The following is a 144,179-nucleotide window of genomic DNA, read 5'->3' on the forward strand; positions in this document are numbered from 1 at the left end:
ACTGTGAACTCTGGTGGGTTCTGATGTGTCAACGTAGGTTCATCAGTTGTAAAAACTGTACGCCTCTGGTGGGGGATGTTGGTCATGGGGGAGGCTGTGCATGAGTGAGGACAGGGGTTTATGGAAAATCTCTGGATTTTGCACGCAATTTTGCTATAAACCTAAAACTGCCCTAAAAAATAAAGTGTATTAAAAATGTTAAAAATGAAATAAGAAGAAAGACTTTCCCTGGGAAACGGTGGACTAGCGTCCTGGAATGGTATTCCATGTGGAAACCTACAGACAGACACGCGCCACACAAACAGCAAAAAGCCGAGAAAAAAACTGAAACAAGTGTATGTCCCAAATTACCAGCCAAATTTCAAACACATGTCCAGCAGCCACAGCGCATCTGGCCCTGTGGGCGGGGCACTGAGGCCACCCACCAACCCAGAATCCCAGATGGGAATGGCCCGTGAGAACTGCCACCCTACACGGCCTGTCTAGGGGCATTCCTGGGGCCCTCCTAATACGTGGGGTGGATTTTGGACAGCATGTTGGCCACACTGGAAAAAATATATTGGCCTGAAAATGCCAACACAGACAGCAGACCCGTCTCCCAGACCTCTCAAGGGGGTCCCCGTGTCGGAAGTTTCTTTTCCTGACCGACCACCCAGGAAACGCACACCCATAACACGGATAGTCACAGTTGCCATGAAGACCCAAACACTCTTTCTTCAGACGGTGATTTTGCTCATCGAATCTGCAAAAACGCCCTCCAGCTACAGGCAGCAACCACCATTGTTCCTATTAATTACGCTGCCATTAAGGCAGAATGTGAGCTGCTTTTAAACTCTTAACTGTCTGTCCTGCCTCTGACCACTTTTGTCTTTCCCTCTCTCTCTTCTTGTTTGCAGCAAATCTGGTAAGAGAGATTTCAATTAAAAAAAAAATAAGACATGGGATTTGGGATTTAGAGTTGGTGGGTGGCGTCCAAGAAGACAGCAGAAGCCAGGACTGAGGGAGGATGCAAAGGCAGAGGGACACCTGGAGAGACAGAGGAGCCATCAGATGCAGGACTTCAGCGAGACACCTTGCCCGGGAGCCAGGGCACCAGGGCAGAAGGGCTGTTGACGTCGCCTGACGGCATCTCAGGCCTGGCGCAGCCCTGGCTGAATGTGGGCCACAAAAACGCTCGTCCACAACCTAACCCTCAGAATCCGTGAGTGTGACCTTCTATGGCACAAAGAGTGAGTGTCACCTTAATGGCAAAAGACGTGATGAAGGATCTTGAGAGGAGGAGCACGTCCTGTATCATCCACGTGGCCCTAAATGCCATCACGTGTATCCTTATGAGACAGACACACAGAGAGAAGAGAGAAAGAAGAGGAGGAGGAGATGTGAGCACAGAGGCAGAGAGTGGAGTGCAGGGGCCACACGTCAAGCCATGCCTGCAGCCACCACGAGCTGGAACTGGTTAAGAAGGATTGTCTCCCAGGGCCCCGGAGGGAATGTGTCCCTGTCACACCTCTATGTCAGACTTCTGGCCTCCAGAACTGAGGAAGAATAAATCTCAGTTGTCTTAAGCCACTAAGTTTGTGGTAATTTGTTACAGGAGCTGCAAAGAGCTACACAGCGCACTGCCCTGCCCTGGTGGCCTTGTGGGCTGGACTTGCACAGACCAGCTTCCTGCTTGCTCCCAGGCTACGGGATTCATCGGAGGGCAGAGTGAACTCCTGAGCAGGGAATGTAGGTGCAAAGGCACGTGTGATCTCAAGCACACACAAATGTGAGCACACAAACGTACACACATATCTGTGTGCACACGCGTGCACACACACACATAGGCACACAGAGTTCAGCAGAGATTGGCCGTCCTTATTGAGTCAGCTCAGCTCATGCTCCCGGCTGAACCCCTGAACTGCTGAGGCCTGGAGATAGAGGACAATACACTATGTTTCAGGAGCTGAGGATAAAAGACGACAAAGCAAGCTCTCGCAGGATCACCGAGAGGAGAGGCTGTCCTGACCCAAATAGAGGATGCCCTGGCAGAGAAGACGGGGCGGTGGACTCAGGCCCATCCGGACATCTGGAGAAAGTGGGCTGAGAGAGCTACGTCTCACTTAACATTTTATGAGAAGCAAGGCACTATTGTGGCTAAAAGTTGAGGGGCAATGGCATGAGGAGTTTATGTTCTAGAGAAACTCAAGTCATTGACAGCATGTGTGTGTTTGTGGTCAGTGAGACTGTAATTTTTTATGGAACCTGTTTGATGCACTGAGAATTCAAGTGATCTGGAAGCCTGAACTATCCTCAGAATAAACAAAAATGCCTCGTACGCGAGTGCGGAGTGCGTGGCTTTTTGGAGCTAGTCTTCAGTTCAAGTTTTGACTCTGCTGCTTACTGTGCCCTTGGAGAAGACCTTTGACCTCTCCAGGTTGTTGACCTCTCCAGGCTGGTTTCTTCACCTATAAAATGGGAATAATGCCACCTGTGATGGTTAATGCTATGTCCACATAGTGAGACTCTGGTGCCAAGCTGTTTGGTCAGACACTAGCCTAAACGTTGCTGTGACAATATTTGTGAATGTGATTAATATTTACCACCCATTGACTTTGAGTAAAGCGGGTTACCCTCTGTAGTGTGGGTGGACCTCAGCCAATCGGTTGAAGGCCTTAAGAAGAAAGACTGAGGTTTCTCGAGGAAAAAGAAATTCTGCCTCAAGGTAGCCTTAGTCTCCAGCCTGCTGGGGCCCACCCTACAGATGGCAGACTTGCCAGCCCCCACAATCGCATGACCCAATTCTTAACAATAAATCATCTCTATCTGTATATGGTTTCCTGGAGAAGTCCTGACGAATCCTTATTGACCTCACTAGATTGTAAAGATTAAATGAGAAAGCGCCAGAACAACTGGATTTCCACAGGCAAAAGAATAAATTTGTACCCTTACCTCACATCATATATAAAAGTTAACTCAAAATGGATCAAAGATCCAAATATAGGAGCTGTGACTATAAAAGTCTTAGAAGAAAATGTCAGGGTAAGTCTTCAGGACCCTGGATTTGGCAAAGGATTCTTAGATATGACTCCAAAAGCAAGAACAACAAAAAGAAAATTAGGTAAACCAGACATCGCCAAAATCAACAACTTCTGTGCTTCAAAGGACACCACCAAGAAAGTGAAAAAGACATCCTACAGAGCGGGGGGAATACTTGCAAATCATATATCTGATAAGGGACTTGTATCTAGAATATATAAAGAACTCCTGCAACTCAGTTATGAAAAGACAAATGACCCGATTTAAAAATGGGCGCAGGATCTGAATAGACGCATGTCCAGGGAAGACATACAAATGATCAATAAGCGTATGAAAAGATACTTGCTGTTGTTAGTTATTAGGGAAATGCAAAGCAAAACTACTTCACACTCACTAGGATGCTAGGATCAAAGAGTCGGATGATAATGAGTGTTGGTGAGAACATAGAGAAATCTAAACCCTTATACCTTGCCGGTGGGAATGTAAAATGGTGAGCCACTTTGGAAAACACTGTGACAATTCCTCAAAAAGTTAAACATAGAGTTACCATATGACCCAATAATTCCACTCCTAGACATATACTCAAGAGAAATGAAAACATATGTCTATACAAAAACTTGTACATCAATGTTTATAGTAACATTATTCGTAATAGCCAAAAGATGGAAACATCCCAAATGCCCATCAATGAATGAATGGACATACAAAATGTGATGGGTACATCCATAAAATGAAATATGATTCAGCCATAAAAAGCATGAAATACGGATACACCCTACAATATGGATGAATCTTGAAAACGTTATGCTAAGAGAAAGAAGCCAGTCACAGAAGACCACACGTTATACAATTCCATTCATAGGAAAGTCCAGAACAGAGAAATCTTCAAAGACAGAAAGTAGATGTGTGGTTTCTTAGGGCTAGGAGGCAGAGGTGGAAAGGACGGTGAATAGAGGGTAACAGCTAAAGGGGACAGCTTTTCTTTTTGAGATGATGAAATTGTTCTAAAATTATTGACACCCAAGGATGCCCCAATTCAGATGACGGTTGTACATTTCTATGACTATACTAAAGAACATTGAAATGTGTGCTTTAAATAGGTGAACTGTATATGTGGGCATTATATCCTAATATAGCTGTTTTTAAACAAAGGTTCAATAAGACTGTGTTCACAAAAGGGATGCAACATGGTACAAATAAGATAGGCGATTATTTTTCAGATCCATTCTGCCTTCAAAAGCCATCTGTCTCTGTCCCCTGCACCTCTTTCTTTTTGTGATTCTAAGCATCTCCTCCAATCCCTCTTTATCCGCTCTCAGAACCTCGAGCCAGACTGTCCTTCTCAGAGCTGGGCCCACCAGCAGGGACCAGATGCCCCTGCAGACCAAGCCCTGCCTATAGTCTGGCTCAGGACACACAGCCCGAGTGTTCCAAGCACAGGAATCTCTACCCAGCCTCCAGAATCACCTAGGGGTGGTGATGGAGGACACATGGAGGAAGATGCCTCTTGGGAGTGCTCGTTAGGGACCTCCTTATCTTAGACCATCCTGGACCAGCATTCTCACCTCCCAGGATCAGTTCCACACCAGGCCCCTTGGACAAGGGACAGGGACAAGGCCTGCCTCCTGGTCCAGTCCCTGCCCTCTCTGCTCCCTACCCCTCTGCCTTGCCCTGATGTAAGCCAGTCTCACATCAAGCCTGCATCCTGGTGTGGTCCCAGCCTCACTCCGTGGATCTGAACCAGCCCTAGGCCCCACGTCCTCCAGGGTCTGACCCCATACGTGCTTCCAGGCCCCCTATGTGGTCCTGCTCTTAGATTTCCAAGACTGTGGTCCACTCACCTCCCCCACTACTCCCAGGCCCCCCGTCATCATATTTTATCTCCTGGATTCCCAGCGGCAGGGGGGTGCACTGCCTGCTGGGGTCAGGCTTCACCCCAGCATCCAGCAGACCACCTGCCCTGGGGTTATCAGAGACACAACATTGCTGGGGCTGCTAAATCCAAAGGGATCGAGGCCCTGCCATGCCTCCCCCTGCCTCCCACCACAAGTCCATGCCTAGGGTTAGGACACGGGACAGGAACCAAAGCCTGGGGAGGTGTGTGCAGAATCCTGAGAGGATGGCAATGTCCTTCCTCCTCTCAGTTGGGCTGTCACTCCTCAGCTCCGTGATCTCGGGCAAGTTCTTTAAGCTCCCCTCGCCTCACCTTCCTCATCCAGAAAACAGAGGGATGGTGGTTAGGAGAAATCCCTCAGGTGAGGGATGCGGGCGAGGCCTCTGAGCGAAGGCATCACCGTGGACCAGTGCTCCCTGCACGAGGCCCTGCAGGTTGGGGCAGAGGAAACCGACTTGACCCTTGGTCACTATTCTTACGGTCTTACCTTCCTGGTGAAAAGGATTCATTAGACATGAATTCTCTCCAAATTCAAAATTTTTTTCTCACTTATTTGTGAAAATCATGCATTCCCAGAACCTCCTTAAGCCTCACTCTCCTGTGCTCTGTCTCCACGCTGGCTCCAGCCACAATTTACTCTTTGTCCCTAAGCTTGAATTTCTGCCCCCACTACATAGAAAAGGCTCGGTGCAGGAAACGAACGGGACAACTAGGTGCTTCAGAGAGGGTTCCACCATGCAGAGAAAGCATGGGGTGGGGGGATGGTCCCACTGCTGAAAGGACCTTGGCCACCATTCTGAGCCCCTGACATGCCTCAGAACCGGGTTCCAGTTCAAAGGCTCCCCATGGGCCCCCACCAGGCTCTTGGCTGGGCACACAGCGCCCCCTAGTGGGAGCTGCACCTGAAGTTCCTCCAGTTCCCCGCTTTCACATCAGGCAAATGATGTCATTCATCTTTGGGGCTGTGAACACTTCCTAAAGTGTGGGGTGAACAGCTGGAATAATCCATATTCTGGGACTTCAGTTACTGCTTTCTCTTCATGGCACAGAGCTGGGAACATGCTCAGCTGAGAAGTGGAAATAAAGAAACCAGAAGCCTTCCTTCCTTGTCTAGAGCAGTATTTCTCAGCTAAATACTTAAAATGATATCAATTCTACAGAAAGTGTACTGTAAAATAGAAAAGTGAAGAAACAGGAAGAGGAAAAAATACTTCCCAACTCATTTAATGCGGTATTACCTTGATACCAGAGCCAAGAGGGAAGAAGACTGTGATGGATGCCCCAGTCAAGGTAGCCAACCACAGCAACAAGCTCAAGAAGAAAGAACCGTGATCCTCTCAATATGCACTTGACAGTGTTCAATATCCATTTATTAATTTTTTTAAACTCCCCAAATACTAGGAATAGAAGAGAATTTTCTTAAACTGATAAAGAGCATGTACCAGAAGCAAACAAATGAAGAAATCTACAGCTCACATCATACTTAATAGAGAAAGAATCAATGTCTCCCCCTAAGATCAAGATCAAGGCACTGAAGGTCCTAACAAGTGCCATAAGGCAAGAACAAGAGATAAAGTCTGCAGAAGGGAAAGAAAGGAATGCAACACTAATATCCCCTTATAAAATTCCAAGGAATCTACAAAAAAAGCATACTAGGATGAATAAATTAGTCTAACAAGGCTGCAAGATATAAGATCAACACACAATGAATAGCTGGAAATTAAAAATTAAGTAAAAAAGTATCGTTTGGAGGAAGATGGGCACAGATGTTAGCTCAGGGCCAGTCTTCCTCAGCAAAAAGAGGAGGATTGGCAGTAGTTAGCTCAGGGCTAATCTTCCTCAAAAAAAAAAGTATCATTTACAATAACACCCAAAAATATCAGAAAAAGGTATAAATCTAACAAAAGATTTACATGATCTGTATGCTGAAACCATACAACGGTGATTTAAAAAAAGAAGACCTAAATAAATAAAGAGATATACCATATTCATGGATTGGAAGACTTGGTATTATTAAGATGTCAATTGTCCCCCAAACTGATCTATAGATTCAATTCGATCCCAGTCAATTGTCTGATTCTGAAATCAATTATCTGAAACTAAAATCAATTACGTGAACCTAAATTTATATGGATAATCAAAGGAACTAGAAAAGCCAAAGTAATTTTGATGAAGAATAACAAAGTTGGATATTTTTATATTCTAGATATGAGTCTCTCGCCTAATACATGTGTTGCAAATATTTCTTTCCAATCTGTGTGTGACTTGTCTTTTTATGCCCTTAACAGTGTCTTTTGAAGATTAAAATGTTTTATTTTTGATGAATTCCAATTTATCAACTTTTTCTTTTATGATTATATTTTTGGTGCCATATGTGTGAAATCTTTGCCTATCCTAAGGTCACAAAGCTTTTCTTTAATATTTTGTTCTAGAAGTTCTATAGTTTTAGGCTTTATATTATAATCCACTTTGAGTTAATTTTTATGTATCGTGTGAGGTAGAGGTCATGGTTTATTTTTTTCCATGTAGATATCCAGTTGATCCAGCATTAGTCATTGAAAGGATTTTCTTGTTCCATTGAGCTGCCTTGGAATTTGGTCAAAAAGTGACTTACAGCATATGTGTGGCTCTCTTTCTGTACTCTCCATTCTGCTGTGTTTATCTGTTGGTCTTTTCACCGTTACCTTTTCACCCATACTACGTCTTGGTTACTATAGCTTGTAGTACATCTTGAAACCATGTAGTGTGAGTCCTCCAACGTTAGAATGCCTAAAATTAAAGCGTGACCATACATACCAATTGTTGGCATTGGTGTGGAGGAATTGGAAGTCTCATGTGTTGCTGGTAGAAATTTAAATTTTGGAAAACAGATTGTTTCTTAAAACAAACATACATTCCTTTCCTAGTGAAGATAAAAACATATGTCCACACAGAGACTTATACTTAAATATTCACAGCAGCTTTATTTGTAATAGTTATGTACTGGAAGCAACCTGCAGGGCTATCAACACATGAGGGGATAACAGATTGTGGTATATCTAGGGAACAGACTACTTCTCAGCAATAAAACAAATAAACTAATGGTCCACTCAACAACATAAGTGAATCTCAAAATCATTATGCTGAGTAAGAAGAGACAGACAAAAAGCAGTGCACATGGTATAATTCCATTTATATAAAATTCTAGAAAATGCAAACAAATCTATAGTGATGGCAGCAAGTAGACCAGTGTTTGTCTGGAGATGGAGATGCAGGGGCCATTGGATAACAAAGGGGCACGAGCAAAACTTGAGGGTGAAGGAAATATGCATTATCTTGATTGTGGTGATAGTTTCAAGGGTGTATACACACATGTCAAAACTCACCAAACCGTACGCTTCAAATACAGGAAGTTTATTGTATGTAAATTATACATAGAGCTGTAAAAAATATACATTTATCATATAATTTAAAAGTTACTGGAAAATACAATAAAGAAAAAAATCAAATAAAGAGTGCACATGCTCTTTGATTTCTTCTTCAGAAATAAGAAGCCCCAGTCCTTATGAACACGTGTTCGAGAACATTTATCACAATATTGTTTACAGAAGCAAAAACAGAAAGAACTCAAAATATCCCTCTCTAGGGGAATGGATCAGTAAATTATCGAGGACTATTACACAGACATTAAAAGGATGAACATTACGTATGCGTTTCAACTTGGAAAGCTGTTTCTGCCGTATGTTTAAATGAGTAAAACGAAATGCAAATTACTGTGTATACTATTATGAGGTGACAATAGATAGATGGATGGATGGATGGGCAACCATAGGTGGATGGACAGATTTATTTCCTACAGATGTGCTTCCACGTGTGAACACAGAGAAAGGTGAGGACAGCTACACGTTAAACTGTTATGATTGGCCAGATTAGACAGGCTCTGGTAAAAGATTGGTCATGCACTTATGAATTATTTAACTTGTGAAAATGAGTATGTTTCACTCTTATTTTAAAAAAATTAAAACGAAAAAGGATTAAAACAAATAAAGTCAAGATTCAACTTGCTTTGAAATGCATCCAAAAAATATGTGGGCTTGAGGGTTAGAGAGGGGGCCAGAGAGACAAAGCTGACATAACAAAGGGTAATAAAATGTCAGTGGTAGAATCTAGGTAGATGGGATGCGGATATTTGCTATACTACTTGAAAGTGTCCATAGTGACCATTGAGGGAAACGCTAACATAAAACAATAGATTAGATAGATGACAGATAGATAGATAGATGATAATTGGATGGATGGATGGATGGACTGATGAATGGGGGTGGATGGGTGGATGGATGGATAGGGATGGATGGATTGTTGGATGGTTGGATGGAAGGATGGATGGGTGGATGGATGGATGGATGGATGGATTGATGGATGGATGGATGGACGGTTGGATGGATGGATGGATGGACGGTTGGATGGATGGATGGATGGATGGATGGTTGGATGGAAGAATGGATGGGTGGGTGGATGGATGGATGGATGGATGGATGGATGGATGGATAGGGATGGATGGATGGTTGGGTGGATGCATAAATAGCCAAACAGACAAGCGAAGTGCAAAGAGTGAATCTATATTGTAAGAGGTGATTCACTCCTTCCTAGCTTGCCCAGGCTTCAGGCATGTTCCCTTTGACCATCCTAACAGCACACTTTTTATGCCATCATTCCCTTTTGAATCTGATGCTCTGGTCACTGTGTGGGGTGCTTTGGAGTAAGCACCAGGACTGGGTATTTCTCAGGTGTAAAGTCTCTCCAGACACACACAGAAGGTTTGGGACCTCAGAAGCACTCAGTACCGGAGGGTCCCAAAGACAACCCCAGCCTCTTGGAGTATCTCTTCCCAACCCCACAGGGGAGGTCCGATCATGGCTGCCACTCATCAACTCCTGCTGTGACCTCGGCTTCTTTATTATACTCGCTAATGCTCTTACAACAATACTGCAAGGCTCTTCTCCTCATCCCCGTTCCCTTTTGAGGAAGCCAAGGCACAGAGAAGTCATGTTGTCTAATCGAAGTCTCTACACTAGAAAGCAGGAGGGTTTGGGGTGGCTCCTAAACGCACATTCTTGACCCCTCGTGCCCATGTGCTTGTACAAGCGAGGGGAGGCAGGGACTTCTGACTCAGTCCCAACTCAGACTCAACCCCAAGATCGCAAAGGGACTCTGCAGCCCCCAGGGCCGACAGCTGGCAGGGGCCGGACGGGAAGATGTAGAGATCCTCCTGGATCCCACTCTGGGGCTTGCCCAGAGCATGCTCTCCTCTGCCGGCTGCCACCTGCTTACATTCCCCCTCACCTCCAGGTCCCCTGGAGAGTTTGGAGGACTCCCGGGACAGAATTTCCTCTCTCTGGCCTCAGGCCACACCCACAGGAGGACACCTCGCCTCCCCTTGCAGGCACGGCCTGACTCAGGCACCCTGTGACTTGAAGCAGACCTGGCTCTGAGACTTCCACACAAATCGCAGCCCAGCAACAGCTCCAGGCGTCCCGTTCAGAGACTGCACTTTAAGAAGGGTCTGGGAACAGCGCTTTCCCCAATAAGAGACTTCTTCCAGGTCTAGAGGCTCTGCCTGGGCTCCGTGACGACAGAACCGTGCCCTCAGAGGCCCGGGATGGTACGCTCTGAGTTGTGATGCCCCGAGGGGAGGCGGGGACTAAGGAGGCCTTATTATTATAATAAATCGGGCTCAGTTCATTGGCTGCAAACGGTGGAGTGATGCGACCATATGTCACTTGGGCATTAAACAAATCCTAATGAGCTAAAAATATGTTTGTTTTAGCTAATTGACCTCTTGGCCTTCATAAACCACTTGGTAAACATCCTCAGATAATCATTTCCAGAGAGCGGATTGTGGCTCTCGAGGGTGCTGAGAAAGCCCCCTTGTCCCCCAGACCACCTCCTCCGGCTGCCTGCTGAGGCACACGTGCGCTGGCCTGCTGCCCGCAGGGCCCAGGAAGTGTGCTGGGACAAGGGGGAGGCGAGAAGGGCCGAGCCAGGCGCTCGCCCAGCGCTCTTCCCTGGCTGCGCCACCGATAGCACTCCGAGCCCTAGTTGCTCTTCTGTTAATTGAGGGCAGTGCCCTCCCCCAGAGGGACCCCTAAAAGCAGAAGTTCTAGGTTCTAGGCTCGGTGGCAGGTATTTTTGGATATCTGTGGAGAGTCCGTCACAAGCAGGACCCATGTCTCTTCTAGGCTAAGGAGCAGGAGCTGGGAGCCCGAGAGTCAGCAGGTCACCCGGGACTGGCTCGTGAGCTCCCTGCAGGTGCGGGGGTGATCTGGATACCTGTGAAATCTGGGACCCCAGAGAGACAAGTCCTGCGGCTTGGTTCTCCCTGCAAGCAGTGGGCCGCGGGCTGAGCCCCCACCAGCGGGGGTCTTCTTTAGCTGGAAGAACGGACGCCTGTTAGATCTCAGAGCTAACTTCATCTGACGTGGGGTCACGGGTCCCACGGTGTCTGGAAGGCGGATGACCCTCCCACTCACCACACCCGTGTTGAGGTCCAGACATCTCATCCCACTGTTTGAAAGATGTCGAGGGGGCCACTCGGGTTTCCTGGAGGCATTAGCAGGACTAGGAGTAAACTTCAAGCTCTGACGTGGACGGCGGCCTTAGACTCAAGTTGTGTGTGGCCTGAGCTGACTGTGGCCCCACAGGCTTCTTCTCGCTGCCCCCACAGCTCCCTGCCTAAGATGGTGGGCTTCAGTTGGCTACTGAACTCTCCTTCTTTAGCCGTAAACCAGAGATAATATCGAACATGGAGAACTCATCAGCCATCAAGTGCCTTCTCCTTGCCTGACCCTGTGAGGTGTTTTATACATATTTTCTCACTTAATCGACACAATCAGTAAGACACTTCTGCAAGGACACAGAGTAGAGAGTGGCAGAACCAGGCCTCCACGTTCCACCTAATTCCAGAGTCCTGGATCCCACAGTGTGGTAGGGCAATGCTATTGATGTGCGGTTAATGACTCTACTTTGCGAGGCTCTGGTGAGGACTGTCAGCTCATAAAGCATGGAGCACAGTGCCTGGCACGTGGCAGGGGCTCCCAGGACACGACAGTTATTCACCTTATCATACACAGAGGTGGCACAGTGAGAGGAGGTCCAACACACCTTCTGGGTCAAACCACCTCAGCCCCTTCTCCCCAGTCCCCGGGGCTGATGTGCTTGCATTAGACAGGATTAAAGGCTTACCGGAGCTGGAAGCCGCACCCCAACTCCCCAGACCTTCTGTCCGCCGGCTGAGAAGGACAGGAAAGACAACAGCCGTGCAGTGCAGAGCTGTGAAGAGTTTAGGGAGCGTCTGCACAGGAGCCAGTCCTCCTTCTGGATCCCCATGATGAGAGAATGGGCCCTGATCTTGTCCATGCTGCTCTGTGGCCTGGCTGGCCCCACGCACCTGTTCCAGCCGAGCCTGGTGCTGGACATGGCCAAGGTCCTCCTGGACAACTACTGTTTCCCAGAGAACCTGATGGGGATGCAGGAAGCCATTGAGCAGGCCATCAAGAGCCAAGAGATCCTGGCCATCTCAGACCCACAGACACTGGCCCAAGTGCTGACAGCCGGGGTGCAAAACTCCCTGAACGACCCTAGGCTGGTCATCTCCTATGAGCCCAGCATGCTTGAGGCTCCCAAGAAAGCCCCGGCACTCACCAACCTCACACAAGAGGAGCTGCTTGCTCGGCTGCAGGAGGGCATCCGCTATGACATTCTGGAGGGCGACGTGGGCTACTTGCGAGTGGACGACATCCCAGGCCAGGAGGTGGTGAGCAAGCTGGGGGGCTTCCTGGTGGACAATGTCTGGAGGAAGCTCATGGGCACCTCTGCCTTGGTGCTGGACCTCCGGCACTGCACTGGGGGCCACGTTTCCGGCATCCCCTATATCATCTCCTACCTGCACCCAGGAAACACGGTCCTGCACGTGGACACCATCTACGACCGCCCCTCCAATACGACCACTGAGATCTGGACCCTGCCCGAGGTCCTGGGAGAGAGGTACAGTGCCGACAGGGATGTGGTGGTCCTCACCAGTGGCCACACCGGGGGCGTGGCCGAGGACATTGCTTACATCCTCAAACAGATGCGCAGGGCCATCGTGGTGGGCGAGCGGACCGTGGGAGGTGCCCTGGACCTCCAGAAGCTGAGGATAGGCCAGTCCGACTTCTTCCTCACCGTGCCTGTGTCCAGGTCCCTGGGGCCCCTGGGCGGGGGCAGCCAAACATGGGAGGGCAGTGGAGTTCTGCCCTGTGTGGGGACCCCGGCCGAGCAGGCCCTAGAGAAAGCCCTGGCCATCCTCACACTGCGCCGTGCCCTGCCAGGAGTCATCCAGCGCCTGAAGGAGGCCCTACAGGACTACTACACGCTGGTGGACCGCGTGCCTGCCCTGCTGCACCACCTGGCCAGCATGGACTTCTCCTCAGTGGTCTCTGAGGACGATCTGGTCGCTAAGCTCAACGCTGGCCTGCAGGCTGTCTCCGAGGACCCCAGGCTCCTGGTGTGGGTCGTCAGGTCCAAAGAGACCCCTCCCGGGCTGGAGGCTGGAGCTGATGCCCCCCCAGAGATAGCCCCCGCAGTGCCCGTGGATGAGGCTGCCCTGCAGGCCCTGGTGGATGCCGTGTTCCAGGTGTCCGTGCTGCCGGGGAACGTGGGCTACCTGCGCTTCGACAGCTTTGCCGACGCCTCCGTGCTGGGGCCGCTGGGCCCGTACATCGTGCGCCAGGTGTGGGAGCCGCTGCAGGACACGGAGCACCTCATCCTGGACCTGCGCCAGAACCCCGGGGGGCCATCCTCCGCCGTGCCCCTCCTGCTCTCCTACTTCCAGGGCCCTGAGCCCGGCCCCGTGCGCCTCTTCACCACCTACGACCGTCGCACCAACGTCACACAGGAGCACTTCAGCCGCACGGACCTGCTGGGCCAGCGCTACAGCACCCAGCGAGGGGTGTACCTGCTCACCAGCCACCGCACTGCCACCGCCGCCGAAGAGCTGGCCTTCCTCATGCAGTCGCTGGGCTGGGCCACGCTGGTGGGTGAGATCACCGCCGGCAGCCTGCTGCACACCTGCACGGTGCCCCTGCTGGAGACGCCCGAGGGCGGCCTGGCCCTCACGGTGCCCGTGCTCACCTTCATCGACAACCACGGCGAATGCTGGCTGGGAGGTGGCGTGGTGCCCGACGCCATCGTGCTGGCCGAGGAGGCCCTGGACAGAGCCCAGGAGGTGCTGGAGTTCCACCGCAACCTGGGGGCCCTGGTGGAGGGCACAGGACATCTCCTGGAGGCCCACTACGCCCGACCAGAGGTGGTCGGGCAGACTGGCGCCCTGCTGCAAGCCAAGCTGGCTCAGGGGGCCTACCGCACAGCGGTGGACCTGGAGTCGCTGGCCTCCCAGCTCACGGCCGACCTGCAGGAGATGTCTGGAGACCACCGGCTGCTGGTGTTCCACAGCCCGGGCGAGCTCGCGGCCGAAGAGGCGCCCCCACCCCCTCCCGCTGTCCCCTCCCCAGAGGAACTCTCCTATCTCATTGAGGCTCTGTTCAAGACCGAGGTGCTTCCCGGCCAGCTGGGCTACCTGCGTTTCGATGCCATGGCCGAGCTGGAGACGGTGAGGGCCATCGGGCCACAGCTGGTGCAGCTGGTGTGGCAAAGGCTGGTGGACACGGCCGCGCTGATCATCGACCTGCGCTACAACCCCGGCAGCTACTCCACAGCGGTGCCGCTGCTCTGCTCCTACTTCTTTGAGGCCGAGCCCCACCAGCACCTCTACTCCGTCTTTGATAGGGCCACCTCAAGGGTCACGGAGGTGTGGACCGTGCGCCAAGTGGCAGGCCAGCGTTACGGCTCCCACAAGGACCTCTACATCCTGATGAGCCACACCAGTGGATCTGCGGCCGAGGCTTTTGCTCACACCATGCAGGACCTGCAGAGGGCCACTGTCATCGGGGAGCCCACGGCTGGAGGGGCACTCTCCGTGGGCATCTACCAGGTGGGCAGCAGCCCCTTGTATGCCTCCATGCCCACACAGATGGCCCTGAGCGCCACCACAGGCGAGGCCTGGGACCTGGCTGGAGTGGAGCCCGACATCACAGTGCCCATGAGCGAGGCCCTCTCCACAGCCCGGGACATAGTGGCCCTGCGCGCCAAGGTGCCCACCGTGCTGCAGACGGCCGGGAAGCTGGTGGCCGATAACTATGCCTCCCCCGAGCTGGGGGCCAAGGTGGCTGCCAAACTGAGCCGCATGCAGAGCCGCTATGCCAGGGTGACCTCCGAAGGCGCCCTAGCCGAGATGCTGGAGGCCGACCTGCAGATGCTCTCCGGGGACCCACACCTGAAGACGGCCCACATCCCCGAGGATGCCAAGGACCGAATTCCTGGGATTGTGCCCATGCAGGTGAGAATCACAGGGGGCTCGGCCCGCACGGTGCCAGGAATGAGTTGGCCAGTTGTCCTCACGCCCCGGGCTCTGTGCATGGTGCGGGACAAAGGCTTCTAGACTTGCTTTTGTGTTTAAGTTGTCACCCATCCCATCTTTTCCCATCAACTCCCTATGCCCGTGGGGTCCCTGAGCACCTCTGTAGAACCCTGGCACCCACAGGAACTCAGTCGGAGAAGCCCTGGTGCAGAAGGCGCTTCTCTCTTGGCTGGGTGGGAGGCAGGGACTCGCTGGGCCTCTCCTTATCAGTGTTGGGGTCAATAGGTCGCGTGAAGTCACCTCGATTTTGTCCTCTGGAAACGTGCAGCATGTGTTCACGCTCACCACTCTCCTGCCTCAGGGCTTTGCAGTTCTTGTGAACGAGTGGGAGGGTGGGAGACGGGGAGGCAGGCGGGGGGCCCTGGGCTCACAGTTGCCTGGCAGCTGGAGCGTGGAGCCTGGACACAGACCCTGGAATGGTCAGGGGGGCCGGGGCCCAGCCCAGAAAGCCAGAGTGGTGAGCCTTCCTCGCTAGGCACCGGCTGCCTGCTCGTCTCCTCCCACAACGCGAAGCACTACACCCAAAGCACTGGGTGGGGGTGCGGCCTGATCCAGGGGGTGGCTGGACCGGCGATTCTAAACGAGGCTCTTGTGATGAAATATTTGAAACCAGCACTGCAGTTCTGGGCAACACTGAAAAGGTGCATCAAGGCTGAGGGTCTTGCTGCTGGGTGGATGACGGACAGAGTCTGCAGACTGGGGCCACGGTCAGCCTCAGGGTCCACCCAGGTTCCCGTAGGAGGAGAGCTCCATCCAAAGCAGCATTTACAACACCTCTCCACACCGTCCACCATCTGTGACTCACCGCACAGTCACGGTGAGCAGGCAGGCCCCAGCTGTCTTGGGTGCCTTAAAAGCGGGTCCCGAGACAAAGAGCTTCGGGGCAGGCCATTTGGGTGGGAGGTGGCGCTGAAGCCCAGAGAGGGGGCAGGGAAAGTGGGAAAAGGAGGAAAAGCTGACAAGTGGGTGCATGACTGAGGCCGTTGCCTCTGAAGGTTCCAACGGGCCCCTGACAAGTGTGAGGAATGCCCCCCAACAGCGCCAGTCCTCGATGGCTTGAGGGTCCCCCCCAGAGACATGAACTCTCGAACTCAGAGGCAGCTTGAAGCAGGTTCTGAAGCAGAGAGTAGAAAGACACAGGGCTGTGCTGGAGGCCTGGCCCTGTCTGCAGGGGTCCAGCTGCAGCTGAAATCAGACAAGGGCTGAGGGCACCAAAAGCATCTACTGCACAATGGTTATCCCATTTTACAAAAAGGGGAACTGAGGCCTGGAAGGGTGCAGACAAGTGTGACCTGTGGCCAAAGAGCTTGAGACTGAGGGTGGAGCAGGGCCTGGAGACCAGGTGTCCCTGTCAACAGTGGGGTCCCTGCCAGCTCCTTGCTCTCAGCCCCGCTCACAGAGCCTGCCGCCCTCCAGCAGCCTTGGAGAGAGTAGCAGAGGCCCAGGCATGCTGGGGGAACCTTGGAAGTGCCATCCCTGTACTAGGCTCGTGAGGTCCCCAGATTCTAAACCAACGGCTCACTCCTTTCCAGCGTAGTCAGAGCTCACAGTTTGGTGCGACATGTAGATTCAGATTCTGATTTCACCACTTACTGGCTGTGTGGCTTTGGGCAAGTTACTTAATCACTCTGTGCTTCTGTTTCCTCATTGAAAAGAAGGGATAATGGTGTCTCCTCCACAAGTTGGCCGTGGGGGTGAAGAAAAGGACTACAATGTGTTCAGCACAAGACCAGGCCCCTGGTAAAGACTCAGGGGCGCAGGAATGTCTTCCCTCCCTGCCCAGGGAGGATGCTCAGGGACGTCAAGAAGTGTCTGGTGAAGTCGGGGGAGTCAAAGTGGAGACCATGGGCCTTTCAGCTCCGGACACCAGGGCGTGGGGTGGGCACATATGAGCACTCTCTGTGGTGAGGCTGCTGACCACACGTAGGTTCACATCCCAGGCCAGCCAACCGGGTAACTTCCTAGACACCATTGGAAAAGGCCCTGGCACCTCCCGCCTCCTTCAGAAATGTTCGTTCCCTTCCCATACCCTCAATATTTCTCACGACACGAAGGAAATCCTAGGTGCCCACTTTCCCACGCTCTCAGCTCCACTCCTCTCCTGATGCTGGGTTGCACCTCTCGATCTTTCAGATTCCCTCCCCTGAGGCCTTCGAAGACCTGATCAAGTTCTCCTTCCACACGAATGTGCTTGAAGACAACATCGGCTACTTGCGATTCGACATGTTCGCAGACAATGAGCTGCTCACTCAGGTCTCCGAGCTGCTGGTGGAGCACGTCTGGAAGAAGATTGTGCACACGGACGCCATGATTGTCGACATGAGGTCAGTGGGCCAGGGGCCAGCGGTTCCAAGCCGGCCAGGCCAGCTGATGGAGAACAGTCAAAGCTACGGGCCTAGGAGGGAAGAGAAAGGACTTGAGACACAGGACGGGAGCTGAGAGGGGCTAGGTGACCTGGCCATCAGGGCTCTGGCCCTAGCCCAGAGGTTCTGGCGTAATTGGCCAGGTTGGGCCCCAGCACCTGTAGATTCTTTTCAGCTCCTCATATGATCCCAATGTGCATTCCAGGCTGAGAATCACTGAGCTAATTCGGTGGTCCCCAAACTTGCCTGGTCATAGGACTCAGTGGAGAGGGAGGGGAAGGGAAACCTTAAAAACACAGATTCCAGGGCTCCACCCCAGCCCCACTGAGTCCAAAGCTCCAGGCACGAGGCCCAGTGATCCGTCTATTTAACAGGCAGGCCCAGGGAGTTCTGATGATCAGGCACGTGTGAGACAGCAAGGCCTCCACCTGTGGCTGTGCCTCTCATCATACAAAACCCGCCCATGCCCACCCTGGTCACAAGAACCAGAAAGCCGGAGTCCCAGAGAGAATTTGCGAATTAGCCACTGTTGTTGTAAAAAGAACTCTTTGCATCACAAAATGAGAGTCAGAGGGATGCTCTCAGCTAGCCTCCGCCCTTCTGCCTCTGTAAAGGTGTGTGTCAGCTTCTAGAGTGAGTTTCCCTCGGGAAAAGTAGAAGAATGCCCTTGGGCAGTGGCCGGGCCCAGGCCTCCCGTGACTCCCAGGTCCATGAGAGAACTTGCCCTGGGCATCCTTCACCACACAAGGAGTAGCATGCTGCTCCCCTGGGATGTGGATGCTTCCTTCCCCACTGACCCCCGGCTGCCAGAGAGACGTGGCTAAGATTGGCCAAGAGGGCGTGTCCAGTCCAGCTCTGGTCTATGGCCTGCAACATTCCCGTGGTTCTTAGTGGTCCCTAGGTGGCTCTGGATCCCAGAGGCTGGCTTTCCTCCCTGGGAGATGAAACGTCTCCCAGGGCTCCAGGGTGTGTGCCCAGAACACGAGCTTGGGGGTTCCTGTGGTACCTCTCGTCATTTTGCTCTTCAAATGCTCTATCGAACATCCAAACGACTGTCATGCTAAGTCCCTCTCTGCTTACCTGTGCCATCCATATTTTTTAAAGAGGAAGAGGCCCAGCCTACAGGTGTGCTTTGCTTTAAGATCCTTCCTGCCCAAGGTTTGGAGGTTCAGAGGCTGAGGTCATGGGCCCTGAACCCAGCAGGGCCATCCTAGACCATCAACCAGAAAAAGCTCCTAACACACAGCCAGCCCGGCACTCCTCATTTCCCAGATGAGGAGACAGAGGCCCAGGGAGGTCCCACCACAGGGCAAATCCAAATGGCCTGGGACGGGCATAGGCTCTCTCATCCTCAACACGGTTCCATAGCTCTGAGCATGCCACTGCTTTACCAACAAAGTTCCTGTGATATTCTAAATTCTTTGTTGTCATTTCAACAATCTTCACAGCATCTTCTTCAAGAGTAGATCCCATTTCAAGAGGCCACTTTCATGCACATCCATGAGAAGCAACTCCTCATCCATTAAAGTTTTATCATCAGATGGCAGCACCTCAGTCACGTCTTCAGGCTCCACTTCTAATTCTAGTTCTCTTGCTATTTCCACCCCATCTGCAGTTACTGAAGTCTTGAAGCCCTTGAAATCATCCAGGAGGGTTATTTTGACCTCTTCCCATGAATCATGAGTGTTCTTAATGGCATCTAGAATGGTGAATCCTTTCTAGAGGTTTTCAATTGACTTTGCCCAGATCCATCAGAGGACTCACTATCTATGGCAGCTATAGCCTTACAAAACGTATTTCTTAAATCATAAGACTTGAAAGTCAAATTTACTCCTTGATCCATGGGCTGCAGAGTGGATGTTGTTTTAGCGGGCATGAAAACAACGTTAATCTCGTACATCTCCATCAGAGCTCCTCGGCGACCAGGTGGGTTGTCGATGAGCAGTAATATTTGGAAAGGAGTCTTTTTTCTGAGCAGTAGGTCTCAACAGTGGGCTTCAAATATTCAGTAAACCATGTTGTGGACAGATGTGCTGTCATCCAGGCTTTGTGGTTCCATTTATAGAGCACAGGCAGAGTAGATTTAGTGTAATTCTTAAGGGCCCTAGGATTCTCAGAATGGTAAGTGAGCGTTGGCTTCAACTGAAAGTCACCAGCTGCATCAGCCCCTCATGAGAGAGTCAGCCTGTCCTTTGAAGTTTGAAGCCAGGCACTGACTTCTCCTCTCTAGCTGTGAAAGTCCTAGATGGCATCATCCGATACAACGCTGTTTCATCTGCGTTGGAAGTCTGTTGTTCAGTGCAGCCCCTTCATTACCATCTCAGCTGGAGCTTCTGGAGAACTTGCCGCAGCCTCTGCATCAGCATCTGCTGCTTCACCTGCACTTTTATGCTGTGGAGATGCTGCTTTCCTTAAACCGCATGAGCCGACCTCTGCTGGCTTCAGGCTTTTCTTCTGCAACTTCCTCCCCTCTCTCAGCCTTCACAGAATTGAGGAGAGTGAGGGCCTGGCTCGGGATTAGGCTTTGGCTTAAGGGAATGTGGTGGCTGGTTTGATCGTCAGTCCAGACCACTACAACTGTCTCCCTATCAGCAATGAGGCTGTTTTGTTTTCTTCTCATTCGTGTGTTCACTGGAGTGGCACTTTTAATTTCCTTCAAGAACTTCTCCCTTGCATTCACACTTGGCTAACTGTTTGGCATAAGAGGCCCAGCTTTCGGCCTGTCTCAGCTCTCGACACGCCTCCCTCACTGAACTCCATTGCTTCTAGCTTTTGATTTAAATTGAGAGACGTTGACTCTTCCATTCTCTTGAACACTTAGAGGCCATTGGAGGTTATTAATTGGCCTAGTTGCACTATTGTCGTGTCTCAGGAGAGGGAGAGAGACGGAGGAACAGCCAGTCGGGAGAACAGTCAGAACACACACATTTGTCATTTAAGTTCGCCGTCTTACATGGGCACAATTCATAGCACCCAAAACAATTACCATAGAAACATTACAGATCCCCATGACAATATAATAACAATGAAAAAGTTTGAAATATTGCCAGAATTACCAAAATGTGACGCAGTGACACAAAGTGAGCAGATACTGTTGGAAAAATGGTGCTGATAGACTTGCTCAACAAAGGGTTGCCACAAACCTTCAATTTGTCAAAAATGCAATATCTGTGAAGGGCGATAAAGCAAAGCACAATGGAACAAGGCGTGCCTGTATTTTCTAAATGAATTTGACCACAAAGTCTCTCGTTCTCAAGAGTTTTGTACTCTGGGAAATGCTGACCAAGGCATTAAATAGGAGGAGGAAGGGGCCCCCGACGCAGACTGCCTGGAACTGGAACCCTCGACAGGGGAAAGAGCCAGGGCTCCCGGGGGGACCAAGGGCCTCACTGGGAGCTCAGCCCCTCGGTGGCCTCCATCTCCTTCCCTCAGGTTCAACATCGGTGGCCCCACCTCCTCCATCTCCGCCCTGTGTTCCTTCTTCTATGACGAAGGCCCTCCGATTCTGCTGGACAAAATCTACAGCCGGCCCAACGACTCCATCAGTGAGCTCTGGACCCACTCTCAGCTCACAGGTGCGTGGAGAAAGCTGCTACTTCCTGTTCTCATTCTAGAAGCTTCTGGAAAATAGGGAACGATAGCTAAGGTTCGGGTAAAAGTAACAGTAAATGGAATATCAAACCCGTCTCCTATGCTGTGCCCTTTGTACACAAGATCTTTAATCCCCCCCAGACTCATACCGTTATGCTCATTTTCTAGAGGAGAAAAATGAGTCTCAACTGGGTTGAATATCTTGTCTAAGGTCACTCAGCTACTAAAACCAAAATGAAAGTGCCAAAATTTGAACACTGGTTTGTCTAAAACCAAAAGGTCCCCCATTCTCACCATTACAACCATCAGCCTTCAAGGTGAATGCAGAACAAGAAGGGTCCCCCTGTCCATCACCAAACCCCATGGGGTTCCCCGTATTCATCTTCCCTGAGCTCTTTGCAGCAGCTGCACACACTTGCCTGAAGGAATTTCAGGACTCTGAGGGGTCCCCCATTACCTGCCCTGGGCCCAGAGCCATGCAAGCCCCTTGCTCCGTGGAGCCACGCATGACTCTCCCAGCCCCGTCCCGGGTGGTCAGCCTCATACCATCTCCCATGCCTGGTTCGGCAAACTAAGGAAGCTGTGATCCCACCCAACAAAAGGGGGGCTGGAAGACCAAGGAGGGGGTACCTATGACCAGAAAAGCACCCACAGTTTCCATTTGTATACCTCCTTATCACACAAGGATTCGGGGGGACCATCCAGGACACACATTCAATAATATTGCAAAATGCAAATAAAAATCAGAACCAGGAGAGTTCTGAATTCAAACAAAAATTCAAGACCAGGAGTTAAAAACAAACTCAGATCTGCAGATCATGGGGTGCTGGAAAGGCAACATCCAATATGGGAGCCACATGCCACACATGGCCATAAAAATTGTGACGTGTGAAGTGTAAAGTGCACACTATACTTTGAAGACTTTGTATGAGAAAAAAGAATGTAAAATATCTCATTAATAATTTCATGTGATGACATTTTGAGATGAACATATTTTGGCTATCTCCAGTTAAATGAGGCATTATTAAAGTCCATTTCATCTGTTTCTTTTTACTTGCTTAATGTGGCTACTTGGAAACTTGAAATGACATCTGTGGCTCACATTCTGGCTCATGTTGTATTTCTATGGGGCGTCTCTGTCCTTGAGTGTAGTTGTCAAGCCACAAATTTGGCTCCTCCGAGGGTCCAAAGTGAAAAGAGAATAGGGTCAGTTTAGGCATTCTAATTATTCGTAAAGAGGAAGCACGCCCTTTACTCAGGAAAGTCAAGCTTTTTCCCATTACTTGGCGATAAAAGAGCGTGCATCAGGGAGCTCTCAAGCACATGCATGCTGGGCATTGGGCACACATTCATATCCCCGTCTTACAGATGCAGAAACTGGGGCTCACAGAAGGGGAGTGACTTGCAGGTGGACACAAGGACGCAGAACTAAATCTCAGCCCTTCTCTCGGAGGGTACAGACAGCATGGAGAAGGCAGGTGCCCCCGGGTCATGCCTTGACTCCCTACGCTGAAGGGCCTTCTGTCTTGCAGGTGAACGCTACGGCTCCAAGAAGAATGTGGTCATTCTGACCAGCAGCGTGACGGCTGGCGCTGCAGAGGAATTTACCTACATCATGAAGAGGCTGGGGCGGGCAGTGGTCGTCGGGGAGGTAACCAGCGGGGGCTGCCAGCCGCCGCAAACCTATCACGTGGATGACACCGACCTCTACCTCACCATCCCCACGGCCCGCTCAGTGGGGGTTGCAGATGGCAGCTCCTGGGAAGGGGTGGGCGTGGTGCCCCACGTGGCTGTCCCCGCTGAAGCCGCCCTCACCAGAGCCAAGGAGATGCTCCAGCACACTCTGCTGAGGGCGAGGCGGAGCCCAGGCCTGCAGGGATGCCGGGATGACCTCTTTCAGCAGAGCCCCGGGGTGGGCGGGACCTCTGGGCCATACCCCAAGGGCATTCCAGCATGTGGTCCTGCCTGAGGCCCCCGAGGGGCAGCAAAGGGCCCTGCTGAGCTCTGATTAGCCTCATCCATCAGTCTCTTCACCACTGCCAGTATCCTCTCTGGACACCTAAGGATAGCAGCTGGCCCCCTTCAAAGGCCACCCCTCCATTGTAGTTATCTTGGGGAGCGGAAGTCCGGATCTGCCCACACCCATGCTTCTTAATGGCCAACCCCTTTTCCTCATGCTGTCAACTAGAGCACCTCTGTCCCATAGAGTCACAAAGTGAGCCACAGATGCCAGGCACACGTGTCACTTGACATTTTCCAGCAGCCACACTTAAGAAAAGTAAAAAGGAACAGGTGAAGTTAATTTTAATAGTATAATTCGCTTAACCCACTAGATTCACAGCAGTCTCATTTCAACACATACTCAACTTAAAAATTATTACGAATGAGGTGTTACTGCCCTAAGTCTTTGGAATCTGACGTGTGGGCTGCACTTAGCGCACATGCCCATTCTTGTGCACCACATGTTTATTGCTCAGGGCCACTGGAAGCTGGTGGCTCCCGTGTGGGACAGCACAGGCCCAGAGGTGACGCACGTCCACTCTCCCGGCACACTGGCCCCACCTCACCCTCCCTGCACCTGCGTCTTTCCTGTTATAGCACCTCTCCCCCTCTGCCCTGGGATCATTTCTGTCCCCACCCTGCTGCATAACCCTCAGGGGCAGGAGTCGTCGTATTTGTCCTCGTCTCCTGCTGCCGGCCACGCAGCACGGCACCTGGTGCCCAGGCGAAGGACGCGCAATGAACACACGTGAATATGGGGCACCAAGTCTGCGTTTTCCTCCAGCTTCTCTCCAAGCTCTCCAGCTCCGGCCACAGACCCTAAAGTGAGGTCTCCTGCCACACAGCATCCTGCCATGAGGAAGGGAGAGCAGCCCCGGGCGGCGGTATGCGTGCCTGCCCTATTTGTCCAAGTGCAGCCTCTCACTGTGCTGCCTCTGGTCACCATGCCCTTTCCTAACAGGGTGAGGAGCTGGCAGCATACAGACCCCAAGACCTCCTCCAGAGCTGAGCAAACCCCAGGAGGAGACAAGGAGACCAGGGGTGAAGAAGGCCCCTGGCTGGTGCCCTGGGAGCCACACAAGCCTGCTCTGCTGGAGTCACTAGGACCCAAAAGTGAGAGACCTCTAGGGCCCTGCCCCAAGTCACGGTGGGGGTGAGGCCAGGAGGGTGGAGGGAACCTCAGCCGCTGCCAGTGCTCTGGGAGCCCCAGGCTCTACGATGTCCGAGCGAGGATGAAGTATTGGTGCCGTCTGGCCTTGCTGTCCGGTGAGTCCAGGCTGCAGCTGTCACAGGCAGCTTCCCCCATGGCACCCGGCTGACTTCACCACACAGCCCTACTTCACCACCCCCCTCCCCAGACCCCAGAGAGCTCTGGGATCTGGGCACGCCTCTGGGCCACCACCAACACCGGGGGCGGGGAGGTTTCTCCACTGGAAAAGCTTGAACCCGCCCTGTTTAAAGAGGAGCACCCCAGCCAAAGGCAAGATTTCACTCAAGTTCCTTCTCCTGATAAAGTCAAGGAAGACTCAGTGCAGGATTGAATTTTAGTAGCAGCCTGTGCACTGTGGTCTCACCTTTTTCTTTACTATGTCTGTTAATGTCCAGGCAAATGTGCGACCCCTCTCCGTGCTTACATTCTAGGAGCTCTCTCTCCTCCCTCCCCGCTCTCTCTCATACATGTGCACGAGCACACGCACACGGCTTTCTAATGATCCCCTAAATCAAACAATGGTTCCTTCTAGGTGGCAGAATCAGGGGGGATATTTTAGCTTTCTTCATTCTTTTCCTTTTTTCTGAAATCCCTAAAATGAGCATACATCATTATCTTCAAAGGCAGCAGTCATTATTCGAAAAATAAAGTAAACCAGATAAAATAAATTGTATAAGTGAGTCACTAACCATTCCTTAGCGGTCAGCAGTGGTTGTTTAATTTTTTTCGGGGGTTTTCCTTTCACAGAATTTGGGTCCCCTTGATGTGCACCACTGGGGTGATTGACAGTTTCTCCCGGGGCAGGTGCTGGGCGAGGTGCCGTAGGGTTCGCAGATGGCAAAGATCTTGGCGGGTCTTCAATAGCGGAAGGGGCGGCACAGCCCTTAGGCTGGGGGACCTGCACGGCTGTCTCTTCAGAGCTTCACAGCACGTGGACAACCGTTACTATCATCTCTGCAGGAGTCAGCTGAGACTGAGAGAACCTCAACAATTCACCGGGGTCACATACCTAGCACAGCGGACAGTCGTCCTCCTTTAGGCCACCCAGCATTCGCACCCCTCTGGACATTCAGGGAATCACTCCACGTATGAATCTGTGGGCAGCAGACGAAGAAGCAGTGAGGTGGCTGGGAGCCCAGGTTCTGGCTTCAGCACACAGGGTGGGAAGGGCTGTCCAGCCACTTCTCAGCTGTGTGACTCTGAGCAATTTACTTCACCTCTCTGGGCCTCAGCTTCCTTATCTGTACAATAGGACAGGTGATAGCACCTTTGAGGCTATGAAGATTAAATGAGTTAATCCAGTGCCCAGCCAATGGCAGCTGTCCTCATTTCCCCACTAAAAGCTAGACCTCAGGAAACCCACTTTCCCAGCTCCCTGACAGTGGGGTACAGGCACATGGTCTTGCCTGGACCAATCAGAGGCTTCTCTGCAGGATGTTTTTTCTGGAGGAAGTGACCCAAGGGAGCCGGACAGTAGACTGGCCAGTGCCCAGTGTACAAGGCAGCACGGCCATGCCTGCCATCAGCAGGGGCGGGAGCAGCAGCGCCCCCAAGAGGTGTTTCCCCGGCCCAACCGTGGTTGAGGTCCTGTCCAGTAGCTCCTTGTCCCGCCCACTGCCCAGCCTGGGCCCCTAGCCTACCCGTACACACAGTAGGCAGCCCAGGCTCCGCTCAAGACACCCCTTTCTGCTCCAATCAGTCGCAGGCTTGTTTTCTTACAACGAATTGCACTGTCTCGGGCAGCTGGGGAGGGAGCAGACGAGATCTGAACCCACATGTGTCTGGCTCCAAGGCGCCCGCTGTTTCCACCACATCATGAATAGGTCCTGGGCCTGGTCTTAGAAGAGGCACAGAGGTGAGCAGGCCAAGGGAAAGGGTCAAGCTTCCTGACCTCAGCCTTCTTGCACTGTCACCTGCTTGGAGACTGAAGACTGGAGAAAAAAGAAGAAAAACAAAATCCCTCTAGGCAGAGCCAGGGGACCCACAGCTGCCCAGCAGCTTCTGCTCCGATGGACTGCAGGCCCCTCAAACTCTCGGTGCCCCGGAATGAGCTTATCACCCCCGCCCTCCCCAGGGCTGCCTGGCCACCGCCATTCCTGCCCCCAGGTCCCCATCTCGTACAGAGTCACCCCTCCCTCCAGAAATCAGGCCAGAGATCTGAAAGCCACTCCCGACTCCCTCTGCTCTGTCCCCCCGCCCCTCCACCCTGTGCCCACATCATCGGGACTCAGGATGAGTGACCTGAGTTAACAGCACTCTGCTCTGGGCCCCACTGCCAGCTTCTCTCCCTCGTCTTGGGCTTCTGGCTCCATGCCTGAATCCCCACCACAGTCTCCTGCCCCATCTGTGCCCCTGCCACAGCCAGGGCCATTGCTCTGCCACAGAACCTTCTCACGTCTCCCCCTGCTTGAGGACCCTTCAAGGCGCCCCCCGCCCTGCAGGGAGAGGGGCTGGGCCAGGCTGTCATCACCCAACCGCCAGGGTACCCCTGGCCTGTGGACACCTGGACCCCAACCTCGACAAAGGGCCTGTGGTGTGTTAGGTTGTCCACGCTTCCTAATGCCCCCTTCTCACTGGCAAACCCTGCTTGCTCCCCAGGACCTGCTCAGATGGCACCCAGTCAGATGAAGCCCCCTGACCTCTCTCTCTGCATCTCCTCAGTCCCCGGGGCACCCCCACCACAGTGTCTGTCTTTCTCTGCACCATCAGTCTCCCCCTGTTCTGTAGGGAAGGGAACTCGCCCTGCTCTCTGCTCTTCCAGCCCCAAACAGGCCTGTCCCCTGGAGAGGAAAGTCAGCAGGCCGTGAATGAATGAATGGGGCCCCTCTCCACTGAAAGGGCATTGTTATGTGATGCCCAAGGCGTCTTATTTCTCTGCCCCTCCTGGAGCTGTGGTGGGGAGGGAGGTCCGTCAGGAGTGAGCAGGGAGGGCTGAGGGCAGCCCCTTTGACTTGCACCCATGGGTGCCGGCAGGCCCACACGACTCCAGCCGGGCTGTGTGGTAACAATGTGAGTGACAAATGGATTATCAAGGACCTGAAGAGGACTCGAAGCCGGCTTTCTGGCGCAGGACAGGACCAGCGGATGAACCCTATGGTTCATCAAACCTGGACCACACTCCAGGTAGGCAGGCATAGGGTCATTACGGGGAGAAAGCAACACAGTGGCATCCTGGGCCCATCTCCTCCTCCTGCCTCCGCCCCAGGGGGCATCGAGAGGGTGGCAGGCCAGCCATGGGCAAGCCGTGGAGGCAGAGGAGACCCGGGGTACCAGATGTGAGCGGCAGAGGGTCAGGAGGGGGCACAGTGGATACCTCTGCTTCCTGACAAGGGGCTGGCAGCACAGGGCCACGGTGGCCAGGGTCCAGGGAGGTGGCTCTGGGTGCTGGGGGCCCATGTTCAGGTGTGCTGTGGCAGGACTAAGCCACTCCTCCACCAGACTCTATGTAGTTAGGAGAGAGAAAAAAATGGTGACCTTCACCCTCGAGATCCCTGCTGAAGACTGGGCCCAAACCCCCAGGGCAGCAGAGTCCAGCCCCACAGCAGTGAGATGCTCCATCCAGAAAGGAGTGTGAGGGGGCCCTGGAAGACCTCGTGGCTCCTCTCTAAGGCTGGGCTGGAGCAGGAGAGAACCCCACCTCTTCTCCCGACTCTCTCACCCTTTTGCCTCCCGCGTCCCGGGTCCCGGTTCCTGCCCACACAGCCCCTTGCCACGTCTGTGTGTCAGCTGGGGCCCTGGCTATGCTACACAGTTTCAGGGCAAGGAGAGGCCGCGGTTCACAAAGGACAACGATGCAGCCCCAACACGCTCCTGGGCAGGGAAGCCTGTCTCCCTCGTGCCCACAGAGGGCGCCATCTCACACCTCCTGGTCCTTATAGAGTTAGCGGCTGCCCCGCCTGAGGACTTCCCTGCTGCCTTATTAACCAGGGCGCAGGCATGGAACACAGCTTCCTAGTCCAAGCAGTTTAGAATAGCAGGTGACAGAGGCCGCTGGCTTCCTGTCTCCGGGAAAACACAAGACAGCCGGGAAGAAGTCGAATTTAAAGACCCCCAACCCTCCTCCCAGCATGCACTGCCTCCACCCCACCCCCCCTTCAAAACTGGTTTCCAAAAATTCTTCTCTCTGAGGAAGTGGCACAAATCAAAACACATCCGGAAATGAGTTATTTTTTAAATAAAAGATTTATTCTTTGGGAGTTATATCTTGCTGTATAATCTTTAGACCTCCTCGTGACTTCTACTACAAAAAGGAGAAAATAAGTTATGCAAATAGCCAGGGCGTGGGAATCCTTTCTCTGCAGAGAAGTGGCCTGCAGGGGAGACCAGCTGCCTCCAGGGGGCACCAGCGCCTTCCAAGGAAAGGAAGGACGCAAAATTCCCTTGGGACAACTCCGACCGACTTTCACTCCTAAAGATAGTTCTCTTCCTGTCCCCAGAGGAATGGGGGTGGATGGGTGAAGTCAGCAGAGCCAGGCCCAGCACCCAGGCCCCTCAAAGCCTGGGAGCATATAGAGTTAGGGGTCTCCAGCTGGGGGATCTTGCCCCTCCCCATCACCACCACTGACTAGCTTTCTTGAGTCCATGCCATTTTGGCCGTCAGTGTTTAAAAGACAACAGGATCCGTTGACCTCTAATTCACATACGGTTCTGATTCTGGCCTTTCTTGAGGGCTGTGTTCAGCCTGGCGCTGAGGAGCCTTCACCCAGAGCCATTGAGCTCCAGGTGTCAGGACCGCCCCTCTTCACTCTCCCCGCCCCCCAAACTCAGTGGGCTTCACTCACGTCATTAACCTAATTAGATGGGCATTTGAGCAGGATCCATGGTCTAAGATTCAGGAATTGACTAGAAGTTGAAGTCCAGGATCCCAGCCTTGTCAAGGTTTTACTTCTCTCCGGATAAAAACAGAGAGAAAAGCAGATCTTGGTTAAAATTGAGCAGTAAAATGAATCTGAATTCAGAATCTCTTATTTTAGTACATCTTGGGGACTTTTATAACTCTTAATGGACTGGCTGCTGGGAGATAATTTATCAAGATATAATTAGCCGTTTTTCCAGCCGCCCTGAGTATTTTCCCCTCTGTAGCCCAAAAAGTCAGCCAAGCCTTTCTGTTCATTGACTCAGTGGCTTCTGTGTAACATGCCTAGTGACAGCATTGCCAGAAAACCTCCAAGACCCAAGACTCCGGGAGAGGTGGAAGAGAGGAGACAGAGCCATGGGAGTGCAGAGGCAGACACCGCACGGCCTGGGGAGACCTCACGAGGCTAAGAGAAGATACCTTCTTAGGTGGGGGTGTCGGGGGGCTTTCTGTGACCTTGAGACACAGGAGAGGAATTGAAAAAGACAGATGGCACATCCTGCCAGAATCACAGGATCGGGGTGCAGAGCAGATGAAATGATATAGAGAGAACTTGAGGAATGTGGCACTTCTCACCTAGAATTGTAGAGTAAAATGCATACCCGCTGATGGGATGTTTTGTGACAACATCACCCGTCAACTCTTAACTGGTCCAGAAGGTGGAAGAGAGCGCTAGGGCAAAGTCAGATTAGAAGTGACGACTCTCAAGTAGATACAGGAGGGCAGAGGAGACAGGATCTGACTGCCAAGGGGACTTTGGGAACCCAGCCTGGTGACAAGCAGGAACTGCCATGTTAATAAACTCCAAGCCATCACCTCCGTAACTCATCTGTGAGTTTGTTACCTTAAATGGCTGCAAAGCAACTTGCATCTACATCCATCTTTACCAAAATGAACTCCATCTTAAAAAGCTGAGTTAGAGGAAGAGGTCTCATTGTGCTTCTTCAATAACTTTAATTTAAATGTTTTCCAAATGTCTCCCTTGCTTGTGAATGGAATGGTCACTGTTAGTAATAATTCCATTTGAGGCCATAGTGGAGGTTCCTCGAAGAGTGTGGGCGGGCCAGGAGAGACACACAGGGCTAGACGTCTCAGGGGTCCTCACCTTAACCAGCTCATCAGTGGACCTCCACGCTCCCTGCTATAAAGGGAGGGGATGGACCGGAAATCTGCAGTCCCTCTCAATTCTAAATTACTATCGCATCTTGGTATAATGCATTTTGCCTTTCAAAATAATTTCACAGAAATGATGGACCAATCCAATAAGCCAGAGGAGGATAGCTGTGCACACCATTCGACAGGTGCAAAACTCATGTGAGAACCTGATTCAAGACTCGTCAGGGGTGAGGCCGGAACCAGGCATCTCCTTCGTTCCTGCAACAAGTGTCTGCTGAAGAGCTGCTACGTGTCTACATTGTTCCAGCTGCTGGGGATGCAGCAGTGAACAAAACAGCCAAAATCCCGCATGGGGCTTACAGACTAGTGATAGGAGACACCATAAACAGGATAAATCAGTAAAGTATATAGAATGCAAAACAGTGAAAAGAGCTAAAGCAAGAAGAGTGATAGGAAATGGGGGGGGGGCAGGGTGCAAGTGGAAATTTCAGACAATGCCTTGGCCCCAGTCCCAGTTTCTGAACCATCCACGAAGCCACGTCACCATGCCCTCCTGAGCAGGCAGGCTGGGAAGGATGTGAGCTCAGAGTTGGGCGGTCCTGGGGTCTTATTCTTGTGTTCTGCCCCTGAACCCATGGTGTTAGGAAACTCAGTTAACCTCTTGGAGCTTAGTTTCTTCTGCAGTAAAATGGGAATTAAGCATCTACCTCGTGGGCATGCTGGGCAGATGAAATGATGTAATGGATGTCAGTGCAGTGTGGAGCCTGAGGTTCAAAGCCCTGGAGGGATGCCTATGGGCAACACTGCTGGCTCCTTCCAGATGCAGAGGAAAATGGCTTAGGGGGTCATCTCCTCTCCTCCAGCCCAAGCCTCCCACTGCAGCCAGAGGCCACCTCAAAGTGCCACTCAGAGCCGACCCTCTCTGCCCTGGTCCAAACTCCTCTCCTTCGAGGCCTTCCTATGTCTTTATTTCAGAGGCGCCCCCCCGCCCAACTGCTCCTCACGCTGGCTTTGCCCACCCTAGCATGTCTACAGGGACCACCCTTTCTCCCCAGCCACTGCTCTCCCTGTCTGAATCACCAGCGCCCACTGGACTTTGAGGCTCAGCTCATGCCCTTCCCCCCTACCCACAGGTCTGATTTAGGCAGCCCCCCACATCCAGCACCCCAGCAGAGACCTCTGTTTAGCCTCTGTCACACTGCACTCTAATCATCTCACACCCTAAGGATCATGGGTGAATTCACTGCTCCCCCACCCAGGGTCTGGCACAGAGCCTGGCACAGCATGGGTGCCCAGGGAAGCCAGTAAATGAGTAGATGGTTGGCTGTGGGTGGAGAATGGATGGTGTGTGGGTGGGAGGTGAGGGAGGATGAGAAAGAGGGACAGAGGGGTTGGGCGGGCCAGGCAGGTCATGCTGCTGCCTCGGACAAGGTGGGCTCCATGGAGATGGAGAGAAGAGGCAGAGTCTAGGGGCTTTGGATGGCTAGCTGGCCTCTGTGTGAGACCCCCACTAGCTCCTCCCTAATCACAAGCCTGAGCTCCGTGACAGAGGCCCCAGTGGAGGGTTGGAAACTGGAGGTCAAATGAACAGATCCTGACAGTGAAGTGGAAACCAGTCAAAGGAACTGCACTGACTCAAAAGAACTCCCAACGAGTGGCTTCCACACAACATGGCCTGTGCCACATCAGAGCTCCTGACCTGAGGTCTGCATTATTAGGAACAAGGACAAATGTGGGTAAACAGGATAGTTACTGAAAGAAACTCCACAGACAAGAGATAAGAAATGGCATCCAGAACTACCCCAGTCCTCATGATGTTTTCAGCATTGAGTTTCTGCATATGCTAACTTCCTGAAAGCTAAGGGGAGTGTGTGTGTGTGTGTGTGTGTGTGTGTGTGTGGTGTGTTAGACCTCCCCATTTTTCCTTTTTCATGTATTCAGAATGTGAAGAACCATGGACCAGGTGGAAGGTTGAAATTATTGGTCCCAATTCTTCAGGCCCTGTACAAGGATTACACACCCACTCGTGGCTTCACCATGGGCAGTGTGCACATTTCACCCCTTAACTTCGGGCTTGGCCATTGACTTGCATTGACCAAAGGGGCATTAATGACAGTGACCCAAGCAGAGGCTTGAGATGTGCTCGTGTATTTGGATTTATCCTCTTGTGCTCTTGGCATAACCGTGAGAGAAGCCCAATTGTCCCAGAGAAAAAGAGCATGGACCTACATCCACCGGAAATCTGGAGCCAAGCTCAGACAAGACCAGCTCAGCCCAAGCCAACCCACAGACCCACAACCAAGGACCAGGTAACAAATACCTGAACTACCTTGGACTAAGGTCCAAGGACTGATGGACCTTGGTAATAAATATCGTTTACTCAGTGATCACACTGTGCCAGGCGCCATGCTGGCCACTCTCCACACATCTTCCCATGTAACCCTGACAACATCCCTAAGACACAGGTGTCATCATCTCCATTTTTCAGATAAGAAAACTGGGGCTCAGACAGTTAAAGCTATTTGTCCAAGGTCAGGACAAATAGTAGGCAAAGGGCCGCGATTCGAATCCGGATTTGTCTGCCTCCAGAGCCCAGGCTGTTTTCCAAACTTGCTTCTGTACAGAACAAAAGGCGTAGTGACAGGAGTAGGATCCCCACTTTTGAAAACATTACCAATACTTTGTGCCTATTAGTCACCATGCCCTGGATGAGCAAAGCGCATCATTTTATTTCACGACTTTATTTCCTTCAAAACACATCACAGGGGCTTGGTTATCTTTTTCAAATGACGACTGAGCTGTTCATCTACAAATGCTGAAGCACACAGCCCTGCAGACGACTGTGACCAGCCCTTTCAAAGGAAGGCCCGGTGAGCCAGGTGGACGCTGTGCCCAGCGGTCTGCTCCACGGCCACCTGCTAACTGTGAGAGGTCATGTGCCGGGCGAGGTGGTGGCGCTCCCGGAAGTACTCGTGGCAAATGGGGCAAGTGAGGGCCTCCTCTCTCAGCTTCTTAGACTGTAGGTCAGGCGCCGCACGCTCCTTCTTGTGGTGGGACCGCATGTGGAAGACCAGGTCAGAGGTCAGGCGAAAGGAGAGGTTGCACTTTGCGCACCAGTTCTGGGTGGACAGGCCCAGGGAGGTGAATGTGGAGGGCAGGAGGGCCCAGGAGGCGGTGGAGGAGGCCACCGAGGGCGTGGGTGTCTGGGCTGTGGGCTGCTTGAGCCACAGCATGGGGGCACCCACCAAAGGGCTGCAGAGAGACGCGTTTTGGGGCGACATCTGCAGGTTCCAGAAATCGGCCACTAAAAGCTTAGAATTTGAAAGTTGGCCCCAACCAGAGGCGTCTACCGTGTTGATGAGACCCAAGAGCTCCCCCAGCGCATCTGCAGGTCCCCCTCCCTGGAGGACAGAGGTTGGCCCAGGCCTCCCTGCTGGACACCTGGCTGGTTTGCTGAAGGCGCTTCTCTGCTCCCCTCGGGCTCCAACGGGCCACACCAAGGAGACCGAGCCACCTGCTGGGTCCCTGGGGACATCCTCGGTCAGCTCCTGGGGACCGGGCCGGCCTGCAGGACCACTGTGCTCCCCTTCGTGGGCCTGCCCATCCCCCAGCCTCCTCCCAGGCCGAGGCACCTCGGTGAAGGCGCTCTGCCCCTGTGCCCAGCACGCCTTTCGCGGCATTGGCTTTCCCAGGCGGAGCTTGCCCGGGGTTGCTGACAGCGCCATCTCGGCACAGGCCTCATCCCGGCCACCACTGCCCATGGCAGCCTGGGGGCCCAGGCGGTTCGTTTTCTCCAGCAGCACAGGCTTGCGGCCCCGGCCCTGCTCGGGTTCACTAAGCCGCCATCTGTTTTCAGCCGAAGGGCCCTGCAGAGCCCCCTTCCCAGAAGCCATGTTGACCAGCAGGGCCTGAGCCAGCTGAGCAAGGTAGACAATCCAATAGCTGTCGGTCTTCAGGGCTTTAGGGCTCTAGAGGGCTCAAGCCAGGGAGGAGCCCTGAGATGGGAGAGTTCCCCTGATGAGCGGGCCAGCCACACTTGGCCCACGGGGCTCTGCAGAGAGAGGAAGCAACAGCAGTGACACAGGCTCTCAGGATCACCTCCCAGCACGCAGGCTGCAGCTGCCTTAAACAGTCTCCTCTCAGGCCGGCCCTGTGGCAGAGTAGTGAAGTTTGCCCACTCCGTTTCGGCGGTCTGGGATTTGCCGGTTGGGATCAAGCCATGCTGTGGCAGTATCCCACATAGAAGAGCTAGAATGACCTACAACTATGTGCTGGGGCTTTAGGGAGGGAAAAAAAAAAAAAGAGGAAGATTGGCAACAGACATTAGCTCAGGGCCAATCTTCCTCACCAAAAAAAGCATACGTTAAAAAAAAAAACCTCCTCTTACCAGGAACCTGATGTCTGGTGTCAAGTGGTGACAGGAACAAGAACTGGGGGGTGAACAAGTCTCCATGTGAATCCAGGCTTCGCCAATCCTTAGCTGTGTGATGTTAGACGAGCCACTACATTCTCTGAGCCTCTGTTTGCATCTGTGAAATGGAAGAAATGACCTTACTGCCCATGTCCTCCCTGGGGGTGGGGACAGAGGTCTCTGCTGAGAAATACCTAGAAGCAGCAACCCCTAGAGACAGGAGCAAGGAGAGATGAGAGAAACGCACAGATTCCCCTGGCGGAAACGGCCAGGGGAAGTCCGTTTGCCAGGCTGAGGAACAGAGAGGTTGGAGGGGAAAGGAGGGGCGCCTGTCCCAGGCACCATCCAGGCCTCAAGGACCCTCCAGGAGTTCTAGGTCATCTGTCAACAGTGGACTCCAGCGTGAGGACACCCAGCACCATCAGTTCCTGCCCCATGCTCAGGCCCTGTCTGGCCCCACTGAGTGCCAAGGGCACAGAGGGAGGTCACAGCATCAGGATGTCACAGCGTGCAGAGGAGTGTTGCCTTCATAGTCCTTGCTCCTGACAGCATCTGTCTCTGTTCTGACTTCACCCCATAACCCCTCAGGCTGCCAGACCTGTCTCCCAGCCTAGCGGCCTCTTTGTCCATACCACGTGCCCCACCAGCTTCTGTGTCGTCTCCCTATTCCTCAGAGCCAGGCTTCTTGGAAGAGTCACATGTCCCCACTCGTCCCCCCACTCCCAGCCCAGCCCCGTGTGTTGGGCAGTGGTCCCCGTCACTGCAGAGCCGAGCCTGCTCTGGCCAAGACCAGCCAAGGTCGGATTGCCCAAACAGCGGCCCCTGCTCAGTCTTACTCATTCTTGCCCAGGGTCACCCAGATGCCCCCCAGGTGTTGTTTCAGGATCCCCCTGCACATGGACACCCGCATTCCCCATGGGACCCATGAACTCCAGCTCATTCGGCAAAGCCCAGCTTGGGCATGGCCCCTCTCTGTGCCTCCCCTGATCCTCTCAGGCACTGAGAACACTCCTGCCTCCACCACTGCCGTACCTGGACCAACGTCCTGCATTGCACCACGTGTAACATCATATTTACCCACTTGTGGTTTACTGGAAGGCAGGCCCTAGGAGTCCAACACATCAGTTCGCCTCGCCATCTGAGTCCTTCCTAGCGCCTGCTCACAGCAGCGGTCAGCAAACCTTGGCTGAATGAATGAATTCAGGAACATGAAATGGGTTTAGCAACCGTCAGAAGAAATCAACGTTATCTTCACAAAGCATGCAGCCGTCTCCCCCCAGCACAGACAGGACACTGTGAGCCCCTCATGTTTCCGTGGGGTCCCAGGGAGGAGAAAAGCGCGTCATGGGAAGGGCGGGGGCATCTGCTCTGAGGCTCTCCCGCACCTGCCTCCCCCAGGAGCCTCTCTGCAGGCCCGCAGCCCCACCTGGTCCACAACCCCGGCAGGTGAGGAAGTTGCTATCTGCAGCAAAAGGCATCCTTTTCTCTCCAACCCGGACATGAGACCAATATGAGGCACCACAAGGCCCTCCAGCCTTGCCCTATCCCCTCACCTCCCCTTGACCCCGGCATTGCTTCCCCCAGTGAGAAGCCCCTCAGTTTCTCCTCAGGGAAGTGGCAGCCCAGGGTCAGCCACTTGAGCCGACTGGGAAAGGCTCAGTGGCCTGTGGGTGCCAAGAATCCTCCCAAGGATGAGTCCACGCAAGGAGCTCAGACTCTGAAGGTGTCCTTCCTCCAGGTAGGGGACAGACCACACTGATGGTGGCTGAAGGAGGAGCTGGAGGGGGCAGATCTGCCCAATGTGGGATGAAACAGAGACATCCATCACAGTGTTGTGCACAGTGAGGATAAACAACAAACTGCTCTATGCCGCACGACAGAGACTTGTGGTAAATTGTGATGCGTAGCCGAGATGAAGCATTATGTAGCCTTGGAATGGAATGTGTAATATGCCTACGATGTAACGTTGAGGAGGAAGAAGGGGAAAAAGGTTATATATTTGGTGTAATCTATTCTTGGCAAAAACACATAAGCCAAAGGAAGAATCCTTGAAGGAAATATACAGAAATGACCAACAGGTCGTATTTTTCATTAACTTCCTAATTTGTTCATTCATTCAGCAAACCTTTGCATTATACATGCCGGCTCTGTCCTAGGGGCTGTGGTGACAGTGGTGACAAGACAGTCCTGGGATGTGCTGAGCAGCAGGACAGTACGCGTTGGCCTACGTGTGTGCGTGTTATAAATGGGCAAGTGTGGCATTTCAGCTGAGCCCTGAGGATGGAGAGGGGTTTGCCCAGGACTCATGAAAGGGTGGAATCTCCCTAGTAGAAGGGGAAGACTACATGAGAACAGGAAGGAGGAGAAAATGTGGGAGAAACGTTGCAGGATCAGGGATGGACAGTCACTAACCAGAGCAGCCTGGGGGGCCTGAGGAATGCCCCATCGAAGAGGTGACACTAGCTCTGGGTGTTGATGGATGAATAGGGGTGCATCAGGAAGTGATGGTGAAAACGGCACAGGCAAAGTCATAGTGGCAAAGAAGGACTGGGCACATTCCAGCCATGAGGAGAAGGTTGCGGGGCAGGAGCTCAGGGTGACACAGAGGTGCCCCTAAATGAGACCTTTCTATTCATACTGAGCCAGGCCAGACCCGCCTGTGAATCCAGCCCAGTGAGTGAGGCAGGGGAGGGCAAGGGGAGAGGGGCAGAGTCAGAGGCAGCAGTGTGCACAGCTCCTTGCCATGAGGAGCTCTGAGCACCGGACTCCCATGAACGCCCGTGTCCTCAGGCTCCCCCGGGAGGTGGAGCAGCCCCCCAGTGCAGATGGAGGGGCGGAGGGACGCCCTGTCCACTTGCCTTCCACAGTCAGATCAGGCAGAGGGGGTCAAGCCCGGGTCTGATCCCCAGTGCAGACACGCACAGCATTCCCCCGACACTCCAGCACCAGGGGCCAAACTAAACCCAGGGAGACAACCCTTTTCCGGTATGGAAATTATACTCCAGTGCCCTGTCCTTCCAGAGCCTACGACTGGACCCTGGTGTGAGGACTTCCGGTGAGGCCCAGGGGGCTTCCCACAAAGCAGAAGGAATGGGTTTCCCCTGCACCTGCTCACACACGACACCAGCAGGGTAGGCATGCCGGGGCTCAGGCGTGCGGAGCGCCGTCCACAGCCTGCCCTGCCCTGCTCACTGTCACCCCAGCCAGCCCTGGAGAGGGACTGGGTGTCTGTTCCTCTTTGTGCCCCGCTGGGCCTCACGGGCGGCAGGGAGCAGCTCTCAGCAAGGGTTGGCTGTCCCGCACTGAACACCCTCTTTTGCTCCAGGGTCTTAAACCCACACGTGGAAGGGGGTTGCGTGATCTCTGTGACAACAGGACACCGGTCACATGCTGTGGCGTGGTCTGCCACCCGGCGCCCTCCTCCGCAAACCCGAGTTCCGTCTGGGAGCTTGCCGGGACTCTGAGGCAGCTCTGTCCCTGTCTTCTCCAAGCGTACTTCTCCAGTCCTCCCTTGACACTGGGACCACCCCACCCCACCCCCACCGTAACCTTCTAATTAATCTTCTTGGCTAAGTTGGCCAGAATCAGGCTTTTTGTTGTTAGCATCCAAAGAACGCTGACTCCTATAGATGTGACAGCTCACCTGGCTCAGAGCTCTAGGCCACCTGGTTTCACCTCCAGGACCCCATCAGGGAGGAAAGACGAACCGCACAACGCTGCCACCCAGGGGCAGGCTCAGTATTGCCCCCACGCCTGTCAGCCTCCAGGCAGCAGTGGCCCTGCTCACAGAGCACGCAAGGCTGCCTCCACCAGCCAGTTCTGACCCGGTTGACAACTCTAACAGGTTTGTGCCCTGATTTACAGCAGTTTTTGTCCCCTGATGCTCAGCATGCTGATTTTTCTCCCAAATCATCAGAAGTGCCAGGACACTTTGAGCACCTGGGGACAGGAGCTCCTGTAGGCACAGGTGTCCACAGGAGTAAAAGCTGGAGCAGTAGACACGCAGGCATGCAGGGTGGGTCTGGGGCTGTGCCTAGTCCCTGCTCCCACACCTGGGGGCAGCCTTCTCTCCACCTGGCCTTGGCCCTGGTCCAATTGAGGAGTCTCCCGTGTCTCCACTCACCAGAAGTGCCCACCCTTGGTTCTCCTCACACAGTCATCCACTTGCATCTCCTCTGCCCACTTATCCACTGTCCTCTTGTGCCAACCTGCTGGGCACACACAGGTGGACCAGCCTCCCCTTTGCCCTTGAGGTGCTCATGGCTTGGAGGGGAGACACACTGTGGCCTCATGTGAGGTTGGCACCCAGAAGGGGAGGATGCCATCAACCTGCTAGGGAGGCATTCATCTCTGCCCTTCCATAGTCAGCTCCACCAGCGAGGTCTGCAAACTTGGAAACCCGGCTTCAAGCGCCCCCCTCAGCTGGTGAGCGGTACTGCTGGACCACACTCCACTGAGTGTTCCGAGTTTTCATCACTAGAAAGTACTTGTCCCCGGGGCCCTGAGGACCCTGAGCAGTGGGCGGCTGAGCCGCCTCCTCACAGGGACCTCCATGGGCTTGTCATGCATGAATGCCACTAGGGCTCACATCAGCTCCTTTCTCTGGCCCTGCCTCCTGCCCCCACGACCCCCCCCCCCCGATGAAAGCACACACAGGTACCCTGCCCTCACTCTCTCGGTGGCAGGAGTCTGTGACAGGCACTGTGCATGTCACCTCTTCCGTCTTCATTGCACCTGGAGGATCATCACTCTCTTTCACAGATGAGGCAGCCCTGGGCTCCCCAGTGCTAAACATCCTGCTCGATGTCCCCTGCAAGTAGGAGGCACGCTGGGACTGAAACCCACAAGTGTGTCCCAAAGTCTGCTTTGGTTGCACTCCCTGTGTCACCCTCACAGTGGCCCCGCGGTGAGCACCAAGTCCAACCTGTGTGCCACCAAGGGGATCTGAGCCCCTCCTAATCCTTCCAAACTAATTCCTCAAAGGGGATGCCACTGACATGAGAGAATAGTGCTAGCCAGTGCTTCTCGAGGAGGCAGAGGTGGACACCCCAGTCCACTGGGTGACCCTCAGCTGACCAGCCCACCTCTCTCAGCCTCAATTTCCCATCTATAAACTGGGGTTGGGCTAGATCATCTCTACAGTCCTTTCCAGATCGGCCAGCAGATGACTCCAGTGGGATGAAGCCAATTCTTCCCCTTTCTCAGAGTAACTCGTCTGCCTGAAGCCCCATTGCTGAGCTTCCATGAGCTCACACAACGACACACAGCCAGATACCCTCACACCCTCACATGCACACACACACTCATACACACGCACACCCCCACATACATTCACACACACACACCCATCTCTCTCATGTGCTCCCTCTGTCTCTCTTGCTCAGACGGTTTTCCACATGACAGTTGACATGTTTGGAATCACATGACGTCCTCCCAAGCCTGGGCAGCAGCCTGCCTTGCTCTCCTCCGGGTCCTGCTGCACCCCTGCCTGCCTCTGCAGACAGCCCCACTGAGCTGCCTTCACCGCTCAGGCCCCCTTTGCCAACCACAGCCGTGTAGGTCCAGGTGCCAGAAGTGTCCAGAGTGCCCTGAGCCACAGATGTGACTGCCCTCTTCTCAGCACTAAAATTGGGACATGTGGTCTTAACCGCAGGATGGGTATTTGCTAGCAGGATGCTTCATGATACAGAAATAGAGGCCACTGCTTACTGACTGCGTTAAGTGTCTACGTGCCGGAGACTGAACACACCTTTCACTGAGTTTTCACACCGACCACGTGAGGGAAGCTGCCTGTCTGGGCCAAGCGCGTTCGCCCCCAGCCTGGCAAACACCCCGTCAGTAACGCAGCGCAGCTCTCCAGCCTCTGAGACCCTGGCGGAGCTGGATTCTGCCCCTGCTGTGTTAGATCTCCATCCAACGCCATGCTCCATGAATGCTATCGCCCAAATCTTAATAATAATAGTGAGAACGAGGAGGAGGGGGAAAAGGCAATGACGTAATAACAATAATAATAACAAAGAGGAGGAGACAGAGATGTGGAACTGACAGGGACCTATGGCATGACTGACCTCCCTGAGGGTCACCACTCTCAGGTGCGTCAGCACTGCTGGGGTAAGTCACTTGGACAAGTGCAAAAACGTCCTACAAAGCTCCATCTGGGACTCCATCTAACCCCGGTCCACTCTTCTGGGAACTCACAGAACTCACAGGCCCTTTCCCAGGGTCAACATCAGACATGGAGTCTCATCCAGCTCCAGGCTCCGTGCACGCCTCTCCCGTGATCCCCAACACATCTCCAATGACCTCTGCACATGCGTGAGCTCATCTCTGGGGTCAATCCATGCCCTGGGCAGTGAGTTCTGGGTCAGGAGACCACAAGCACTGCGGCTTTGTGCTGTCTCGCTCCTCCTTTCCCACGTGGACCACCCAGAGCCCTTTGCACCAGGAGGATGTTCTCTGCCCGAAGCGCCCTGGGCAAAGCAGAGCTGCCCTTCCTCTTTCTCCTTCCACAGATACCGCGGCCCTGGCAGTGCATGGACCTGTGCAGCCCTTGTTCTCCCTGCTCTGATCCATTATTAAAGGGCTCTCCTCAATAGCCTCAGTTCCTTCTGGGCTCTCAACCACAGGGGTACTTCTCCTTCAGGCTCCCACCCACTCTGGGCCACCAACCAGGGGCTATGGACCAACAAAGAGAGTGCTACATTCTGCGGGATGAGGCCTCAACTGCCCCCTGTGGAAAAGCACGTTTGTCTTGGTTTATTACCCATTCCCGGGGATGCGACTGCAGACTCTGATCATTCCTTCATCTGGGAAGCACTGACCATAGTCCACCTTCCTATTCCTGCCATATCCAGGCCGTCCCGGATAACCAGGCTTACACCCACGTAGAGGTCAAGTGTGCGGGCTCTAGGGTCAGAATGCCGGGACCACATCAGGCTCTGCCCTTACCAATCCTGCGACCGTGGGCAGGGTGCTGGTCCTCTCCCTGCCTCTGTTTTCTCATCTGAAGAAAAGGATCACCTCACTGCCCGCTTCATCAGGGGGCTGTCAAGATGAATGGATGCACATATCTAAAGCGCTAAACAGCCTGGCTAGATAAAGCTTAGGTAGCATCAATTTATTATCACACTAGGCCAAGGTTCAGACTCAGTTTCATGGCTGCTTTCCCTCCGCTCACGTGCTGCCAAGGACCAGCACACAACAGTGTTTAAGGAGGGACCAAATGCCTGGGCTTCTTCGTCCTGCCCCCTCGGTTTACAGAGGAAAGAACTCTTAGCAAACAACCGGACGATCTTGTGTTCCTGAGATGTCTGAAGATGCTCACCCCCCAAGTCACTGACCAGCCTCCAGTTGGTCCAAGCTGCAGCTCAGAAAACAGATTTTATCAATGGCACCGTCTACCCCACCAGCCATGCCTTCCTGTGTCTGCCTTCCACTTCAGCAAAAGCAAACAGGAGCAGAAAATATCTCCTGTGCTCTATTCCTTTGGCTTTCCTAGCCTCTGGAGTTGTTTTTCTGATCCTTTTGCAAGATTCCAGAGGATAAACATCTATCTACTTCTTCCACATATGGATTGTGAAGTCCTGGGTTTCCTGAGAAGAGAAACACACCTGTTTTCTAGACATCCTCCTAGCCCTGGAGCCCTGTGAAAACTAAAAACTCAGGCTTTCCTGGAGGCCGGCTGGTGGAGCCATGGAGCTGGGGGACAGAGGACTCCCTGGCCAGCTCTCACAGGCTCCATGTCCAACTCTGCCTACACCCCTCCAGCAGCAATTCCTGCTGTGTTAAAGCAAAACCAAATGCAGGCTTCCCAGCATTCAGCCAGGCCTCAGCGAGGTCAGCTGGAGTCCTAACGCAATGCGGCCACACGGACCAATTCCAGTGGCAGCCTTCAGGGGAAAAGTCCACGGTTTCTTCATCACTGCTCAGCCAAATTCTACCTGATGCCAACAATAGCCTCATTTGCGAGAAAGAAGGAAAGACACAGTCTACTTAAAGAAGGAAAAGAAATTTAAAAGCATTGCCGCTCACGACCTAGCCCTGAATTAAAAAAAAAAAAAAAAAATTGCGTGATTATCTGTTCAAAGAAAACTTGTCACCTGGACTTCTGGGGGGAAAAATCTGCTAGGCAAAACAGACATGACAGTTCTAAATCATTTGAAAAGCATTCCTTCCCCACCCCCTGAATTCTGATATACTAGAAGTCAGTGGTTAAACGACGTAAAAGACTATTTAACGATTCAACTCAGAAAATAGTCTGCCAAATTGAAGTGCCATGCATCTATCTAGGAATTTGCCCAACGTTCTTTAATCTAGAAATTATTTCAATACACACACTGCAATCCTCTTTCAGCATATTTAATTTTTGTTCACTTCTGCATGATTTATCTACTGACACATTTCCTTTTCCATATCAACGGAAAAGTTAAGCTGAATTATCATTAAAAACCATAATAACTAAAAGGACAGGTTAAACTATTTATAAGAACCAAAAGATACAAGTGTTAGGTGGTAATTAACAGCTTTAAAAACAAACAAGCTTTTTACAGCATAGTATATATAATATGTGTGTGTACATGCATGTTTGAAAATGTAGCTATACATGTCACAAAAATCTCCTTGAGTACTGAAATTATGTCTCTCCGACAAGATTAAATTTTTAACAAGAAGCAAAAAATTGCTTTGATATACAATACTTCTACTTTATTCCTCAAAAATGAATCAGATTTGTTTTTCTTGATTTCTTCCCTTAGTATGTGCCTAAAACGATCTTTAGTATTAAGATGAAATATTTTCACCATGGTCCTACCTAACATACACAAAAACGTTAATTTCAAATGCCACAATAATTGCTATTAAAGGTCTGCTTCATTCAATAGTAATTATGTGACAATTTCTGCACATCAGCAGCACTGACAACTATTTATTTTAGAAATTTGCAGTTAATTTCTAATTTCAACTCTCACCCAAATGTGTCATGTGCAAAGCCCCGGCCTCCCTATTGTCTGCCCACAGCTGAGCTCTGAATCCCACCCTCTCGGTCCCCAGGAACCTGGCCTGGCACTCCACAGAAGCATGGCTTGGGCCCCAAGGTCCCTTAACGTTCCTGCAAAGTTTAGCTTCCTGGTGTGTTGTCTGTGCCTACTACTAAAGGCAAAACGTCAAGGAAAGGATTCAGGCAATGCCTTGTCTCTAAAGCCAAATCTTTTCTTTCAGCTCACCCTGAAGTCTAGGGATTTATGACTTGATCATTCATGTATTTTTCCCACGATAGGCACTGAACAGGTTACATGCTCCGATCTTTGGGTACAATCTGCTGGGGAAAGGATATGGGGCAGATGCTCAGTAATTACCCTAGTGCCCAGCGGAAGCCCCAGCTGAGAATCACCAAGCAACACACGATGAGTGGATGAGTGGGTGGATGGACGGATGAATGAAAAGAATTGCAGCCCAAAAAGTCAACCCGCAGGGGAAAAAATCCAGTAGAATTCTTGTTGAGGGGGTGGATGGGGGGAGAGAGAGAAAGAAAGAGAAGGAGGAGGGCAGGAGAAAGATAACAAACAAGAGATAGACAAGAAAAAGTGAGATAAATGAGAGAGAAAATCAGGAAAAGAGATGGCCACAACGGACAGAGGCAGAGGGCAGGGACAGGGGTGGCAAAGAGAGGGAAAAAAAGGAGAGATGGAGAAGGCTGGTGACAGAGGGAAGAGAAGAGCCAGGTAGTCCAAGGCAGGACTGCGGACTCTGCCCCGGGGACAGGTCAGGAGAAGGGAGAGGAATCTCGCGCGCACTCGCGGCCGGGTCTCGCGAGCAGGACAGCGCGCCTCACCTGGGCTCTCCCACGGAGCTGGCCGCTGGAGACGCTTCCGCAGCCCGGCCGCCGCCAGTTCTGGAGCCGCGACCCCCGGGTCGGATTGGCGCACGAGCCCTGGGGGCCGGCCGGACCCCGCCTTCCCGCCCGCTCCCGCCTCGGGGAGGGGCCTCCAGCTGGCAGAACCCGCTGATGGGAGGACAGAGAGGATCCGCTGCCCAGGCACTGCGGGCAGAGGTGGGCGCCCAGGCGCACGCCGCTCCGCGCCCGCCGCTCCGCGCCCGCTTGGCGGGGCCGGCGCTCCGGGCTCAGCTCTGAAACCCCGCCCGGCGCCCCAGCTTGTTCCAGCCCCTGCCTGGCGCCTCCAACGGCGGGACTGAGGACGGGGTGGGCCGCCCCACGGTTCGTCCAGCCCCCGCTGCCTTTGGAGGTGGCGCCCTGGGCAGGGCAGAGGCTGCACTTGTCGCTGCTCACTCGGCCTCTGCGCTAAGACTTCTTTCCTGGGTCTGCGGGACCCAGGTGACAGGAAGGACTGCTGTCCATGTGGTCCGCGCCCCGCGGCTGCCGATCCTCCAAAAGCCACCCAGAGACCCCATCCGCGCTCCGGACTCTCCCTCCCCCTCCCGGCTGAGTAGCCGCGCAAGCTGCATCTTGGCAGCACCCCTACAATCTCCCAGACTTCACTGGAGCTGTTCCCGTGCCTCTCTGCATTCCCCGAGAGCTCCCTCAGTTGTGAAGTGGCGGCATTGTGCCAGATAATGGTGAGTTCTCTGACCTCAAAGAAAACCAAGGTCTTGGGGAAATTAACTACCCACGGAGCGTGGGACAGGCTAGCGCCAAAAGGTGGGGGCAGCAGGGAATGGACTCTTGAGTGTGCACGTTCGTGCCAGGGCTGGATGACGTAGGGCTTTTCCCTGTTTGAGGGGTGAGAGAAGAGGGGAGCAGGGTCGCGGGCCACCAGAATTCTTGCAGGGGCAGCCAGGTGTGTGGGTCACATTGTTTGAGCCCAGTGGGGCTGCAGAGCAGATTAGACTGGGGAGGAGAGAATCACTGAGGGACTGAGAGGGAGACCAGCCCTGAGTGCCTGCTCCTCCCTTCCTTCCTCCCTCGGTACATGTTCTGACCCACGGAGGTAGGGCGGGCACGGACATAAGGCGACAAGGCGCTGTGCTTTTCCCCAAGGTCTTGCAGCATCTATTACAAAGCTAAGATTGTAAAAGAATAAAATCATGATACATTGAAAGAAGGGAAGGGGGATTCAGCACACACATTAAAACTTTGGGGGATGGTCCCCAAAGCAAATCTTATTTTATATCACAGAACATCCAGGATAACCTCGAAAATAATCTGTCCATGTAGAATTCTGTATCTAACTCTACCGTTATTCAAGGCAGAGCACAAAACAGAGATATTTCCAGATGTGCAAAGCCTAAGGTTATCACCCACACAACGTTGGTGAAAGAACTACTAAAGAATGTACTTAAGAAGGAAGGAAACAGATGAAAATAGTGGGTTTACAGAAACAACGGGGAGCAAAGGAGCTGAGAAAACAGGCTGACTGCTGGAAACATCTATACACTGAAAATCACAGGGACAGTCACTAACTTGGAGAGGTTCTTTTGAAAAGGAAGGAGAGTATGATGTAGGGTTGGATAGGAGGAGTGTCAGAGGGTAGAGCAGTTAAAGAGAGTTTCAGCCATGCACATGGGGAGTCCTGGAGCCATCAGAGGAGCCTGAGCTCTCCTAGGCATGGGGCTGCCTCAGTGTCCCTCTGCACTCAGTCCTTGACCGGCAGCAGGGGTGTTCCCTCTGTGTGAATGTGAGGTAGTTTGTGGTGGTGGGTGGTGGGTTCCCAGAGCACCCTGCCCCCCAATTACACTTCCTAATGTCAGAGCTGAGTGGTGCGTCTTCATGGCCCCCACAATGGAAATGGACTTGATCTACCAATGAAAGACAGTTTGTCAGGTTGTTTGTTTGTTTTTAATCTAACTATATGCCTTTTAAAAGAGACAATTAATACATAAGGACATGAAGAAGTTGACTGGAAAAGATATGCCAGACATGCTGGACAAACCCAAAGAAGGCTGGAGTCTTCAACACAGAAAAACATTATTAGGGTTAAAGAGGGTAAATTCCTAATGATAGTTTCATTTCCCAGAAAGATACAAATATTTTAAGCTGGCATGCACCAAATAAAGTAAAAATGATGAACAAAAATGATAAATGATAAGAAGAAATTGGTCAAATCCACTATTACAGTGAGAAATTTCAAAACTCATCTGTCAAGAAGACGAAATATTACTTAAAACAAGCAAGGTTTGAACAACAACAAAAATTTGGTGTAATAGGCTTATAAAGAATCCTGCACCTAGTCATGTATGGAAACAAGTCTCAATAAAACTTAAAGAAACAGTATCATACAGGCTACGTTCTCAGATATCACAATGCAAATAGGTGGGAGATCAATGAGAAAAATAGTTTTTGACAAACCAAATGCAATTGAAAATTTAAATCATACATGTAAATAATTAGGGATCAAAGGACAAATCCTTTCTTTTGATTTTTGTAGTGTCTATTTCATTTATTTCTGCTCTAATTATTATTATTTTCCTCCTGCTGACTTTAGGCTTGTTTGTTCTTCTTTTTCTAGTTCTGTTAGATGTAGTATAAGATTACTTATTTGAGTTTTTCTTGTTTGTTGAGGTGGGCCTGTATTGCTATGAATTTCCCTCTTAGAACCGCTTTTGCTGCATCCCATAAGAGTTGGTATGTTGAGTGTTCATTTTCATTTGTCTCCAGGTATTTTTTGATTTCTCCTTTGATTTCTCCACGGATCCATTGGTTGGTCAGTGGCATGTTGTTTAGTCTCCACATATCTGTGACTTTCCTAGCTTTTTTCTTGTAGTTGATTTGTAGTTTCCTAGCATCGTGGTTGGATGAGATGCTTGATATTTCAATCTTCCTAAATTAATTGAGGCTTGCCTTGTTTCCCAACACATGGTCTATCTTTGAGAATGTTCCATCAGCACTTGAGAAGAATGTGTAGTCTGCTGGTTTTGGATGGAATGGTCTATATATATCTAGTAAGTCCATTTAGTGTTTCATTTAAGGCCAATGTTTCCTTGTTAATATTTTGCCTGGATGATCTATGCATTGATATAAGTAGGGTGTTGAGGTCCCCCAGTATTATTGTGGTGTTGTCAATTTCTCCCTTTATGGCTGTTAGTTGTTTTATATACTTTGGTGCTCCTGTGTTAGGTTTATACATATTCCTAAGTGTTTTGTCCTCTTGTTGGAATCTCTCTTTTATCATTATATACTACCCTTCTTTGTCTCTCATTATCTTTTATCTTGAAGTCTACTTTGTCTGATACAAGTACGGCTACACTCACTTTCTTTTGTTTGCCATTTCCTTGGAGTATCATCTTCTGTCCCCTCACTCTGAGCCTATGTTTGCCTTTAGAGCTGAGATATGGTTCCTGGAGGCGGCATATGGTTGGGTCTTATTTTTTAATCCAACCAGCCACACTGTGTCTTTTCATTGGTGAGTCAATCAATTTACATTTAGAGTGATTATTGATATATGAGGGCTTAATACTGCCATTTTATCTTTTGTTTTCCAGTTTTTTTATATTTCCCCTGTTTCTTTTCCCTCATATTTCTGACTGCCATTTCAGGTTGGCATTTTCTCTGATGGTTTTCTCAATTTTTTCTTTGTTTATTATTTGTACCTTTGCTCTGACTTTTTGTTTAGTGATTACCATGAGGTTTGTATACAAGACCTCACAGATGAGGTAGTCCATTTTCTGACAGCATCTTATCTCCATTAGCGTAAGCAGATTCCATCCTCATCCTCTTCCCCTTCTGAATTACTGTTGTCACAAATTATTCTCTTTTGCATTCTGAGTTTGTGACTAAATTGAAGTGTTTACAGATATTATTGATGCTTTCCTTCACTTTATCTTTTATCTTATACTTAAGTGTTTGCTAACCTATTCTGATAGAGAGCTACAGTTTTCTGATTGTGTCTATCTATTTATCTCCTTGCTCAAAGCTTTGTGAACCTTTGCCTTTTCATTTCAGATAGGAGGGATCCTTTCCTCCTTTCTTGTAAGGCAATGATCTCCCTCGGTTTTTGTTGATCTGGGAAAGCATTTATTTCTCTATCATATCTGAAAGATAACTTCATTGCATAAAGAATTCTTGGCAGAAAGATTCTGTCTTTCAGAATTTTGAATATATCCTTCCATTGACTCCTAGCCTGTAAAGTTTGTGCTGAGAAACCTGCTGAAAGCCTGACAGGGGTTCCTTTGTAAGTTGTTCTCTTCTGCCTTGCTGCCCTTAATATTTTTTCTTTGTCATTGACTTTTGGTAGTTTTATTATTATATGTCTTGGAGAAGGTCTTTGCATTGATGTCATTAGGATTTCTATTGGCTTCAAGTACTTGTAAGTCCAGTCTCTTCCCCAAGCTTGGAAAGTTCTCAACTATAATTTCTTTCAACAAGCTCTCTGCTCCTTTCTCCCTCTCTCCTCCCCTCCTTCTGGAATACCTACTATCCTTATGTTACTTTTCCTAATTGAGTCAAATATTTCTCAAATACTGTCTTCATTTTGTAAAATCTTAGTTCTCTCTCCTCCTCCACCTGAAGCATTTCTAAATTTCTATCTTCTAATTCACTAATTCTGTCCTCTGTATTATCTGCTCTATTTTTTATGGCTTCTGCGTTATTTTTCATCTCATTAATTGTGTTCTTCATATCCAGAATTTCTGTATAGGTTTTTTTAAGGGCTCCAATCTCTTTGGTGAAGTATTCCTTCTGCTCACTAATTTTATTCCTAAGCTCAGTGAACCGTCTTTCTGTATTTTCTTGTAACTCGAGTTTCTTTATGACAGCTATTTTGAATTCTCTGTCATTTAGATTGTAATCTCCTGTTTGGTTTGTAAACTTCAGGTTTGCTCTCTGGAGACGTGTCATTTTCCTTCTGCTCTGGAGTGTTACAGTAGTTCTTCATGGTGTTCTATGAATTGATCCTCTGTCTGTGTGTCTTTGGTGGAATCAAGTCACAGATTCCACCTGCCACAGCTGAGGCCATGAAGGAGCTGTGCTTTCTGACCCTGCCCTGTCCAGTGGTATTTGTGCCAGTCAAGGCACTCTGCATTCACACAAGCTGGCTGCAGCTGTTTAATGATTTGCACTTGTGAGGGTGGGGCACCTTTGTTCCAGCCAGCACTGAGCTCAGTGGGCAGGGGGCCTTTTCGGGGATGGAGCCATCACCACTCAGTGGGGAGTGTTCACACGAGTGGGGCCGCTGCAGCACAGTGGCCATTCCTGTGGGCCGGGCTACCACCCCAAAAGCATTGCTTGTGGGCTGGGCTGCTCCCACCTCCACTCACAGTTGCGCTGTCTACCACATGAGGACCTAGGACCTGGATCACTGCTGCTGGGCAGGGGGAGACAGCCACTCCCCTTGTTCCATTGCTTCCCAGGGACCCACTCCCCCCACCTTCAGATGCAAGGCTGCATGGATCTCTCAGGTGTCCTGTTGTGCTCTGTAGGGAATCCTTTGTTCCTCTGTTGGTTAATGAATGTCCTTTTAGTTGTAACTTGGACGGGAGAGACTAAGTGAAATTAGAAATGAAAGAGGAGAAATTACAACAGCTACCACAGAAATACAAAAGATTATAAGAGAACATTAAGAAAATCAATATGACAACAAACTGGACAATCTAGACAAAATGGATAAATTCTTAGACTCTTAAAACCTGCCAAAACTGAATCAAGAAGTAATACAGAATCTGAATAGACCAATCACAAGTAAAGACATTGAAATAGTAATCAAAAACCTCCCCAAAAATAAAATCCAGGACCAGAGGGCCTCTCAGGAGAATTCTACCCAACATTCAAAGACAATTTATTCCCTATTCTTCTCAAACTATTCCAAAAAATTGAGGAAGATGGAAATATTCCTAACACATTCTAAGAGGCCAACATCACCCTGATCCCAAAAACAGACAAGCACAACACAAAGAAGAAAAATTACAGGCCAATATTGTTAATGAACATAGATGCAAAAATCCTCAACAAAATACTGGCAAACTGAATACAGCAATACATTAAATAGACCATACACCATGATAAAGTGGGATTCATACCAGGGACACAGGGATGGTTCAACATCTGTAAATCAGTCAATGTGATACATCATATCAACAAAAGGAGGAACAAAAACCACATGATCATCTCCATAGATGCAGAAAAAGCATTTGACAAGATCCAACATCTGTTCATGATAAAAACTCTCAATAAAATGCATTTAGAAGGAAAATACCTCAACATAATAAAGGCGATATATGACAAACCCACTGCCAACATCATACTCAACGGGGAAAAACTGAAAGCCATCCCACTGAGAATAGGAACAAGACAAGGATTCCTACTCTCACCACTCTTATTCAACATACTTCTAGAGATTTTGGCCAGAGGAATTAGGAAGGAAAAAGAAATAAAAGCAATCCAAATAGGCACTGAAGAAGTGAAATTCTCACTCTTTGCAGATGACATGACTTTATATATAGAAAACTCTAAAGAATCCATCAGAAAACCATCAGAAATAACTGACAACTACAGCAGAGTTGCAGGATACGAAGTCGACATAGAAAAATCAATGGCATTTCTATACTCTAATAACGAACTAACAGAACAAGAACTCAAGAATACAATCCCATTTACAATTGCCACAAAAGGAATAAAATATCTAGGGATAAACTTAACCAAGGAGGTGAAAGACCTATAGAAGGAAAACTATAAGACATTACTGAAAGAAACTGATAATGACATAAAGAAATGTAAAAATATTCCAAATACATGGACTGGAAGAATAAACATAGTTAAAATTGGCCATACTCCCTAAAGCAATCTACAGATTCAATGCAATCCCAATCAGAATCCCAATGACATTCTTCACAGAAATAGAACAAAGAATCTTAAAATTCATATTGGGCAACAAAAGACCCCAAATAGCCAAAGCAATCCTGAGAAACAAGAACAAAGCTGGTAGCATCGCAATCCCTGACTTCAAAATATATTACAAAGCTATAGTAATCAAAACAGCATGGTCCTGGTACAAAAACAAGCACACAGATAAGTGGAACAGAATTGAAAGCCCGGAAATAAAACCACACATATACAGACAACTAATCTTTGACAAAGGAACCAAGAATATACAATGGAGAAAGGAAAGCCTCTTCATTAAATGGTGTTGGGAAAACTGGACAGCCATAAGCAAAAGAATGAAAGTAGACCATTATCTTTCTCCATACACAAAAATAGACTCAAAATGGATCAAAGACTTGAAGGTAAGACCAGAAACCATAAAACTTCTGGAAGAAAATATAGGCAGTACACTCTTTTGACTTCAGCTGTAAAACGATCTTTGCAAATATGATGTCCACTCAGACAAGGGAAACGAAAGAAAGAAAGAAACAAGTGGGACTTCATCAGACTAAAGACCTTCTGAAGGCAAGGGAAACCAAGATCAAAATGAAAAAACAACCCACCAACTGGGAGAAAAATATTTGCAAATCATATACCAGACAAGGGGTTAATCTCAATAATATATAAAGAGCTCAAAGAACAGAACTAGAAAAAAATAAACAACCCGATCAAAAAGTGGGCAGAGGGTATGAACAGACATTTTTCCAAAGAAGATATACAGATAGCCAACAGGTACATGAAAAGATGCTCGACATCACTAATCATCAGGGAGATGCAAATCAAAACTACACTTAGATATCATCTTGTGTGAGTTAGAATGGCTATAACCAGTAAGACAAAAAATAATAAATGTTGGAGAGGTTGTGGAGAAAAGAGAACCCTCATCCACTGCTGTTGGGAAGGCAAACTGGTGCAGCCACTTTGGAAAACAGTATAGAGGTTTCTCAAAAAGCTAAAAATAGAAATAACATATGACCCAGCTATCCCACTACTGGGTATTTATCCAAAGAACTTGAAATCAACAATACAAAGAGACTTATGCACCCCTATGTTCACTGCATCATTATTCACAATAGCCTGAAAGACCTGAAAGCAACCCAAGTGCCCAATGACTAATGATTGGATAAAGAAGATGTGGCATATATATACAATGGAATACTACTCAGCCATAAAAAAACATTATCATCCCATTTGCAACCATGTGGACGGACCTCGAGGGCATCATTGAAGCAAAATAAGCCATACAGAAAGACAAACACCATATCATTTCACTCACATGTGTCATATAAACAAACTTATGGACAAAGAGAACAATTTAGTGGTCACCAGGGGGAAGGAGGGGGAGGGTGGGCACAAGGGATGTAGGGGCACATTTATATGGTGTTTGACAAATATTAATGCACAACTGAAATTTCACAATGTTATAAACTATTTAGACCATAATACAAAATTAAAAAGAAAAGAAAAAGAATTACAATAACATGATAGCACAGGAATAAAATGACAACTCTCCAGAGACCAAATTTGAAGTCACAGAAGATTGCAATCTAACCGACATCAAATTCAAAATAGCTGTCATGAAGAAACTCAGTGAGTTACAAGAAAACTCAGGAAGACAGTTTGGTGAGCTCAGGAATAACAGTAATGAACAGAAGGAGTACTTCACCAAAGAGATTCAATCTCTAAAACAAACTGAACAGAAGTTCTGGAGATGAAGAACACAAGTAATGAAAGCAATGGAAATAGAGCAGCCCTTACAGAAGACAGAATTAGTGAGCTCAAAGACAAAAATCTAGAAATGATTCAGGTAGAAGATAGAGAACTAAGATTTTTAAAAATGGAGAATTGCTATGAGAAACATCTGATTCAGTTAGGAAAAGAAACATAAGGACAATGGGCATCCCAGAAAGAGAAAAGAGGGATAAAGGAGCAGAGAGCTTATTTAAAGAAATAACAGCTGAGGACCTCCCAAATCTGAGGAAGAAACAGGAAACGCAAGTACATGAAGCCAACAGAACTCCTCATATAACAATAATTATTATAAATTTAAAAGGATTGACTTTACCAATAAAAGACACAGAGTGTTGGATACATTAAAAAGCAAGACCCAACAATGTGCTGACTCCAGGAAACATATCTCACCTCTAAAGGCAAACACAGGGTCAGAGTGAAGGGATGGAAGATGATGCTGCCAGCAAATGACAACCAAAAAATGGAGGTGTAGCCATACTTATATCAGAAAAACAGACTTCAAGAAAAAAAAAGAGAAAAATTATGGACATTATATAATGATAAAAAGGGGCATTCCACCAAGAAGACATAACACATTAACATACATGCACCTAACACAGGATCATCAAAGTATATAAAGCCACTACTGACAGACATAAAGGGAGAAATTGACAGCAACACAATCCTAGGGAACCTTAACACCACACTTACATCACTGGCTAGATCATCCAGACAGAAAGTCAACAAGGAAAAAGTGACCTCAAATGAAACACTAGACCAGATGGCCTTAACAGAGATATATAGAACATTCCATCCAAAAATGGCAGAATACACATTCTTTTCAAGTGCACATGGAACATTCTCAAAGATAGACCATATGTTGGGAAGCAAAGGAAGCCTTAAGAAATTTAAGAAAGCTGAAATTCTATCAAGCATGTTTTCTGATGATAATGCTATGAAACCAGAAACCAACTACAAGAAAATACCTGGGAAAGTCACACACATGTGGAGACTAAACAACGTGCTACTCATCAACTATTGGACCAACGGAAAAATCAAAGGAAAAATGAAAACATCCCTGAAGAAAAATGAAAATGAAACCACACTGCACCAAAACCTATGGGATGCAGCAAAAACAGTACTAAGAGGAGAACTGTAGCAAAAAATTTGGAATATTTGGAAAATATGGAAAATCTTAAATAATCTAACACTATACCTAAAATAACTAGGAAAAGAAGAACAAACAAAGCCTAAATTCAGTAAAAGACAGAAATTCTACATTTTGTCAGAATGATTTCCTAGGCCTCAAATGGATGAGGCCTCCCTAGGACGAGAGCTAAGCTTTGTTGGGAAATAATAGACATCAAAGCAGAAACAAATGATCATAACATTAACAAAAAAAAAAAAGCAGAAACAAATGAAACAGACACTAAAAAGACAATATAAAGGATCAATAAAACTGAGAGCTTGTGGCCAGCCCCATGGCTGAGGGGTTAAGTTCACGCTCTCCAATTTGGCGGCCTGGGGTTCACCGGTTCAGGTCCTGGGTGTAGAGCCAGCACCGCTCGTTAAGCCATGCTGTGGTGGCAACCCACAAAGAACAACTAGAATAACCTATAACTAGGACAAACAATTATGTACTGAGGCTTTGGGGAGAAAAAAAAGAAAAAGAGGAGGATTGCCAACAGATGTTAGCTCAGGGCCAATCTTCAAAAAAATAATTGCAACATTAAAAAAACACTAAGAGCCAATTCTTTGAAGAGATAAACAAAACTGAGAAGCTCATAACTAGAATCACTAAGAAAAAGAGAGAAGGCTCAAATACATCAGAAATGAAAGAGAAGAAATTACAATGAACACCACATAAATACAAAGGACTATAAGTGAATACTGTGAAAAGCTATATCCCAGAGAACCTCAGGAGTGCCACCAGCAGAGGCATCTGACTCGCACAACACCAGGAACAGAATAAGTGCTCAGTGAAAATTAGTTCACATCCCCTCCAGTGCCCAGAGCCCTCTCTGATCCATCCCAGAGCTGGGCTGTGCCCACTCTGGGCCTGACAGCACAGACCAGGAGTGTGGGCAGGGGCACTGTGACAGCATGGCCCCTGAGAGGACCCTTTGGACTCACTGCCACTCTCTGGAAAGACTGACCCAAAGAGGCTGACAGCCCCCACAGTGCCCACCATGCCCCAACCCCAAGGCCCAAGAGACCAATCACCACTGCCCTGGGCTGTGCTGAGGACCAACCAGACAAGATCCGCCCAGGGCATCTCAGGACCCTCTCTGGACAGTGAGGAGGGACTTCTCTTCCAGGTCCAGCATGGCTCCCAGCTCGAGGGCTGGCTAGAAGCTGTGGGCTGGGCACCCTTCCCCCCAACGTCAGTGCCCATGGAGAACAAGAGGATCAGAGGCCACACAGCCCGGAATGCAGATGAGCCCAGCCCAGGAAGACGGAGTCCTGTCACCACTACCAGCCTCTGGGCTCCTTCCTCCCATCTGAGGAGCCCCCCGTTCCAGGAGATCCCACATCCAAACACCTCCCAACCCTACACCCGGGACTGTTGGGAGGACGACAGGAGGGCACTGCAAGAGCTTTATCAACCGGGACGTCCTCAACCATGCTGACAGTCATGCCACTGTGACTACTGAAGAAGTGAAGTTTATTCTCAGCCACCAGGGATTGAAACTGGAACCAAGGCACTCCCTCCAAGCCTGAAGACCCCCAGCTTCTTTCTGTGAGGGCCAGAGCTGTCTAAAGCACAGCCCAGCTTTCCCAGGGCCAAGCCACACAGACCAAACCGCTGGGAAAGTGCGCACACACTGTCACGGGGGCCCAGGTTGTCGAGGAGAGAAGCAAATCACTCAGAAGCAGCAAAGCCAATGACCCTCTGAGCAGTGACGCTCTGACGAGGCCCAACAGACCACACGGGGGTCTCTCTGGGCAGGAAAATACACACGTCATCTGGGGGAAACACCAAACCAACCAAGCAAACCCAAACCCAACCGCGGCCCTCGGGAGCCGGGACCGTGCTGAGAAGGCGGCTCCACGCCATGGCCCCTCGGCTGTTATGGGCAGGCGCTCCTAGATCCAGGCCCGGGAATGGAGGGCCGGGGAGCCATCCAGAAACCCTCGGCTGGCCGCTCTTCCTTCCCAAATGACACAGCCCCGGGGACAAACGCCTGGGTCATTCCTCTGCCTCAGGACAAGGAGGCCACAGGGCTCTGCTCGTTGGGTCCCCTCCTGACCATCCTGCCTCTCCCCTCACCGCAGCTGGCATTCCTTTGGCTGTGTCCTGCCCCACTGACCCCAGGGACAGCACTGCCCCTCGGCGCTGGCGAGGGCAGGAGGGCCGCTCACATGTCCAAGACGAAGTAGAGGTCAACCGTGCTCTGGCAGGATTTCGGCTTTTCTCCAGCCTGTCGCTCCTGGCGCAAGGGGGTCGGGCCCCGGGTGTGGTGGAACCCCTCCTGGTCCGGGCCCAGGCGGCGCGGGCGCCGGGGGCTTCCCCAGGGCAGCCTAGCGGGAAGCTCCCAGCGCTCAGCGGCAGCAGCAGCAGGAAGAGCGCGGGGCCGAGCACCCCGGGGCCGCTGGCCCCCATGGCCTTGGCCGCCCCTGCGCCACAGCGACCCCGGCCATTCCAGGCCACCTCAGGCCTCTGCGCCCACCACCTCCGCCTGTGCTCAGGGCTCGGCCCCTCCGCCCTGTCCCCAAGGCGCGTGCGCGGCCTCCACCTGGTCCCGCCTGCGCGCGGAGGAGGCGCAACGGGTCTTGGCCGAGGCCCCCAACATCCGCGGACGCAGAATGTCCGGTTGTTGTGATGAACAGCAAGGTTGGCATGGTGACTTTGTGACCTGCAGCTCTGCTCAGAGTGCTGCCTGTTGACAACCCCAGGCGGCGGTCATGGGATCTTTGGCGGGGAAGACGGGCCTCTGTTGGTCGCTGATCCCAAACCCTCACAGGTGGCCGTTGGCGTCCCCCAGAAACCCCGCCTTGCCGTAAACTGACCCGCCTTGGCTATTTGCTACGATATCATCTGTGCTTCCCATTCCTTTGTGGGAGTCTTGAACTATTGATACAATTTATTTAATGTTTACTGGACCTTATGGACTGAATTGTGCACCGCGAAATTCATATTTCGAATTCATATTCATGTTTTCAAGCCCTGACCTGTAATGTGACTGCATATGGAGTTAGGGCCTTGCAGGAGGGGATTCAGGTGAAGTGAGGTCATGAGGGTAGAGCCCTCATCCCACAGGACCGGTGTCCTTATAAGCAGAGGGAGACAGCAGGGCTCTCTTTCCTGCAGGCACAGAGGAAAGGCCCTGTGAGGACACAGCAGGAAGGCGGCCGTCTGCGAGCCAGGAGAGAGGCCTCATCGGAAAACCACCCAGCTGGCACCTTGGCTAGACCTGCCGACCTCCTGAACGGTGAGAAAGTCCATTTCTGTTTCAGGAGCCCCAGCCTGTGGTTCGCCTTATGTCCATGCCCGCCCTACCTCCGTGGGTCAGAACATGTACCGAGGGAGGAAGGAAGGGAGGAGCAGGCACTCAGGGCTGGTCTCCCTCTCAGTCCCTCAGTGATTCTCTCCTCCCCAGTCTAATCTGCTCTGCAGCCCCACTGGGCTCAAACAATGTGACCCACACACCTGGCTGCCCCTGCAAGAATTCTGGTGGCCTGCGACTCTGCTCCTCTCTCCTCTCACCCCGCACAACAGGGAAAAACCCTACATCATCCAGCCCTGGCAGGAACATGCACACTCAGAGGCCGTTCCCTGCTGCCCCCACCTTTGGGCACTAGCCTGTCCCACCCTCCGTGGGTTGTGAATTTCCCCAACACCTTCTCCTTCTTTGAGATCACGGAACTCACCATTATCTGGCACAGTGCCGTCACTTCACAACTGATGGAGCTCTGGGAATGCAGAGGGGCACGGGGACAGCTCCAGTGAAGTCTGGGAGATTGTAGGGGTGCTGCCAAGATGCAGCTTGTGTGGGTTCTCACCTGGGAGAAGGAATGACTGTCCACGATGCTGAGGGGTCTTATGGCTGCACATGGAAGATCTGTAGCCACCCAGTCGGAATGCCCTGGGCTGACATCCTGGTTGTCACGTGGGTCCCGAAGACCCGAGAGAGGAGAGGTCGTGAGGCTCAGGGTGAGTGAGCAGTGGCAAGTGCAGCCTCTGCCCTGGCCAGGGTGCCACTTCCAAAGACAGCAGGGGCTGAATGCACTGTGGGGCAGCCCATGCCAGGACGTCCTCCAGGTGCCCCAACCACGAGGTGCCCAGCACTGGCCAGAGGCAGCTGGGATGGTGGGCCTTGGTTCCATTAGCTGAGCTTACAGTCAGGCCCTGGAACTGCGTAATAAACAAAGCAACATGGGCTCTGACACCATGTGGTGGGCGCAGCTTCCTGTCCGACAATGTCACATGTCCTGTGTTGGTCTGTAGAAGCATGGTTGGTGGCCGAGGAGTGTTGAAAGCCTGAGGCAGATGTATCCTCTATGGGAGGGAAGGCTGGATGTGGTGAGACACCCTGTCAACTTGGGGAGTTCAGTTTCAGAAAATTTCCAAGATTGGTGCTTACTGATCCCAAGAAAGGGCTCAGAAAAGGTTGCAGAGTATGGATTGAAATCAGATTCTTTCAATAGGAAGGACACAGGGTGGTGCTGAAAGATGTCTGCATGGCTGAGAGGGTTGTCAAAGAATGAAGGAGGACAAGAGAAGCCCCTTTCACTGGCCCCCCAACATGGTGGTTGCAGGTCCGCACGCTCCGCCTCAGTGGCCCGGGTTCGTGGGTTCGCATCCCAGGTGCAGACCTACTCTACTCATCAGCCATGCTCTGGAGGCATCCCACATACAAAGCAGAGGAAAGATTGGCACAGATGTTAGCTCAGGGCTAATCTTCCTCAAAAAAAAAAAAAAAAGAGGAAGATTGGCAATGGATGTTGGTTCAGGCGAAATCTTCCTCACCAAGAAAAGAAAACCCCTTTCAGGACACACACATGATAGAGTGACGGGGACCAGGAAATGTTGTCGGGGGCGAGAGCCCAGAATGAAGTGAGGCTATTGAGGAGAGCGGAGGTCGGCAAAGGGTCCTTTACCATTGGATCAGAGCAGGGAGAACAAGGACTGCACAGGTCCACCTGCTGCCAGGGCAGCTGGTGACTTATACTGGAGCTTTGTAACCTTTGACCACCTTCCCCCATTTCCCCCACCCTGCACCCCTTGATTCTGACAACCACCCATCTGTTTCTGGATCTATGAGTTCCTTTCGTCTTTTCCTTTTAATTTCACAATCAGTGAAATCATATAGTATTTGTCTTTCCCTGTCGGACATATTCACTTACAGTAATGCCCTCAAGGTCCATCCATCTTGTTGCAAATGGCAGGATTTCCTTCTTCTTGACAGCTGAATAGTATTCCATGGTATACATGTACCACATTGTCTCTACCCATTCATCTGTTAGTGGACACTGGGATCATTTCCCTATCTTGGCTATTGTAAATAACACTACAGTGAATATGGGGGTGCAGATATTTCTTCAGGTTACTGATTTTATTTTCCTCACATTATGCTCAGAAGTGGAATTGCTGGACCATTTGGTAGTTCTACTTAGAATGTTTTGAGGAACCTCCATAATGTGGTCCATAGTGGATGTACCAGCTTACATTCCCACCAGCAGTGTACACAGTTCCCTTTTCTCCACATCTCTTCAGCATTATTATGTCTTGTGTTTTTTGATGATAGCCATGCTACTAGGTGTGAGGTGCTATCTCCTTGTGATTTTGGTTTTCATTTCCCTGGGATTAGTGATGTTGAGCACCTATTCATGTAGCTGTTGGTCATTGGACTATTTTCCTTGGTTAAATGTCTGTTCAGGTCCTTGGTCCGTTTTTTTCATCAGATTATCTTTTGCAAGTGAGTTGTATCAGTTCCTTTTATATTTTGGATATTACGAGACATGGGTTTGCAAATATTTTACCGTTCCATAGGTTCCTTTTTCACTTTGTTGATCATTTCTTTTGCTGTGCAAAAGCTTTTTAGTTTGATGTAGTATAGTCCTACTTGTTTATTTGCTTTGGTTGCTTGTGCTTTTGGTATTATATCCAAAAAATTATTGCCAACTCCAATGTGAAGCAGCTTCTTCTGTATGTTTTCTTCTAGGAGCTAATGGTTTCAGGTCTTACATTTAAGTCTTCAATCCATTTCCAGTTAATTTCCGTGAGTGGTGTAAGCTAAGGGTGTAGTTCCATCCTTTTGCATGTGAATATCGTATTTTCCTAGCACCATTTATTGAAGACACTGTCTTTTCTGCATTCAGTGTTCTTGGTTCCCTTGTCAAATATTACTTGACTGTACATACAAGGATTTATCACTGGATGTCAATTCTGTTCCCTAGTTCCTCTTGTCTGTTTTTAAGCCAGTGCCTACTGTATCAATCACTGTAACTTTGTAATAAAATTTGAAGTCAGGAAGGGTGATGCCCTGGGTTTGTTCTTTCTCAGTTTCTTTGGCTCTTTAGACTCACTTGTCATTCCAAGTGAGTTTTACAAAAATTTTTTTTCTATAAAAAATGTCATTAGGATCTTGATAAAGATTGCTTTGAATCAGTGGATGACTTTAAGGAGTACGGACATTTTAACAATATTAATTCTTCTGATGCATGAACATGTGTTATCTTTCCATTCATTTATTCCTTCATAAATCACTTATAGTTTCTGTAGGCAGATCTTTCATCTCCTTGCTTATGTTTATTCCTAAGTGTTTTATTGTTTGTCATGTTCTTGTAAAAGTCATTGCTTTATTTCTTCTTCAGACAAGTTACTGTTAACAGACATGCTAGGAATGTTTGTTAGATTGATTTTTGTCTTCTGCAACTTTTCTGAATTTGTTAATCAAACCTAATAGTTTTTTGGTGGAGTCTCTGGATTTCCTATATAAAATCAGGTCATCTGTGAATAGGGAAAGTTTTCCTTTTTCATTTTTGATTTAGATGCCTTTTATTTACTTCTCTTGCCTTATTGCTCTGGCTGAACCTCCAGTATATGTTGAATAGGATTGGTGATAGTGGGGTAGCTTGTCTTCTTCTTCATCTTAGAGGATAAGCTTTCAACCTTTTATCATAGGGAATGATGTTAGCCGTGGGTTGTCATACATGGCCTTCCAATTTGTTGAGAGTTTTTGTTAGGAATGGATGCTGAATTTTGTCAAGTGCTTTTTCTGCATCTACTGAGATTATCATATGATTTTTTTCTTTAATTCTATTAATGAGATGTATCACATGTATTGATTTGTGTATGTTGAACCATCCTTGAATTCCATGGAGGAATACCACTTGATGATGGTATAAGATCCTTTTAGTGTGCTGCTGACTTTGGTTTGCTAGTATTTTGTTGGGAATTTCTGCATTATATTCACCAAGGATTTTGGCCTGTGGGTTTCTTTCTTGTAGTGTCCTGGTCTGGCTTTGGTATCAGGGTAATGCTGGCCTTGTAAAATGCATTGGGGAATACTCTCTCCCTTTCAATTTTTTGCAAGAGTTTGGGAAGGAGTAATGTTAATTCTTCTTTAAATCTTTGGTAGTATTCACCAGTGAAACCATCTAGTTTTGGAATTTTCTTTGTTAAGAGGTCTTTGATTACAGATTGAGTGTACTTACTCATTGTGGGTCTATTCAGATTTTCTGTTCCTTCATGATTCAATATTGGTAGGTTGTATTTCTAGGAATTTTCCATTTCTTCCAAACTGTCCACTTTGCTGGTGTGTAGTTAATGGTAGATTTTTCTTATCCTTGTATTTGTGTGGTATCAGTTCCAATATCTTCTCTTTCATTTATAATTTTATAGATTTCGGCCCCCTTTCCTTTTCTTGGTCCGTCTAAATAAAAGATTGTCAACTCTTAGTTTTCTTAATCTTTTCTATTGTTTTCTTGTTCTTGACTTCATTTATTTCTGCTCCAATCTTTATTATATTCTTCCTTCTGATAAATTTTTGCTTAGTTTTTCCCCCTAGTTCCTTGAGGTGTAAAGGTATTACAGATCTTGCTTTTTTCTTGACGTGTTTATTGCTGTAGACTTCCCTCTTAAACTGCTTTTGCTGCATCCCATACATTTTCTTATGCTGTGTTTCCATTTTCATTTGTCAAGATTTAAAACGTTTTCCTTTTGATTTACTGGTTGTTCACATAATTTCCCCTATTTGATATCTTTCACCTCTCTTCATGTTATTCATTTCTAGTTTCATACCATTGTGGTTGGAAAAGATACTTGGCGTGATTTCAGTCTTCTTAAATTTGCTAAGATTTGTTGTGTGGCCTAACATATAATCTATCCTAGAAAATGTTCCATAGGCAGTTAAGAAAAATTTGCATTCTGCTGCTGTTGGATGGAATGGAATATATATGTCTGCTAGGTCTTGTTTGATATATATCGTGTTGTTCAAATCTGTGGTTTTCTTATCAATTCTCTATCTGGATGATGTTTCTATTGTTGAGAGTGGAGTATTTCGAGTCCCCCACTATTACTGTACTGCTGTTTCTTTCTTCTTTTGTTCTGTTAGTAATTGCTTTCTATTTTGAGGTAGTCTAATGTTGCAGGCATAAATATTTACAATTGTTACATCTTCTTGGTGGGTTGAACTCTTTATCATTATATAATGACCTTCTTGTGTCTTGACCATTTTTAGTTTACAGTCTATTTTGTTTAAGTATAGCTATCAGTGCTGTCTTTTGATTACCATTTGCTTGAAATATCTTTTTCATCCCTTCACTGTCAGTCTGTGTGTGTCTTTAAAGGAAAAGAGAGTCTCTTGTATGCAGCCTATTGTTGCATCTTATTTTATATCCATTCAGCCATTCTAAGTTTTCTGATTAGAGAATTTAATTCTTTCATGTTAAAAGTAATTCTTGATAGATAAGGACTTCCTATTTCTATTTTCTTAATTGCTTTCTGTCTGCTTTATAGGTGCATTGTTCCTTTCTTCTCATCTTGATCTTCTTTTGTTATTTGATGACTTTTTGGAAGGGTATGCCTGGACTCCTTTTTTGTAATCTTTAAGTGTCTAATATAACTTTTTACTTTCTGGTTATCATGAGCCTTTCATGAAATGCTATATTCATAATATCCTATTTTAAGCTGATAACAATTTAAGATTCATATTATATATAAATGGTATCCTTTTACTTCTCAATCCCACACATTTTAGGTTAGTGATGTTAAAATTAACACACTTTTCATCTTGTGTATTCAATAACAAATTATTGTAGTTATGGTTAATGCAGTTTTTAAAACTTTTATACAGGTGTTCTATGTGAATTACACACCAACATGACAGTAGTAGAGATCTGTCTTTGGCAATATATTTCTGATTGCTGGTGAGTTTTAGAAATATGTTAATATGTTTTCATGATGTTAATTATCCTTTATTTCCAGCTGTTGAGTATGCTTTAGCATTTCTTGTGAGATAGGTCTACTGGTTATGAACTCCATCCTCTGTTTGCTGGGAATGTTGTTATCTCTTCTTCATCTCTGAAGAACAGCTTTTCTGGGTGTAGTATTATTGGTTGTTAGTTTTTTATTTCAATATTTGAATATATTATCCCTCTCTCTCCTGGCCTGCAAAGTTTCTGTTCAGAAATCCAGCCTAAGTCTTATGGGGCTTCCCTGCATGCGACAACTCACTTTTCTCTTGCTGCTTTCTAAATTTTCTCTTTCTTTGGTTTTTGACAATTTACTTATAATGTGTCCCAGTACAGCCCTTTCAGATTCAACATATTTGTTTTCCTTTGGCCCTATGAATCTGGATGTCCATTTCTCCCTGCATGCTTGGTAATTTTTCAACTCTTATTGTTTTAAAATACTTTCCCTTTCTCTCTCTCTTCTCATTCTAGGATTCTGCTAATTCATATATTGGTTCGGCTGATGATGTCCCATAATTCACAGTCTTTCTTCGCTCTCTTTAATTCTTTTTTCCTTTTACTCCTCAGATAATTTCAAGTGACCTATCTTTTAGTTCACTGGTTCTTTCTTCTGCTTGATTGAGTTTTCTCTTGCTATTGTTTTCTATAGTAAAGTCATTGTACTCTTCAGCTCTAGTTTTCAACATGCTCTTTGGATGGTTTATGGTTTTTGTTCTTGTCATTTTGTTCATGCATTGTTTTCTTAATTTTGCTTACTTTTCTGTGTGTTCTTGTAGTTCACTAAACTGCTTAACAAGGATTATTCTGAATTTTTTTATCAGGAAGTTCATAGATCTCCATTTCTTTAAAGTCAGTTATTGGTGCTTTAGTAGTTTTCTTTGGCTGTGTCATGTTTCCCTGATTCATCATGATCCCTGATTCATTGTGTTGGTAGGTGCACATCTGAGTAAGTCGTCTCCTCTTCCCTACTTTACAAGTGTGCTTTGACAGAGACAGTCTGTCACTAGTTAAGACAGAGCGTTCACTAGTTAGCTTGGTTAGGGTACTGGAGAGGTCAGCAGGGAGCATGGTTGGGTAAGTGGGGCTTGCTATTGGGGTCTCTATTTGGGTGAGGCCATTGCTTAAACTCTGAAGTCAGCAGGGTGCCAGTGGCTGGGAACATATAGATAGCACAGCTGTCTTTCTTTCATGCTCAAGTGTGGCTGTAGGATGAGCTACATACTTGCCTAGATTCTCTGGTCAGGCCTCCTAGTGCTCTACTCAGTAGTAAATGGGGCCATGTACCCATTCCCCCGCCTAGGGAGAATGACAGAACACACCCCAAGGCCAGCATGGTTCATTGGCTAGGGACCTGAATCAAGCACAACTCTACCAAGTTCTCTGGTCAGACAAGGCCACCAGCTCAGTTATGCACACAGGAAGATTTGCTGGCTGCAGTCTCTGCTTGGTGCCACTGCAAGTGGGGCAGTAGGATGGGCTATGCACCTTCCTGGATTTTCTGGTTATGCTCCCTGCTTTCCTCCTTTCAGTGAGGAAACTGAAGCACAGGAAGGTTAATAACTTGCCCAAGAGATTAAGGGACAGCCACTGGGTGATACATACAAGATTGGAGTCATATTTCAAAGATGTTGTGAGCTTTTTCCAAGAGCAGAATTTTGCTAAAACACCACGTGGCCCAGCCCTTGGTGAGAGATGAAGACCAGGCTATGAGGAGTGGGACGCATCCATGTCTGCATCCACAGGACACTAGGGTGCTTTGTCCCTGCAAAAGCAGTATTGATATAACTCATACCATGAGGCAACACTCACCTGGTACCAAACTCTCTTGCTGATCAGCAACAAATTCCAATTCTTTTTGACTGTAAACCAAGACTCAATATATATGTACAATTCAGTACACAAGGGGTTCTTAACAATCTTGGGTTTCTGGTGCTTTAGAGCTCAAACTATGGGGGTGGGAGTGACAAAGTAGTTCTGCAGAGTGCCTGGGCATGGGGGGGGATGAGCGGCAGCATCCTGGAGGCAGGCCGGGAGCAGATGGCTCGCAGGGGTTGACCCCGTGAGCAGCAGCTGTTGAGGGGGAAGCTCTCCTGGCTGGGTCGAAGGCAGATATTTGAGCCGCAGGGCATCTGCACGCAGGGTGGCTTCACTAGGGTGAAGTTGATGCATCTCCCCTGCAGGGAAGGGAAGAGAGAGAAGGTCACTGAGAAGACACTGAATTCGGAGCAGAAGGCTGTGGTTTTTGTGGCTCAAGAGGATCAGGCTCACGATCCGTCTGGACCCACAGGGTGGACCTTTATCGCTGCCCTTGCTTTTCTCAGGTGCTGGCCTCCAGCCTGGATTCCTATTCTGAGATGCTCTTCAGGCACTGGAAGTCTGCCCTGCCTTCCTGGGCAGCTCCAGTTTTCTGAGTCTAGACGCCTTTTGCTCTGGTGTTGAATTTTTCTGCTTGCCCCTGGACTGGGAGCCTGGGGGCAAGGAAGAGGCCCGACTGCCACCTGAGCCCCAGTGTTGCCCAGGCTTTCTCGGTGAGCGTGTGCTGAAGGGATGAGCCGTCAGGCTGGGCTCCAGTTCCCCAGGGCAAGGTGGGTGGCGGCACCCTCGGATGCGTGACAGGCTCTGGAGGCAGCAGCACCCGTGGGCACCTTGTTTGAGGAAGAGCATGATACTGCTTCTGAAACGCTACCTACCCTGCCACCAAGACCCAGTGTTCCCTGAAGGTGGCCAATGCAGCCCTCACGTCAGACCCTGGGGACCACAAGGCCCTCCAGGCCCCTAGCCCAGCCTGCGCCAAGGAAGTGAGCATGGGGACCCAGGTCGAGGAGCCTCAGTGAGCTGGGCCCACTGCTCTCCTAGGGCCCAGGGACCTGAGGAGGGCAGCCCTGCAGTGATTTGGGGGAAACCATCCTGAGATCATGAGTGCTGACCCAAAACGGGGGCAGGGCAGGGAGAATGGTGGGGCCTAGGTCAGGGCTCAAGTCCAGCTCGGCCACTCCGAGGCTTTGTGACCAGGGACAACTCACTCAGCCTCTCTGTGCGTCAGCTCCCCCCTTGGTAACACTGGGATAATACTAGTCCCTACACGAACACTTACTGGGAGGAGGCAGATGGCAAACCTGTGAAGTTCTTATGCTAGCAACGGGTCCATGGGAAGGACTCAATAAAAATTAGCCTCATTATTAAATTTCAACATGACAATTGTGACAATTTGGCTTCTCCCTGTTGTCACAGGTAATGACACAGAACAGAACATTTATAGCTGGTAAAGCCAGGCAGTGTTGCACAGACAACATTCGGGAGGGTGTCACCATGCCCTCCTCCACTCCTGGCTCCTCAGTGGAGGCGGGGAGCCAGCAGACCCACAGGGCCCGGTGGGCCATGGGGAGGGCCATGGCCCGGGAGGCCACAGCACGCACTGGGCTACCAGCCTCTGCAGCCCTTTCACTTCAGTTTGGAAGAGCTGCCTATTGCTCCAGATGAGAAAGCTCCCCACGTTCCTGAGCCAACAGTGTGTGGAAACGCAGCAGTCATGTCCAGAAGGGGCCTGTGAGGCCCTGAGCACCCTGTCTCCATGTCTGGGCCATTCCTCCTTTGCACATTACCCACAGTCGCAGAGCACAACTGTCCAGGGCTAAAGCAAGGTCCCTGTCCCATGTGGAGCAAGCCTGTGCCCAGCTTACCTTGTCTCTCCACATCAACGGCACCTGGTTGCAGCTTTGAACAAAGTTGCACAAGGTATCCAGTTTACCCTGAAAGGCACAAGTGGCTGTCAGCAAGCTGTAGGCGGGGATGCTGTTTCCCAGGGGTGGTGGCCCCTGCTGCTCTCAGGGGCTCTGTCCCCATGTACTCGCTGGCACAGCACTGCAGCCTCCCCTGAGGGAGGGTGTCTGGTGCCTGGCTTGTTTTGGGTGGGGGCAGTCACTGTGGGGGACACACCGTTCAGGAAATCTGGAACGAATCAGTATTTTTGGTGCAGGAGGACAAGTAAGGGGCAACTTTCCGAGGAAAAGTTCTAAGGTTGGAGGAGACATGTGGTGGCCAAGGAGGGTCTTGAAGGAGAAACGGGAGGTAGGCAAGGGTACCTGGGCTGGATCCAAAGAAGAGGGGAAGAGGGTCTCATCTGGGGGGCCACAGGAGAAGGTGGGAAGAGGACCCATGCCCTGCTGGGGGCAGGTTCCTCACACAGGGGAGGGGGTGGAGAGGGAGCAGGAAGTGAAGACAGGGAACAGACCAGAAAGGGACCCTCCTGGTGGTGGTGGGAGCAGGAGCCCTCAGACTTTTTGCCCATAGGGTCCAGAAGTCCTTGGGTTTTTCTCTGGCACCAAGTGAGCCATGTCCAGTGCCCATAAAGCTCATCTCCACCCAAGCCGTGCCTTTGGGCCCGGCCTCTGCAGCATGAACCAGCGGGCCCTCTCCTTCCACCCCAGCCCAGAGGTGACAGCCCTCCCTAGCAGCCTTTCTCACCTCCATCCGTCTTATCCTGTCTTGTTGGCACCCACACCAAGGGACAATCACTGTGGGGCATGTCTCTGGCTCCTGGGAAGAGAAAACAGAGTCAGCTTCATGTCTGGCAGCTCCTGGGGTGCAGACACATGATGTCTGGTCACTAACACCTGTCAAGCATTGGCCACTCAGCAAGTGCTGGTTGGAGAGTTCAAGGACAAATGAGCAGCATCCTGCACCACAGGAGGGCGGGCTCCATGTGAAAAACAAGCAAACTCCTTTGGGTTTGTGAAAATGGCTCTCCCACACAGCCAAACAATCCTGTCCTTCCCCTTGGGTTCCAGAGGCCGCCCTTGCTGGAGAAGCCTGGAGTGAGGCCGAGCAACATCACAGGGGCCATCAGGCTGAGACAATTTCCAGGAGACAGGACTCCATTCACCTGCCTCGGGCAGAGCCAGCCACCCAGCCCACCCTACAACCAGTGCAGAGGCCTCCAGGGCAGTGGGACCTGTTGCCAGCCAGATCCCAGGTGCAGGGCTCCTGCCTGGGGACCCCGGGCCCCAGCTCTGACTACTTCCTAGAGGCCTGGCTTGCCCCACCCCAGGAGAGCTACAGCCTGCTCCCGTGACCCTTGACCCCATGCTCACCTGGGCTGGGCCGCCCTCACAGCTCAATGCCAACTAAGACTGGCTCAGCCTCCTCAGCCCTGCAGACCCTAAGGCCAACCCCAGCAAGCCCCTCACCCAGCCAGGGAACAGGGATGGAGACCAACTGAAAAGAGCCAACATCCGGGAGACCCAGAGGGGAACAGCTCCCTGAAACCTGAGACCCCCTTTCCAGAGGTTCCCCTGAGGCCTGGGAAGGCCCATCCCACAGGCAGTCTTTGGGAACTGGCCAACATGCCCCATGCATTTCAGCAGGGATCCTAGCAGTTGCTGAACCACGCTATACCAAGTCCCTAATCAGTGACAAAAGCCCTGCGTCACGTTGGGTTGGGAGCACAGCAAGGGTGTTGTCTGGGGAACATTTCGTGAGTCCCATATCCTCCCCAGGGCCCCTCCCTGCTCCTCTGTTGCCCTCTTCTTTCTGCCAGCTCTCTCTGCCCAGGTAGTCAGGAGCTGGTGGGCGCGAGTGGAAATGTCCCCACAGGCTGCAGGAGGCCTCTCCGGGAAGGTCAGTGTGCACATCAGGCCTGCTGACAGCGTCCGGACCAAACACCACCTACCTTTTCTGCTTTCTGCACTGGTGGTGGCTCCTTGACGGTCTAGAAGGTTAAAGAGACATAAACCCAAGCTGGGAGGGAGGTGGAGGGCTCTGGCTGAGCCGTGTGGACAGGTCGGGCCCCTGCTCTGCAGCAGAGGGACAGAACGTGGGCTTTGGGGAGTCATCTGGGCGTCCACTGCCTGTGCTGGGTGGTCAACAGCCTCAAGGCTCCTGAGCCCCAGGCTCCCTGGTTATCAAAGGGGAATTGGTCCCTCCCTGGAGGGTCACGGGGACACAGCACACTAAGGGCCTGGTCCCTGGTGGACACACCCGCCTGGTCCTGTCCTCAGCAGCTTTACATCACATGAACAAGAGAACCCTCCCCTTTCTGTCCTACTCCCCTGCCCCCAGGCCCTGCAGCCCTGCCTGGCTGCCCAGCCCTCAGGGATGTCAGTCCCCGACCCCGGGCATCCTCTCCTCACTGCTTCCCCTTTGCGGGAATCCAGACCTGCTTCTTGCTGGTTGCTCAGCCCCTCCACACCTCTGCTGCTTCCTGTCTCCCTCCAGCTCTCTGGCCTGTGTCCCTCAAAGCCAGCTAGCCAGAGCCTCGGCCTTCCCTCCCTCCCCCAGGCAAGTCTCTGTCCTTCCCGCTTGCTCTGGCTACACAGGGCACTTGTCACACCCTATGAAGATTGAGATTTTACCCTCAATACCCCCAGGCACCAAACCGGACCAGATTCTAGGCTGTCAGCTCCTGCGGGCAAGGAGGGAGGCCGCTTCACTTCTGTCCCTCAGCGCCCAGCATGGGGCCCAGCACATCCTGGTGCTTAGTAATGACTGAGGAACGACTGACGGAACGCACTAGAGATGAGCAACATCCCTGTTGCCTTTCAAAGGTTCCGAATCCCCGTGGCCAGCATCAGTCTCCCTTTGGGGCCATCTGTGCCCCCTGCAGACCCCTCTTCTTCCCTAACAGCTGAGGCCTCTCCCGGCCTCCAGTCCCCCTGAGTCCTCCAGAAGCCTGGCTGCTCTGAGGCAGTCCTGGTCTCAGGGGTGGGGGTCACGTCTCCCCAGGCCCAGGGCAGCTGGAGGCCACCTCCCTGAAGCGAGCATGAGCCAGGAGGCTCCTGAGAAGCCAGCCCAGCTGTGTCTGTGCCCAGGAATGGAGGACAGAGTCTGTGCCTCTGCTGCTCATGTGATGACCCTGGAGCTGACGGGAACCTGCCCACAGGCAGGATCATGGGGCAGGCGGGCATCTGGGTCCCTTGGGGGAGCTCATGGCCTGGGGCCCCAGGGCTGTGGTGGTGGGGTCACTCACTCTCCTGCAGTACCAGATGCAGCAGATCAGCACAGGGATGATGAGCACGGCTGGGACGAGCACAGGGAAGAAGAGAGGGTTGTCAGGGCTCAGGCCAGGTGGGGCCACCGTGGGCACCGAGGTCTCCTTCTGTGTGACAGTCGTGGGCACCGGGGTCTCCTTCTGTGTGACAACCGTGGGCACCGGGGTCTCCTTTTGCGTGACAACCGTGGGCACCGGGGTCGCCTTCTGTGTGACAGTCGTGGGCACCGGGGTCGCCTTTTGTGTGACAGTCGTGGGCACCGGGGTCTCTTTCTGTGTGACAGTCGTGGGCACTGAGGTCTCTTTCTGTGTGACAACCGTGGGCACCGGGGCTTCCTGTGTTACCGTCGTGGTCACTGTGGTTTTCTTCTGTGTGACAGTGGTGAGCACTGTGGTCTTCTGTGTGACAGTCGTGGGTATTGAGGTTTCCTTTGGTACTGTCGTGGCATCTGGCTACAGAAAGCACACATGGTAGTGGCCTGGGGTGGGTCTTAGTGGCTTCTTCCCACGCGCCCACCACCTGGCTTCCCACACCAGAAATACTCATCTGCCAGCTCCCACTTCTCCTCGGGTTGTCCCTCCCTGAGGGACCACAGCAGGACTAGGAGGCCGGGCCGGTACACACAGAGCCACTGTGGAGCCTTGGGCCAGACCCCACCAGTGGCTCTGCTGAGAGTCTGTGCCCCAGAGCCCTGTCAAGTTCTACTGGAACCTTCCATGCTGTGACCAAACCCTGCCTCACTGCACGCCTCTGCTGACAGTATGAGGGTGTTATGAAGACCACAGAGGGCTAGAGAGACCCTGAGGGGTGAGGAGGGTCTGCTGAGCCCATGGAGGTGGGGGTGCTAGAGCAGGGGCAGGAGCCCTGGGTCCAGCTCCCATTGCCTCTCCCCCCACTGTCTGGCTCTGCAATCTTGGGCAAGGTGACTCAGTCTCTCTGAGCCTCTGTCCACCTCCGTAACGAGGCCCTGGGTGGGCACTGGTGAGGCTGAGAGCATTCACTGAGGTCCAGGTCAGGCGAGGTCCACGTGGGGGCCTAAGACACGGGAGCTCTGCTCCTGGTCTGCACAACCACGGGAAAGTGCGCTGCCCCCGTGGATCGCACGCTGCACAGCCCTGCCCCGACCAGGGCTCTGCTCTTGGAGAGGCAGAGAGGGAAGCGGGAAGAGAGGGCCGTGCACGCAAACGGGCACTGGAGGGAGGCGAAGCCCAGGCCCACGGGGAGCCGCGGCTGCTCCTGAGCTCCTCCTGCACGCACCTGTGCAGGGCGGCTGTCGTGGGCGGCACTCCTGATGGGCACAGGCCGAAGTGCAGCTGACGGCCCGGGAGTGGACATCAGGGACAAGCGGAGACAGACCAGATGGCAACTGTCCGCCCTGCTGGCACCCTCCCAAGCTGGTCCTGGACACGGGGTGGGCACTGGTGCAGGCGTCCCTCCTCCAGGCACACCTCCCCTCCAGCCTGACTCTCTGTCACCCAAGCCTGCTGCCCCTGGCTAAGGTGCCTGGATGATGATAAGCTCGGAAAAGTGGGTTCCTGGGAGCAGCCCCCCTTCCCAGGTGCCTCTCCCTGAGCTGAGCCCGGGCCCACCCCACAGCCCTGACTTCTTCCCCACCAAAAGAGGAGAGACCCTCCCTGCAGGGGTGAGAGTGTTAGCACAGGGGGCCCTGAGGAGCAGGAGAGAGGAGGAGAGGCAGGAGGCAGGCTAAAGACATCAGCCAAATGATGGCGGCTGCTCCTCCAGCCACGTGGGGCAGGGCTGTGATGGTCCTGAGTGGGTTCAGAGCTGTGCCAGCTGCCTGGGCACGAATGCAGGGGAAACACACCCTGCTGTGCACGGCCACAGGTGCCACCCTCCAGATCCCTTGTGCCTGGGACCCCGATTTGGAGGGCCCGGGAGCCCCAGAGGTCCTGGACCTGGCTCCTAGCACACATCCTTCAGCATCTCCTGCTTGCCCCAGCTGGAAGCCAGGATGCAGCCCTGATGTCCCACCACTAGCCCCAGGCCAGGGAGGTAGCCGGTGGGAGACAGGGTTGGTAGAGCCTTAGCACCGTCTCTGGAGTTGGAGTCGAGCTCTAATTGGTCCCTTCCACACGCCTTCATGACACTTGGTTCACAAAGAGCAGAGGTTCTGCAAGGCCTGGCCGGCTGGCTGCCCCCCTAGTGCTCTTATAGAAGCACCCCCAGGGCCCTTGCCACACATGAGGGTGGAATGTGTCCCCAAGGAAGGGCTAAGGGCCCAGGCTGCCTGTGGGATGCTGCCCCAGATGCCTGTCTGCACAAGCTACTTGGTGGGCCTGCCTGGGATCGTTGTTGCCCTCTCCTGCCTCCCCAGGGTGTCTCTCCCTCCAGTGCGGGGGTTCTGGACAGCCCGGGACGGAGGGTGCGGCCCCACCCTGACACTCACACAAGTGATGCTGACGAGTGTCATTGGTTTCTCGTAGAAAGTGCCATTGTCCTGGCTGCTTTGAATGCTGACCTCCCTAAAGTACAGAAAGGGCAGATTGTGACCACCAGCTCGGATGGCACTGATACGTGGACAGGAACCCATCCATCTCTCCACTTCTCCCTGCCCTTAGCTCACACCACAGCCCACAGGTGTCCGCATTGCAATGACCAGGAATATCAGGCCGTAGGGCCACCAGAGAGTAGACAGCACGGTAAGGAGACTTCACCCCAAACACTATAAGGTCAAGCTCTGCACTGAAGGCTGACCAGACAGTGAGGAGCCTTGTACGGGGCCAGAGGCCCTTTCGGCCATGGGCTAAATGACCAGGGAGGATCATACAGTCACCATCCTGGCTCTTCTGAATGTACAGGGTATGTTGGTTCAGCCTTGAAGGCTGCCTGGAGCAAAGATACCCTCCCGGGGGACACCAGCTCCTGCAGCCTGCTGTCAACAGATCCGGGGCCACAGCAGATCACTGAGCACCTCAGGGGACCACCACCGAGGGCAGGTGCTGGGGATAACCTCAATTCTCCCAGAGGAAGACATGTGCTGTCCCAGCAGAGGTGGCATCCTACATTCTGGACACCTCATGGTGGCAAAAATGGACCATGTGGCCCCTGACCCAGACACTTACTGTCCACCACGCTTAAATACGTGTCCAGGGCAAACTACCGAGCCTCGTTGCACAGAGGTGGCATTCTTATCTAAGAGAAGATCACAGGAGAATGATGTCAGTGGACCCGTCCATCCACCCCGCTCTCCCCTCTCCCTGCCCCTGGCAAGCAGGGCCAACACTTGGGCAGACGCCAGCTCCTCTCTGCCTCCTTCTGTCCAACGACATCTCCGCGCTCCCACCCTGCACCAGGCGCGGGGCAGTGCTCTGGGGTGTAATGGGAACAGGCCGGCAGGGTCCCTGCTCTCTAGGGCCTCACATCTGAGGGACTGGAGAGGGACACACACAATGAAATAACTCACAGCGAGCAAATGAACGCCAGAGTGAAGAGTACTGTGACGCCCCTAGACAAGGGAAGGGGCAGAGAACGGAGGGGAAGGACAGCTGTTCAGGGACGGGGGACCTGTCTGCCTCTCAGAGACACAATTTCTATTTTAGAGAAACTGGAAATTTACACATGAAATGATGCGATGTCTGCGATTTGCTTCAAAACAATTGATGGTGCGGGTATCAACTAACCCACACTGGCCAAAGTTGACAACTACTGAAAGTAGGCAGAGGCTGCTAAAAGTTCATAAAACAACTTATGCTCCTTTTGTGTATTACTGAAAGTTTCCATTAAAAATAAGGGCTCTCTGAGGAGGTGATCCTGGAGCTGAAACCAGATGAGGGGAAAGCCAGGGAGACATCCAAGGAAGAGTGTTCTGGGCTGTGGGAGGGCATGTGCCAAGGCCCTGAGGGATGACTACCTGAGCTTGCTGAGGAGGAAAGGAGGGAGTGAGGACAGGTGGGCGGGCCTCGTGGGCCCTGGGAGGGGTTTGGGTTTTATTCTGAGCACAGTGAATCCATCCAGGGGCTGCCCAGACCTGGTTGTACTTTGGACACAGAGGCAAGAAGACTTGCTGGTGGACTGGATGTGGGGAAGAAAGCAAAGACGAATCCAGGATGACACGCAGGTTTTTGACCAGAGTGACCAGGTGGATGGTGGTACCACTGAGATGGGGGCACTGAGGAGGGAATGGGGGCTTCCTGTTTTCTGGGTTTTCTGTGGAGGTGGCACTCACCAGGCTCAACACACTTCCATAACTCAGAGCTGTGGAAGCTTCAGTCCTGAGCCCAAAGTCCTTTCTGAGCCAGGACTGACCACAGGTCAGGTCTCTTCCCTACAGACTCGTTCATTTCCTCGTGGGCCAGCTCCCTGGCTCCACCTCTAGATTCACTCTGACCTTCTGAACTGTGTTTCTCCTTCACTGGTGCTGAGAATGGACACTGATCGCCAAGGATGCTTAGGGGAAAGGATTTGTGTCTGAGGGGCACGATGCAAAACCACAAAGAAATTCAATGACTGTCCAGTAGGGTGTTCACAGGCCAGAGCAGGGGGAAGGAGGCGATGGCAGCAGCCGGCACACCGAGGGCCCCGCAAATCATGGCGGCTGGAGAGGAGTTTTCAAACCACTATTAGCTGATTAAACCCAAAACTTCAGTTGCCACTTTTAGAAAATGTCTCAAGTTATAAAAACATTGCATGATAAAAGCAGATTAATTAAGAGTGAAATATTGAAAACTCTTTAAACATTTTTCTTCTTCATGCTTCTGTCTATTTCCTAAAACGTGTTCCTGGATGTGTCATTCCGGGTAACATGTAATTGGAAACAACCCAATGACTCCTCCCCAGAGGAGCAGAGCTCCTGGCAACACACCGCCCTGGGGCCTCCCCCGCCAGCCTCTGACTGGGAGCAGAGCGGCCGTCAGCAGGGGGCCCAGGACTGTGGGACGGGCTCTCCCATGTGAGAGCCTGTCCCTGGCCCACCTCAGACAGAAACACTGTCCTCTCCAGGCTGGGAGAGCAGGATGGCCAGAGACCACAGAGGAAGCATCTGAACACACTTCCTGGGGACAGGGGGCGTCCAACCTTCCTGAGAACCGTCTTCTCACAGGGCAGAAGGCCAGACTGGGCACTCGGGTCACCTGTGGCTACTTTCAGCTCTTCCTGCACCAGCTCTTGGCCCCGGGCAAACCCTTGAATCATCCCTGCCTCTGGCTCCAGATCCAGACAAAGGGGTCACAATAGGTCTCTTTGGAGAATTAATGGGGATGGTGTGTGTAAGGCACTGAGCACAGTAACTGCCGCAGTCAGCGCCCGATAAACATTAGTCTCCATGCAAGGGAGTGACTCAGAGAAAGTACAGACCAAGGGAAACCTAATTCCCTCAGGCTGTCTGCACAACTCTGCAGGAGGGGATGTGGCCTTGACAGTGCCCTGCCCCATGCTAGGCACCCAAGGAAAGAAGGAGAGATGGCCTACAAGTGTGCAGGGGGAGAGGAGTTTCTCTGGGTTTCCCAGATGGTCCTGGACGAGTCACTGAACATGACATGCGATCGGACGAAGTGAAGGGATCCAGGGCGAACTGGGGATGGAGGAGGAGGCAGACAGTCCAACCGTTCCCCAGCGCTCCGATCCATGGGGAAGGTCACACCCACCTCAGCGCTGAGGGCACCACATCTGCCTGCCCCAGCTCTGTGCTTCCCCAAGCCACTCAGCCATCATGGGGGTCCACCTGGTGCCTGAGTATTTCCAAAACCAGGTTCCATATGTGACAGAGCTCAGTTAGTGTACCCACCATAGTGGCCCCACTTACTGCAGAGAAAGCAGAGGCTGAGAACGGAATGCTCACTGGGTGAGGGTCACACATGCAACGTGTGTGCTAGGCAGGATTCCAGGCCCCAGGCCGGCAGGTGGCACCCTCTCTTATTGCAAAGGGACACACCTTCCTGGGAGAGGTACCAGTGCACCTGGCACAGCCTCACCCCTGTGGCTGTCTCCACTTCCCACCAGCAGACCTCTGAGATTTAGGTCCTCGGCTCTATAGGGAACTGAGAGCTGAGGGAAGCAAGGGGGATGAAGCTGTGAGGGCAGACCCTGCACCCCACATCCAGCCCCGGCAGGGGGAAAGCCCTGCTCCAAGATACTCCTGGGGCACTGGGGGTTGAGACCTCCCAGCTTGCAGGTCAAGGGGAGGTGGCCAGGCTTCCCAGCCAGGTCCCTCCTCTGCTTGTCCACGCTGCCTCTGTCCCTACAGCATCCACAGCAAATGGTCAGCAAGGGACTTGAAGGCTCAGTGGGTGAGGGGAAGGCATGAGAAATCTGTCACATGGAGGCACTGAAGGGGCTACTTACAGAAGGGCTCAGAGTATCCCAACTTGTATCTGCAAATAACTTCATCCTTGTTAATGTCAGCTGAGCTTGACAAATGAAACGTCACTTCGTAGGATTCTGCAAAGGCAACATCAAATGTCTGTGTCAGTGCGGCTGCGTGCTGTCCTCCGTGAGCTTACAGTGATGGCTGGCCAGCCCCTAACGGAACTCCCAGGAGGCTCCTAGGAGGAAGCAGCTGTGCCTGAACCTGCATCTCTGTGCCCCATGGGCACAATCCCCACCTGCTGTTGCTGAGGGTTGGCTGAGGTGGCTGGGCTGGACTTGAGACTCGGGGGGCCCCTCATCATAGCCCCTGACCCATGGAGCCCATTAAACCCACCCAGCCTTGTCCCCTCCATAAGAGAAACCCAGCCATTGTTTCCAACCTTGAAATCCCACAGTCCACCCTAAGGGGACCTGCTCCCCACCAGGCCCTCCTTCACATAAATGAGAGAGGAGCCTGGACTACACTGGCTAAAGACAGCCGAGATTCCTGTATGAGGTGGGTACTCAGGTCTGGGTGGGACTTTGTGGACACTTGGGGGTCATTTCCTCCTCCCTTCTTTCTGTGTGCCTCTGGCAGCATGGAGATCCCAGCAGCAGGGCCAGGACTCAGAGGAGGCAGGCAAGGAGTCCAGGATCTGGCACAGGAGCATCCCCCATGGAAGGGGGAATCCTGGCTCAGCTGCAGTTCCAGAGGCTGGAGGTGACCGCTGTCCACTGCTTCCCCTGGCCCTTCATGGACCACACTCAGTACACCACAGGATACGTTCATATGCTTGGGTGCAGTTCTGGGCCCGGGCCCACTGCCAGGCTGCTGGGCCTCCCTGGTACTTCCCTGCCCGAGGCCCATACCAGGGGATACAGAGAGGGCAGCGAGGGCGCCTGGGCCTGAGGAGTGGGCCAGGATGACATGCAGGTCTTCCTGCTGCAAGCCCAAGGTCAGCAGCCTCCACTGCTGCCTCCTGGCCCAGGCCTGGCTGGTTCCACTCCCAGATGCTGATGTGCCCAAGGTCAGGTAACAGAGGGCCATTCCTCAGGAAAGCCACACAACCTCGGACCTGGCAGTCCCAGTGCCTCCCGCATCAGGGGATCCTGCAGCACCCACCCATCAAGCAAAGTGGGCGAGTCTCAGCCTTGAGCACAACAGATTCTCGGGCTGTGGGCCCAAGCTGGCCTGTCACGTGTTTTGTCAGGCTTCCAGTGTTTTAAACAAGTGGAGCCCACGTGTAAATCGCAGGCTGCCCCTCTCCTGCATGCCCTTCCCTCCTACCCTGTGGCCCCTGCTGCCCTCAGGCCTCGCTCAGTGGCTACTCCTCCTCTGCAGCAGAGCCCCCTCTGTCCCTGGGGCCTGCAGCTCCCACAGAGGGTCTCATTAGGCTGGCAAGTCTCCATAAGCGGAAGGAGGGGCGTGCTTTCAGATGTCTGAGCAGAAGAGACTTGGAGCTAAAGGGTTTTGCTCTGTCCACACAGCTGCTCCTTCTGCTTCCCAGCAGCCCTCACGCCGACTCCTCCATCAATAACAAGCACAGCAAGTTAATGCAGCCACAGGAGGGACTAAAAGTGGCGTGCAGGGAGTGGTATGGCCCACGTCCAGCCCCACTGCCCACCAGCTCTCAGGGGGCAGAAGGACGGGCTGCCCCGGAAGGGAGACCAATGCTTCTGGAAAGGAGAGCTTTGCCTCCGGAAGAAAAGTGACACCCCAGGCTCCTGGGGCTCCAGACAGAGGAGCTGGGAAGGCGGGCAGCCCCTGAGAAGGCTGGGTGGCAGCTGAGCAACGAGGAGGGGCAAGGACTGCCATGAGACCCAGAAGGCCACACAGATGGACGGGCCCTGGCCTGGGAAGCGAAGGTTCTGGGGACACCAGGTGCTGCTTGGCACAGAGTCTGAGAGAAATGCGACATCCCTGAGCAACTTCTAGCCTGTGTCCCCTAATGCAGCAATTCTACTTCTGGTATTGATCCCAGGGAATCTGACCCAGGCCCGCAGGGAGGGAACTGTGGGGATGTTCACGGCAGCGTGGCTTGTAGTATCAGCTTATTAGGAACAATCAGAATATCGACCAAGGGAGACTAAGAAATAACCTTGGTCCATCTGTGGGACAGAATGCTGTGCACAGAGTTGGAAAGTATTATGTACCGTATGATCCCTTTAATGTAGAAATATCCCTGCGAGGGACACAGAGATAGGTATGCACATATTTGCGATCCACTGTTTATGGCGGTTATCTCCGGGAGACAGGAGGATGGGACAAGGGGCACCTTCATCACAGCGGAGGCACAGCAGCCACTAGGCTGGTGGGAGAAAGTCCCTGCACTGCACAATGGGGCCTGCCTTGGCCCTGCAGGGTCCTCCTGCATCACACAGCCTGTCCCGCCCACTCCACCCAGAGGGCCTCCCAGCCACGGTGCGGCTCCTGGATGCTGGACCTCAGAGGTAAGCCCTCCTCCGCACTGGGCCCTACTACGTGCCGCCACTGACGAGCCCCATCTGTTGGGCTTCTTTGCAGAGACTCACTTGGGCCAATCACACGCACAAGAAAGAATGACCTGGTGCCCTCCAGTCTACCTCCCGGGGCTGAGGAGCCCCGTCCAACCCCAGCAAACACACAGCAGGGAGGACTCTCCAAACCACTGTGCCTGCTGCTCCAGGCAGACAGAGCGTTCACGCCGCGTGAGCCCGCTGAGGGGACGGTTCAGAGCCCCAAACTAGTCCACGGAAGGAGATCAGAAGAGCAGCTCCTCCAGCAGGTGGGGGCAGGGAAAGCCAGGGAAGGGACCCGATGGGACCTTCTGGGGGCAGTCGTAATGGTCACTGTCTTCATGGCTACACTGGTGTGTGTGTTTGTCAGAACTCATCAAATGATGCACTGCCGATGTCTGCATTTGGGAGAGACATGTTAGCAAATACTGTTCCCTTAAAGACACGCAGAGTGAGGGGTGTGGGGGTGATATAGGCTGATGACTGTAATATACTTCGAAATGCAGCCCAAAGTGCGATGGATTGATGAAGAGAAAGAGAGAGAAGTGATAAAGACGACATGGTCAGACAATTGCAAAATCCAGGTAGTGCATATAGGGGTTGCTCATTGTAAATCATTTTCACTTTGCTGTAAATCCCACAATAAAAGGATGGAAGAAAACCAAAACTAAATGAGGAGAAGAAATCTGTGGACGCAGCCAAGCAGCAGGCATGTACGTACTGGAGGACAGGTGACCACTGAGGGGGACAGACCGAGGGCTCTGGGAAGCCAGAGGGGCCAGTCGACCAGGAAAGGGCTTGTGGGTGGCGTGCCCTGAGTGTAAGCTGTCAAAGGATGGGTGGCCTGGACCCTGCAAGGCCGAGGAAGGGCTGGCAGGAAGCCCAGCCCCTCCCTCCCATGGCACCTTGGAGCAGGTGGGGCCCAGAGCCAGGCTGGACCTCAGAGGGCGCCGCTGTCCAGCTAACAAGCCTCCAACCACCAGCCGGCCTGGGGTTAGGGAAGTGGCCTTCTCAGCACCCTCGGGCCCTGGGCAGAGGACGGAATGGAGCGCAGACCCAGGGGCAGGGAGGCCAGCAGAGGCCTCAGCCTCACCCTGAGTGAGCCTTAGAGCCTGAAGAGGCCGCGTGCCTAGTGGTCCCTCCCGCCTGCTTCCTCAGGCCCCCTGGCCCTCTGACGGATTCAGGATGACAGACTGATGAAATGGCTCCTTCTATTCCATTTGGGGTCAAGGGCCCTGCCTTGTGCTTTCCCTCCAAGGGACTGTCACGCTGTGTGGTAGCTTCTGACAAGACAGCAACTGATTAAAAGGGCAGAGCAGGGACGCTGGCCATGCTGGCAGAGGGTGTGCAGTGGGCACCTGTCACCTCAGCTGGGCTGCCACGGGGGAGGAATGACGACTCGCATCCTCACCTGCGGTTTGACCTGCTCCTCAGATGCTACAGCCTGTGTGTGTGTGTCCGGGGACAGAAGCAGAGAAATGAAGCTGTCAGGCCAGCTGCACAGCTGGGCGCTTTAAACCAGGAGAAGCAGGAGAAGACCCTACGTGTGTGTGGAGGGGTCTCTAACCCACTTCCACACTGCGCAGTGCAGGTCACAGCTTCAGAACGTGGGAGGAGTCACACAGCTGCCACCAACAGCTGGCTCAACTGGAGACTCTCATCCTGGCTGTCCTTGAGCCACCTCCCTCCCCAACCTGGGCTCAGCAGAGGGGTGGGGGGCAGAGCCAGTAATCAAGGAGGGAAATCCTAGTCCCGGCTACTGTTGGGTAGGGCCTCCCAGCTTCCAGGTCCTGTGCCCGTCACTGTCGACTCCACTGGTCTCACCCCTCACAACAGATCTGCCAGGGCGCATCGTTCTTTCTACCTCTTGGAGACAGAGGGGGACTTCGAGATGCTCGGCAATCGGCCCATGGGCAGCAGAACTGAGATACACCCACAGCTCTGTCTGACCCACGGCCTGTGGCACCACCGCCTGAAGGGCACAGAGGCTGGCCCTGGCTGCCTGGGACTGGATCCGGCTGGATCCGGCTGGGTGCTGGTGCCAGGGGAAGAAGTGTGCCCATCCACCCACCTCAGCTGGACCAAAGCCTGAGACGGGGACGCACACGCCCGCACACAGCGAGGACACGACAGAGAGAGGCTCCTCTCACCAAGCACCTGCACAGGATGCCGGGCGCACACTGGGGCAGGGAGCCCTCTGGGGGGGCAGGGAGCCCTCTGAGGAGACAGGGCGTCCTTGTCAGGTTCAGACCCAGGGGGAGGCGTTCCCCATGTGACCCCTGGTGTGATGTTAGCTGTGCCATCTGTGCGGACGCCTTTGTCAGGCTCCACTCCCGGTGGATGCTGGATGTTGGCCTGTGTCCAGCTCTTTTTCTCATCCATTGAGACAAGCAGGTTGTTTCTTCCCCATTTTGCTGATGGGATAAGTGTTATTATGTTATGTGTTGTTGGATTCCATTTGAAGTGTTTTGTTGAGAGCTTTTAACATTTTTTCCTATTTTTTCATTAAACTTTTGGTTTGGAGATTTAAAAAGAAGCTTACACTTATGGGGGTAATCATTTTCTAATAAATGTATGTCAAGTCATGATGTGGTATACCTTAAACTTACACAGTGCTGTATGTTAATTATATCTTAGTAAAACTGGAAAATAAAGTAACTACATAAAAAAACCCACATCAGAAGCCCTGGCATACACACTCCAAGCAAACACACTCACTTATCTACCCAATGCACATTTCTGTACAAGCACCGTGAATACACACATACCACACACAGTCTACTCGACCATGCATATAGCACACACTCACATGACATACGCATATGCACAACAGACTCACACACATCATGTACTAACGCTGACACACCCACATTCACATACACACATTCGCGCGCACACCCAGAAATACTCTTCTGTCTAGAACAGTGACCAAGCTCTTACCTCCTACACAGACATAGTAAGAGCCCCCGGGAATAACTTCTGCACAGGAATTTACCACGAGCTGGAACAGGGAGAGGGGTGGCAGGATCAGGAGACTGAACGGCAGGCTTGGTGAGAAGCCACCCCATGCCTCTGCTCACATTTAGCCCACACTCACCCAGCCAATAATGTCTCTCAGGGACTTGAATCCTTTTCGCGCCTCATAGATTTGATTCTTTGATCCTGCAACATTACTCAGCTACACGAGAGAGGAGGTGGGTCAGGTCCACAGCCAGAGCTGGAGGACACAGCATGTCCCAAACCCAGGAGACAGGCCCTTGCCTCACGCCATGTCACACTCCAAGCCCAGACCCTGGCATCTACCTTCAGCCCACCCGAACGCAGTGGAAAGCTCTTCCGCCCTTGCTTGTCATGTGTAGGTTTTACACAACACTTGTTCATTTCTACCCTGGGAAAGCCAACTTGATAGGTTTCCCCAAACTAGGCTCATGGTGGCCCCTGGTTACCTGACTGGCATTACCTGGGACGCCTCATAGTCTTTCACACCCACACCATAAATCAAAGTCCCCATTTTCTGAGCCTTCTTAGCCTAAGAGAAAGAAGACTTTTAGTACAAAGTACCAAAATATTTGGAGCAAAATGCTAGCAAAGATGCACAGACTCACTTCGTTCTTAGCATCCTGAACCGTCTTCTGCTGCAGTGGTCCAGCAGTCAGAGCAATAATCAGGCTAGCAGCTTTCTGGTCTGCAGTACAAGAAGGGAGTGGCCTGGTCAGGAAAGGCACCCAGCATGACCCACCGCAGGCTGCCAGGGCCACACCACTGCCCCCCACACCTCCTTCTCCTGGGGAAAGGCCACACAGACCCCAGCACCCACCGTGCACAGTGCCTGGGGGGCTTTGCATCCCACTCCGGAGGGAGAAGCAGCTCAGCCCAGGACCCACTTTCCAGATGAGGAGATGGAGCCGGCTCAGGGCCCTTCCTACTGAACTCCCACCACTCCCAGATGGCACAACCTTTGCCCTAACAGGTGACTCCAGCTGTTTCACTGGACAAGTGTCACCCTTTCAGGTGCGTAAAGTGAGGAACAGGCAGACCAGACTGCGCCAGGCCCTGCAGGCTCTGTGGAAGGCTGGGCTTCTGATCTGGGCAGCGCCTGCCCACACTCTTGCTGGCACCTGTCTCCCCAGTGGTTCCAACTGCGGGTCAGAGGCACTTAAGCAGCTCAAAGCCTTTCCCACCAGCCCCACGCATCTCTCCTGACAAGAGCTATAACCCTACAGTCTAGACAAAGACGGTTCTGGCCCAGCACAGCCTTTTCCACTGTTGGAGACACAGTCCCAGGATGACAGTCAATCAAGGGAAGGAGCAGAAGGGAAAAGGAATCACAGCCAGAAATGGGATGGAGACAAAAGCGAGGTCGGCAAGGAGGAGAGCAAGGTCTTTTCTCCGAAAACTGAAGCCTGTCTGCTCTAGGGCCCCGGGCTGTTCCCTTCCTTCTCGTGCAGCCCAGGGGTAGGGCAAGAGCGCATGTTTACTAAGAACCAAGAATGTGCACACATGATCCGTGGATTCTGAGAAACATCACTGAGGTGGCTTTTAGCCTCACTGCACGGAGGGGAAACCTACAGCTCAGAGAGGGAAAGCAACTTGCCCCAAGAGTCAGCGCTAGGAAGTGGCCGAGGTGGGTGTGCCAGGCCTCACTGAGGCCCAGGCCTGGCTCCGTAAGGGACGGACCTGCCCAAGAGGAGTCAGCAGGCAGCTTACCTTTGGAGTGCACTTGTTGGATCTGCTCATTGGCCTGCAACAACATGAAGGAGGGTTAAGGAGCAGTGAGCTGAGCCAACAGCACTCTAAGAACTTGACAAGCAGAGCAAATTCCCAGAGCGCCAGCGGGCTGTACCTTTTTAAACCCCTCTTGCAGGTTTCTGTCTCCTGAGGGCACCACATTCTTAAGTCGGTCAAGACCATCATGTATCTCATTTCTGAAGAAAATCAGAAAGGGGATTGAGGTGGAATGGGGGGCTGACGGTTGAAAACCAGCCCCACGCTGTCCTGGCACCATTCCACCCTGTGCTGAGCAGGCTAGACAGCAGAGGACTCAGTCAAGTGGCCCTGTCATGGCCCATCCACCCTGTGTCTTTGACACTGACAGGGCTTCATGTCCCCCATCTGGAGACATGAGGTGGGCACTGGATGTCTGGTCCCATGGGTACAGCTGGCTTTCCATGGGCTCCCACCATCTCAGGTATGCAGACCTCAGGGGACCTCACCAAGGGCCCTGCCTTGACCATCCATGTGGGAGTGGGAGCATCTAGGATGTGCCCTGTGACTCTGGCACATACAATGTGACTGGCAGGACTGCAAAGCACCCAAGGGCCCCTCAGGAGGGCACGCAGTCCTCCAACAGGTAAGGCTGAGTTTGGAGAAGGTCATCCAGCTGATGCCTCCTGCTCCCATCATCCCTGTCACAGACCCGAGGATGACTCGGTGCACCCAAGCCTCTCCCCCTTCTGTAGTTGGTGCTAAAGGAAGTAACAGAGCTGCTTAATCGGAGCATTTGGCTCCTGGACCTCATGTGTCCTGAAGGAAAGGACCAAAGCTGGGGCAGTGGCCCTGAGGGCTGTCCAAGCAGGCGGAAGGGCCATGGTCCCCAGGCTGCCATGGGGAGGTGGCCAGTCAGCCACTGTTAATGCAGAAGCACAGGCTGGGACTGCGACACAGCAGGGGGTGGTCTTGGGTCCAGGTTTATCCGATGTGACAGGGCTGAGTGGGCACAGCAAGGCTCAGGAGACCGTGGCCCTGAAGGCTGGCCTCTTGCTGAAGGCAGAAGAGATGCTGCCACAGGAGGAGAGCTGAGAGCCCCGGGTCCAGCCCTGCCCAGCCCAGCCTAGGACGTGAGGCAGCCTGGACCCATGGCCAGCGGAGGCCAACCCAGGCCCTGCCCAGCCCAGTACACACACCCGCCCCCCTCTCTGAACATCTAGAAGTCTTCTGTTTTGTCAGTAGCACCCCCAATATGCTGCAACTCTCAGCCTCCCAGCCTCCGGCCAGCACCCAGCTCAGCCAGGCTGTGCTCTCGCCCCCTCGAGCTCTCCCTGCTGCTGCCCCGGCAGCCCAAGTCACTCCCTGCTCCCAGCTGTGCTCCTGAGGGACCACAGGCTCCTAGCAACCTCGGCAAATGCCCCTCCTCTTAAAATATCACCCCCCTAAACTCACACGAGCTCACATCTTTTCTGCTCCCCTGAGCTCCACACCCATTCCTGACACCCCCCCATGGGGAAGACAGCCCCACCTTCGCTCACCAGAGATGACCTGGGAGGCCCTCCAGGGGCCTCACACAGCTTCTCATGCTCTGGGCCCTGAGCCCCTGCCCTGGGGGAGGCAGTGGTCTTCCTCTCCCCCAGGGCCGCTCCTCCACCTGAGGCCCATGCCCCGCCCCCGCTGCCTCTGTCTCTGCCACCTGCCAGAGTCCCTCCCCATGGACTTGCTTTTTTCTACCTCAAACCCACTCAGGTCTCTCTCCTCCAAATAGGAACCACAGGCACACACAAAACCTCGCCTTCCCCTAGGCCATGGAGCCGCCAGCCCAGTCCCTGCTTCTCCTGGGAGTCAGACATGGGAGTCTGTGCCCATGCCCTGGGACCCCCACACGCCCTCCCTTGCAGCCTGGCTCTTCCTGCTCATTGTGTGATGCTTGGCTTCTCTCCAAGGTCCTGAGCAGTGGCTCTGTCCCACAAATCCTGGGACCCATCAGTCCTAAATGTCCTCCCCCAGCTCTGGTGCTCCACCCACTCTGAGTTGGGTTCCAGTCATTTGTATCCATGGGAACTCGAACCTCCCAACTACTCAGAAGCCCAGGACTGCCTTCCTCCAGGCCTGTGGGCACCTGCTCAGCCCTCCTAGGATGCGGGCACGTCATGCCTTCCTCCTGCACCTCAGCCCAGCCTGCTGCTCAGGCCCCAGCTCACGGGCTCCCCTGTCTCAGACCCACCAAGGGACCCAGCCCTCCTCCACTGAAGCCCCCCCGACTTTGACGCTGCCCGTCCCTTCCTCCCTGCTTCTGACTGTCATCTCCCTTCCTCCACTGGCCCAGAACAGAGCACAGCAGGTGCCCAACACAGGCTACTGTTCACAGCGGCCCAGAACATTGTCTCCACCAGCTCCCAGGAGTCCTCCCAGCCAGCCCGTTCTAAGAAAAGGGTAAAGTGCCCAGGGAAGGTCTCAGGAGGGTGGAGGGCAGGGCGGAGATGGTCTAGAAGCACAGGGGTATAGCTAGTGCACCAGGGTTCCCCCCTGAGGTCTCAGGGAACCCCTCAGCTCCCTGGCTCTCCCTGCAGCCCCACCCACAGGGCATGCCTTTGGATCAAAGCAGCACTTACCTGTCTGAGGTGAGGTTCATGAGGGTGTGGCCCTCTGTGGAGTAGGTGATGAACGACATCCGCAGTTTCGGGCTGAGGAGGAAGCATGAACTTGTGAGAAGCCATAAACACAGGCTCAAAATGAGGCTAATGTGGAGCCAGGGATGGGGTGCATGCCACCTTCCCTGCTGCCCACCCCAACTCTTCTTTTGGACTCTTTTCTGACTCCCAGGAATTCCCATCACCTCAGTGAAGGATTCTGAGGCTAGTGGAGATGCTCGGCTCCCCGGCAGACAGTGCCCAGATGCATCCTGCTCCATCCCTCTACCCTCAACGCCCCAGGAGTCTCTGTCTCAAACACGCACACAAAGGCTGCACACAGCATGCCACTTGCACAAGAAGATGGACGCCCACACACTCCTCCATGACGGTCTCTCAACTGGCCTCGCTTCGCCTGGGAAATTCTTTGGATGCTTCATCCTGTTCCCTCTGCCATAGTCTTTTGCACCTCCCTCTCATCTCCATGAAATTCTTCTCCGGTTTCCAGCCATTCATAGGACTTTAGGTCAAGGACAGAGTGTATATAAGACGGTGGTCCGATAAGTTAGCACCATGTAGCCTAGGAATGTAGCAGGCTGTACCATCTAGGTGTGTGAGCACACTCTATGATGTTTGCACGATGACAAAATTGCCTAAGGACTCATTTCTCAGTACATGTCCCTGTCATTAAGTGACACGACTGTACATCTCTCCCCTTCCTCTCCCTGGTCACTGTCTTCTGGTCCATGCAGCCTCATTATCTTTTAGCTAAATTTCTACCCTAGGTAAATGATCTTCTTACTGCTTATGGCTCTTGTTCCAACTCATTTTACCCATAATTATCAGACTTTTCCCCGAAGCACAACATTTATCATGTCACACACGTGCTCAAGAATCATCTATAGCTCCCTATTGCTCACAGCAGGAAATCCAAGCCCCTTGATCTTGTATTATGAGTCCCGATGGCCTTGACCACAAGCCGTCCTGTCCAGCCTCATGTCCCTGCCCTCTGCTGAGTTAACCCTACCCTCCAGCCAAACAGACTGTTCTCTCCACAACAAGTCTCCTTGATGACTCCTGTTAACCAGCCCTTCCTCATCCTTCAAGACCTAGTTCAAATTTTCACACCCTCTAGGAAGCCATCCTTGACTTTTTCTCTAGGAATTCTTGCTATTTCTTTTACGCTGCCACATGAGACTTTTGTTTCTTTGTTTCTTTCGGTTTGGGCACCATTTAACCTGGCGTTCAGTTACTGCGTTGCTCGTCTGCCTGTCTTAACTTCCTTTCCCAGGCTGAGGTCCTCTGGGGCAGACTGTGTCCCATACCATGTGGCCGGACTCCCAGGTAGGAGCGAACCAAAGATACTGAGACCAAAAGGAACCCTGTGATCTGTCCCTCTTTCCTGCTTCTGAACACTGCCCCAGGCTCTGTGCTCCTGAGCTGAGGGGCTCCCTTGCCCAGCGAGTCTAAAATGCTGGGTGTTCTGCCCGGCAGAGGAAAACACCCTGAAGCGTGGAGAGCCCGTACTTTTTGTACTTCTTGGCCGTTTCATTCACAAATTTGTGAATATCCTCCCAATTATCTTTCACAATGTCCGACCTGAAAACAAAAGAGATCTGAGTCAGAGGGCTGAGTCGCATCCTTTGAGTGGGCTGAGCGAGCGTCTGCCTCCCCACCTTCCAGCAGGCCCTTTAGCAAGCTCCTCCCCTCATAGCTGAAGGCTGCCACGCACCCTCAGTGGCCTCTGTGGGTCACCCTGGTGGTGACTTTCATCAGCGTGAGTAGTGGGGAGGGTGACCAACCAGACCTGTGTTTTGGGACAGAGGGACTTCCATAAATGAGGGACTTTGGGTGGTAAACCAGGATGGTCAGTCACACTAGGTGGGGCTGTTAGACAAGAAACAAGGGAGGGTGTATTGGCCACAGCCTCCCTCATGCTGATTCTGACATGTTGGCTCTCCTGGTCCCCCACCTCCCCTTGGGAATAACCATTCCTAGCCTTCTGCTCCTCTCCTGCCCCTTAAATGTGTGTGTGAGTGGATGGGGGCATGGCTCTTTGCCACCCTCTGCCATCAGGAGCCTCTTGGATCAACAGTTCCAGGCTCAGAGGTGGTCCAGGCCTGTCCTGAAGCCCCTGCTGGACTCCTGGATTCTTGGGCATCAACCTATGCTGACATGACCCCTTAGGCTGGGGAGCTATTTGGAAGCCTGTGTCTGACCGGCCAACCCTTCCTCATGACACCCCCAAATTCTGTTCACTCCTCCACATTTCCCAGCACCCACAGATATGTGAAAAGACATCCCCAAGAGAAGTGTGGGCCTCAGGCCAAGGAGAATGTGCAACCCAGATTATTTTATTTCCCTTCTTTCTTATCAGCCTGAAAAGCTGAGCTCCTCTGGGCACAAAAGCGCTTTGTCAGCAGTACTGCCAGGAGAGGGGCAGGAACAGGTCTGGGACACACTGTCTGGTGTCATCATGCCCCGAACAGCAGGGAAAGCCACAGGTCCTTCCTGTCCCTACTTTCATTTTCTCACTCCCATCAGCTCCCACTTTAGTCCCTGGATGGAGGGTGAGGAGGCTGAAGAGGGTTGGGGCCTTGGGGTTCCTTCTGTGTAGGTAGGAAGCACTTACATGTGCCCTACCTGCCCAGGGCCAAAGATCTTTGCAACCCCACATCTCTGTAGGTCCACACTATTCAAGGTCATGGAGGGCAACCTAGGGCTCACTGATTAAGTGTGTTGTTCAACGTCTTGCAGCTGGTAGGGGGTGAAACTGAGGCTGGTGACCTGGTCTGGGCTCTCTCCATGGAAATGCTGGCTCACATCTTATTATGGCACGTGAGTCAGAGGACCCTCCAGGAGGCCCTTCCTGTCACCTCCACTGATCACCATGCCCATAAGTGTCTTGAAAATCATGTTTACAAGTGTGGTCCCCACCCATCCTTCTCCTCTCCACCATTCCATCTGCCTCCTCTAGGCTGCATCTACACTGTCAACAGATGGTGGTGAGACTAAGCATAGATGACTCTAACAATATCAGGATTATCATTCATGGATCATGTATGAACCAGGCACTTTATATACATAAGTTCCAAATCTAGAACAACTTGATGATATCAGCATTATTCCCATTTTACAGATGAGAAAACAGAGGCTCTCATCACAGATCAAGGAATTGGCCAAAATTTCCACGATTAGAATGGAACTGAACCCAGATTTAGCTGCAAAACCCATGCTTGTCCATTGTACTTGGCAGATCGGGGTGACACTGCTGTGTCCAACAATTGCTGAGAAGCAAGCACTGGACTCTGGCAATCTCCACAATACTGACCTTCTCTCGGAAGCTCCCAAGCTAAGTGCAAGGCAACTCCTTCCCTGAGGAATGGTAACACTTTCCATTTTCCTTCTTATGACTCACTGCTCCTCCCCTCTGTTTTCTTCTGAGTGAAGAGGAACTTCCAAAGAAGATTTACAGGAAACAAGAGTCTTCAACCCACCCACCTAGTCTGGGAAAGTTGCCAGTTCAGGAGGATTGTGAAAGAAGTTCTGGAATCTAGAATACAGAAGAACACAAATGCTCATGGGCAGTGTAAAAATGCAACAGGGACCTCCAGGTCCCTAGGAAGGAGGCAGTACGGGACAGAGCAGCCACGTGGGCTTCTGGCACTCAGAGCTCCAGTCATGTTTTCATGCCCTCCTCTTAAATGAGAAGGCAGAGAGGAGGATCAACAGACATGTGAGGACATCTCTACTGTTAAGGCCTGAGGCACAAACATCCTAGTGATAGAACTATGCTGAGAGAATGGAAGTGGCTGGGACATTATTGTGTAGAGGAGCTGACCTATAAGAAAGCTAAATTCTCTTCTCCCAAAACAAGAAGTCAATAGAGAATGTGTAAACCTCAAACAGCAAGAAACAGCACTCAGTGCAAGCATGTTATTAGAAACAAGGTCACAGGAAAGAAACAATAGAAAAAATGAACAAATGCGATTACATTGAACTGAAAAGCTTCTGCACAGCAAAGGAAACCATTAACAAAATGAAAAGACGACCTAACAATTGGGAGAAGATATTTGTAAACCATGTATCTGATAAGGGGTTACTAACCAAAATATATAAAGAACTCATACATCTCAACATAAAAAACCTAACAATCCAATAAAAAACGGGCGAAAGATCTGAAGAGACATTTGGCTAAAGAAGATATTCAGATGGTCAACAGACATAAGAGATGTTCACCATCGCTAATTATCAGGGAAATGCAAATCAAAGCAACAATGAGATATCACCTGATGCCCATAAGAATGGCTATAATCAACAGGACAGGAAATACCAACTGTTGGAGAGGACGTCCAGAAAAGGGAACTCTCATCACCGCTGGTGGGAGTGCAAACTGGTGGAGCCACTATGGAAAATAGTACGGAGAGTCCTCAAAAAATTAAGAATACAACTATCATACAAACCAGCTATTCCACTTCTGGATATTTAACCATAGAACACAAAAACACTAGATTGAAAAGATATTAGCACCACTATATTCATTGCAGCATTATTCACAATAGCCAAGACTTGGAAGCAACCTAAGTGCCCCTCAACAGATAAATGGATAAAAAAGATGTGCTACATATGTACAATGGAATACTACTCGGTCATAAAAAAGGATGAAATCTTGCCATTTGTGAAAACATGGGTGCACCTTGAGGGTATTACACTAAGTGAAATAAGTCAGAGGGAGAAAGTCAAATACCATATAGCCTCGTTCATAAATAGAAGATAAAGACACCAACAAAGAAACACATAGAGACAGAGTTTGGATTGGCTGTTACCAGAGGGGAAGAGGGGAGGTAGTAGGGGGAAAGGGGAGACTAGACACATGTGTATGGGGAGTGATAGTAATCAGCTTTGGGTGGTGAACATGATGTAATCCACACAGAAACTAAAATATAATGATGTAAACCTGAAATTTATATAATGTTATAAACCAGTGTTACTGCAATAAAAAATAAATTACAAAAAAGAAACATCATAGAAAACAATCAGAAGCTGTTGGCACTAAACTTGTAGGAGTTCTAGAAAACAATGCAAGGTTTACAACTATAAAGCAAATGTTCAATCAAGAAACAGCCATCTTCAAAATGGTAGGAAAGATTTGTGGCATTTTTCTTCACTCGTCTCCCGCTCCTTCCTGGAATGGTGGCAGTTTTGGTCTTGCTCAGTGGTTCAGTTCCAAGTTTTCCTTGAACCAAAGGGAGAAATGTAGACTTCACTCACAAATTATTGTGTAAATCTGTTCTAAGATGATTGGGATCAATTAGGATGTTCAAAAGCAGCCGTGGCCACAGGTGAATTGAGAAAGCCACACTTATGCTGAGCTAGAATCACACTCAGAAGAGTCCTGAGAACACCTTAAACCAGCTTTGGGCTGATGCTTAGGCTGAGAGTAAGCCTAAGTAAGAAATAAAGGAATGCTCCAGCAAAGAAACATTCTACCAAGACTGGGATATGTGGCTCTTCTTGGTGTTTTGTTTTAAAATTTTGTGGTGGTTTTGTTTATTTCAGCTCCTGGAATTCAAGGAAGTCTGTCAAAACCTTAGCTAAATATGAACTAAAGGAACAGAAACTCCACTGATCATACACAACAAAGAATATTCTTTGCCAAAGCAGTTTGGAAAAGTCTCAAAACAAAGAGACTATTAGACACTTCTACAACAAAAAGTGCAAAAACACCCTAGTATCCATTGGGAATTCTGATTTCTAGACTACCACATTATAATAAGTATAATAAAAAAAGCATAATTAAAAAAACCAATTTGCAACAAAATGCAGAAAGAAATAGGAGGACGTGGTTCATAAAGGAACTAATGAATTTGCAGAAACTACCCCTGAGGAAGCAATGGCATCAGACCTACTAGATAAAGACCTAAAGCAACTATCTTAGATATCCTCAGAGGTAAACTGAAATAAAGACAAAAAAAGAAGGAAAGAAAATCAGGAAAATGATATATGAAAAAGATGAGAGTATCAGAAAAGGGACATAAAGTATTCAAAAATGAAACAGAAATTATGGAGCTGAAAAGCACAGTAACTAAATTTCAAATTTCATTAGCTGAGTTAAGCAGGCAGAAGAAGAAAGCAGCAAAGTTTAGCATATGACAACTGAAATTACAGAGTGACAGGAGGAGAAAGGATAAAGAATGAAGAAAAGTGACCAGAGTCTAAGGGACCTGTGGGACATCATCAAGCAGATCAACATATACACTGTGGAAGTCCTAGAAGGAGATAGGAGTAAGGAATAGAACCATTATTTGAGGAATCACAGTCAAAAACATCCAAAATTGGATGAAATATGAGAATCATCAGTCCAAGAACCTCAACTCCAATTGCAATAAACTAAAGAGCCCTACATCAAGACACACTGTAATCAAACTGTTGAAAGACAAAGACAGAAAGAGAATCTTGAGCAGGCAAAAGAGAAGACGCTTGTCATATACAAGTAGTCCTCAATAACATTATTTCTCATCAGAATCCTTGGAGGCCAGAAGGCAGTAGAGGTTATATTTAAAGCGCTGAAAGAAAAAAAACCAGTCAAGTGAGAATGCCAAATTCTGCAAAAGCGTCCTTCATAAGTGAGGGAGAAATTAACATAGGCACAGATAAATGAAAGCTGAGGGAGTTCAATTCCACAGGACCTGACCTACAAGAAATTGGAAATGGAGTCATTCAGGTTAAAATAGAAAGACATTACACAACAACTTGAAGCCATATGAACATAAAAAGATGTCTGGTGAAGATAAATACAAGGATAAATATAAATGTAGTATGATTGCAATCTTGGTTTCTAACTGAACATTTTACTGTCTACAGAATTATAAGAAGGCATTAATTCATTATGAATCTATGTTTTGGGCACACTGTGTAAAGATGTAATTTGTGACACTGATAACACACATGGGGCTGCTGCGGTGTAGGAGTAGAGACTTTGTACACAGTTGAAGTTAGGATGCTATCAATCCTAGTTAGATTGTTCTAACTTTAGCATGTTATGGTTAATGCCCATGTGACCATAAATAAAATATCTATAAGAGAATATACAGCAAGGGAATCAAATCGGGCCACTAAAAAAAATCAAGTAAACACATAAGTAGGCAGAAATGGAGAAAATAAGAAACATAAAAGCTAGAAGAAATAGAGAAAACAAGTTGCAAAATGACAGAAGTACATCCATAGTAATTACTTTAAGTGTAAATGAATTAGACTCTCCAAACAAAAGTCATAGATTGGAAGAATGGATTAGAAAAAAAAAGATCTAAGTGTGTGCTGTCTACAAGAGATTCACTTTAGATGTAAAGACACAAATAAGCTGAAAAATAAGTTGAAAATGAAACAGTCAAAAGACATTCAGTGCAATTAGAAATCCAAAGAGATCTGGGGTGACTACATGATAGAAAATAGACTTTAACTACAAAACTATGATAAAAGGCAAAGAAGGACATTTTATATTCATAAAAGTGTCAATTCACCAAGAAAATAAAACAAATAGAAACAGATATGCACCAAATATCAGAGCTCCAGAATTTATAAAACTAACATGGATAGAGTTTGAGAGAAACAGAAAGGACTACAACAAAGACTGGAGTCTTCAATATTCTACTTTTGGAATGGATAGAAAAACAAAATCCAAGGAAATAAAGAAATAAGCAAATAGAAGACACGAACAACACCACAGAACAATTGTACCTAACCAATATGTAGAGAACACTCCACGTGACAACAGCAAAATGCACATTTTCCTCAAGTGCACATGACATGTTCTCCAGGATAGATTACACATTATGCAACAAAAGTCTTAACAAATTTAAAATGATGAAAATCATCCAGTGAATAAATAGAAACCATAAAAATAAACCATGCAGAAATCCCAGAGCTGAAGAATAGAAATACTGCCATGAGGAATTCAAGAGAGAGCTTCCAGAACAGATTCATCCAAGGAGAAGAAACTATCAGTGAACCAGAAGATAGGGCATTTGAAATTATCCAGAGGAGCAAAAAGAAAAAGGAATGAAAAAGAGTGAGGAAAACCTACAGGACTTATGAGAAATCATCAAAGGAAACAATATGCATTATGGGAATCCCAGAAGGAGAAGAGAAAGAGAAAGGGACAGAATGTATATTTAAAGCAATAATGGCTGAAAACTTCTGAAACATGGGGGAAAAAGTGGACATCCAGATTCATGAGGCCCAATGGATCCCAAATAAATTGAACCCAAGAAGTGCTACACTAAGACACATTGCATTCAATTTTAAGAAGTCAAAGACAAAGAGAGAATTTTAAAAGCAGCAAGAGAAAAACAAAACATCACATACAAGAGAGACTACCATAATATTATTCGAAGACGTATCAAGAGAAACACTTCAGGCCAGGATAGAGTGGGATGATATATTCCAAATAATGAAAGAAGACTGTCAACCAAGAATAGCATACTGAGCAATGCCCTCCTTCAGAAATGAAGTAGAGATACAGACGTTCCTGAACAAGCAAAAGTGGGGAGAGTTCATCATCACTAGACCTGCCTTATAAGAAATGCTATCAGGTGCTCTTCTAGTGGAAATAGAAGCAGCTAACTAATATCATAAAAGCATATGCATGTAGGTGGAGATCCCACTGGAAAGGATAAAGATACTGTCAATGTCAGATTGTCTAACATGAGAATGGGGTGCATAATTAACTTACAACTCTAGTTTAAAAGTTATAAAATAAGTAGATTAAACTTGACCATAACCACAATAATTTGTTATTAGATACAAAATATAAAAAATATATAAGCTGTAATACCAATAACCTAAAATGAGAGGGGAAGAAGTGAGTGTAAAGTTTAGGAATTTTATCAACATTAAGTTGTTATCAGCTGAAAATAGGATGTTATAAATATATTTTATGGAACCCTCATTGAAATCACAATGGGAAAAGCTACAGTAGTTACACAAAAAATTATGATAAAAGAGTCAAAGCACACTGCTACAAAAGTCATCAAATCACAACAGAAGACAACACGAGAAGAAGGAGGGACAAAACTTCTACAAACCCTCAGAAAACAATTAACAAAATGGCAATAGTGAGTCCTTACAAAGCATGAATTACCTTAAATGCAACGGATTAAATTCTTCAATCAAAAGACATAGAATGGATTAATGGATTAAAAAAAGACCCCAATATCCAACAATATGCCACCTGCATGAGACTCATTTTAGCTTTAAAAATACATATAGACTGAGAGTGAAGGGATGATAAAAGAAATATCAAGCAAATGATAAGCCAAAGAAAGCTGTGGCAGCTATACTTACATCCAACTAAATAGCCTGTAAGCTAAAAATGGTCAAAGAAGGTCACTATATACTGATAAAGGGGTCAATGCATCAAGAACATATAACAATTGCATATATTTATGCCCCCAACATCAGAGCACCTCAATACATAAAGCAAATGCTAACAGAACTAAAAGGGGAAATAAACAGCAATTCAATAATAGTTGTGGTCTTTGATACCCATGCCCAACAATGGATAGATCATCCAGATAGACAATCAATAAGGAAACAGCAGATTTGAATAACAGTATAGACCAAAAGGATTTAACAGACATATACAGATTTCACCCCACAGCAGCAGAATACATATTCCTCTCAAGCACACAAAGCAACTTTGCCAGGATACATCATATGTTAGGCCACAAAATCTTAATAAATTTAAGAACACTGAAATCGTATCAAAGATCTTTCTGACCACAATGATATGAAACAAGTAATCAATAACAGGAGGAAAACTTTAAAATTCATAAATACATGGAAGTTAAACAACATATTCTTGGACAATCAATAGATCAAAGAAAAAGTAAAATGGAAAAAAAGTATCTTGATACAAATGAAAATGGAAATACAACATACCAAAACTTAGGGATGCAGCAAACATGGTTCTAAGAGGGAAGTTTACAGCAATAAATACATACATCAAGAAAAAGGAAACACCTCATAAACCCTCTAACATAACACCTGAAGAAACTAGAAAAAGAAAAAACAAGCCCAAACTTAGCAAAAGAAAGAAAATGATAAAGATTAGACCAGAAACAGATGAAATAGAGAACAGGAAAACAATAGAACGGATTAACAAAACTAAAAGTTGTTTCTTTGAAACAAAGGATAAACAGAATTGACAAACATTTAGCTATACAAACCAAGAATAAAAAGAGAAGACCCAAATCAATAAAATTATAAATGAAAGAGAAAACACTACAACTGATAGCACAGAAATACAAAAGTTCATGTGAGATTACTACCAACAACTGTGGGAGAACAATTGGGCAACGACAAGAAATGGATAAATTCCTAGAAACATACAATCTCCCAAGACTGAGTTAGGAAGAAATAGAAAACCTAAAGAGACAATAATGAGTAAGGACATTGAATCAGGAATCAAAACCCTCTTGACAAAGAAAAGCCCAAGACCAGGTGGCTTTCCTGGTGAATTTCAAGACAGATTTAAGGAAGAATTAATGTCAGTCCTTCTCAAATTCTTCCAAAAGGTGAAGAGGGGACACTTCCAAACTCATTTAATGAGGCCATCATTACCCTGACACCAAAGCCAGAGAAGTACACCCCAAGAAAAGAAAACTACACACTAATACATACAGATACAAAAATTCTCAATACAATATTAACAAACCCAATTCAGCAACACATTCATAGGATCACACAGCATGATCAAGTGGATTCATCCCTGAAGGATGGTTCAACATATGCAAATCGATAAATGTGACGCATCACATGAAGAGAATGAAAGGGAAAAAATATATGACCATCTTAGTAAATACAGAAAAAGTGTTTGATAAAATTAAACACCCATTCATGATAGAAACACTCAAGAAATTAGGTATAGAAAGAACAAACTTCAGTATAATAGAGGCCACATATGAGAAGGTAATATCATGCTCAGTAGTGAAAATGTGAGCACCGTTCTTTTAAGATAAGGGACAAGACAAAGGTGTCTACTCACACCATTCCTATCCTCCATGGTACTGGAAGTCATAGCCAAAGCAATCAGGGAAGAGAAAGAAATAAAAAGCATTAGAATTGGAATGAAAGAAGTAAACTTGGCTCTATTTGCATGTGACATGATTTTGTATCTAGAAAGTCCTAAACACTGCACTAGAAAACTCTGAGATCTAATCAACAAATTCAGTCAAATGGCAGAATACACAACCAACATGCAAAAATCAGAAACATTTCTTTACACTAACAATGAGCTATCTACAAAGGAAATAAGGAAAACAGGCCCACCTACTATAGCATCAAAGCAATAAAATACTTCAGAATAAATTTAACCAAGGAGGTGAAAGATCTCTACACTGAAAACTAGGAAAAAATTGATGAAAGAAATTGGAGGAAGATACAAATAAATGGAAAGAAGTTCTGTGTTTATTGAATGGAAGAATTCATATTGTCAAAATGTCCATACCACCCACAGTCTTCTACAGATTCAATGCAATCCCTAACAAGATTCCACTAGCATTTTTCACAGAAATTGAAAAAACAACTCTAAAATTTGTATGCAACCAAAAAGACCCCAAATGGCCAAAGCAACTCTCAGAAAGAAGAACAACGATGGAGACATCACACTTTCTGATTTCAAATTATGTTACAAAGCTATAGTAATAAAAACAGCATGGGACTGGCATAAAAACAGACATAGACTAATGGAACAGAATCGAGAATCCCAGAAATTAACCCATGCATACGCAATCAACCAATATTTGACAAGGGAGCTAAGAATACTCAATAGAGAAAAGACAGTCTCTTGAATAAATGGTGCTGAGAATTCTCTCTCAATCAAAAGAACGAAACTAGACCCCTGTCTTATATCACTCACAAAAAATTAACTTGAAACGGATTAAAGACTTAAGTGTAAGACCTGAAACAAAATTTCTGGGAGAAAACATAGGGAAAAAGCTTCTTGACATGGGTCTCGGCAGTGACTTTTTAGTATGAGTCTGAAGCACAAGCAAGAAAAGCAAAACTAAACTTGCACTTGTCGTCCCACTTGGACTACCTCAAACGAAAAAGCCTTTGTACAGGAAAAGACAAGCTTCACAAACTGAAAAGGCAACCTACAGGATGAGAGGAAATCTTTACAAACCCTGTATCTGCTAAGGGGTTAATATCCAAAATATATACAGAACTCATTCAACTCAATCACAAAAACCAAATAAGCCAATTAAAAAATGGGAAAAAGGACCTGAAGAGACATTTTTCCAGAAAGATATCCAAATGGCCAAGAGTTACATGAAAAGGTGCTCAATATCACTAATCATTAGGGAAATTCAAATCAAAGCCACAATGAGGTATCACCTCACGCCTGTTCGAATGACTAGTATCAAAAAGACCAGAGCAAATAACTGCTGGTGGGATGTGGAGAAAGTCGCTCTGATAGAAAGCAGCAAAGTGAAGATCATGTAGTCAGTGGGCGGGTCAGCCCCTCAATATCATTCAGACTGCAGCCCAATTCTGTGAGGAATTAAAAACAACTCTCCTCGTCTCACAGACTGAGTCTTTATGAGAACAGAAATATGCTGAAGAAGTGATTCAAAGTCCACCTAGCCTTTTTACCAATCCCGTGGGAGCTGAGTACTGAGTATCCGCTACCAGTCCCAGGGGAGGATTCTGACGCTTCTGCCCACTGCATCTTGGCACAGGAGTCGCCAAGAGAAACACAATCATCAAGCACAGGGTGGAACAATGCTTTACTCACATAAAGAGACAGAGCAAGATCAGCTTCAGTGGTGGGCACTGGTCCCCCGAGGCCAGTGGGCCTCCCGCGATGGGTGAGGCTGGGCCATCGGCCTAAGCACTCACCTGACCTGCCACAGTGGAAGGAACCCGGGCCCCTCCCCACAGAGGACAGGTAACAGTGGGCTGGCCAGGCACCATGCGATGCAAATGCTTTAAGCAGAGACAAATGGGTATTTAAAAAGTTAAACAAGGAATGATATGCCCACACAAGGTGATAATCTGGACACAGGCTGCAGGGGCCCCTTATCTCTCAGTAAGGAAGTGGTCTGGGCCCACAGTCCGTTCTTATGTGGCTGGGCGGGGGTCAAAGGACTGCAATGCATGGGATTTCCTTTTCCAAACAGTTTCCAAATAAGAGAAAGTGCTGAAACATTAATTACTGAACATAGGTTTAGCTACTTTTGGCTTCCTGTTACAGAGGAATTAAAGATATTTGGGTTCGTTAATAAATATGCCTTGTGTCACACTGAAAAATTTACTACAAGGAAGGATATTCTTCTAAAAATTATGAAAAGTATTCATCAATTTACCAATCTACAGAATTCTGGTATAAAAGATAGTCCATAACTGCTCACTTAGTTTTCACTAGAAAATAAGGTTTCTACAGGTTAATAATTCTAATCGACATATGTAATTAACACTACCAGAAATGATAAGGGAAATGACACTATACAGGGAGAGTAAGATGTATTTTCAGTAAGAAAAGGTATGATTATGAAAAGGCACTTTTGTTAAGGGAAAGGAGTATTTTTGTTCAAATGTACAATAACTAGTCATTTCAGAATGAGAAAGGGGATTAAAGGATCAAAAGTAAATGGAAATAGAAAGTTGGAAGGGGGAGGAAATCGTATGTGGTCAAGCTGGCTAAAATTGAATGAAATTCACTGTAAGGGTTTTAAAAATAAGCTTTGATATCCATAGCTTGCCTAGGCAAAATTAAAATGCAATTCTTTTTCATATCTTAAAACGACAAAGTTTTCTGGGTCTGCTCTTAATAAGAGATTATGAAAGGTTTTTCTTTATCTTTTGGGTAATCTATCTGGAAACGAAGATTTTGTGTCTTACTGTATAATTTCCTGCACTTCACCTTGTCTATATCAGGACTTTGATTACTCTGGAGAACTGAGTCTTTTTCTATTAAAAGAACTAAGGAATTTTATAAGAGCTAAGGTTTTCTTACAACTACGTAACTTTCTGTGTTTGCCTTAGAAGTCTTCGTCATTTTGGCTGAACAGATAACCAAGACTGTGTTTAACTAAGTGTTCAAAACTTTTAATATTTTTTTACAAACTTCCCATAATCAAATATTGAATGAAATTGTTTTGCTCATGAACTAACTTTGGGAATTTCCAGAGGGCCTCTGGAACATCTCAAAGGTTTGTTCTCGCTCCTTATGAAAGAGAGATGTCAAACTATCCTCAAACATGTCAAATTCTTGATATGTTGAATTATGTGGGAAGCAATATCAAATAAGAAGAAATGCTAAAGCTTCTTTAGGTTTTGTTGGTATGGATACATGCTATTGGTGTAAGTGTTCCAGAAATGGTACGAAATTCCTAGAAATCTGATATGTCTTGGTATAATGTTATCAGTCATAATTCTAATTATTATCATAAATGTTGTATGAGGCCGGCCCAGTGGTGCAGTGCTTAAGTTTGTGTGCTCAGCTTGGGTGGCTCAGGGTTTGCAGGTTTGGATGCCAGCTGCAGACCTGTATACCACTCATAAGGCCATGCTGTGGTGGCATCCTACATACAAAAAACAGAGGAAGATTGGGCTGGCCCAGTGGTGTAGTGCTTAAGTTCATGCACTCCGCTTAGGCGGTCAGGGGTTCACAGGTTCAGGTCTCAGGCACGGACCTACCACGACTTGCCAAGCCACACTGTGGAGGCATCCCACAGAAAATAGAAGGAAATTGGCACAGATGTGAGCTCAGAGGCAATCTTCTTCAAGCAATAAAAGAGGAAGATTGGCAACAGATGTTAGCTCAGGGTCAATCTTCCTCACCATCCACCCCAAAACAACGTTGTGTCACAGAAAAATGGAAATTTCATTGTCAATTGTATTATAATGAACTCTCAGCAGATTTTTAACCTCGGCCACTTTTAAGTCTTTTGACATTTACGGACACTTATTGTTTTACTCTACTGTTTTTGTAGAAGTGCCTTCTCTTCAGAGACTCATGGAAATAACTCTGAGAATTACAGGATTCTGATCACTATTAGAACATACCATTGAACTGGGTAATGATTTTCTGAACTCAAACAGAGAAACTAACGGATTCGTAGACCTGCTAACTAAAGATCAAGCATTAATCAAAAATTAACTACATGGGGCTGAATGAACTGACGAAGATGATTACCATTTTTATGACTTTGATTGCAACATTGCTGGTTCTTTTGCTTTGTTTTCCAGATTTCAAGAACTCTAATTTTTTCTTTTCTTTTAATCTATCTATAACTTACAGCAATTTGGTAAAGCATACTTTTGTAAACAAAAAAAGAATATTTGTTTTTCTCTCCATCTGCTCCCTCTAGTATCCAGAAATTCTTATAGAGTATTCTTATTTTTCATGAGAACATAGGTATTTGCATAAGTTCGATCAGAATCTGTTCTCCTTGTAACAGGACAAAATTGGACAATGCTTGGCTTGGCTTCTTAGCCCAAAGAAGTTTCTAAAAATCGCATCTAAGTTTCGTTATTGTCTGTTTTAAGAAACCAAGGTGGGCATTATGGAGGCAAGAAATTCCCTTAGATATCACCAAAGCGTTAGCTGGAATATCATATTCAACAATACACATAAAATTTCTCTTCTGGCTGCACTTACGGCAATAGGTGCAGGCCAGTTTAATGAGACTAGACATTTTGCAAACAAATTAGTCTTATGGCGATTATTTTTGCTAGGAATTGGAATAATTGTAGACAGAAAATCTATGTTTCAGTAGAAAACTGGAACACGCCCTTATGGGTATCAGATTCTACTCCTGCTCACTGTCTTTGAGGTTTTCTTATCTACTTGTAAAATGGACTTGATCCTAAATTCTTCTAGTTTCCTCCAATATCTGGTTACAACTCTCCAAATTAACATTTCCAATATTCTTCCACCCTTCTGACTTGGAGTCACCAAGGACAAGATCTGCCCTTTTCCCAAAGCCCTGCAAACTGAGGCTGGACAACTTGATATGCACTGCAGAGATGTCACCACAATGCTCATGCACAGACAACCTTTGTGCCTGTTGCCGGGTGGGCCACACAGAAAGTTCACTTAAACACCCAAATGCATCACCAGAGCCCCTCCAACTACAAAGATCCTTCGAATCCAACATCTCAGAGTCCGATATCTCAAGTCTTCTCAACTGGCTGCCTTCTAGACTCAGAAAGTGATTCGTCGTCTCCTTCAACCATTGACCTTCTTTTCTTTCCACAGAAATGCCTCCTATTAAATGACTGACTGCTCACATCATACAGGCCTAACTTTGGGAGACTACCTGTAACACTGCCTCCTGAAATGACACACAGCTGATTAACTAAACTGAACTATCCTCAGGACTAAGTGACAGGTTCCATGAGATGGGGTAATGTACCAACTCAACTTCTACACTATAAGGCTTCTTGGGAAATTTCAAGGTGGTGAATGAAGGGGAGCAAAACAGGCCACCCCCAAATATGCCCCTTTGGCATAAGGATTATTTTAAGCCACCAGGGTAGGTTTAGGTTATAGAATTGCTTTAGATTAATTGTAGTCTGAAAAAGGAGGAGTCTGTGCACAGCAATCACCTTCTGCAGTACTTGGATCGACACGTCTGATGTTGAAGAAACTCAAATATAAAAAATTAACCAGCCACTTGGCTAAAACCAGTTGATGTCTCTTCAAGCACATTCCTTGATTTATCTGATTCAACTGGGTTGGTTCGCAGGGCCCTGGCTAAGGAACATCATTCATTCTGTCGATATTTTCCTCTGGATAGTCAACACTGTAGTCTCCCTGTCGCAGTGTGTTCTCCCAAAGGTCTTAACTACACGTTCACAGCCATCAGCAGTACGTCAGATGGTCTCATCGCACTTGGAGAGACAGAAATGAGATCGACAGGAGATGAAAAGCCAAACAATTCTTCCAAGGACTTCACATCATAACCTACAAGTTTCAAGACAAGAACATGACACAAGAACAACTTAACCCTAACGGTAACTGAGAGCAGTGCTCATACCAAATTGTTGGTCAATCTCTCACGTAGGGGAGGAGGAACAAGAGGGGGAATTGTTCTAGTATTTAAACAAAGAGGCCACTAACTGAGGTGGCTCTAATGCCTTGCTAGCCTCAGTAAGCAAACCCATCACAAAGAGCAAAATAGGCTTTCCCAGATAAGACAAATGCTTAAACATAACCATTCAAATAACCACTTTGTTTTTCTTCTGTATAAAAACCTTGCCCCTGGATCGTGTAGGTAGAGTGTTCCTAACAACCCAAATCAACCAAGTCAGATCCATGTATTCCCACATAAATTCTTAAGAATTATAATGTGCCTCAGTTTATTTTTTAATACCAGGAATGGCGGCTGTGAGACCCTCTCTCATCCCCATAGCACGCAGAGTGACACTGCCCACAGCCACCACGTCCCTGGCATGGATGGCATGAAGCTCTGCTTCTCTCCTTTACACCAACCCTCTACCTCCACCCGTGTTGATCAGGTGGGAGCTCCCCTGGGGTCTGTCGCCCCATTCTCCTCTCATTGTGCACACCTGCCCAGGGCTCCTGGGAGCTCTATCATCCTTCCCATTTTCATTCCAGCTGCTGCTTCCATCCTCCCCCTTCCAATCCATCCTCCCCAAGGCAGCCAAGGGCCACTTTGGAAAACACAGATCTGATCCATCTTTCCTCTGAGAGAAGCCTTTCTTTCACTGACCGCAAAATGCCCTTGAGGTAAAGAACACACCTCCTGTGTGGGCCCAGGGACCCACCATCGGCTTATCTCCCTCCCTCTTCCTCCTTCTTTCTCCCCCTCCCTCCTCACACTCGGATCCTCCAGGATCCCCTGAGGGCCTCATTGCTAGGACTTGGCACAGGCCACTCCCTCAGCCTGGAGCTCCCTGGCCCTCAAAGGCCACCAGCCAATACTGCAGATATATGGCAGGGCTCCCTCGTTTTCCTGCTATTCGGTCTACTGAAGGGACAAATGGATCATGAACTACTCAATAAGGTGGGAGCGAACCACTCAAGACCTTCCTGCAGGTGACAGAATGTTTATCCTCCAAGATTCTCAGATACACCCACCCAGCCTTGGAGTCTGTGGAATGGGCTTTGCAATCAGACATTCCAGAGTTTCCACTCTGGCTCCATGTCATCCTGAGGACTCTGGTGGATCATTCCCTGGCTTTAGTGGCCTCCTTTCCTTATCTGTAAATAGGGGTAATGACATTTCCCCATAGTCATGAGGAAGACACAGCGATGAAGCTGCTGTCCTCCCTGACCCTTACCCCATCCAGGGCCACACATGGCCTCACCCATCCAATCTGTCTGGAATCCTGTGACCTCACCTTCCAAACAGATCCGGAGTCTGGACACTCACCATCTCCACTCCTACCCCCTGGTCCACACCACCCTCATCTCCTCCTGGCTCCCTCAGCAGCCACGTCACTGGTCCCCTGGCACACTAGGCCCTTGTGACATTCAACAGGGATCCTTTTACACCAGCCAATGACACACCTCCTCTAAGCAAAAAACACCCCACCTGAGCCCCTCACCTTCTCATCTAGGAAACACGGCCACCTCTTTGGAATGGCCCCTTTCTCGTCCTCTGAACTCAGGCCCTCCTTGGAGAGCGGCAAGGAGAGCAGCCTCCCACCTTCTAATGTTTTCCAGCAACCGTTTGATCCACATTGAGCAATTCAGTAGCCCCGCCAGCCTCAGTTTCATCACCCTGAAAGAGGGAAGTAGAACCTACTCCCTGAATCTGTGGGAGGTCGAAGTGTTCAGCACACCCCTGGAACCTAGAAGTGCTCAGTCAACATTAGCTCACATCCCCTCCTGTGCCCAGAGCACCACCCCCCATCCATCCCAGGGCTGGGCTGTGCCCACTCTGGGCCAAAGAGAAGAGACTAGGGCTGTGGGCAGGGGCGGTGTGACAGCATGGCAGCTGAGAGGACCCTGTGCACTCACTGCCACTCTCTGGAAAGACTGACCCAAAGAGGCTGACAGCCCCCACAGTGCCCACCATGCCCCAACCCCAAGGCCCAAGAGACCAATCACCACTGCCCTGGGCTGTGCTGAGGACCAACCAGACAAGACCTGCCCAGGGCATCTCAGGACCCCCACTCCACAGTGAGGAGGAACTTCTCTTCCAGGTCCAGCGTGGCTCCCAGCTCGAGGGCTTGTTAGAAGCTGTGGGCTGGGCACCCATCCCCCCAACATCAGTCTCCATGGAGAACAAGAGGATCAGAGGCCACACAGCCAGGAATGCGGATGACCACAGCCCAGGAAGATGGAGTCCTGTCACCACTAGCCTCTGGGCTCCTTCCTCCCATCTGAGGAGCCCCCCGTTCCAGGAGATCCCACATCCAAACACCTATCGACCCTACACCCAGGACTGTTGGGAGGACGACAGGAGAGCACTGCAAGAGCTTTATCAACAGGGACGTCCTCAACCATGCTGACAGTCATGCCACTGTGACTACTGAAGAAGTGAAGTTTATTCTCAGCCACCAGGGATTGAAACTGGAACCAAGGCACTCCCTCCAAGCCTGAAGACCCCCAGCTTCCTTCTGTGAGGGCCAGAGCTGCCTAAGGCACAGCCTAGCTTTCCCAGGGCCAAGCCACACAGACCAAACCGCTGGGAAAGTGCACACACACTATCACGGGGGCCCAGGTTGTCGAGGAGAGAAGCAAATCACTCAGAAGCAGCAAAGCCAAGGACCCTCTGAGCAGCGACGCTGTGACGAGGCCCAACAGACCACACGGGGGTCTCTCTGGGCAGGAAAACACACACGTCATCTGGGGGAAACACCAAACAAACCAAGCAAACCCAAACCCAACCGCAGCCCTCGGGAGCCGGCACCCATGCTAAGGCGGCTCCACGCCATGGCCCCTCGGCTGTTATGGGCAGGCGCTCCCAGATCCAGGCCCGGGAATGGAGGGCCGGGGAGCCATCCAGAAACCCTCGGCTGGCCGTTCTTCTTTCCCAAATGACACAGCCCCGGGGACGAACGACTGGGTCATTCCTCTGCCTCAGGACAAGGAGGCCACAGGGCTCTGTTCCTTGGGTCCCCTCCTGACCATCCTGCCTCACATCTCTCAGAGGCTGGGGCACTTTTGGGCTGCTCCCTGCCAGCAGGACCTCTAAAGATCGAGGCGCCCTGAGGAGCCCCCTGGGCCGGGGCAGCTGGTCACTCACGCGTCCAAAATGAAGTAGACGTCGAAGACGCCATTGCAGGTTTTCCACTCGTTCACATCACGCCTCCGGCGCCCTGCCTTTCGGCGGAAGTCTCTGTTGCCTGGGACGCGGGACGGGAAGCTCTCTGTGCTCTGCAGTGGAGGTGGCGGCAGCAGCAGCAGCAGCAGGAAGAGAACGGGGCCTGGCACCCGGGGACCCCTGCTCCCCATTTTCAAGGCCGCTCCCGAGGCCCCGTCTCTCTTGGTGCTGGGGTGGGATTAGCACCGACGACCCCAGCCACCTCAGGCCCCACTCCAGGCCACCTCAGGTCTCTGCCTCTGCCTCCGCCGCCTCCACCTGTGTTCAGGGCTCGGCCCTTCCCGCCCTGTGCCCAGGGCGCGCGCGCGAACTCCACCTAGTCCCTCCTCCGCTCCGAGGAGGCGAAGCGGGTCTGGGCCGAGGCCCCACGACATCCGCGGAGGCGGAGTGTCTGGTCGTCGTGATGGACAGCAAGGTTGGCATGGTGACTTTGTGACCTGCAGCTCTGATCAGAGTGCTGCCTGTTGACAACCCCAGGCGGCGGTCATGGGATGTTTGGCGGGGTAGACGGGCCTCCGTTGGTCCCTTATCCGAAACCCTCACAGGTGGCCGTTGGCGTCCCCCAGAAACCCCGCCTTTCTGTAAACTGACGGGGGGCGCTGAGGGCTGAGCTGAGGCCAGCACCGTGGGAGAGGAGGTCAGGGAGCGGGCAGTCTCGTGTGCGGGAAGGCCATTCGTGTGCATACTGCAGTCACCCAAGGGGTGGAAGGATCCAGAAGGGGAAGGACGTCGTGCGAGGGTGCCCGAGTCCTCTGTGAATGAGGGACATTTCCGTTCTCCTCTGCTGTGAAACGAACCCCCCAAATTAGGGACACAAAACACGAACCGTTGTGCTCTGCCCGCAGGCTCCGTGTCCAGAAATTCAGAGAGTCAGTGGGGCTGGCTTGTCTGCTCCATGGAAAACCCATTAGCTCTTTCATGAAAGTTCTAGCAGCAGCACATCCTGGCCCCCAAAACCCTCTCAGTATTTGATTTTACGATAACATTAAATATGTAGATACATTTACAGGGATCTGAAAACTGCAGTCTGGCCTCTTCCTGTCAGTGAACGTGCCAACGTCTCCGCTTATTTAAATCTTTGTCAGTGCCGTTTGTATAAATTTCTCTATGAAGATCTCTACGACTTTTGTCAAGCGCCTTCCCTCAATACCCTATATTTTTGCTGCTATAGTAAGTAGCATTTTAAAAATAAAGTTTTTAGATTGTTGATTCCTGTCATTAAGAAATGTATTTATTTATTGATAGATTCACACACCTTGCTAAAAACTGTGTTGTTCTAAAATTGTATCTTCAGAGGCATTTGGGTTTCTATGCAAAATTAAACAAAAACCAAAATCATTGTGCTGAGCAGTTCTCCGATGATGTGTTGACCAGAAGCTTGATGGAGACATTCTTGATCTTAAAGAGAATGCTTCTAACACATCACCATTGAGGTTGATATTATTGAAGGTTTTTTGTAGAAATCCTTTGCCAGATTAGAGTGTTTCAATACTGTTCTTGGTTTGCTACAAATCATGAATGAATGTTGAATTTTATCTAAATCCTTTTTCTCCAGATTTTGAGATGAATATATATTTTTTCCAGTAATCTATTAATATGGTTGATTACCTTAAGGCATGTAACACCAATTTTAACATTTTATAAATAAACCCATCTTGGCCATGATAATTCTTTTAATCACTGCTGGATTGAGTTTACTATTAGTCTAGAATTTTTTTTGCCTACGATCATGAGGGAGGCTGGAGTGCAATTTTCTGTTGTTGTGCTGTCCTCATCTGTTTTTGATATTAGGTAATAATAGCCTCATAATATGCACTTGGGGGTGTTTCACTTTCTTTCTCCTTGGAAAGACTGTGAACATTATCCCGTCACTCTGCTCCTTGACTATTTCGTACGATACCATCTGTGCCTGGTGTTTTCTTTGTGGGAAGTCTTTAAATCCCTCATACCATTCATTTAATATTTACTGAATGTTATGGACAGAATTGTGCCCACCATTCATATTTTGAAGCCCTAACCTGTAATGTGACTGAATATGGAGATGGGGCCTTTCAGGAGGCAGTTAAGGGTAGGGCCCTAATCCCATGGACTGGTGTCCTTATAAAAAGAGAAAGAGACACAGGAGCTGTTTTTCCACAGGCAGAGGAAAGGCTGTGTGAGGACACAGCAGGAAGGCGGCTGTCTGCGAGCCAGGAGAGAAGCCGCATCGGAAAACTACCCTGCTGGCACCTTGGCTAGGACTGCTGGCCTCCAGAACGGTGAGAAAGTCCATTTCTGTTTCAGGAGCCCCAGCCTGTGACTCTTTGTCATGGCAGCTTGAGCAGGTTAACACAGGTGTTTATTCAGTGCTTCCATTTCCATTATCAGTCATCTTAGGTAACATATTTTTCTAGTTATTTGGACATTTGTTCTCACATATTCATGTAAAGTTGTCCAGATTATGTTTGATTTTTATATCTCTGCTCTATCTGCAGTTGTATCTTCTGTTAACTCTTATTATCACTTAATTGTGTGTTTTCTCATTCTATGTGTTCACAACAGGGGGGATGTGGCCAAAAGGGTGAAAATTATACTTACTGTTCTTAAGTATGAAGCACGGTACACAAAGAGATATAAAACAAATTTCTGGTATTAGAATTTCATGGTGGCTACAAGGACAAAAGTGTTTAAAAAGCCCCTGAGGGAGTTTATAATGTTCAAAAAGGCTGGAAACACTGTCTTGTTTTCAGATCCATTTCATTGGAGTATTATCTGTGTTAGCAGCCTTTTCAAGTAACTGTTGGCTTAGTTATTACACTCTACTGAATTTTATGTTCAATTAATTTGTTTGCTCTTTCTCTAAACTTTTCTCCCTTTCACTTTTTTGGTATAATTTACTATTGTTTTCTAATATTTTTAGGTGGATTATTCGCTGATTTATTTTCACCCTTGTTTTCTGTAACATAAGCCTTTTGAGTCACAAATTTTCCTCTAAGTTTTTCTTTCACTGTATCTCATCTGTTTTCCTATGTAATATTTTAATTCCATTTGATTTTACAAATACTTTAATTTTACTTTTGATTTGTCCTTTGAGGTGAGGTCAGCATCATGGTGGACTGAGTTGTTCCCTTTGTCTCTCCCCTCTAAGTTACAACTAAAAGGACATTCATTAACCAACAGAGGACTCCCTACAAAGCACAACAGGACACCTGAGAGATCCATGCAGCCTTGCATCTGAAGGTGGGGGGAGTGGGTCCCTGGGAAGCAATGGAACAAGGGGAGTGGCCATCTCCCCTGGCCCAGCAGTAGCGATCCAGGTCCTAGGTCCTCACATAGTGGACAGTGCAACTGTGAGCAGGGGTGGGAGCAGCCCAGCCCACAAACAATGCTTTTGGAGTGGTAGCCCGGCCCACAGGAGTGGCCACTGTGCTGCAGTGGCCCCACTCGTGTGAACACTCCCCACCGAGTGGTGATGGCTCCATCCCCGAAAAGGCACCCTGTCCTTTGAGCTCAGTGCTGGCCGAGGCAAAGGTGCCCCACCCTCACAAGTGCAAATCACTAAACAGCTGCAGCCAGCTTGTGTGAATGCAGAGTGCCTTGACTGGCACAAATACCACTGGACAGGGCAGGGTCAGAAAGCACAGCTCCTGCATGCCCCCAGCTGTGGCAGGCGGAATCTGTGACTTGATTCCACCAAAGACACACAGACAGAGGATCAATTCATAGAACACCATGAAGAACTACTGTAACACTCCAGAGCAGAAGGAAAATGACACGTCTCCAGAGAGCAAACCTGAAGTTTACAAACCAAACAGGAGATTACAATCTAAATGACAGAGAATTCAAAATAGCTGTCATAAAGAACTTCAGTGAGTTACCTCACAGAAAGTTCACTGAGCTTAGGATTAAAATTAGTGAGCAGAAGGAATACTTCCCAAAGAGATTGGAGCCCTTAAAAAAAACTATACAGAAATCTTGGATATTAAGAACACAATTAATAAGATGAAAAATAATGCAGAAACCATAAAAAATAGAGCAGATCATACAGAGGACAGAATTACTGAATTAGAAGAAAGAAATCTAGAAAGTCTTCAGATGGAAGAAGTTTGAGAACTAAGATTTTTATAAATGAAGAAATTCTTTGAGAAATATCTGACTTAGTTAGAGAAAGTAACATAAGGTTAGTAGGTATTCCAGAGGGAAAAGGCAGGGAGAAAGGAGCAGAGAGTTTGTTCAAAGAAATAATAGCTGAGAACTTCTCAAACCAGGGGAAGACACTGGATTTACAAGTTCTTGAAGCCAATAAAAATCCTAATGACATCAATGCAAAGAAGACCTTCTCCAAGACATATAATAAAAAAAACTACCAAAAGTCAATGACAAAAAAAGAATATTAAGGACAGCAAGGCAGAAGAAAATGAAGGAACCTCTATTGGGCTTTCAGCAGATTTCTCAGCAGAAACCTTAAAGGCTAGGAGAGAATGGAGTAATATATGCAAAATTCTTAAAGACAAAAGCTTTCTGGAAGGAATACTTTATCCAGAGAAATCATCCTTCAGATTTGACAGAGAAATAAAAGCTTTCCCAAAATAACAAAAGCTGAGGGAGTCATCACCACTAGATCTGCCTTACAAGAAAGGATTAAAGGAGCCTTCCTATCTGAAACAAAAAGGCAAAGGTTCGCAAAGCTTTGAGCAAGGAGATAAATAGCCAGAATCACAAAATTGCCTCTGTCTATCAGAATAGGTTACCAAACAATTAATTATAACATAAAAGATAAAATGAAGCAAAGCATCAATAATATCTGTAAACACTTCAATTTGGTCACAAACTCAGAATGCAAAAAAGAATAATTTGTGACAATAGTAATTCAGAAGGGGAAGAGGATGAGGACGGAGCCTGCTTAGGCTAATGGAGACAAGAGGCTGTCAGAAAATGGACTACCTCATCTGTGAGGTCTTGTATATAAACCTCATGGTAACCACTAAACAAAATGTTAGAGCAGAGGTAAAACTCATAAATAAAGATAAAATTGAGAAAACCATCAGAGAAAATGCCAACCTGAAATGGCAGTCAAAAATGTGAGGGAAAAGAAACAAGGGAAATATAAAACAACTGGAAAACAAAAGATAAAATGGCAGTATTAAGCCCTCATATATCAATAATCACTCTAAATATAAATGGGTTGAATTCACCAATCAAAAGACACAGTGTGGCTGGTTGGATTAAAAAACAAGACCCAACCATATGCTGCCTCCAGTAACCATATCTCAGCTCTAAAGGCAAACATAGGCTCAGAGCGAAGGGATGGAAGATGACACTCCAAGGAAATGGCAAACAAAAGAAAGTGAGTAGCCTTACTTGTATCAAACAAAGTAGACTTCAAGGTAAAAGACAATGAGAGACAAAGAGGGGCAGTATATAATGATGAAAGAGAGATTCCACCAAGAGGACACAGCACTTATGAATATGTATGCATCTAACATAGGAGCACCAAAGTATATAAAACAACTATTAACAGACCTAAAGGGAGAAATTGACAGCAACACAGTAATACTGGGGGACCTTAACACCCCACTTACATCAATGGATAGATCATCCAGACAGAAAATTAACAAGGAAACACTGGCCTTAAATGAAACACTAAGATAGACTTCCTAGATATATATAGAACATTCCATCCAAAACCAGCAGAACAGACATTCTTCTCAAGTGCTGACGGAACATTCTCAAAGACAGACCATATGTTGGGAAACAAGGCAAGCCTCAACTAATTTAAGAAGATTGAAATCATATCAAGCGTCTTATCCAACCACAATGCAAGGAAACTACCAGAATAAAGCTAGGAAAGTCACAAATATGTAGAGACTAAACAACATGCTACTGAACAGCCAATGGATCAATGACTAAATCAAAAGATAAATCAAAAAATACCTGAAGACAAATGAAAATGAAAACTCAACATACCAACTCTTACGGGATGCAGCAAAAACAGTTCTAAGAGGGAAATTCATAACAATACAGGCCCACCTCAACAAACAAGGAAAATCTCAAATAAGTAATCTTATACTACATGTAACAGAGATAGAAAAAGAACAAACAAGCCCAAAGTCAGCAGAAGGTGGGAAATAATAATTAGAACATAAATAAATGAAATAGAGACAAAAAAATGAAAAGAAAGGATTTGTTCTTTGATCCATAATTACTTAGATGTATTATTTAAATTTTCAATTGCATGTTGTTTTTCAAAAATTATTTTTGTCATTGATTTCCAACTTATTTGCATTGTGATCTGAGAACGTAGCCTGTATGATACTGTTTCTTTGAATTTTATTGACACATTTCAATACATGACTAGGTGCAGGATCCTTTATGAGCCTATTACAGCAAATTTTTTTGTTGTTCAAATCTAGTGTGTTTTAAGTAATGTTTTGTCTTCTTGACAGATGAGTTTCATCTTGACAAGTGAAATTTCTCACTGTAATAGTAGATTTGACAAATTTCTTCATATCATTTATTATTTTTATTTATCATCTTAACTTTATTTAGTAAGTGCCAGTTTAAAATTTTCATAGCTTTCTGGATGTCATTGATAAAATCTAGTTTCTGAGCTGCAGCTTGGACCAACTGGAGGCTGGCCAACTGACTTGGGGGGTGAGCATCTTCAGACATCTCAGGAACACAAGGTCATCCGGTTGTTTGCTAAAACTTCTTTCCTCTGTAAATCAAGGGGGCAGCACGAAAAAGCCAAAGCATTTGGTCCGGCCTTAACAGTGTTGTGTGCTGCTCCCTGGGAGCACGTGAACAGTGGGAAAGCGGCGACAAAATTGAGTCTGAATCTTGGCAGTAGTGTGATCTTAAATTGATGCTACCTAAGCTTTATCGAGCCAGGCTGTTTAGCACTTTAGATATGTGAATCCATTCATCTTGACGGCCCCCTAATGAAGTGGGCAGTGAGGTGATCCTTTCCTTCAGATGAGAAAACAGAGGCAGGGAGAGGACCAGCACCCTGCCCACGGTCGCAGGATTGGTAAGGGCAGAACCGGATGTGGTCCAGGCATTCTGACCCTAGAGCCCGCACACTTGACCTCTACGTGGATGTAAGGCTGGTTACCCGGGATGGTCTGGATATGGCAGGAATAGGAAGGTAGACTGTGGTCAGTGCTTCCCAGATGAAGGAATGATCAGAGTGTGCAGTCGCAGCCCTGGGAATAGGTAATAAACCAAGACACACGTGCTTTTCCACAGGGGGTGGGTGAGGCCTCATCCTGCAGAATGTAGCACTCTCTTTGTTGGTCAGTAGCCCCTGGTTGGTAGCCCAGAGTGGGTGGGAGCCTGAGGTAGACATACCCCTGAGGTCGAGAGCCCAGAAGGAACTGAGGGTATTGAGGAGAGCGGAGGATGGCAAAGGGCCCTTTAATAATGGATCAGAGCAGGGAGAACAAGAGCTGCACAGGCCGATGTACTGCCAGGGCCGCGGTGTCTGTGGAAGGAGAAAGAGGAAGGGCAGCTCCGCTTTGCCCAGGGCCCTTCTGGCAGAGAACATCTTCCGGGTGCTAAGGGCTTTGGTTGGTCCATGTGGCAAAGGAGGAGCGAGGCAGCACAAAGCCGCTGTACTTGTGATCTCCTGACCCAGAACTCACTGGCCAGGGCATGGATTGACCCCAGAGATGAGCTCACGCATGTGCAGAGGTCATTGGAGATGTGTTGGGGATCACGGGAGAGGCGTGCACGGAGCCTGGAGCTGGATGAGACTCCATGCCTGATGTTGACCCTGGGAAAGGGCCTGTGAGTTCTGTGAGTTCCCAGAAGAGTGGACCGGGGTTAGATGGAGTCCCAGATGGAGCTTTGTAGGACGTTTTTGCACTTGTCCAAGTGACTTACCCCAGCAGTGCTGACGCACCTGAGAGTGGTGACCCTCAGGGAGGTCAGTCATGCCATAGGTCCCTGTCAGTTCCACATCTCTGTCTCCTCCTCTTTGTTATTATTATTGTTATTACGTCATTGCCTTTTCCCCCTCCTCCTCGTTCTCACTATTATTATTAAGATTTGGGCGATAGCATTCATGGAGCATGGCGCTGGATGGAGATCTAACACAGCAGGGGCAGAATCCAGCTCCGCCAGGGTCTCAGAGGCTGGAGAGCTGCGCTGCGTTACTGATGGGGTGTTTGCCAGGCTGGGGGCGAACGCGCTTGGCCCAGACAGGCAGCTTCCCTCATGTGGTCGTTGTGAAAACTCAGTGAAAGGTGTGTTCAGTCTCTGGCACGTAGACACTTAACGCAGTCAGTAAGCAGTGGCCTCTATTTCTATATCATGAAGCATCCTGCTAGCAAATACCCATCCTGCGGTTAACACCACGTGTCCCAATTTTAGTGCTGAGAAGAGGGCAGTCACATCTGTGGCTCAGGGCACTCTGGACACTTCTGGCACCTGGGCCTACACGGCTGTGGTTGGCAAAGGGGGCCTGAGTGGTGAAGGCAGCTCAGTGGGGCTGTCTGCAGAGGCAGGCAGGGGTGCAGCAGGACCCGGAGGAGAGCAAGGCAGGCTGCTGCCCAGGCTTGGGAGGACGTCATGTGATTCCAAACATGTCAACTGTCATGTGGAAAACCGTCTGAGCAAGAGAGACAGAGGGAGCACTTGAGAGAGATGGGTGTGTGTGTGTGAATGTATGTGGGGGTGTGCGTGTGTATGAGTGTGTGTGTGCATGTGAGGGTGTGAGGGTATCTGGCTGTGTGTCGTTGTGTGAGCTCATGGAAGCTCAGCAATAGGGCTTCAGGTAGACGAGTTACTCTGAGAAAGGGGAAGAATGGCTTCATCCCACTGGAGTCATCTGCTGGCCGACCAGGAAAGGACTGTAGAGATGATCTAGCCCAACCCCAGTTTATAGATGGGAAATTGAGGCTGAGAGAGGTGGGCTGGTCAGCTGAGGGTCACCCAGTGGACTGGGGTGTCCACCTCTGCCTCCTCGAGAAGCACTGGCTAGCACTATTCTCTCATGTCAGTGGCATCCCCTTTGAGGAATTAGTTTGGAAGGATTAGGAGGGGCTCAGATCCCCTTGGTGGCACACAGGTGCTCACCGCAGGGCCACTGTGAGGGTGACACAGGGAGTGCAACCAAAGCAGACTTTGGGGACACCCTTGTGGATTTCAGTCCCAGCATGCCTCCTACTTGCAGGGGACATCGGGCAGGATGTTTAGCTTTGGGGAGCCCAGGGCTGCCTCCTCTTCTCTAAAAGAGAGTGATGATCCTCCAGGTGCAGTGAAGACGGAAGAGGTGACATGCACAGACTCCTGCCACCGAGAGAGTGAGGGCAGGATGCCTGTGCTTCTTTTCATGGGGGAGGGCAGGAGGCAGGGCCAGAGAAAGGAGCTGATGTGAGCCCTAGAGGTGTTTATGCATGACAAGCCCATGGAGGTCCCTGTGAGGAGGGGGCTCAGCCGCCCACTGCTCAGGGTCCTCAGGGCCCCGGGGACAAGTACTTTCTAGAGATGAAAACTCGGAACACTCAGTAGAGTGTGGTCCAGCAGTACGGCTCACCAGCTGAGGGGGGCGCTTGAAGCCAGGTTTCCAAGTTTGCAGACCTCCCTGGTGGAGCTGACTAGGGAACGGCAGAGATGAATGTTTCCCCAGCAGGCGGATGGCACCCTCCACTCCTGGGTGCCAACCTCACATGAGGCCACTGTGTGTCTCCCCTCCAAGCCATGAGCACCTCAAGGGCAAAGGGGAGGCTGGTCCACCTGTGCGTGCCCAGCAGGTTGGCACAAGAGGACAGTGGATAAGTGGGCAGAGGAGACGCAACTGGATGACTGTATGAGGAGAACCAAGGGTGGGCACTTCTGGTGAGTGGAGACACGGGAGACCCCTCAATTGGACCAGGGCCAAGGCCAGGTGGAGAGAAGGCTGCCCCCAGGTGTGGGAACAGGGGCCAGGCACAGCCCCAGACCAACCCTGCATGCCTGGGTGTCTACTGCTCCAGCTTTTACCCCTGTGGACACCTGTGCCTACAGGAGCTCCTGTCCCCAGGTGCTCAAAGTGTCCTGGCACTTCTGGTGGTTTGGGAGAAAAATCAGCATGCTGAGCATCAAGGGACAAAAATGGCTGTGAATCAGGGCGCAAACCTCTTAGAGTTGTCAACCGGGTCAGAACTGGCTGGTGGAGGCAGCCTTGCGTGCTCTGTGAGCAGGGCCACTGCTGCCTGGAGGCTGACAGGCGTCCTTCCTCCCTGATGGGGTCCTGGAGGTGAAACCAGGTGGCCCAGAGCTCTGAGCCAGGTGAGCTGTCACATCTATAGGAGTCAACGTTCTTTGGATGCTAACAACAAAGCCTGGCTCTGGCCAACTTAGCCAAGAAGATTAATTAGAAGGTTACGGTGGGGGTGGGGTGGGGTGGTCCCAGTGTCAAGGGAGGACTGGAGAAGTACGCTTGGAGAAGACAGGGACAGAGCTGCCTCAGAGTCCCGGCAAGCTCCCAGACGCAACTCTGGTTTGTGGAGGAGGACACCGGGTGCCAGACCATGCCACAGCATGTGACGGGTGCCCTGTTGTCACAGAGATCACGCAACCCCCTTCCACGTGTGAGTTTAAGACCCTGGAGCAAAAGAGCGTCTTCAGTGCGGGACAGCCAACCCTTGCTGAGAGCTGCTCCCTGCCGCCCGTGAGGCCCAGCGGGGCACAAAGGGGAACAGACACCCAGTCCCTCTCCAGGGTCGGCTGGGGTGACAGTGAGCAGGGCAGGGCAGGCTGTGGACGGCACTCCGCACGCCTGAGCCCCGGCATGACCACCCTGCTGGTGTCGTGTGTGAGCTGGTGCAGGGGAAACCCATTCCTTCTGCTTTGTGGGCAGCCCCCTGGGCCTCATCGGAAGTCCTCACACCAGGGTCCAGTTGCACGCTCTGGAAGGACAGGGCACTGGAGTATAATTTCCAGATGGGAAAAGGGTCGTCTCCCTGCGTTTAGTTTGGCCCCTGGCCCTGGAGTGTCGGCGGAACGCTGTGCGTGTCTGCACTTGGGATCAGACCCGGGCTTGCCCTGCCTCTGCCTGATCTGACTCTGGAAGGCAAGTGGACAGGGGGCCCCTCCACCCCTCCATCAGCACTGTGACAGGGCAGGCACCAGCTGGGGGGCTGCTCTACCTCCCGGGAGAGCCTGAGGACACAGGCGTTCATGGGGATCAGGTGCTCAGAGCTCCTCAGAGCAAGGAGCTGTACACACTGCTGGCTCTGACTCTGCCCCTCTCCCCTTGCCCTCCCCTGCCCTACTCAGTGGGCTGGATTCATAGGCAGGTCTGGCCTGGTTCAGTATGAATAGAAAGGTCTCATTTAGGGGTGCCTCTGTGTTGCCCTGTGCTCTGCCCCTCAACCTTCTCCTCATGGCTGGAATGTGCCCAGTCCTTCTTTGCCACTACGACTTTGCCTTTGCTGTTTTCACCATCACCTCCTGGTGAACTCCTGTTCACCCATCAACACCCAGAGCTAGTGTCACCTCTTCGATGGGGTATTCCTCAGGGCCCCCAGGCAGCTCTGGTTAGTGACTGTCCACCCTTGATCCTGCAACATTTCCCCCACATCACTAATACAGGCTTCTGTAGATCCCATTACAACTAGGCATTTTCCTCTCTTACTCAATGTGGAGTAGGGGGCTGCATGGTATATATCTAACTCCAGGGCCAGCAGAGATTGGTATTGGTGGAAAAAATGAATGAAAATCATCCCTAAGAGAGAAGGTATGGGTTCCTGTAGCTAGACCACATGACCCACCCTTGAGCGACAGTCCTGATTCGGTTCTAACCGACTGCTTTCATGGCCTTGCATCTGCCTATGCAGTTCCCTCTGACTTCTCTTTCTGTTTCTACTTTCCCCCGCCCTTTGGAGGCAGACAAGTCTCTGACATTTCCAGTGCGCAGAATCGCAAATCACGTGGGGCACACGGGGGGTGTGCTGGTCAGTGCTTAGCAATCGGCTCTCTGCCTGTAGTTCCAACATGAATGCTGGATGGTATTTTCATTTACAAGGAAGTTAAGACGCAAGTGAAACAACGAAGACAGCTGTCAAAAGTCCACTGTCTGTCCGTGATTCCTGCGACTCCTTTACCGCGTGGAGCACAGTGTCTGAATACTGGAGGAACGCTCCCTCGAGTGTGGCCTTCTGCTCACAGTGTTAACGGGAGCAGACGAGGCACGTTTCTCACCGTCATCCACAGTAACATGTCTTCCATCACTTTCTGAAGTCCAGACGGTCTGTGAAACAAGATTCAAGCCCCAGTTTTTAGCATGCCGTAAGTTCTCCATCATGGCTGCTTTCAAGGCCCTAAAGTGATGTCACTGGACGTGGAGTTGGGAGGAAATGCACAGCAGCAGGCACTACCACCACCAGACAGATCCAATCGCCACAGTAACCTCTGCAGCATAGATGGTCAATAGCAAAGTGTAGAAAAATAATCAGGAAGTGCTGAGTTTTGAGTATTTATTGCCTCTGTTTTTAATATATTTTATTCAGTTTTTGAGTTTCAATGATTTGGCTTTTAATCATGGCTGTTAAAACAGCTGGCTCACCAAATTCCTGGAAAGCTCACTAAGGCCCCATGAGCTGGCTCAGACCACCACTGGCCACATTCCAAGAAAAACTGACCCAGAGAGAGCCGGGGGAAAGGAGAAGCTTTGGGGCTGGAGTTGTATGGCTGTGTTCTCGCAGCCTCTTCATGGGGTCAGCTGTGTTCAGGCCACACTGCCAGGTTCTGTCCATGGGTTCAGTCAACAACTGCCTGCCACCCCTGCTCACCTGTCTTTCCTGCAGTGAAATCCACACTTCCCAGACCCCTTGGAGGAGGGCCCGGGCCCTTGACAGGGGTCCCTCCCAGCAGCCACACTGATCAGCTGGACCTGCATGTGAGGTGAGTTCGAGGATGTGATGTCTTTGGCAGGTGGGGGCTTCTGGGATGCCCCGTGCCAGATCCCACACAAGAATTCCATCACACTACATCCCCATGGGGCTGTCATTTTAGTACACTTCCTACCTTAGGTTTGATTTATTTATTTGGTAGATAGGAAACACATACTTAACATCAACACAGTGCAATCTTAAAACCTTTTTTCCCATGCTATTGCGTTGTTCTGGAGCCACACTTCACAAATGAATCATTCCTTTCACTTTCTGGTTACGAACACACTCAGGCCCTTTCCCACAGATGCCCTCCCCTTGGCCCTCTCCCTCCAGCAGAACTGGTCTTCCCTCATTCCCTAAACATCCCTCACGGTCTCCACCACAGGCCTCACATGGGCGTTCCCTGCTACTGGGCGGATCCAGCCTCCCATGAGCCCAGGGCAAACCCTGCTCAATCCTCAGGGCTCAGCTGAAATGCCATGCTTGCCCGTTTATAACTCACACATACGTATAGGTCCATGCCTACCATCCTGTCCAGAAGGCCCAGGATTCCTGTCATCGCTGCCTCTTCAGCACCTAGGACAGAGCACAGGCATAAGGCGCTCAGTAAAAGTTTGCTGGGTGGATGAATGAATGAGTTAATGGAAAATAAGAACTGTTGCTCACTTCTGTATACTTTCTTCATGGGTTCTTCCTTTGGCTTATGCCTTTTTTCAAAAAAGAGATTACACCAAATATATAATCTTTTTGCCCTTCATCCTCCTCAACTTTATATCATAAGCATATTAAACATTCCATGTCAAGACTACGTAGTGTTTCACCTTGGGTATGCGTCACAACTTATTTAACAAGTCTCTGTAGTAGGTACTTAGTGGTTGTTTTTCCATATTATACTCAACACTGTGATGGACATCCTTGTTTCATTCCCCTATTAAGCAGATCTTCCCCCTCGATATGCCTCCTCAAGTCATGATTAGTGTCATTTGTCCATCACTTGAAGGAAGTATATTTGCAGAGTCTTAGCTGTATATTCTGTATATTACATACCCAGGACTTATTTATCTTATAACTTTTGACCACTTTTACCTATATCCCCCACCCTCCACACTCTCTGCCCTGGCAACAACCAACCTGTTCTCTGTTTCTGAGTTTGGACGTTTTTAGAGTCCACAATAAGTGAGATTGTACAGTATTTGTCTTCTTCTATCTGACTTATTTCACTTAGTGTAGTGCCTTCAAGGTCCATCCATGTTGTCGCAAATGGCAAGATTTCTTTCTCTTTTATAGCTGAGTGTATTCCATTGTATATATATGCCACATTTTGTTTATCCATTCCTCCATCGATGGACACATGTTGTTTTCATGTCTTGGCTATTGTTAATAATGCTGTAATGAACATGGGGGTGCAGATTTTTGGGGGGTTAGTGAATTAATTTCCTTGAGATAAATACTCAGAAATGGAATTGCTGGATCACATGGCAATTCTATTTATAGTTTTTTGAGGAACCTCCATAACGTTGTCCACAGTGGATGTACCAGCTTACATTCCTAACATCAGAGTCCCAGGGTTCCCTTTTCTCCACATCTTCACCAGCATTTGTTATCTCTTATCTTTTTGATGATACCAAGTCTAACAGGTGTGAGGTGGTTTCTATTCTGGTTTTGACTTGCATTTCAATAATGAATAATGATGTTGAGCACCTTTTCATGTTCCTATTGGCCATTCTAATATCTTCTTTAGAAAAATGTCTATTCAGGTCTTTTTCCCATTTTTTAATCAGATTATTAGGTTTTTTTGCGATTAAGTTATATAAGTTCCTTGCATCTTTTGGATATTAACCCCTTATCAGAAATGTACTTTGCAATATTTTCTCCCATTCTGTAGGGTGTCTCTTCATTTCGCCGATCATTTCTTTTGCTGTACAAAAGCTTTTTAGTTTCATGTAGTCCTACTTGTTTATTTTTGCTTTTGCTGCTTGTGCTTTAGGTGTCATATCCACAAAATTACTGCCAAGACCAGTGTGAAGGAGTTTTTCCCTTTGGTTCTTCTAGTTTAATGGTTTCAGGCATTACATTTAGGTCTTTAATCCATTTTGAGTTAATTTTTATGAATGCTGTATTTTAGGGGCATTAGTTTTGTTTTGTTTTGTTTTGATCTCCCCAAAACCCCCTGTACACAGTTGTATATCTTAGTTGCATGTCCTTCTAGTTGTGGGATGAGGGACGCCGCCTCAACGTGGTCTGACAGCGGTGCCATGTCCACGCCCAGGATCCGAACCCTGGGCTGCCGCAGCAGAGCGCGTGAACTTAACCACTTGGCCACAGAGCCGGCCCCAGAGGGGCATTAGTTTTAATCTTGTGCATGTGAATATCCAATTTATCCAGCACCATTTATTAAAGAGACTATCTTTTCTCTATTGAGTATTCTTGGTCCCCTTGTCAAATATTAGTTGACTGGACATACAAGGGTTTATTACTGGGCACTCAGTTCTGTTCCTTTGTTCTGTGTGTCTGCTTTTAAGCCAGTATCTACTGTACTGCATACCTTTGTAACGTAGTTTGAAATCAGGAAATGTGATGCCTCCAGCTTTGCTCTTTTTTCTCAGCTTGCTTTGACTCTCTGGAGTCTTTTGTCATTCCAAACAAATTTTAGAATGTTTTTTTATTTCTATAAAAAATATCATTGGCATTTTGATAGGGATTGCATTGAATCTGTAGATGGCTTTAGGGAGTATGGACATTTTAACGATATTAATTCTCCCAATCCAGGAACATACTTTATCTTTCCATTCATTTTTGTATTCTGCAATTTCTTTCATCAATGCCTTATAGTTTCAGTGTACAGATCTTTCACCTCTTTGGTTAAATTTATTCCTAAGTATTTTATTGTTTTTGGTACTATTGTAAATAGGATTGCTGTCTTTATTTCTTTTTCAGATAATTCATTGTTAGTATATGGAAACAATAGTAATTTTGTAAGTTGATTTTGTATTCTGCAACTTTACTGAATTTGCTGATCAATGCTAATAGTTTTTTTGGTAGAGACTTTAAGATTTTATATATATGCAGTCATCTGCAAAGAGAGACAATTTTACTGTTTTCCTTCCCAATTCAGATGCCTTTTAATTATTTCTCTTGACTTATTGTTCTGGCTAGGACTTCCAGTACTATGATAAATAGAAGTGGTGAGAATGGGATAGCTTGTCTTGTTCCTGATCTTAGAGGAAAAGCTTTCAACCTTTGACCATCAAGGATGATGACAGCTGGAGGCTTGTCATTATGCTGAGATGTGGTCATTCCATACCCAGTTTGTTGAGAGTTTTTATCATGAATAAATGTTGATTTTTGTCAAATGACTTTTCTGCATCTATTGAGATGATCATGATTTTCTTCTTTCATTCCATTAATGTGATGTTTCTTATTTATTGATTTGTGTACATCAAACCATCCTTGCATTCCAGCAATGAATCCCATTTGATCATGGTGTATTTTCCCTTTAATGGGCTGCTGAATTTGGTTTGCTATTGTTTTGTTGCAATTTTTTGTATCTCTATTCACCAGGGATATTGGTCTGTAATTTCCTCTTTTTGTAGTGTCCTTATATGGCTTTGGTATCAGGATAATGCCAGCCTTGTAAAATGAGTTTGGGAGTATTTCCTCCTCTTCAATTTTCGGAAGAGTTTGAGAAGGATTGGCGTTAATTCTCCTTTAAGTGTTTGCAGAACTCATCAGTGAAACCATCTGGTTCTGGGCTATTCTTTGTTGGGAAGTTTTTGATTACTGATTGAATCTCCTTACTTCTTATTGGTCTGTTCAGGTTTTCTATTCCTTCATGATTCAGTCTTGGTAGGTTGTGTTTTCTGGAAATTTTTCCATCTCTTCTAGATTGTCCAATTTGTTGGCATATATTTTTGATTGCAGATACTTAAGATCCTTTATATTTCTGTGGTATCAGTTGTAATGACTCCACTTTCATTTATCATTTTATTGATTTTGGCACTCTTTCTTTTTACTTGGTTAGTCTAGCTAATGGTTTGTTAATTTTTTATCTTTTCAAAGAACCAACTCTAGGTTTTGTTAATCTTTTCTATTGCTTTCTTGTTCTCTATTTCTGCCCCAATCTTTATTATTTCCTTCCTTCTGCTAACTTTTTACTTAGTGTTTTTCATAGTTTCTTGAGGTGTAATGTAAGGTTGTTCATTTGACATATTTCTTTTTTCTTGATGTATGTATTTATGGCTGTAAACGTCCTTCTTAGAACTGGGTTTGCTGTATCTTATATGTTTTGGTATACTGTCTTCCATTTTCGTTTTTAAGATATTTCTTTTCCTTTAGATTTCTTCTCTGATCCATTGGTTGTTCCAGAGTGTGGTTTTTAATTTTCATGTATTTGAGCATATTCCAGCTTTCCTCATGTTATTCATATCTGGTTTCATACCACTGTGGTTGGAAAAGATACTTGGTATGATTTCAATCTTCTTAAATTCATTAAGACTTGTTTTGTGGCCTGACATATGATTTATCCTAGAAAATGTTCCATAGGTACTTAAGAAAAATGTGTATTCTGCTGCTGTTGGATGGAATGGAATGTATGTCTCTTAGGTCTCATTTGGTCTAGAATGTTGTCTCAATCCGCTGTTTCCTTATTGAATCTCTGTCTCGGTAATCTTTCCATTGTTGAGAGTGGGTATTAAAGTTCCCACTATTATTGTATTGTTCTTTATTTCTCCTTTTATTCTGTTATTAATAGCTTTATACATTTAGGTGCTCCAATGTTGGGTGCACAAATATGTATAATTGCTCTATCTTCTTGATGAATTGACCTCTTTATCATTATATAATGACCTTCCTTGTCTCTTGACCATTTCTAGCTTAATGTCTATTTTATCTGAAATAGGTATAGCTATCAATGCTTTCTTTTGGTGAACATTTGCTTATAGTATCTTTTTGTATCCTTTCACTGTCAATCTACATAAGTCTGTAAAGATAAAGTGAGCTTCTTGTAGGCTGGATACTGTTGGATCTTATTTTTTCATCCATTCATCCATTCTATGTCTTTTGATCAAAGAATTTAATTCTCTTATGTTAAAGGTAGTTATTGATAGGTAAGGACATACTACTGCCATTTTGTTAAATTTTTCAACTATTTTCTAGACTCGTTCTTTGCTTCTTATCTTGCTGTCTTTTGTTATCTGATAACTTTCTGAAGGAGTATGTTTGGATTTCTTTTTCATCGTCTTTCTTATCTCTACGAAAGATTTTTGCTTTGTGGTTACCATGAGGCTTACCTAAAATATCTTATATTTATAACATCCTATTTTAAGCTAATAACCACTTAACACTGATACCATACACTAATTTATTCTTTTACATCTCCTCCCTTCACATTTTAGATTATTGATATTACAATTTACATATTTTTAATATTATGTATCCAATAACAAATTATTGTTTTTATAGTTGTTTAATAGATTTTTTAAACATTTTAACTAAAGTTCTAAGTGAATTATGAACCACCCATACAATATTAGAGAATCTGACTTTGACAATATATTTGCCATTACCAGTGTGTTTTACAAATACATTCTTATGTTTTCATGATGTTAATCATTATACATTTCAACTTGATGAATATCCTTTAGCAGTTCTTGTAGGCAGGTCCTACTGCCTCAGATTTTGTTTAGGTCTGATTTTATCTCTCCTTCATTTCTGAAGAACAGCCTTGCTGGGCATAGTATTCTTGGTTGACAGGTTTTTTTCCCTCTCACTATTTGAATGTTTCATCTCTTTCTCTCCCGGCCTGCAGAGTTTCTGTTGAGAAACCCTCTCTAAGTCTTACAGGGTTCCCTGTATGTGACAATTCACTTTTCTCACTGCTTTCAAAATTCCCTCGGTCTTTGTCTTTAGACAATTTACATATAATGTCTCTCATATAGCTTTTTCAAGTTCAACATATTAGGGGTCCTCTGGGCCTCATGAATCTGGGTGTCCATTTCTCTCTCCACATTTGGTAAGTTTTCAACCCTTTTGCTTTGATTATACTTTCCATACCTTTTTCTTTTCACATTCTGGGATTCTCATAACTCATATATTATTTCTGTTGACAATGTCCCATAGTCTTTCTTCACTCTCTTTAATTCTTTTTTCTTTTTGCTCCTCTGACAGGATAATTTAAAATGACCTATCTTTTAGTTCACTGATTCTTTCTTCTGCTTGTTCAAGTGTGATGCTGAATCACTCTCTTATATTCTTCAGTAAAGCCATTGTATTCTTCAGCTCTAGCTTTCTATTTGTTCTTTTGATGGTTTCTGTTTCCTTGTAGAACTTCTCATTTTGTTCATGCATTGTTTTCCTGATTTCATTTAGTTCTCTGTCTGTGTGTTCTTGTAGTTGACTAAATTTCTTTAACAGTATTATTCTGAATTCTTTGTCAGACAGTTCATAGATCTCTATTTCTTTAGGGTCATTAATTGCAGCATTTTTGTTTCTTTTCATCATATTGTGTACCTGATTCTTCACGATTCCTGATTCATTGCATTGGTATGTGCACATTTGAGTAAGCAGCCACCTCTTTCCTTCTCAGACTCGGTGGTCCAGGGTGATGCTTCAGCCTTACACCTGCATTCTGGGATTTCACAATGGAGTCTTGTCTACGTGTAGTACTCTACCATGTTAGTATGGAAGGAAAACTTGATCAGGTCTTCCAAGATGCGGGGGAAAAGGATCTGAAAGATTGGGAGTTCTGGCTCTGTCAAGAGAGGAGCAGATCTGAAAGCTCAGGAAAGTGGGCACCTAGGATTTCCTTTATAGCATGAGAAATATTGAGGGGACGGGAAGGGAACTAACATTTCTGAAGGAGGTAGTAGGTGCCAGGGCCTTTACCAGTGGTGTCTGGAGGTTACGTGGGTGGTGGGCCCGGGATGTGAACTCACATGTGGTCAGCAGCTTCGTTACAAAGGATGCTTATCTGTGCCAACCCTATACCCTGGTGTCCAGAGCTGAAAGGTCCAGGCATGGTCTCCTCTCTAACTCCCCTGAGCTCACCAGACATTTCTCGATGTCTCTGAGCTCATCTTCCTCTCTTCTCCCAGGCAGCAATGGAAGACCTTAACTATTGGGCACCTGAGTCTTTACCTGGGACCTGGCCCTGAGGTGAGCACACTGCCGCACTTACCATCACCCTCATGGCACCTTGTAGAGGAGACATGATTATTCCCATCTTTTCAATGAGGAATCTGAAGCATAGGAAGATTAATAACTTGCCCAAGAGATTAAGTAACAGCCAGTGAGTGACAGACACAGGATTATATTCACATTTCAAAGTTGTTTTTGGCCTTTTCAAAGACCAGCATTTGGCTAAAACCCCACGCACCCCAGCCCTTGGTGAGAGATGAAGACCAGGCTATGGGGAGTGGGACGCATCCACGTCTGCATCCACAGGACACTAGGGTGCTTTGTCCCAGCAGGAGCAGTATAGATAGGTCTCACACAGTGGGGCAATGCTCACCGGGTACCAAACTCTCTTGCTGATCAGCAACAAATTCCAACTCCTTTTGACTGTAAACCAAGACTCAATATATACGTACAATTCAGTACACAAGGGGCTCTTAACAATCTTGGGTTTCTGGTGCTTTAGAGCTCAAACTATGGGGGTGGGAGTGACAAAGTAGTTCTGCAGAGTGCCTGGGCATGGGGGGGGATCAGCGACAGCATCCTGGAGGCAGGCCGGGAGCAGATGACTGGGGGGTGTTGGCACCGTGAGCAGCAGCTGTTGAGGGGGATGCTCTCCTGGCTGGGTTGAAGGCAGATATTTGAGCCACAGGGCATCTGCACGCAGGGCGGCTGAACTAGGGTGAAGTTGATGCACCTCCCCTGCAGGGAAGGGAAGAGAGAGAAGGTCACTGAGAAGACACTGGAATGGGGACCAGAAGGCTGCAGTCTTTGTGGCTCAAGAGAATCAGGCTCAGGACCTGTCTGGACCCACAGGGTGGACCTTTATCGATGCCCTTGCTTTTCCGGGGTGCTGACCTCTAGTGTGGATGACTATTTTGAGACTCTGTTCAAGCCTCAGAAGTCTGCCCTGCCTTCCCAGTTTTCTGAGTCTGGACTCCTTTTGCTCTGGTGTTAAATGTTTCCTCTCCCCCCTAAACTGGGATCCTGGGGGAAAGGAAGAGGCCTGACTGCCGCATGAGCCCCAGCGTTGCCCAGGCTCTGTCGGTGAGCGTGTGCTGAAGGGATGAGCCCTCAACACAGCCCTCAGGCTGGGCTCCGGGTCCCCAAGGCAAAGGTGGGTGGGGGCACCCTCGGATGGGTGACAGGCTGTGGAGGCAGCAGCACCCATGGGCCTTCTTATTTTGGGAAGAGAATGATGCAGGCCCTTTATGACAGCAAAATCTCTGTAGTACCAACCACCCCTGGTTTGCCTGTCATCTCCGCCTCACCCCAGCTCTGCCTTAGCTGAGGACTCCCAGCTGAAGGGCCCGGATGTGCCAGGGAGGGTGGCCTGGGCACACTGACCAGCTCGCAGCATCTCTGACTACTCCAGCTCCACGGGATGCAGTCAGCAAGTAATAAAGGGCCTCCAGGCTCCATGAAGGAGCACACCCAAAAGGAGGGAGACCACGGCGGCCCTTCCAAGACCCCCAGTTTGCTTCCAGTGGGAGGTTCCTCAAACACCACAGAGTGTGCCTTTCACCCAAACAAACCCACTGGCACACCAGGACAGCCAGGCTTTTAGGAGCACAGGCTGAGCAAAGGCCGCTGGGCCTGGCCCTTCCTTAGTGTGGCCCTTGCACACCCCTGTGCCATGTACACTCACACCTTCATGCCTTCATGCCCCTCTGCTCATTATGTGTCACACAAGTGCAAGGTGCAGAACAGGACAATCCCTGCTCCCAAAGGAGCTTCTACTTCAGTGGTTTGCTATGGTCACTTGAATAACGGCCACCAAAGACATCCAGGTCCTAATCCTTGGACCTGTGGGTGTTGAGGTTACATCGCAAAAGGGCCTTGGCAGATGTGGCTTCATCAAGGATCCTGAGATGGGGAGATTATCCTGGGTCACCTGGGTGAGTCCTACAGGTGCTCACAAGGGTCCTGTGAGAGGAGGCAGAGGGAGATTTGCTCCAGACGCGGAGAAGGCGATGAGACCGTGGGAGGGGAGAGAGACTTAAGGAGCCGCCCCGCTGGCCTTCAGTCAGAGGAAGGAGCCAGGGAACAATGGGAATGCCACTCTAAGAGTGGAAAAGACAGGAAAGGGACTCTCCCCAGAATCTCAGGAAGGAGTGTGGCCCTGGCGACAACTTGATTTCTGCTCAGGGAAACCCATTTCACACTTCTGGCCACCAGAACTGTGAGAAAATAAACTTGTGTTGTTTTAAGTCACTACATTTGTGGAGATTTGTTACAGCAGCCACAAGAAAGTAGTACACTCGCCCAGGTGGACGACCTGCAATAAAAACACTGAAAGAGTGAGCAGATTTGGCTGGTGAGCACACCGGCACCCAAAAGTCGTGGTGAGTCTCCTGAATTGTGCGCACCATTCCCCTGCCACCACCCAGATGTGTTGAGCAGTTTTCCGCGAGGCTGGGGGCCATGTTAGAATCTCATCCACAGGGGAAGGTGGGCAGACTCAGGAGGCAGCAGAGACAAGTGCAAGTCCTGGGCGGGCTTCAAACCTCAGCATTTTCCTCTGTGGAATACAGACAGTGCATCCAGGGGTGCAGCAGGGATTGGATCAAGGCAGCGGATGTGAAGAGCTGTGTAAATGACACGTGTGGTGACACACCAGTTAATGACCATACTGTGCATACAGAGTGATCTAAGAATACAGGCAATGCTGCTGCTGCTGCTGCTGCTGCTGCTGTGCTCTCGGCCCCCTCGGCCCCCTCCTGTGCAGGCACCCTTGTCCTTGCTGCTGCGGTCCCCCAGTTCTTATGTCTGCTGTCAAGGTTCTTATGTGTCCCTCTTTGTCGCTCTTTCCTATGGTCCCTTACCATCGACTTGCCAGTGGCCACACCCAGCTGTTAGGCCAGCCTGCACAGGAAGCTGCAGAGGGACAGGGAGCAAAGGGCTTTCCTGGATGAGGGAGTGCATGCCCTCTGGCAGAAGCTTGCAGCTGAGGGAGGTGTTGTGTCTGAGCAGTTGTCAAACCAATAATGTCACAGCTAGATTTAAAATGGAACCAAGGAGAAGCCAAAGAGAACAGGATGGAGAGGAATGACATCCATGCCATCTTCCCAGAGTGGGGACCACCCAGGGGGACAGAGGATGATGCAGGGGGCCTTGGGGCCCTGGATGCTATAGCTCTTTGCCCTTATTAAGTCGAATTTATCCTTTATTCAATAGGAGATGCTGTAAGTGCTCAGGCTTCACATCTAACAATGGACTACTCTGCTGTGGGATTTGTTTTTCTCCTAACACCTGTCCCAACCCCGGCCCACACCAATAAGAGAGCTAATGCTCCTGACAAGCGTGGTGATGCTGATCTGATGGCAAGGGCACTGTGTTCCACACAGAACAGCCTGCACAGAAAAATCTTTACAGCAAACTCAGGAGGCTGGTGGGAGAGGGGAACGAGAGGATGTGAGGGCAGGGGAAAAGAGTGCTTCCAGACGCACGAGCTGCCTGTTTGCAGAGCTCCCCATCCCTCTCTGCCATGGAGCCTCCTCAGGCCTGCCCCTGGACCCTGGGCACAGCCAAGCCAAGGCCATCAGCATGCCATCGGACTGCTCCAAGACACACAGACACAATTCTTCTCTCCACACTTGTCTGTTATGCCTTTCCCTCTGCCGGATTCTTAGGCCCTGAAGGTTGATCAGGGCCTCTTAGAAAAGCGCTAAATGTCATTCACTCAATGTGAGGGGGAAGGGCTGGGATCCTACCCTGTCTCTGACCTCAGGCAAGTCACTCAGCCCCTTGGGAACTGTTTTCCCGTCTCTAAATGGGGCTGGCAATGTCTAATGGTGGTTGGGGCGCCAGGCACAGGCTTCCTGTCTTCCTTAATAACAAGAGATGTGATTTTGCTGGGAGAGGCAATGTGCTCAGCTGTAAAATGACATTTCCCAGTCTCCATTGCTGAACAAGATGGCCATGTAAATCAATTCTGGCCAATGGAATGTAGACAGGAACTGTTGGGCAGTGTTTTGTAGAAAGCCCTTTTGCCTTTTTCCTGCCTCTTTCTGCCTGGAATACGGATGTGATGGCTGGAGCTCCAGAAGCTCTCTTGGAAGCATGAAGGCAAATTGAGAGCCTGGACTATTAATGGAGAATAGGTAGGCTTCTCGCAAGGCTGTGCGCTAGGGGCTTAGGAGGCAGGCAATCAGATAAAAGTCTTTCTCAGAAGCACTAAGGTTCCCATTTCTAAGGTTTTACGTAGGTTGTTCTCTCTCTTTGGAGTGCCCTTCCTCGAGTCTTCCTGCCTGGTGAACTCCTACTCACCTCTTAAGACTCACCTCAAGCCTTACCTCCTCCACAAAGCCCCTCAATCTCATTTCCAACAAACATGACTGTTCCTGCCCAGCCTGTCTTAGGGACCCTGCAGTCATAATGCTCCCGCTCTAGCATGGAGCCTGAGCTCTGAGACCTTTTCATTACATGTCTGTCTCTGATGAACCGTGACACCTGGGGGGGTGGGGGAGGTCAGGCTCCTGCCCCCTGGCCTGGTTGACCTGCAGGGAGACTGAGGAGAGGGCTGTCACACTGATCACTGGGTCACATGGTCCAGTCCAACAAAAGATGGGACCTGAATGCAAACCAATCTCCTCCAGAATAAAGCCTCCTCATTAACTGCCTTCTCTTTTGTACTGTGCACTCATTCTGAGGCACAGGTTAGAGACCATGACGTCTTTACGCACAAACTAGGCCTAAGAAGGAAAGCTCTCCAAGTATACCGGGAGGCTGAGGCCCATCGCGGGAACTAACAACATCCTCCGGGACCAGCCTGTCCTTCCTGTGCAGGCACCCTCCCTGTAGCTGCATCACCTCCAGGATAATAGTTGACAAGCTGCCATCTTCTGGCTTGAGAGGGAGGTATGACAGAAGCCAGGAGGGGTGGGCCCTTGTCCTCCTCACCCTTCTTCCCACCCAGCTGTAGGGTCTGTTCTGATGCTGAGAGGAGCCAGTCGCCCTCCTTTTTAGGAGGACAAGGTGCCAGCTGTGGGGCCCCAGGGCTCTGGGGACTTTCTAACTGCTGACCACTCGCCTCTCCCTATGCCTTCCATCAACCCCGATGCCAGGGCTCCATCTCCCGGTTACCACCTCCTTCCAGGCATGTTCCAACTTCAGACCCTGTCTTATCTTCTTTCCCTCTTTTTTAAGTTTCTCTCCCTTCTTTCCCAAGAGCTCCACATTCATTTTCCATGCTGGGTGCTTTCACACACTGTACCTGATTGACTCTTCAGAGTAAAGCCCCATAAGAACACAGGCTGAGACATCACAAGTTGGACTATAATGCCATGGGTGATGTGCGACTTTCCTGGGGTGAGAGCTAAGGTTGTTCTCTTTCCAATTGCGAGGGAGGATAGAGCAAGGTGAGGACCCAGCAGATAAGCTCTTCTCCAGAACGGGGAGGCAAAGGGTGGGCTCCTTGTCTCCTGTATCTTCCCAGTCAAGCACTGAGAGGAGACAGGCATCAGTTAGCACAGAAGATCGCACTGCTGTTCTCCTGATGTCCATCCCAGACACCTGAGGAGCCAGAGCCATGCCTTCTATACTGATGCTGGAGTGGGCCCCTACCACCAGGAGCAGCCAACTGGTAGGCAGCCCCGGACTGGATCTGGCAATGAGACTCTAGGACCTCTGGTCTTTGGGCTATTGGACTCAGCTGGACATTCACTTAGCCTTGCCAAAAACTGACCCAGCATTCTTCATATCTGCATTATTTAGACAGTGGAGTTTTATTATTTCATCCCTATTTTTGAGATAAGAAAGGGAAGGCTTGGAGAATTTAAGAAATTAGGACAAGTTCACAGAGTTAGTAAGAGGTTGAAGCAACTTCTTACCTATGAGCGCTCCTGAAATGCCAAAGAGACCTTTCCCCATCCCTCCACAGTGGCCCCCAAAGCAGATTTCTGTGGCTTAGTATTACCAGATCCCAAAGCCCTCTTGAGTCAGAGAAATGACCCAAAGTCTCTTCATATTAGCGAGCCTGATTTGCAGCGCTCATTCATTCATTCATCACCATCAGAAGAGAGCTCTGTATCTGTGGACCCAGACACAGGACAACAGCTGCTTCTGGAATTGGTGCTCTTGTTAACATCTGGACTGACAGTTAACATTCGGACTGACAGGGCTGGTATGCATCTGTCCCCTAGACCCCACATGGGGTGACAGTGAGTATCATGTGAGCATCTTGACCACTGTATTAATGAAGATGGTATTTCATTTCCAGCCTTGCCATTCATCAAGCCCATGCGCCTCAGGGCATTTGCACTGGCTGCTTCCTCTGTTTGGAAGGACTTCTTTTTTTTTGGCTTTGAAATACATTTTTAATTTTTAGAAGTTTTTTATTGAGGTAACATTGGTTTATAACATTACATAAGTTTCAGGTGTACATCATTATATTGTGCTTTCTGTGCAGACTACATCATGTTCACCACCCAAAGAACAATTACCATCTGTCACCATACACATCCCTTTCTCCCTCCTCCCTCCCTCTTCCCCTCTGGTAACCAGCGATCTAATCTCTGTATCTATGTTTTTGTTTGTTGCTATTGTTGTTGTTGTTTTTATCTTCCAATTATGAATGAGATCATATGGTATTGGACTTTCTCTGTCTGACTTATTTCACTTAGAATAATGCCCTCAAGGTCCACCCATGTTTTCACAAGTGGCAATATTTCATCCTTTATTATGGCTGAGTAGTATTCCATTGTGTATATATACCACATCTTCTTTATACACTCATCCATGGATGGGCAGTTAGATTGTTTCCAAGTCTTGGCTATTGTGAATAATGCTGCAATGAATATAGGGGTGCAAATATCTTGTCGACTAGTGTTTTTGTGTTCTTTGGATAGATACTCAGAAGTGGAATAACTGGATCATACAGTATTTCTCTTTTTAATTTTTTGAGAAATCTCCATTCTGTTTTCCATAGTGGCTGCACCAGTTTGCACTCCCACCAGCAGTGTATGAGAACTCCCTTTTCTTCACATCGTCTCCAACGTTTGTTATTTTTTGTCTTGTTAATTATAGCCATTCTGACCAGAGTGAGGTGATATCTCATTGTAGTTTTTTTTTTAGGAAGATTTGCCCTGAGCTAACATCTGCCAATCCTCCTCTTTTTGCTGAGGAAGACTGGCCCTGAGCTAACATCCGTGCCCATCTTCCTCTACCTTTTTATATGTGGGACGCCTACCACAGCATAGTTTGCCAAGCGGTGCCATGTCCACACCTGGGATCTGAACCTGTGAACCCTGAGCTCCTGAAGCAGAACGTGCAAACTTAACTGCTGCACCACCAGGCCGGCCCCTCATTGTAGTTTTGATTTGCATTTCCCTGATAGTTAATGATGTTGAACATCTTTTCATGTGCCTGTTGGCCATCCGTATATCTTCTTTGGAGAAATGTCTGTTCAGATCTTTTGCCATTTTTCAATTGGGTTGTTAGTTTCTCTGTTGTTGAGATGTATGAGTTCTTTGTACATTTTGGATATTAACCCCTTACCAGATATATGATTTGAAAATATCTTCTCCCAATTGTTGGGTTATCTTTTTGTCTTGTTGATAGTTTCCTTTGTTGTGCAGAAAGTTTTTAGTTTGATGTAGTCCCATTTGTTTATTGTTTCTATTATTTCCCTTGACCAGTCAAACATGGTATTTGAAAATATGCTGCTAAGACTGATGTTGAAGAGTGTCCTGCCTATGTTTTCTTCTAGAAATTTAATGGTTCCAGGTCTTACATTCAAGTCTTTAATCAATTTTGAGTGAATTTTTCTGTATGGTGTAAGATAATGGTCTACTTTCATTCTTTTGCATGTGGCTGTCCAGTTTTCCCAACACCATTTGTTGAAGAGACATTCCTTTCTCCATTGTAAGTTCTTGGCTCCTTTGTCGAAAATTAGCTGTCCATAGATGTGTGGGTTTATTTCTGGGCTCTCAATTCTGTTCCATTGATGTGTGTCTGTTTTACTGCAGTACCATGCTGTTTGATTACTATACATTTGTAGCATATTTTGAAGCCAGGGAGTGTGATATGTCCAGCTTTGTTCTTTCTCAGGATTGATTTGACTATTTTGGGTCCTTCGTTGTTCCATATAAATTTTAGAATTCTTTGTTCTAATTCTGTGAAAAATGTCGTGACTCTGATAGAAATTGCACTGAATCTGTAGATTGCTGTAGGAAGTACAGACATTTTCATTACGCTAATTCTTTCAATCCATGAGCACAGAATATCTTTCCATTTCTTTGTGCCTCGTTTGATTTCTTTCAACAATGTGTTACAGTTTTCAGTGTACAGGTCTTTCAAGTTTTTGGTCAAATTTATTCCTAGGTATTTTATTCTTTTTGTTGCAATTGTAAATGGGTTGTATTCTTAATTTCTCTTTCTGATATTTTGTTGTTGGTGTATAGAAACACAACTGATTTTTGCATGTTGATTTTTGTACTGTGTAATTTTACTGTATTCATTTAATAGGTTTTTGATGGATTCTTTGTTTTCTATATATAAAATAATGTCGTCTGCGAAGAGTGACTGTTTTACTTCTTCCTTTCCAATTTGGATTCCTTTTATTTCTTTTTATTGTCTGATTCCTCTGGCTAGGACTTCCAATACTATGTCGAACAAGAGTGATGAAAGTGGACATCCTTGTCTTGTCCCTGTTCTTGGAGGAATAGCTTTCAGTTTTTCACCATTGAGTAAGATGTTAGCTGTAGGTTTGTCAATATATGGCCTTTATTATGTTATTTTCCTTCTATACCCATTTTATTCTGAGTTTTTATCATAAATGGATGTTGAATCTTGTCAAATGCTTTCTCTGTGTCTACTGAGATGATCATGTGATTTTTGTCATTTTGTTAATGTGGTGTATCATGTGGATTGATTTGCAGATGTTGAACCATCCCTGCATCCCTGGAATAAATCCCACTTGGTCATAGTGTATGATCTTTTTAATGTACTGTTGGATTCGATTTGCTAGTATTTTGTTGAAGATTTTTGCATCTATATTCATCAGTGATATTGGCCTGTAATTTTCTTTTTTCATGTTATCCTTGTCTGGTTTTGGTATCAAGGTAATGCTGGCCTCATAGAAGGAATTAGGAAGCATCCCATCCTCTTTGATTTTTAAGAGTTTGAGAAGGATGGGTATTAAGTCTTCTTTGAGTGTTTGGTAGAAATCACCAGGGAAACCATCTGGTCCTGGCCTTTTGTTTTTTGGGAGGTTTTTGATTATGTTTTGATCTCCTTGTTAGTGATCTGTCTATTTGGATTCTCTATTTCCTCTTGACTTTAGTTTTGGAAGTTTGTATGATTCTAAGAATTTATTTATTTCTTCTAGATTATCTAATTTGTTGGCATATAGCTTTTTGTAGTATTCTCCTGTAATCCTTTGTGTTTCTGTGGTGCCTGTTGTAACTTCTCCCCTGTCATTTCTGATTTTATTTATTTGAGCCTTCTCTCTTTTTTCCTTGGTGAGTCTAGCTAAAGGTTTTTAAATCTTGTTTATGTTTTCAAAGCCAGGTCTTAGTTTCATTTTTTTCTACTGTCTTTTTAGTCTCTATTTCATTTATTTCCACCATCATTTTTATTATTTCCTTTCTTCTACTGATGCTGGGTTTGTTTGTTCTTCTTTTTCCAGTTCCTTTAGATGTCTTGTTAGATTGTTTATTTGAGATTTTTCCTGTTTCTTGAGGTAGACCTGTATTTCTATAAACTTCCCTCTTAGTACTGCTTTTGCTGTATCTCATAAATTTTGGTATCTTGCATTTTCATTTTTATTTGTCTCCAGGTATTTTTTGGTTTCTCCTTTGGTTTCTTTGTTGACCCAACAGTTGTTCAGTAGCATTTTCTTTAATCTCCACATATTTGTGGCTTTTCCAGTCTTCTTCTTGTAGTTGATTTCTAGTTTCATACTATTGTGGTCACAAAAGATGTTTAGTACTATTTCAACTTCTCAAATTTATTGAGACTTGTTTTGTGGCCTAATGTGTGATCTATCCTTGAGGATGTTACATGCGCATTTGAAAAGAATTTGTATTCTGTGGTTTTTGGATGAAATGTTCTGCATATATCTAAGTCCACCTGGTCTAATGTGTCATTTAAGTCCAATATTTCCTTACTGATCACCTGTCTGGATGGGCTATCCATTGATCTAAGTGGAGTGTCAATGTCCCCTACTATGATTGTGTTACTGTCAATTTCTGCTTCTATGTCTGTCAATAATTGCTTTCTATATTTAGGTGCTCTTACGTTGGGTGCCTAGATATTTAGAAGCATTATGTCCTCTTTTGGATTGTTCTCTTTATCATTATGTAGTGCCCCTCTTGTCTCTTATTACATTTTTGTTTTAATGTCTATTTTGTCTGATATGAGTATTGCTACCCCAGCTTTCTTTTCACTGCTATTTGCATAGGGTATCCTTTTCCATCCCTTCACTTTCAGTGTGTGAGTGTCTTTAGGTCAGAAGTGTATCAATGTATGCAGCATATATATGGGTCCTGTTTTTTATCCATACAGCCACGCTAAGTCTTTTGATTAGAGCATTTAGTGTATTGACATTTAAAGTAACTATTGATTAATATGTACTTATTGCCATTTTGTTACTTTTTTCTGGGTGTTTTTGTAGTTCTTCTCTGTTACTTTCTTCTCTTGCTCTCTTCCCTTGCAACTTGATGACTTTCATTAGTATTATGTTTGGGATCCTTTTTCTTTACTTTTGGTGTATTTATTAAGGTTTCTGATTTGTGATTACCATGAGATTCATATATAATAACTATGTAAACAGCAATCTATAGTAAGTTGATGGTCTCTTAAGTTTCACCTATTACAAAAGCCATTCTCCTTTATTCCCTCACACATTTTATGTCTTTGATGTATTTTACTCGTTTGTGTGTGTGCGTGTGTGTATCCCTTAACCTCTTATCACAGAGATAGCTATTTTTGTATTTCTGTCTTTTGAACTTCATACTAGCTTTATAGGTGGCTGATCCACTACCTTCCTGCATATTTGCCTTTACCAGTGATTTCTTTCTTTGATAATTTTCTTACTCCTATTTATGGTCTGGTCTTTTCTACTTAAATAAGTGCCTTTAACATTTATTGTAAGGCCAGTTTAGTGATGCAAAATTCCTTTGGTTTTGTTTGTCTGGAAAACTCTTTCTCCTCCCATCCTGAATGATAATCTTACTGCGTAGAGGATTCTTGGCTGTAGGTCTTTTCCTTTCTGCACTTTGAAAATATTGTGCTACTCCCATCTAGCCAGCCTGTAAGGTTTCTGCTGAGAAGTCAGCTGATAGCCTTCTGGGGTTTCCAAGGTAACTTGTTGCCTTTCTCTGGCAGCTTTTAGGATTCTCTCTTTCATTTCCTGACATTTTAATTATAACGTCTTGGTGTGGGTCTCATTGGGTTCATCTCGTTTGGTATTCTCTGTGCTTCCTGTACCTGGATGTCTGCTTCTGTCCTCAGGTTAGAGAAATTTTCAGGTATTATTTCTTCAAATAGGTTCTCTGTCCCATTGTCTCCCTCTTCTCTTTCTGGGACACCTATAATATGGATGTTACTGCACTTGATGTTGTCCCAGAGGTCCCTTACACTGTCTCCATTCTTTTGAATTCTTAATTCTTTTTTCTGTTCATCTTGGGTGATTTCCTCTACTCTTTTATCCAGAGAACTGACCTGTTCTTCTGTGTCATCTACTCTGCTACTGATTCCCTCTACTGAATTTTTCATTTGCAGTATTGTATTCTTCATTTCTGATTGGTTCTTTTTTATATTTTCCAACTCTTTGTTGAAGTTGTCACTGTGTTCATCTATTCTTCTCCCAAGATCAGTGAGAAACCATATGAGAATTACTTTGGACTCTTTATCAGATAGATTGTTTATCTCTATTTTGTTTAGTTCTTTTTCTGAGGATTTGTCCTGTTCCCTTATTTGGAACATATTCCTTTGTCTCTTCATTTTGCCTACTTCTCTGTGCTTATATCTATGTACTAGGTAGATCAGCTATGTCCTCAATTTTGGAAATGTGGCCTTATGAAAGAGATGTCTTATGGGGCCCGGCAATGTACTTCCCTCTCCAAATGTTCTAGGAGTCTCTTCCATGTAGGCTACATGTGCCCTTCTATTGTGGTGTGGTTGCTCTTGCTGCAAGCACACAGGTAGGCTAGGCTGGCCCTGTGGCTGGCTGTTTGTAAGGCTCAGCTGTGTGAGGCTGCTATGGTCATTTTATTGGGTGTGGCAAGCCCCAACAGAGCTGGTTGTTTAGTTAAGCAAGTCAGACTCGCTATGTGGCTGGTTGCTAGGGTCAGGGGCTCAACTGTGAGCTTAGGAGCTCCAATGCAGCTCACACATATTGTTCACTCTCTCAGGAGGACAGATGGGTGGGGCCAGGCCAAGGCACAGCAGCACACAATCATTTCAGGCACTGGAAGCTGGGGAAGATCCCCTTTGTGGCTGTTTGAGATGGCCTGTGGCATGAGTCTGCTATGGCTGACATACCCCATTGCCATGGGCTTACACACCCCGCCAAGGCAGACCCACTCACCCCATTGCAGAGGTCCCACATACCCTGCCTACATGGGCCCACAAATTTGCTGTGGGCTTGCTGGTGGGTGGGGCCAGTCCATGGGGTAGGCTGCTGGCTGCCTCACTGTGCTTGATTGAATTGGTGCTCTAGTGGGTGGGGCAAACCCCTGTGCTAACAGGCTAGAGGAAGGAAACCAACGACATCTTCCAGTGTCCGTATGAGCAAGACTGAACTAGGTCACAATGATGGCTGCCACCAGCATCTCAGACTCTGGAGGGGTGGGCCCAGCCACCACCAGCCTCTCTGAGACGTGCTCAGAGCTTTAGCAAGTGAGTCTCTTTTACCAAAGAACTATGCACTTTTCTTTCTGGGGTTTTGTGTTGGTTTTTTGAATGGGTGAATCTCGGCATGTGCCCTTAAGAGCAGTTTTTCCTTTTTCTGAAGCTTGATACATTTTCTGGGGCTATTCCTTGTTGGTTTGCAAAGCCAGCAAAGCCAGCTATTATAGGATCTCACCTTGGTTGTGCTGACTCAACAGGGTGGCACACCTGATATGGCATAGATCCCCCGATCAGATCCGCCTGCTCCTCCAAGAAAAGAGTCAAAGCTTTGAGATAGCTCCCAGCTGTGACATGCTGTAGCCAGAATGTGCTTTTTTTCCTCAGCAGAGGTGTATTTCTGCCTCTTCCACCCCTGTCACTGTTGTCCCTTGTTGTGGGGGTTCTTTCTATCCAGTTTCCAGATCTCTCTCAGAAGAAATTGTTCCACAAGTCATTGCAGATTTTTTGTCTCCATGGGAGATGGTGAGTTGAGAGTCTTCCTATGCTGCAATCTTCCCAGAATCCTCTGGGAGAACTTCTCTCGATTTTCACTTCACCAACTCCTTTTTATCAGTTAGTTCTCAGCTTCAGTGCCACCTTGTCATAGAGTCTACTGTGCCCAAGCAGGCACTGGTTGGCATATTCATGACTTTTGACTATCTAGACAGCATTTGTCACGACTCGACATTCCCCAAAGGAAATGGAAGCCCATCGTGATAGGGGGACATTTTTCCTCTTGCTCACCCCTGTCTCCCCAACACCTGACATGGAATAATTCTTGTTGAATTAATTGATATGGTTCAATCTGTGAATATTTTCCTTTGTGATTTCCCTCCACTGGTTTAATGCTTAAATAGACATCTATGCTGAAATCAAATATTTACTTGTATTTTATTCTACTTATTAACAGTAGTGCTTTTAATTATCTAACTTTTTAAACTATTTGGAATTTATTTTAGTATGTTGTGAAATAAAGCTTTAATGTGTGCTTTGCCCTAAAAGCTTGCCAAATCTTAAAAAATCATGTTGGACAATCATTAAACATATTTAAGGTGACCCCAGCTCACTGCACACACACATTATCTGCACCATGGGCAACCTCCTCATTTACACAATCTCTTCCGGCTAGTGTTCGGTTGATTTAGGGCGATTATTTTATCTGCCCATTATATTAATTGTTTTTAATTGTTGGACATTAATGTTTTAGTATAAGAAAAAGTAAATCTTCTCGCATTGCTTTTCTTTTCTAAAAATTCCTTAACTATTCTTCACTGATTTTTAATTTTCAGGTGAAGTGTGGACTCATTTTAATCAAATTCCCTAAAAATGTTCATTACAATTTTGACTAAAGCATCACTAAGCCCACGGATTCCTTCAGGAAAAGCTGACACTGTAGTCTAGGTCTCCATGTTTTCACATCTTCTTTTATAGCATGAGTAAAGTACCGTAGCTTCTTTTCATTGTAGGTCAGTACACTTGTGTTACGCACAGGCATGGGTGTGCTGTTTGTGCTACTGAGAACAGACTGGAATCTTTATCCTTATTTCTGCTTATTGGCTCCAGAATGTGAGCAGATTAGTCTAGACCGAGTGTCTAGCAACAGCTGTGGGACCCTTTGATCTCCTCAGGAGCATGACCGCAGGACACTGCACTGAGGCGTCCCGCCTCCCCAGGCCACAGCCCCTCTGTGGGAGCTGCAGGGGGTCTGCATGTGGACGATGGAGAGGAGCGAGGGGCTCCAGACAGCAGGGGAAACGCCTGGCTGTCAGCAGAGCCCGAGTTGGCGGTGTAAGCGTAAGAGGGGGAGGGCAGGGGCCTGTGGCTGGTGGGGGGTCTCCTTCCTCTCGGGCTTTCCACCAACGGCAGAGAGCTAAGCCAGCGCCCCATCATTTCCTGCACCAGCCTAACCTCTCCACGGTGGAGGGACGCTTCTTGAAACGCTTGGCAAATGGCTGCTTGCCAGCCTTGATCTCCAGTGCTTTGGAGCTTTGGCTCCAGTTTGGATTTCCTGCTCGTTTCATGGGGAAGTGTGTGTGTGAGAGTGTGAGGGTGTGTGAGTGTAAGTTCAGGGTGGGGGACCAGGGACGACTGTGGAGCACAGAGGAGCCGGCAGCCATCACAACCCCAACGTTATGATTGGAGACTTCCCCAAAGGTCACTGGCTGAAGGACAGCTGCTGAGTGAGGACTTCCTGGAGGGGTGAAGCCACCCCCTGCTTTATCACACCCTTGGCTGAGCTCCCTCCACGGGCAGGGTCACAGGGACTCAGGAGCTCCTTGGCCATGATGCATCACAAGGCCCATCTGTACCCAGCTCTAAGCATTACCCAGAACAATGGCTTCCCGGCAGATAGCTATCAGTTCATGGTTAGAGGAGGTCTGCAAGCAACACAGTGAGACAAGAAGACAGTCATATTCACAAGTGTCTGCACATCTACCACACCGCACAGCAGAAGGAAGTACTTTCCAGATGTTTCCATATCACCCGGACAGCATGAGTTGGGGCATGGAGGCCAGACTTGGAAGGGAGCCTCCCCAGGGGTCATTCACAGTCCTGCTACAGCCCTCATAAGCCGGTCACGCTGAGCCCCTCTCTAAACGTCAGAGCCTCAGTGTCCACAGCTGCTAACTGCAGAACAGCGACCTCCTTGCAGGACAGATGGGCAGCCAAACACATGGGGAGGGGCCGGGCACCGGGCTGTTGCATGGCCCCACTGCTCCATGGCTGTGTGACTTTGGGCTGCTGACTTAACTGTGTAGGGCCTCAGCTTCGTCCCCCATAGAGCTGTTGGGGGGCCGCAGAGCATGCACTTGTGTTAGTACTCAGAACAGCGTGGCCGTCTGTAAACTCTGGACAAAGGGCAGCTGTTGTTATGGGAATGAAATGAGATCCTGTTCATCAAGGGCCTCGGGTGAGGGTACGCACTCAGATGATACACAGTGGAGGACAGTGACATTACTGTCAGCGTCACGTTCAGTGAGAGAGGGCAAGGTCCCACAGTCCCAGAGCACAACAGTCCGGGGCAAAAGCAAGGCTCCTGTCCCATGAGGAGCAAGCCTGTCCTCGGCTTACCTTGTCTCTGGGCTGACACCACATCAATGGCACCTGGTTGCAGCTTTGAACAAAGTTGCACAAGGTATCCAGTTTACCCTGAAAGGCACAAGTGGCTGTCACCAAGCTGTAGGCGGGGATGCTGTCTCCAAGGGGTGGTGGCCCCTGTGGCTCCCAAGGGCTTCCAGGGCTCTGTCTCCATGTACTCACTGACACAGCACTGCAGCCTCCGCTGGGGGAGGGTGTCTAGTGCCTGGCTTGTTTTGGCTGGGGGTGGTCACGGAGGGACCCACACTGTTTGGGAATCTGGAACAAATCAGCATTTTTGGTGCAAGAGGACAAGTCAGGGGTGATTTTTAGAGGAAAAGTTCAAAGGTTGGAGGAGACATGGTGGCCAAGGTGGGTCTTGAAGGTGAAACATGAGGTGGGCAAGGGGGCCCGGGCAGGGGCAAAAGAAGAGGGGATGAGGGCCTCATCTGGGGGGCCACAGGAGAAGGTAGGAAGAGGATCCATGCCCTGCTGGGGGCAGGTTCCTTACACAGGGGAGGGGGTGGTGAGGGAGCAGGAAGTGTAGACAGGGAACAGACCAGAAAGTGGCCCTGGACCCAGAGGCGGGTGGCATCATGGGGGCAGGGCCTTGCAGTTCAGGCTACTCTGGGTCCTGGGGGGGTGGGAACTGTGCCTTGGAAGCAAGAACAAGCCCCTGGCAGGCGTCTCTGCCCTCTCTGGAAGGTGTGTTTGGGCTTCTCTGCCCTAAACTGACCGCCAGGACAGGGCCAGGGCTGGTTCTCCAGCTGCCTTCACAGACTCCAAGAGGAGGCAATGGATCCGACCCGGGACAGAGGCAGGACCCGGGAGGAGGAGGGCAAAGCCGGGCAGAGACTGTGGGCTTCCTTCCTCCTCACCACCAGCCACCCAGGCCTTTCCATCC

At 48.8% G+C, this 144,179-nt stretch overlaps 2 protein-coding genes and 1 long non-coding RNA gene across 4 annotated transcripts; 2 read left to right on the forward strand and 1 right to left on the reverse strand.

Annotated features, from left to right (window-relative positions):
• The first annotated feature begins 11,432 nt into the window (after nt 1–11,432).
• On the forward strand, nt 11,433–25,221 carry RBP3 (retinol binding protein 3). Its single transcript, XM_014841499.3, has 4 exons — nt 11,433–15,323; nt 17,538–17,728; nt 21,200–21,342; nt 22,891–25,221. The coding sequence occupies exons 1-4, from the start codon at nt 12,276–12,278 to the stop codon at nt 23,325–23,327; spliced, it is 3,819 nt and encodes a 1,272-aa protein (XP_014696985.3). The 5' UTR covers nt 11,433–12,275; the 3' UTR covers nt 23,328–25,221.
• A 7,803-nt stretch (nt 25,222–33,024) lies between these two features.
• Nucleotides 33,025–45,506, reverse strand: ZNF488 (zinc finger protein 488). 2 transcript variants are annotated; one of them, XM_070493507.1, is made up of 3 exons: nt 44,781–45,506; nt 34,928–35,069; nt 33,025–34,591 (listed from the first exon to the last, which is right to left on the reverse strand). In XM_070493507.1, the coding sequence occupies exon 3, from the start codon at nt 34,431–34,433 to the stop codon at nt 33,459–33,461; it is 975 nt and encodes a 324-aa protein (XP_070349608.1). In that variant the 5' UTR covers nt 34,434–34,591; nt 34,928–35,069; nt 44,781–45,506; the 3' UTR covers nt 33,025–33,458. The 2 variants fall into 2 exon arrangements, with proteins under 2 accessions (XP_070349608.1, XP_070349611.1); XM_070493510.1 differs by having other exon boundaries at nt 33,025–34,817.
• On the forward strand, nt 45,399–82,239 carry LOC123281177 (uncharacterized). The gene is made up of 3 exons (XR_011496645.1): nt 45,399–45,523; nt 57,802–57,922; nt 78,686–82,239. It is a non-coding gene; the product is annotated as an uncharacterized lncRNA (long non-coding RNA).
• The last annotated feature ends 61,940 nt before the right edge of the window (nt 82,240–144,179 follow it).

This window comes from Equus asinus, chromosome 2 (genome assembly GCF_041296235.1).
Source record: "Equus asinus isolate D_3611 breed Donkey chromosome 2, EquAss-T2T_v2, whole genome shotgun sequence".
Lineage (NCBI taxonomy): Eukaryota > Metazoa > Chordata > Mammalia > Perissodactyla > Equidae > Equus > Equus asinus.

Excerpts from the sequence above, each read along its gene's own strand:
- RBP3 (XM_014841499.3), top strand. The coding sequence starts at position 12,276 with ATGATGAGAGAATGGGCCCTGATCTTGTCCATGCTGCTCTGTGGCCTG. Across the intron at positions 15,324-17,537 it reads CTGGGATTGTGCCCATGCAG|ATTCCCTCCCCTGAGGCCTT; the intron begins GTGAGAATCACA and ends TCGATCTTTCAG. Across the intron at positions 21,343-22,890 it reads GACCCACTCTCAGCTCACAG|GTGAACGCTACGGCTCCAAG; the intron begins GTGCGTGGAGAA and ends TCTGTCTTGCAG.
- ZNF488 (XM_070493507.1), bottom strand. The coding sequence starts at position 34,433 with ATGGCTTCTGGGAAGGGGGCTCTGCAGGGCCCTTCGGCTGAAAACAGA.